The sequence below is a fragment of the Poecilia mexicana genome, unplaced genomic scaffold, assembly GCF_051168715.1.
Source record: "Poecilia mexicana isolate PSO_F unplaced genomic scaffold, ASM5116871v1 scaffold_10, whole genome shotgun sequence".
Lineage (NCBI taxonomy): Eukaryota > Metazoa > Chordata > Actinopteri > Cyprinodontiformes > Poeciliidae > Poecilia > Poecilia mexicana.
Genome location: NW_028263379.1, coordinates 9,936,729 through 10,079,539, shown reverse-complemented (window position 1 = coordinate 10,079,539; position 142,811 = coordinate 9,936,729). Strand labels below are relative to the sequence as shown.

Sequence of the window (142,811 nt, the reverse complement as noted above, 5' to 3'; positions counted from 1 at the left end):
TGCCATCACAGGACCTCTTCTGTGGACCAGTGAACCTCTTACAGCTGATGAACAAGACCTGGTATTTCTGTGGAAAAGACGCAAAGAAATATTTCATATTTTGCTGCTAAAAATGTGCGACTTTTTGGAAATTATTAACTGAATTTACACCCAAGTTTGAGATGGAAAGTGAACATTTTCAGTGTGATGTGTCCTTTGAATTGTTTTCACAGCTGGTTTTGATAAAACTGGACCTGGAAGGATCAGAAAACGGGGAAGCTGGGATTTACAGCGCTCAGCACCATGACAGAAAATAAGGCATATATCACAGCCGCCCGTTGGTTCAGGCATGCAGGTATTTTCCTCTCCATCTTGTGTGGCATCAGCTTGTAAAGGGAACAGAAGCAGCTCAGACTCCTAATAATGAGAGTAGCAAACTAAATGCATGTTACCATGCGTATCAAGCTTTTGTGTGGTTTATTTTATAGGTTTTAAACAAGTTTTCTTGTTGACTTTTATGGGATTTTTGTTAAATCGGGTTTTATAACATTGCTTTTCATTTTGTGGGTTTTAGTGTTGAATTTTATGCCCTCACTCTCAAGTTTCTTTACTTTTGACTCACCCTGCATGTTCCAAGCTACAAACGGTAATCCACTGAGATTTTCTTAGAGGAATACCTTAAGTTAAATAATCTAATCATTATTAAGTAATTATTGATTTAAAACAAGCTCCTGTATATTGCTTGTTAGCTTTTTATATAGCAGTCTGTATTACAACGGTTCTGAGAAGGCCTCTGACTGAAGACGCTGTGGTTGTGTGAAAAGGATGATCAGAGTTGTATGTGAAGTTATTTTATTAAAAGCCCTTCTCTGAAAAATAATTTCTAGAGGTTCCAGACCAGAACAGGACCGGCCTTGTCTGCTCTGTCTCTTCTTCTAGACGGCTTCGCTGTTGCGTCTCCAGATCAGGTGAGCTTCCATCTCTGATCCACCCGACGACTGCAGAGTCTTCCGAGTATTTCTGCAGATGACAGGAGTTTGTTTTGCACTCTGAAGCGCACAGAGTGAATAGAAGTGGTGTGAGCACAGTTCCCTGTGGTACTCCTGTGCTGCTAACCACCTGGTTGGACACACAGTCCTTCAGTTTCACAAACTGTGGTCTGTTTGTCAGGTAGGTATTGATCAAGGTGATTATTGAGGCCTCTACCTGTGTCTTCTGAAGTTTTTGACAAAAGATCTGGCTGAATTTTGCTAAATTTACAGTAGAAATAAAATCTCCACTTAATTCTTATCCTTTAAGATTTTTTGTTTTAAAACCAAGACTGCATGCTAACTAACTGGGTCATTCAAAGTTTTCCATCACTTGTATGGATATCGATGCTGCATTGGAAACAAATATTTAGCATCAACCATTAAATTAAATAAATATGATGAATAATATCTGGACTTAATAAAGTGATGCTAATGCTGCTCCCCATCATAACCAGATCAGTGGTTATTCTGTAGTTTTTGCCTTCATCTAAGACTGTTGAGAATTTATCAGTCATAAAAACTTCAAAACTCTCAGGCTGTGGGTTTACTGGTGGTACTGGTGTGGACTGGGAACCAGTACTACGGTTTTCATACTCCTCCCTCCAGGAACAAACTCCCAGTTTCTATTAAGAAGCTCCTGGCTTTTTAGTAAACGACTTAAAACTTTCTGTTTTTCATAAGGCTTACATTTGCAAACTTTTCCTCATTATGTCTACTAGGATTACTAATATTATTTGCTGCTGGTAAATGTCATAATAATGAGGAAATGTTTGTTGAAACTGAGGCATTTGAACACTCTAATGTTGCTACACCTTGAGACACTTTTGGAAAGCCCAGATGATGATGATGTCATGACTTTAATGTCAAACACACCAACTACTCCCTTGTGACATCAGTTGAAATAAAAAAAGAGCAGTGAGAGTTTCCAGAAGTCTGTTTCATCTTTACGCACAGTTTCCAGATGCCTGAAGGGGCAAATGTTGATCTGTTCAAACAATTACTGTGAATCAAAACATAAACAAAATCTTACTAAGGATTTTTCGAATACTTTGTAGTGTAAATATCTTCCTTCCTGCCCACAGCATCATCATCTGAAACAACTATTTGATGAAACGTAATATGAATTGAACATTTAATTTAGGGATTAATCGATAGTTGACAGAATTTTCATAGAATTTAGTAATTGATTAATCATTAACTGGGGTTATCAGTCATATTAACTTCAAAACTGTTAAAAAACTATATGATGAAAGAACAACACAGCCAGAGGTGCAATGAAACCAGAACTGTAAAAAAATATACATTTTGCATTGAAGATAAAAAACAAAAATACATTTCAGATATGATCTACTCAAAACTCCTTAAGTTACATTTTTAGCTTCGCCCAGTTCAAATTCTGTAAAGAAAATCTAGTAAGCACATTTTCTGTCATATTATTAATAAAAACAACTAAGGATCATTTCATATGTTGATATTAAAAGTATTTTTCTTTAAGATGTAGATGCATCCTTTGCTAGGAATGATCTAAACTCTAACAGAATGCTGTCATATTACATTTTAGGCAATAAACGCTATTTCCTTACTTAAAAAAGAGAATTTAAGTGGTTATATAAAAAACATCTGCAGAATGTGGTAATGGGTTATCTGATTACTCAATTAATTATCAAAATAATTGTTAGTTGCAGCTCTAATTGAATTAACTTTCTGATTAATAACATTCTTCTGAAGTGAAATTAGTTGATTTGGTTTTCTGTCAAGTTCTTTTCTGCTCTGTTAAACATGAAAAGTATTTTTTGAATATTTGTAGTCCTGTTGGCCAAGTTGAGCATCTATTTCTGCAGATTTTCAGAGTCCAAACTTTTTGGACCGACGGCCAAAATCCCCAAGTTGACAGTATTCAGGGGCCAAATTCCATCCATCCAGTTTCTGACACCCTTGTCCCTAGTGGGGCTCGGAGGGGACCCATCTGGAGCGAGACATTTAGAAAACACGGAAATATCAGTGCTAATTATTTCTATTTTACCTGGACAACAATTAATAAAATTTAATATTTTATGTTTGCCTTTCCATGTACTGTTACTTAACTTTTTGGGCTTATTTTAAATTTAAGCCTCTGAAATGGTTTTAGTTTATTCCAAGAAACAAAAATGAAAATTCAAATTTACTTTATTAAAGGGAAATTAAATGTTGTTGTAACTCATTAATTTAGATTTTTCAGAGTTATTGAAGATACGTTTCTTTCACAAACTTTGCTTTATTTAGCCAAATAAAATGGATGGACGTAGCAAAGTTTGTTTTTGAATAAAAACTGGCAAGACTTATTATGAGATGGAAATAAAATAAAATACATTTTTTGTGTGTTGTACTTCATATTTTCTGCTTAAGAAGATATGAACTCTTGATGGAAATTACAAAAAGTGTTGCAGGGTCAAACTTCAACCATTCAGTCAAGGGCCACACAAAATCAATCCAAGGGCCACAATTGGCCCCTGGGCCGTATTTTAGCCACCCCTGGTCTGAGGCCTTTAAATAAAAATCAGGAAGTCTCTTCATTTCGTCCAGAATCTGGCTGCATGCGCGCTTAGGATCATGTCAGCCACAGAAAGTAATTCATCCTGCAGAGGTTGCAGGAACTGTGGGGGGTTTCGGTAGCCGACAGCTCAACAAATCGCCTCCCTGGACCCTCGTTAGGACGCAGCTGATCTCTGTGGTCAACTCCTGCTCCGACTCCGTCACTCTCTGTAGAAACACCCAGAAAAACAACTCCAGATAAGTGGAAACTGTGGTAAACGTCTCCTCGCTACATTGTGAAAGAGCCGTTTGCTGAGAGATTTGAGGATTGTTGAGAATCTCTGCCAGAGTTAAGTAGCAGCAGACCAGAAAACAGCTGCTGAAGTTCAGCTCGGTGGAAACTTTAACTCCTCAGCACGCAGTGATGACAGCTTTCCATGCGACACTCAAATTGCTAAATTAATGTTTTTATGCCTCTAAACGTTAAAACACCAAATACCACGCTCTAATAAACATGCTATTATTTCCAGTTCCGAACTGCTTAAAATATTTTTTAAACACCTTATTTAGGATCCCGCATTAGGCTAACAGAGGGACACTGCCACCTACAGGCCAAACAGGACAATACACCACCTATCTGAGGAGGATATTCACTGAATAAAATCAGTTTGAACAGAAACTGATCTAGAGTTTTGGATTAAGTTTGCAGCATTAGTTTTTGTATTCATGGTCAAAGAGGAATGATAGTTTATTTGCTACAGTTCTGGTCCGTTCCTCCTGATAAAAACAAACAAAAAACATATTTAAATAAAAATTCATGAATGCTTAAATTGCTTTGTTTTTTTTTTATTTATCTTCCCTACAACTTTCTGAGGCGTCCTCTGAAAATCTGCTGTAAAGTCTAATATACACCACATTGTGTTGGTCTAACATGTAAAATCCCAATAAAATGAACTGAAGTTTGGAGTTGTAATCATGGCTGTAGCTATTATTGTAGTAATCAATCTATTTATCATTCTCATAATTGATTAATCAGTTAAAAAAGTGCCACATACAACAGGTTTTTCATTCAACCATTTAAGCCTTTTTAATGCAAGAAATACATTAAAAAAATTTCCATTCCTTTTTTAAATAAGAAAACATTTTATGGCCTAAAATTAAATGTAATAACATTCATTTAGTAAATCTGAAACAAGTGAAGCTAAAACTTTGTAACTTGAGTTTTGGCTGAAACTTATGCATTTATATATTAAATGCAAAATGCAAATATGTTTTGTAGTTTTTAATCAATTGTTGCTGTGAATGTTCTTTTCAGCAAATGACTTTTTGTTGAGTCAGTTCACAATTAATCAATTACTGAATTTGAAGATAATTTCAATAATTCATCACAATCAAATTTATCATTTCATCCATAGTTTTAATGTAACAAAATGTGTAAAAAAAATTTATTAGAAATTTTAGAAGGAACAAGTGAGAAAATGGGTGATAAACATTTGAATAGAAGAATTTTATAAATTGTTGAACCAATTTAACATCTTTAGAAATTATCTAAGATCCCAATCCGAGTCTATTTGCAGCATGATTTTCTGCTGGGTTTCCTTCGTTGAATTATAAGCCTGGTGGGCCACCAGGCTTGATTTGTGTCCCCACCAGGCTGAGCATTGTTAACCATCTTAGTTGTTTAAATTATTGTCTTTTTTAAGACTCAATAGTTGGTGTTTAGGTATGAATATTACAGTCTTCCAAAAATGCATAACAATCAAGTAATATTTTCAAATTTCCTGTCAACTTTAAACATTTTTTAACTCAAAAACATGAATATATGAAGGCTGGATGAATGACTACCAAGCGCCCTGAGCTTAGCAAGTTTTCTGGTATAAAACTGTTTCTGTGTTGAAAATTAAAAACCCAAAAACTGGAAAAAAATGAATCTGAGCTCAAAGAATCTGCCTTATGTAAAGATTTATTAATTTATAATACAAGCTTTTATGTTGACCACATTGCATTTTAGTTTTTTTTTTTACATTTATTCATACTGAGCTAAAACTTCATAGCAGTGACACTGATCGACAAAAACACAAACCAAAGGACACTCAATGGAAGGAATCGAAAGGTTTCCGCAGCCTGTCACAGTGCACCACTTCAAAATAAAAATCTCACTAGTCCTCACACAGTATGCAACGTGCATCACACACCCTCAGACAGACTCGCACACAAACTCAACAAATACCTATACACAAGATAAAAATTGATATATTTAAATTTCCTTATTAATGATATTAATGAATTCCACAATAAAAGGCAAACATGAAATATAGACGGCATCCAAAATGAAAGGGAGGTGAAAACCCGTCCTTCTTTCCTGTTCTTCCCAACACCCGTCACGGGGGGAAAACTAAATATTCTGCCTCATTGTGAGCCTCCATTGGTTGGAAGGAGGATTAAACTAACACCATCTCTCCCTCACGTCTTGTTTTTCCGCTTTCTTTTCTACTCACCTCCCATTATTACAACAAAATACCAAACGAATCCGTGGATCCAAAACAGTTTCTCTTCACCGAAGCTTCTCCGACAGAAACGAACAAACGCAGGCGGTTCAGTTAGTTCTGCAGAAAATGTCTGGCAAATTTTCTACTACATGAGAGAAAAAAAGCAAAAGACAAAATAAAAAAAAAAAACATGTTGAAGGAGGAGATTAACCAATAAACACTTCATAATTAGACAGGTTAAGTGCAGCAGGACCCGGAGAATTGTCCATGTAAATAGTAGAGGAGGGTTAAAGCCCACAAAATCCTTTATAAGTCCGTTAAAAAGCTGTGAGCGTCCGGGTCTTTAACACTAAAAATGCCAGCTTTTTAAAAACACCTCATGTGTGGCAGAGAGCGTGTATCGGTGAAATCTTAAAATTAAAAGGAAATGGCTACAGGGAGTAATGCAGACGGTAAAAATTGTGTTGGAGGGGTATATTGGCACAAATAAAAACAACAACAACAGAAAAAAAAATGCCTCAAATCGGACAAGAGTTCAACCAAAGCGTCCCCGAAACGGGACTTCCTGCGATTTCTTCCAGATCTGCAGGCGAAGAGGCGAGCAGCAGGAGAAAAAAGTGAGGGAGTTTGTGCATGTTTAGGTGCGCGTTATGTTTAGTTTGCTCGATGTTGGGGTAGAGGAGGAGGGAAGAGGGTTTCTGATGCTTTACAAGAGGAGGCAGCAGTTGCTTTCTGTGGTTTTTTCTCTGTTCCTCTGACCTACAAAGACAAGACAGAAGAGACATGCAGATTTAAAACCTCGAGTCGATGAGAAACTCCAGCCGTAAACAGGATGAGCAATGAATCTGTGCCTTGGTTTGTTCCAAACATGCAAATATTTACTAAATATTCCAGTCAACAAATTAAAACTTGGAAGGAAAACTCTTGGTTTTATGACAACACTAACCATGAGAGTTGGGCTCGGGAAGAGTCTCCCTGGCAACCAAATGCATGACGGTTGTTCGTCCCGGTGGCAGTTTCAGAGCTTCAAACAGGAAACAAACATCAGTAAACTGTTTTATTAATTATGTTTCTCTATGCAAAACATGTCCATTACATTTTTTGCACAAAATTATTCTTAAATAATGTGATTTGAGCCTAGTCTTTGAAAAGCAGAAGTGGAGCCTCCTGCAGAACCAACAAGAATGTAGCAAGTGGTTTCTGGATGGTAAGTGAACAACAAAACATTTGTCTTTTCCAGCAGCCATTATTGAGAGCGTACAGTGGAAAAACCAGCTGACCAAATGTGCTGGAGCTCGGCTTGGGTTGCTAGGTAACAGAGCTGGGCATGGCAGGGGTTGCCATAGGGATAATTTTACTGGACGATAAATTGTCCTAAGTTGTTCTGTCAAAGATCAGGAAACTTTAATTTTGTAAAGAACACTTAACACTAGAGATGGAAGATGTTTTAAATATCCAAAAACAATAAATAAATCAGAAATAAAATCCACTTAAAACAGAAATAAAATGAAATGCAAGGTTTCTGTAAACAAAATTGCCTTCCATAAAATATTAATCACCTGAATGAAATGTTTTTAATCCGATTCTAATATAAATGAACTTATCAGATTTTCATTTTCTAATTGTTGAAAATAGAAATAACAAATGATAACCTCATTGTCTCAATTTCTCTCAACCATGTTGTTTTACATGTTGTTTTATCATCAGTAAAACTAATTTCTGGGCCAATAATCTTGCGCAGTGATGCAGTTCATGTTCACTGTATTGGAAACATTTCTGCTTTATCTTATCACGTTACACCCTGAATGTTATAGATTGGTAAATCATACGAGTGTTTAGTCCACTGAAGCCAACAATCAACCCGTTCATTTGACTTCGAGCCAGTGAGCGCAGGTGGAGATCAGGCGGAGAGTAGCGGGGTCGAAAGGTCAACTGCTTAATGAGTTTAAAGAAAACAGATGATCACATTCATTCGCTCCTTAGACCGCTTTGGCAAGGCTTAGCCGTTAATGTCTTAAACCACAACCTGCTTAGATAAAGGAAGACTGCTACTGCAGCTGCAGGTCTCTTCATTTAACTCAAATTTAAAGTAAAATCTGCCGCCAAAAATGTTCCTAAAGATTTGGTGCAAACCATTTTTATTTTTTTCATTAGATAAACATTATTTGTTTGCTTAGTTTGATCATTTTCGATCATATTTCCTTCTGTTCTGTACCTCTTAAGCACTTTCGCTGTATGAAAACGGCTCTACAAATACAGTTTTATTGACTGCCGGTGTGATTGGGTTGCATCAGAGAAGGTCTCACCTCCCAGCGTAACATTGCCATGAAGGAAGCGCCCCTGGAAAATGAGGCGCAGTATACTGGGACTGCTCACCTGCTCTTCCTCCCATCCTGTCATAGAAAAAGGAAAAAAGTTTATCGTAAAATGTTTTTCTTCTGCACTATGCGCACAATTATTAGACGAGTGAGTATTTTGACCAAGAAATTGAATGTAGGGCTGTGCAAATATGGCATGAAAAATAAAATCTCCAACATTTTTGGACCATATCTAATTTTAATCTATTTTTTTCTGGTAACAAGGTGCTGCTTTACAACTATACATTTTTGAAAAGCAGAAAGTGAGCCTCCTGCACAACCAACACAAATGCAGAAAGTGATTTCTGGATGGTAAATCAGCAACAAAACACTTGTCTTTCCCAGCAGCTATTGTACAGTGCATAGATCCATAAAACAAGCTGACCAAATGTTCTGGGGTTGCTAGGTAACGGCGCAGTGTCCATGTAATGTGACTTACCATTCCAGATATTTTAAAATTGTTTTTAGAAGCAGATTAGACCCAAATGGAAGTACAAATAGAGAATTTTGCATAACCGATCACCTTTAAACATTAATGTTTAACAATGTTTATTGACATTTAGGATTAACTGGAAAATTAAATAAAAACTTTTTTCCCTTGGGGCCAAAACTGGCAAATTTAAACAACTCAACATTTCTTGAATTAAAAATGCAAATGTGATTTTTCTTTGATTTTAGTTTAATTTGCTCAACAATATGCTACATTTTCATTACATTTATACATCTTTAAAGAATGGAAACATAAAAAAGGCTTTAGACCGTTTCCCTATTAAAAGATAGACAATTTAAAATATTTGGGGTTTTCTGTAGATCTTTATTTTGTTGGCCAAATTTTTATCCCTCTTGATTTGTGAACAATCAAAATTTCAAGGGCCAAAAATGGCCCCTGGGTCACACTTTGGCCACATGTGGTGGAAATGTAAAAGAATACTAGATAGAAATGTTTAGATAAATATACTAGCTTTATTATTTGGTGAAGTTCAACATAATTTACAATATCCCACACTTTAGATTAAACGTACTTCAAGACACATTCACTGACCGCCTGCAATAGTCTACATCAACTTCCAACAGTTGATGTAGACTATTTTTACTTTGTTTCAAGAATAGGTATGCACATCTTATTCTTCAACAATATAATATAAAAACATATACAGGGGTCAGTAAACTGACATTTTGTAAGGCAATATCAGGAGGATAACTGAGGGTTTACATAAAAGAAATGTTCAAATTATAGAATCTATACAACGTACCTGCAGGCCAGTGGTCAAACACATGCTTGGCGATGTCTGTGGCCGAGTCGTTTGGAGAGAAAGTGAAGTCTTGTGTTTTGCCGCTGACCAGGATAAGGCGGAGATGCACCTAAAAAAAACAACAAATGAAAACATCTCAATGCGTCCAAAACCAGAACTCGTACCATCCGAGTCAAACGGCGTTCACACAGATACAATCTTCCCAATTATCAGTGTTGAAACTCCTGCACTTCCTCTAACCTCTTCTGGCATGAGGTGACCTTCCGAAGGCTCAGAGGAGACGGGCATTCCAGTCTAATTAGATTTATCCGCAGCAGATCTCCTCTCTTTGACTGGCTGACTTTGTTTGGAGGGGGCTTACGGTGAAGTGAGCCCTTGGTGCCAGAGACAACAACAGATGAGGGTGGGGTTAGGAGGGAGAACACGGCCCCTTTGGTGTCAGGGTGCTGCTGCTCCACTCCGGACCGTCAGGCTAATGCGATAACCCCAGGTGTCCCAGACAGCGCCGGGTTATTAATTTAACATGGAGTCAAAGGTTGCTAGTTGGTTTGGTTGGGAAGGGTTTGTAACAGTGAGGCTGAATCGATTAATCAAATTTTTGGCTTTTGAAGATTTAATTTTTGGGTTTCCATAGTTCAGAGTAACGTCAGCATGCCTAAGGTAGCCATCTTGTTTGACAAGCGAGTTTTACAGTTTGTATTTAATTGGACTTTGAATTCTGGTCAACTCTATGACAGAATATAGGGGTCAGATAGGGCTGGACAATAAATCAATAATATGTATTAGAAAAGGAACGTGATCAATATCAAAAGATAACACGTCTGATAGAATATTCAATGTTCTATATAGAGAATTTTCACTGAAATTCAACCCAGAACTCACTCACTCTTTGGTTACCTAGCAACTCACTCACTCTTTGGTTACCTAGCAACAACTTGTAGAGTAACTGCCACAGGAGCAGTTTCAGGTTTCACGACTGTGAGAAACCATAAATGCTTATATTGTGATACGTTTTTCAGCCATATCATCCAGCTACGATTATTTTTTTATCGTGACAAAGTATTAATATTATTGCAATAAAATTTTACAGTAAAGTCGAAATAAAACTAGAATAATGTCGTAATGAGAATAAGGTAGCAATTTTATGAGACCTCCAAAACAAAAAATAACAAAATGAAGAATGTTGAGCATGTTGTGAAGTTATAATTTGGTATCTGTTTTACAGATAAAGAAATACTTCATCTTTTAACACATCAGCAACAAATTATTGTCAATATAGCAAAACTCTGAAACAACTGAGGTAATGAGGGTATTTTGAAGAACGAACCACATGATCTGGATAACTAAGATTTTCCCCCCTCAATTTTTTTTTTCTTTTGATTTAAATTATTTTTTTTCCTGGTAAAATTGCATCTTTATGAGTCCGCTTTATAATGGATTGATAGAGGAATCTATTATAAAGCGTTTGTTATTGAGAGCGACCCAGGTGAAGGCCTTTCCTGACATTTGCCACTGATTAGCAGATGGTCCATGAACTTTCTTCTTTTGATAAATCACAGCAAGCAAGAACAAAGCGACTTAACTGAATGAGTGTGACGTCAGGGCGAGGAAGGGGTCGACCCCGCTTCCTGATCTGTTTACGAACACAACCCACCGCCCCCACACCGTCTCCCCCAGTCCCGCTTCTGAGGGTCCCTGTGAACCGGATAACCTCGCAGTTTGGTTGCACGTGTGTGTCATCATCATCGTCATCAACAGGCTTTGTTCACTTTTATCCCCAGAGAAATAAAAACAAAGTCGAACCTGCCTGGTTCCTCATGGCAACAGCATACATCACAAATTCCTGAAATGTTTTTCTAATCCGAATAAATGTTTTACAACCGAAACACGCTTCTAATTGACTGTTTCATGGATTTGAGAGTGCTTAAGGAGACAAAGGTTTGTGTTTGGCTGTTTTTATGAAAATATGATCAATCATAACTTCCTAATGGACAGCAATAGAAAATGTTAGTTTTTCAGATGAAATATGCGAATATAACATAATATAATCAAGATCTTTGATAAACTCTAAAATTAATTGATGTATTGATGAAAAAGAGATTTATATCTTTTTTTCATTAAATAAATCAAAATTAAGAACTGCTAGCATTATTACACAATAAAAACATTTGTCCCTATATGTTAATGCACTTCTTGAGTAGGTCTGCTGCAATAAACAATAAATTAATTAATTGCGTAATAAATTAAAATTAGCTCAATAATTTTTATTTGCATGATTTATTGTTTTTCTCTTTTCTGTCTACCAAAAACTGGATGACAAAAGTCTTCAATATGGTGCTTTAGTCTCAACTATCTCTTCTTTTAAAGGACAATTTTGTTAACAGAGACTAATTTATTTTATTTGTTGTTTCTTTTATTTTATATATTTAAATGTCTTCCAATTCCAGCGTTAAATGTTCATTAAAACTGGAAGTTTATTGATCTTTGAGAATGTGTTCTTGTATTATTATTATTCCATGACATTATAATACTTGGAAATGGTCTCAAAATATTATCGTTTATCAAAATTAATTCTGGGAAAATTTATCATCCAGTAAAATCTGCAAGGCCAGTTTTTGAGTAAAAATCAAATGGGACATATATATTTACAATGCATTTTATGTTGGATTTAAAACCATTTCTACAAAAGAACCTGCAGAATGTTCAAATTTATGCGTTAGCCTTTGGAATAACAAAAACAATACATCAGATTTAGCCAAAGTCAAATCAGCAGGTAGGAATTCAAATAAAAACCAGAAATGTTCTGGTTTAGTCATTTGAAAAGATACAATATAAAGACATATATATTCCAAATTCCAGTGTTGCTTGGCTAAATAATATGACTTAACTTTGGTTTCCCAAATACATGTGACAAATATTTTGGTTGAAATTGGGGGCAGCACATAAAGAGGGTACAATCAATTGGTATCTAAACCTTGAAAGGAAAGTAGGCCAGCGTTTAACCGAGATTAGACAGATGGTGTTCACGGGAACAGCCGTCACGATCCCAGATAAGTGTTTGTGGAAGTTGGCTAATCCACAACCCCCCTTCCACGTCCCACCGAAACCCCCAAACACTTAAATTATCCCAACTTCTGCTTGAAGCGACATGGCAATCACACACAATCGTGGCTGATTAAAGCATCTTTTTGCCCACTGTTGTTATTGTTCAGGTGGCAAGAGCTTCACTCACCAAATCATTATCCATCTGGGTGGTCATGGCTCAGACAGGAGGAAGGCCGTGGAGCAGAGAGGACAGGACGGGTGCGCTTCAGCTGCTGGAGACGGGGCCAGAGCCCTGGCACAAACAACACCAACACTGTGAGGCTGCATCCCACAGCCTGGCACCAAAACTGCACCGCACTCACACTGCGACCCGCTGAGCTGGCATGTTGCTAACACTACAGACAACTTCACTGCACTGCCAGTCAAATGTAATCTATTAATCAAACAGCTGATGCAGCAAAGCGAAATAAAGTTATAAAGAAACACATTCGCGCAGCTCAGCTGCTTCTGACAGATTCCAGCAGTTAACATGCAATAAAACTAGCTCGTAAGCTAAAATTTCGTTTTTAGCAACAGTAAACCACCATAGCTACTTAATTACTTAAACGGAATTAATATTTATAGATTTCTAGGTGCAAGAAAGCGAATTTTGTCAGAGCATACCAATAAGCATTGTGTCCTGTCCTGACAAATCTCGACTTCAGGTCTATGCTAACATAGCTTTAGCTTCTATGTTAGCTTAGCCGTTACTGATGCTATCGCTGGCTAACCAAAACCTGAGAAATGACGATGTTTCTGGGCCTTTGGCCTCACCTGCATCTGATGAATCGGATAAAATCTTTCATTCAGTTAAAATGAAGGATCGACATGAAGTAGTTTTACGACGTATGTTTTCGAAGGACTGCAGATGGATATCGTTAGGTTGGTTCGGGTTTCTTGGATGCTAATGGACGGGAAGACACCGGATGTTAGCAAAGGCTTCTGGGGATTGAAGTCTACAATAGCAAAGCTTCGCTCTGACCCTTAAACTGCATTTTACGGGAAGAGGATTAAGCACACTGTTAAAAAAATAATTCTGACTTTAATCTCAGAAATGTGGGATTAGACATTCAGATATATGATGTCAGTGGATCTCTGAGATTCTGATTAAAGTTAGCATTACTTTTTGAAAAAAGTCATATTTCTGAGAAAAAAGTTTTAATTCTGAGATTAAAATCAGAATTCTGACCTTTTCGACTTTTTCGCCTATTCAAAATTTAGACAACTAATATGTTTGACCAAAGGTGGGCAGAGCACCCAGAAATTGTACTCAAGTAAGAGTAGCACTTCTTCAACATATTTTACTCAAGTAAATCTAAAATATAATTACCCTAGAAATTACTCCAGTAGAGTAAAAAACATTTGGAAAAAGGTGACTCAAATATTGAACTGATCAAACATCAATAATTTAATATTTAAAAATTACATAATCAGACATACCAGAATATAAAGTTATATGAAAAGTTTGGTATTTTAAATTGAAATTTAAAAACACCTTTTTAATCCCACAGGGAAATTAAATGTTGTTGTAACTCATTAATTTAGATTCTTCAAAGAGTTATTGAAGATCAAGATGCCTGTTGGCAGGAAAGATCTTCTGCAGCAGTCTGTACTGCACTGAATCTAAAGACCAAAATAAAAATAATTATTATAAATATCAAAATCAGGCAAAAGAAAACAGTTTCCAAATCAGTTTCTTTCAACATAAAACTTATTAAACTTTAACAAAAAATGCAGGTGTGTGTCTGTGTCTGGTGAATTTTTGGGTAAAACAAGTTTGATTGTTGGGTAGAATATCCAGAAATTTCATTCAAGTAAGACCAAAAGACACACCTAGAAGTACATATTTTACAAAACGTTATGCAATGTAAAGTAGAATAAATATAACTAGTTACAAACCAACATCTTTGAGTAAAGCTTTCTGGATTGGGTTCCCAGATATCTGGATCCCAAAATCCTTATTTAGTGAATCTTTAATCCATAATGATACTGGATCCAATAGAGAAATTTCACTGATAATAAAATTAAAACTCAAACTGATGGTTGGTTTCCTTTACATCACCACAAGAGCTTTCAGGTTAGTGTGCCAGGAACAGGCAGAGTGGGTGTGCACCTGGCAGTCAGACACCTGGAGCCACTGGACCGTCCCAAACAGGAAACCTCTCAGCAGCTCCGTCTCAAGCATGACTCAGCTAACGAGGAGCGGCGCAGTTTTAAAAACAAACATTAAAGACGGAGATTAAGTGCAGTTTCGGTGGGGCGTGTTACTATTCATCTCAATGGACGGAAAGAGTCACTGGTATGCAAGATGAATCAGGATTACAACACAAAAAACTACTCAGAGGTTAAACCACAAACATGTACTGTTAGATTAACATGCAGATAAACTACAGTTGTCACTTCCTAGTATACAATAGTGGAATATTTTTCAGTATTATGAAGGCTCAAATAACAAAATACTAAAGATAGATGATAATTGAAGACTAACTATGACAACTTACTTATCTTTTCATGGATTTATCCATCAATCAGAAGTGGCTCAGAGATTAAAGGAAGTGCAGTCAAAAGTTTAGCTGGTGCTTAAAACCAAGAGTGGATGTACCATTCTGCTGGGGCGTGTGCTGGATTAAAATTAATAAGCCATTATCCCTTTTTCAAATCCAGCATGTGGATTTTATTGATTTGCTGCATAAAGAAAAGCATTAAGAAGTAAAGTGCAGCATTTAGAGTACAATCTAATTTGCAAAACCTGTAGCATTTCAGTTACATAACAGGCAATTTAAAACAGCAATAAATGACAAAATAAAGACATTAAACAAATAAAGCCAAACAATTCATGGAAAAATAATGTTCTACCGTCACCAATCTGTTATTCCAGCTTCATTTTTTTTTATTTAAAAAGTGGCATATTGGAAAATATTTCCAGCAGTGACTTTCTGAGAACAGTTAAAAGTTACTGTTACTGTGCATTACTGTTAAAAGTACCCATATTACCTGGAGAATACTAACATGCATAGATAGATAGACCATGCACATCTACACAGGAAGTCCCCTACAGAATACTGCCACACTTTGCAGCCCTTTAGCATAATTTTAATAAATGTAATGTAATGGCAGTCATTCTTAAAAATATTTATGGGAAATGTTATTTAACAAGAATCATAATAAAGTCAATGCCATTATGATGATTATTGTATTCTGTATTTAGACCCTAAGCAACAACAACAAATATTGCCTTGATATTTCAATTTTGTGTGTGGCTCCAAATCCAGGCCTCCATTGGTTAATAAATTTGATTTCCATTGATGATTTTTGTGTGATTTTGTTGTCAGCACATTCAACTTTGTACAGAACAAAGTATTCAATGAGAATATTTCATTCATTCAGATCTAGGATGTGTTATTTGAGTGTTCCCTTTATTTTTTTGAGCAGTGTATATATATATATATATACTTTAAAATATACATTTTTAACATATTCATTTTTCATTTATGACTATTTTTTGTAGTTAATTTAATAGTTGTTTCTGTTCACTCTTTATTCCCCTATTTTATATATGTAATTTTATTTGTCCTATTTTATGGCAGTCTTAATAGTCTATATGTAGTCATATAGACTACATATAGACTATATCACAAATAAACAAAAAGGAGCAAGAATATAAAATATATGTAGTCATATGACATAAATCACAATAATTCGTAAATATAAACCGGTACTGTCTAGAGCTCTCTGAGCAATAACCGCTCTGAACTGTTTAATTGCCAGTAATCATCTTAAACGGACAAAGTGTACTCAGCAGTCTTTCATAAACAGTTACATAATACAGGTACATGTCGTCTCTTGGAGCTGCTGTTTATGCCAGCGATGTCTGACACATGGGGGGACTCCGTTTCCCAGAGTTCCGTAGGGCGCAGGCGCAGATCGCGTTGCCTAACAGTGGTAAACAGACGTCAGAAAGGGAGTCTTCGTCAAAACAAAACAAAGCAAAATAAGTCAAAAAGAGAGTGAAGAAGCGGATATTTGGATCGCTACGACGACAGAAAGTTTCTCAAAACTCGTCTCGGATCTGAAACGGCTGCTCGGTGGAGCCTATCTGAGGTTTTTCGCGGACTTTTTTACGGATTGTAAACTCTGGAGTAGCAGGAGCTTAAGCAGCTAGCGTTACGGTGGCTATCGTGCTGTTTGGAAAGTGCGGCGGCGACTTGGAGCCGACAGACCCGCTGAGTTCCCTGGAACAAACTGTGGGATTCCTTCACCGAGTCCACGAAGGCGACCATCAGACTGGAGTTTAGTTTGGAGCGGGGCGGTGTGTGAAGTGTTTGAACGCCGTGTGAGGCGGCAAGACTGTGGGAGAAACATGGCAGTTGGTGACATGCGCCTGGCCGCAATGTGGCGTATGGAACGGACCTAAGGCACGGACTTCAGGACTACTTTTTTATTTTATTTTTTTTAACAGTTTTTTTTTTTTTTTTTACTACAATAAACTTTATTAAGGTTAGACTAAAGCACATTACCCTCCCCTTTAGTCTATTTTAGACCCAAGTTTGGATGTTTAAATCCCAGACGGCACACAGACACAGTGGACAAAGTCTCAGGATTGTTTGCACAAAGTCGCTCCTTGGACATTTTTACTATTAACTCTAATTCAGCCGCGCTGGTTAGTGACTGCTGAATTTTATATTCTTGCTCCTTTTTGTTTATTTGTTTTTATTTGCAAACGTGCTTTTCAAACAAAAAATATTTTTGACGGAAAAGTAAGAAAAAAATCTGGAAATTTGGTACAGAAAAATATTTTCACTCATTTCTAAAATATTACTTTGGTGATTTTAAAAACACTTTTTATACTTAACGAACTTATTTTTTTGATATGAGCCGAAACCTCTGTAGATCCAGATGTTTTGGTGCTCATTGACACTCCTTCACTGTTGTTTGTGTTTCATTGAAACAAAGACTTCTTCTCTATATATAAATCGGAAGGTTTATGATAGTTACTATTAAGGAGATTATTTGGGTTCCCTAATCTCCAATCTGAGGATTAACAGAGGCCATTGGTGTGTCCAGATTATTGCGTCTCCTTTCTAGGCCCCTTAGTTGAAGCCCCCCTGTTGTGACTGAGGTATATATAAATACATATATATATATATATATATATTATTTTTGTCGGAAACTTTTTAATTTACATTTAAAGATAAAAAAAAGGTAAATGTTTTAGGAGAACAGAACTTTGTCAGAGGAAGTTTAGAGAACCAGCATGGAGGAGTCTTCAATGCCCCCCATCGATCCCGATTTTGAGCCGCAGAGCAGACCCCGCTCCTGCACATGGCCGCTCCCGAGGCCCGACATCTCGGCTGTCAAAGTAGAAGGGGCGGATGGCGCCGAGTCCGCCGCCGGGACCCCGCCCGCAGCCGACGAGGACAAGCCCGAACCGCAGCAAATCATCTCCGAGCCCGAGAAAGCTGCTGTCGCCGCGGCGGCGGCGGAGGAGGGCGGGGTTGTGGCCGGCGTGGGCGGAGCCGGAGCGACGCCCCGCAAAGGATCCTCCCGCCGCAACGCGTGGGGGAACCAGAGCTACGCGGATCTGATAAGCCAGGCCATCGAGAACTCCCCAGAAAAGAGGCTGACCCTGGCTCAGATCTATGACTGGATGGTGAAAACTGTGCCTTACTTCAGAGATAAAGGAGACAGCAACAGCTCTGCCGGCTGGAAGGTGAGCCCGAGCAAAAGTAAACAACTTGTTGCGCATACTGATTAATTTTTTGCACAACAAATCAAAACAAAGTCAAAACTACATGATAAGTTAAGATTAGGAAAGATCTATGGTTGCATTTTATGAGATTATTGTTTTAGATGTTTCCCACCCTGAACAACTGATCCAAATTATTGCATTCCGTCCTTAGCTGCATTCAGCTGCAGCAGGAGCCTGTTAATCATCCACTCATTTAATCATCCATTCATTTAAGCCATGTGTATAGCAGCAGGGAAACACCTCAGACAAGAAGGGCACCATGATTAAGTACAGGGTCCCTATGCAGTCTGGAAAAGTATTGACTTTAATTATTCTGTATGTACTTAGAAAAAGAGCATATGGGAAAATATTTAAAGTAGAAATATAAAACTATATTCTCTACACAACTATATAGAACAGTGGTGTTCAAAATATTTTGTCACGCAGGCCAAAATTGTCAAGTCAAAATTACTTGTGTGGCAAAAGAATTTCTAAAACTACAGAAAAGTAGTCATTGTATTTCTCTTTTCACTACTCAATAATAAAATAAACATACATTTTTTCTAATTAAATGAGTAGAGAATGTAATTTTTTTATAGGAAAGGGAAGATCAAATCATTGTATATCTAAAAATGGACAACAATAACAAAGTAAACATCAGGAATCTATAAATAGGAAAGAATTTGACAAAGTTAAGTAGCTGTTACTACATTAGCAATTTTAAAAAAATTATTATAGTACAGATTTAAGATTTAAAACACAGACACTGTAAGAGAGTGAAAATCTTTCAGTGAAGTAAGCTGGGAAAATGGATTTTTTTTATGTCAACAAAATGAACTGTGCTACAGGCTTATGAGCCATAAGCCATAAAACATCACTAATGTGCTAATTAAAGATCAAAATTATAATAATAAAAAAAACTTCAAAGTTCAAGTTAATTGAAGCTGAATTTAAACTTCGAAAGCCACATTAGTTGCCCTGTAAATTAGAAACAGGATTTATTTCCTTGATTAAATCTAATATTATTAAACTCTTTACTATACTGGCGAAGGTGAGAAACTGCATCCAGGTGTAAAAATAAAAATAATTTTTAAGCTTAAGAAGTTGCATGTTGTATGCTTTTAAAAGTTGGTCTTTGCACAGCTGATTGTTTTGTTCCACTTTTAATTTGTTGCCAATCTGTATGGCAAGCCATGAAGGCCAAAATAGATGCAGGAATTAGGAAAAAGTGACTCCTTAGTTTTGGGATATCTGTGATTGGCTAGAAAATTGTAACCTATATAGAAAAAAAAATAAAACAAAAATATTGAACATCATCTAATTGGTGTCTACAGACACACCACTCATAGCCCTCTGGTTTTAAAAAAGTGTGGACTTAGAGTAATGACTTTCTGTTGCTAAGCGACAGAATTTGTGTTTCTTGAATGCTGTGGAAAAGCATAGTAAACATCTTTCAGCCAGCTGGCAGGCAGTTTCTCTGGCATCTGGATAACAAACAGGGCCATGAAGCAGGCTTTAAAACCTTGGCCCGTTCTCCAGCGGAACAATATTTAATTCTGTATCTTTGCAGCCATAACAGGAAACCTCCATGACCTTTAGGCTGTTACGTCTGATAGGGAGGCCGCTGTGTTCCTAAAACGCCTCCAAAGATTTCAGAGCGACCATCTGTGTTCTTTATTTTAATTTTTTATGCATTGTGAACTTAAATTTAAGAAAATAAATTAGATTTAGCTGGATTTCTGGTATTTTGGACCTGATTACCAGGTCCAGATCTGATTTTTCCCACATAATGTTCCAGATTCAGAGCACAGCTGCAGCTAAGTTACTTCAGTTAGCAATTATTCTGATAATTACCGAGTTAAAAATATTTTTACTGAAGCCTTTTTGTACAATATTAGAAAAAAAATTAAGTCAAATAATTCATTTCATTTTTAAAATAATAAAATAAACATTTATTGCCTAACATACAGCAACATAGCATTCCTTTAGTTAACGCTTTATCATTTGAAGCAAATGATGCCTCTGCAGATAAAAAATACTCCTAACAATATACATCTACACTAAGCCTTTCTGCTCGACTTAACATCGATACAGTGTAGGTTGATATATTTTTTGCATTAATTGATTAATAAGTAGGAGATTTTAATAATTTTTTTTTACATCATTTGAACCAAGTGCAATTTGAGAAGTTTTGGGTAGAACATATATACAGGTTTTTTTATTATTATTATTTTAAATGCAAAGTATTTTTGTACAAATCTGGCTTAATTACTGCTCTTTTTTTTTTTTTAATTGTTCTTTCTTGACTCTGTATACTCCAGTTAACAATTAATTGATGGATAATAAATCAATAACGATATCCGTCGCGATAGTCACGTGATCGATATCGATAGATAATCTGATAGAATATTCAATACATGGAATATACTCTGAACTTTTTTTCACAGTGGAATCAACTGGGCTGTTTATTCTTTGGTTGCCTAGCAACAACCTTCTGAGTAACTGCTGGTTACCTACCAACAATCCTTGAGTAACATGCCCAAACTGTATCTTGTGTGCAGCTCCATAGCTAAATAGATTTATCAAATTTTTGGCTTTTGAAAATTAAATTTTCGGAAAAATCTGGATTCTTTTTTTCACCAATGAACTCTTTGGGTTCCCAGCGTGTTTTTATAGCTTGTGATTTTTTTGGACTTTGATAGAATATTCTTATTAATATATAGAATAATCAACTTACTCACTGTTTGGTTACCTAGCAACAATAAGTTGAGTAACTGGCACAGCAGCAGTTTCAGGTTTTGCCACCCTGTGCCATAACTCCTTAAAAATGAAAACTGCGGATGAAACAGAAAAGGTCACGCCAATAGTTTGGCAGTATTTCATATATTTAAAACAAAAAACTGATCAATAATTATTGATATTGACTGATATGAAATGCTAGTATCGTGATATGTTTTCAGCCATGTTGTCCAGCCCTTTTTCAGACGTAACAGAGTTTTTTGTTTTTGTAAAGTTCAATTTTTCTGATTTTGCTCTTATTCTTCTCAGAATTCAATCCGCCACAACTTATCACTCCACAACAAGTTCTTGAGGGTTCACAATGAGTCCACTGGGAAGAGCTCCTGGTGGATGCTCAACCCGGAGGGCGGGAAGACGGGAAAAGCCCCCCGCCGCCGAGCTGTCTCCATGGACAACAGCAGCAAGCTGCTGAAGAGCCGCATGCGAGCCAAGCAGACCAAGAAGCAGGCCGGAGCTGCCAGTGGCGGCGGTGTGCTGCAGGGAGATGGCGGCGGCGGTTCTGCCAGCGCTGACAGCCCCAACTCGTCACAGCAGTTCCCCAAGTGGGGCGTGAACAACAGCAGCCCATCATCGCGTGGCAGCCTGGACGATTCTGACATGTGGACCACCTTCCGCCCACGCACCAGCTCCAACGCCAGCACCCTGAGCGGCCGCCTGTCGCCCATCGCCCCAGGCCAGGAGGACGATGACAGCCTGCCTGACGACGGCCTGCTGGGCCGTTACGCCTCCAGCAGCCTGACCCCGACGCTCACCGAGACCGTCATGGAGGAGCTGGACCTGATCGACAACCTCACCCTGATGACGGCACAGCAGGGCGCGGCCAGTCCCAGCACGGCGCCTCCGGCTCCGCCCACGCCGCTGCCTTCCGCTTCCACCCTGCTGCCGCGCGGCTCCAGCTTCACCTCCTTCCACTCTGCCGCCCAGCCCGCCGTCTCTCTCAAAGAGCCCCCGGCGTCTTTCAGCAACTCCCTCTTCAACCCGATGAGCAGCTCCGGCGCTCATGGCGGCAGCCACTACGGCGGCCATGTTCCCTCCAGCCTGGAGGTGCTGCTGACCTCTGACTCCCCTCCGCCCAGTGACGTGCTGATGGCCCAGGTCGGCCCGCTCATGGCAAACTCTGGAGGTCTGGGTCAGATGGGTTTAGGCGTGCGAGCCAAACCCGCTCAGCTGCAGCTGAACAAAGCGCTGGAGGCGAACGCTGTGGCGCCGATGGCGATGCAGACCCAGATGCAGCCGCCACTGCCACAGCAGCATTTCCGCCACAACCACCAGCAGCATCAAGTCGGACTGGGGATGATCCTGTCCGGACTCTCCCAGGACCCGACTCCCCTCTCTGCTCTCAAAACCCACCAGGCGCAAACCATCAGCGCTCATCACACCAGCCCCGCTCCGGCCCCAGCAGCCAGTCAGAGCCTGAGCATGCCAACGGTTGGTCCGTTTGGCACTCCGACAGGGTTCCAGCCCGGTCAGGAGCGACTGCCCACGGACCTGGACATAGACATGTTCACTGAGAACCTGGACTGTGACGTGGATTACATCATCAACAGCGACCTCATGGACGGAGACGGCATGGATTTCAACTTTGACCCCATCCTGCCCGGAGGCCAAGGCTACACGGGGCCGACCACCACACAGGGCTCGGCCCACAGCTGGGTGCCTAGCTAATCCAGCAGAACCTCATCAGGTACGCCAACTCCTCTGCTTTACCTTACAGACGATTCTTATTTAAACCGCTTAAAGAGTAAAAAGCTGCAGAGTCACCACAAACTGGAAAAAAGCAGCTAAACTTTAAGTTAAAACCAGATTTTTCACAACCCATCCGCCTTGGAAAAATGCATTTATACCAGCTGAAATCACTAGTAACGTAATGCCTTACAAAAATGTTCAAACGCCTCGAATCTTTTAATATTTTACCCTGATGTCACAACCTATGGCAGGACAATAAATCAATAACATCTATCACAATAGAGAAGTGATCAATATCAATAGATTCAATAACTTCACTGAACTTTGAACAGCATTCTGGGGGGTGTAGGCAGAGGAAGGACTTTAGCTGTTCAACTTCCTCTAGGCTGGAATCAACTAACTCACTCATTCTTTGGTTACCTAGCAACTCACTCATTCTTTGGTCACTTAGCAACAACAAATTGAGTAACTTGCGCAGCAACAGTTTAGGGTTTTGCCACTGTGCCTCATAACTGCATAAAAATAAAAAACGACGACGTGGAAACTGTGGCGCAGTTCCTCCATGTTGTTCAAAGTAGCAGCTTGTCCACATCGTCTGACATATTTTCCTTCTACGTCTCATGCGGGTCGGTCCCGACAGCAGCCATTTTATTCATGTGAATTTCTCTCGCACATTGATCAAGAGCGTCCACATATTTATGATCCAGGTTGTGACTCACTCTTGTTTCGATTATGTCTTGCAGGATCTCACCTCCAGTCAACTTAACCTCACTAAAACAGCAGAACAACTGGTGCACCGCCCCCTGCTGGATGAAAACAGCAAATCCAACGTCTGACCTCACGTTGCGTGCCAAGACGTGCGGTTACAGGGAGGCAACTATGCACTGCTTTTTTATTTTTCTCTAAATGATTTTTCTTAATAACACTTGGCAACAATTTGGCTGCTTTCTTATGAACCGGAACTGATGACTTTATTATTATTATTATTATTATTATTTGTGTAAAAAAAAAAAGAAAAGAAAAAAAAAAGATATTTTTTGGAGTGTAAAGACAAATCATCAGAGGTTGCTTTTCATGTCATGTTACGCCGCAGCAGCTGTAGAGATGGTACGTCCAGATCAAGCTGGCGCTGGTTCTGAACACTTTATTCTTGTTGTTTTTTGGCCAGTTTTGCACCAGCGCTCGTTCGACGCGTTGCTGTGCGATCGACTGAAAGACGTGTGGGCGATCAAGCTGCACAGACCCGAGAGAGAGGGAGAGAAACAGAGTTGAGATCAGGAAGACTAACGGACTGGACGACCTTTTGGTGGCTTTACATCAACCCTGTAAATTTAACTCAATTGGAGTTGTTTTCCTTCTGTTTGGCATTTTTTTGACAAGTGTGCTATGATAGAAACCAGCTGGAGGGTGTTTTTGTTTTCGCCTAAATCCCTGAGGTGCGTTTGAACTAACAAAATGAAGAAATCGAACGTGTGTGGGCATTTCAAAGTATTACACGCCACCAGAATGCCTCCGCTCTCTTATCGTTGTTGTTTTTGGGTTTTCCTCCTTGAGTCTGTGCATTTTCAAAGCACTTAGGTTTCCTGCCACACAGGGACCCCAAACTGTAAAAATTAGTTTATATCGTTTCAACAAATAATAATAAAAAAAGAGTATATAATCCTTTAAAATAGACAATTAAATGAACACATTGCACCTGTACTTGACGGCATGCTATGCAGATTTATCAGGAGACAGAAACAAAACCTTGAAGGAAATCAAAGGTTTTGTTGTTGAGCGTTCTCCTGGTATGGTTCCTTGGAAAAGTATTCATCCTCACTAAACATCTCGCGTTTTGTTACAAAAACAAACTGCAACGTGTTCTATTGGGATTTTATGTGGAAGAAGTGAAAGGTGGAACATTTTTATTTGCAAATATCTGAAAAGTGTGGATTATCTTTTATTACCTTGGATTAAAAGTGTTGAATTGCCTTTTGCTACAGTTCTAGTTTTGTCTCTACCAACTTCTTGCATCTGGAGACAGAGACACTTAGCATTTGGTATATCTGCAAATTTGTTTTTGTCGGCTTCTGTTTTTAAAAATCCAGAAATTATAATTTTTTTGGATACATTTTAAAACTCTGGTTTTCCCGTTTTAGTGTGTAAGTCCCATAAAATATGCAAAAAAAAACCCCGAACTTTTTCTGTTTCATTTACAAATGAATTCAATTTTGAGGAAAATCTTACAGGATTTTAAGGTGTAAATTATTAAACATGGCCTAATATAGATGCATGCCACACATTTCAGATTTATTTTCTTTACCTGATCACATTTTTACATCCATCCATCCATTTTCTGTACTCCCTTGTCCTTAGTGGGGTCGGCGGTGCTGGTGCCTCTCCAGCTAACGTTTCAAGCGAGAGGCGGGGTCACCCTGGACAGGTCGCCAGTCTGTCGCAGGGCAAATGTTTTTACACCACTTTATTCTATTTTTCCACATAAAATCCCAATAAAACATTTAAGTTTGTGGTTTTAGCCTCTCAAAACGTGGAAAAGTTTCTAGAAGGATGCCTATTTTCGACAAGATGCTGCAAAACTGCTTTCTTTTATTGTTTGTACGGAGCGGGAGCTTGTAAGAGTCTCCTCTCACACTTTAATTTTTAAATACTAACATGAAAGCAATTAAATCATGGTGTGAGAGGTACCAGAAAAGAATATATTTGACTATAGTTTTAATATACAATTTAGATTGAGATGAAAAATCAGATATTAATACTTATATTACTAATGACAAGTGATGTTTTTTTACATTGGAAGAAGCATTCTCAGATTTTTAACAGTGATTTTTCTATACTTTCATTTTTGTAAAGGACAAGATGCATGTGGATTTTTTTTTTACATAACCAAAGGAACACTAATATTTGCATGGCATTTAAAAAGCGCTTGGGCCTGACAGCATCTTCTGTGCACATAAGCTTCGCAAAGCAGACCTGTAATGTGATTTTTATTTTATTTTTTTATTGGGAAGATAAAGGAGGCGAATACTTGATCATGTCAGCTACGATTCCCAGCCACCTGCCTCAATGCGCTTTTTATTTGTTTTACCCTGAAAATCTGCGTCGGTTCTCATCTCAAAACGAGTTACCTCTCAGAAGCAGGAAAACAGCTGCGTGCAGATGTAATCGGATATTTATTTTGCACAAGACTGGAAACCCAACATGCCATGTCTTTGATTATTAATTTCCTCTGAGAAAAAAAAAGAGCTGATCTAAAATTAAACTTCCTGTTTTGTTTTTCTTTAAAGAGTCTTCATGTTTAGTTGTTCAGCCATGCGTATCAGTGCTAGTTGTACTTCTTTTTTCTTTTTTATCTGCCAATATCCAAAACACTAGAGCACGATGTTGCTTTGTAGCAATACTTAAACCTATCATCTCCTGTCTTTTAACATTTTGTTCTTGTTGATTCTGTGCTCAGAAATAACACCCACCCTGCATCTTGAACTCATTTTTTCACGGTAGAATTGTTAAAAAAACAAACAAAAACAAAAACCGTTAAAGCACTCTCCTTTTTTCCCTCCCCACAAATGTTTTATATCTTGTTTTTGTTTTTGCAAATAATGGTGCTAGATGATATCAGTGCAGTTGGTGCATATCAGGGCCTTTGTATTTTGGATTATTATAGTTAGGATGCAACCAGAACTTTTTGTTTTTTGTTTTGTTCTTACATGTACAATTTAACCTGGAAGCAAAAGTTCAACTTCTTTAATTATGCATGATTTGTATTAAGTAATATCAGTAATTATTTTAGTCATATATGCAACAAGGCTTGTTTTTGTTTAATATCTGATAATTCCCAGCTGAGAGGCTGCAGCAGCTTCTTTTTCTCCAGTTTACGATCGCTGCCTCTGTGGTGTTTATTACCTGGCTTGTATCTCCTCTAACTATGACAGAACTTTCTGCTTGTTCTTATTCTTCTGTTATTGTTGGTAGCAGTTAGTTTCTGTATGTTTTTAACTTTCCCCCCATTTGTTACAGCATTAAAAGTTGGCGTAGGGGGACAATGGGTTGTGCAGAAGCCAATTAATGTTTAAGGTTTTTAATCATGTGAATATTTTCTTCTTCTTCTTCTTTTCCCTCCTTTGTTATTTTTTTTGCTTCTACTTTTCTTTACACTTTGTAAAGTCAGCCAGAGATAAAGGTAGAGACGCAGAAATCAATTCAATAAAATGTTTAACCCACTTTGTTTCACTCATTTGTGAAGCTGCAGACTTCAAGATCTGCCACCAGAGGGCGCTGTTGCTTCAGCTACTTCCGTTAGTTTCTGAGATAAACATGAGTACGTTTAGATTTATATACATTTGTTTTTTGGACAGAGCTACTTCAATATGATCCATAATTGTTTATATCAAAGTAATATGAAATTACATTTTTAATCAAACGGCATCTAAATACAGTCATGGTTTCTCAAATGTCGCTGATTTTATAGTTTACTGCAGTTTTATAATACAAATTTCAGGATTTTATCGAGGATCAAGTCAAGTTTATACCGACTCTCAGCGATTTACTGGACTTCTGGATCAGATCCTGACTGATGTTAACCCGTTTGGTTGGTTAATGATGGCAGGTTTTCAGGTTTTTATTTTTGTTTTGACAACAGACCTCAGGGTCCCCATCGGATTAAGATCTCGAGTTTCTTAACCGTGTTTATAAAATTCACTCATTGATTTACAAGAATATTTATAGCCCTTGAAATTTTTCTAATTCTTTATGCATTACAGCTACAAGCGTCTAGCGTTAGCATTTAATTGGACTCTGGTCCAGCACTGGACTGGTTTGAGTTTTACCTAAAGAACTGGGATTTATTTGTGTCAATGGGCAACTTTTCGTCTGAGCAGACATTATAATAACATGTGGGGTACCCCAGGGTCAGTCCTGGGCCCCCTCTTGTTTAATATCTACATGTTCCCGTTTGCTCAGATAAAACATTAGCTTTCATAACTATGCAGATGATTCACAACTTTATATTATGTCACCAGGTGACTCTGAAAACAAATAAGCTTGGAACAAATCAAAACAGGAGCCGTAACTTTTTTCCAGCTGAACAAACAAAACTGAAGTAATTTCTTTTGAGCCAAAAGAGGAATGATGTGGAATCAACACACAGCTTCAGTTATTACAGCTAGAAATTAGCAATCAAGCCTGAAATCTGAGTGTAGTGATGAACTCTGACTTCAATATTCAGAGACACATACAGACAGTTACAAAGTCGGCCTTTTATCACCTGAGGAACATTTCTAAGATTAAAGGATGAATGTCCCCAACAAGATTTTGAGAAACTCATCCACGTTTAGCTTTTTTCAAATGTATGGACTGTAACATGTCGCCAATAACATTCGGTTGCATCAACCATGCAGATCGCTCAGGTCTCCTGGTTCTGGTCTGCTCTACATCCCCCAAACCAGAACCAAACATGGAGAAGTAGCATTCAGCGTCTATTCTGGAACATGAATCTGTAACAAACTTCCAGAAAACCACAAAACAGCAGAAACACTGACTTCCTTTAAATCAAAGCTATAAACACATTAGAGTTGGGATTGATTAATAATAAATGGATTATCAATTTGACAATGTGCTTGTTTGTTGTATGTTCATTTAAATTGCCCTGCTGCTAAAACGGATCTGAAAAGCAAAGCTTTATTCCAGTATTGACGCTTCTTTCTCTCAATCCGTCCTCAATGTTTTTTGTTTTTTTTTATGTTTTTGGAGACAAGTGGCCTCTTAGCCGTCCTTCTTGACTCACACCTGCCTGCTTGTTATCCTTGAGCAAGAACTCTCCGGACTTTCTTGGGAACTCTGAAACTCCAGTCCTTGATGATTTGATAAGTGGCTGATCTGGTTACAGCAACAGCAATAGCTCTGATAAATTAGCATGTTTGCTTGGAGATAAACATGGTGGAACTTGGACTCAGTGAAAACTTGCAACATAAAAACTGAAGCTGCAAACAGTTTTTCAGCTCCAGGTGTGAAAAGTGGAAGTTGGTTTCTAAAGAAAGACAACAGACGGTTTATTTTGATACATTTTTTTTAATAGAAAACATGTTTACATTTTCAAAAACATTTTTTGTCTTTGCACTTATTCTCTTTTTTGTACTTTTTGTTTTAAATATAGTTGTCCGATTTTTTAACATCCATCTGTGTCAAAGGCTCTTGCTGAGATGCTAGGACTTCGCAGAAGGTGATAAAAAACGGGCGTAATATTCATCGGAAATGACGCCGGTCGTCTTGCGGGGAAAAAGAAAACATCTGTTTCCACTCGGAGAAGCCGCCACCGATCCATGCCCAGGTCCAGCCTCCAGCAGTAACAACGCTCCACTTGAGCAGCGCTCCAGTTTTTCCCACCTAAAGGCACCTGTGTTATAACAGCGCTTTTGCTTTGTTTTAAGTCGATATGCATTTGTTTCTTCTGCATTTTGCCAAATCTAACTACAGTCTGTGAAACGTCTACGTCTACTCGGGTTGCAGCGCAACGAGCAGGTCCTACAGTCACACCCAGAACAACACGAAGGGAGTAACGCCAAAAATGTACAGAAAAATGTAAAAATAAGAAAATAAAGACTGAAAAAGGATACAGTTTGCTTATTTTCTGCTTTTCAAATTTAGATGATGAGTTTTAACCTAATTAAACTTGAAAAAGTACAAATGCAAAAGCCCAAACATGCAACTCAAACACAAGTTTTCATTCACCAAACTCTTCTGTAACGTGTCGCCAATAACATTCGATATTAGGCGTGATCCGAGTGGCTCAGCTTCTCAGAGGAGTTTGTGCAAACGTCTACCATCTTTAAATTCCTTCTGTCTCCATGTAACGCAAGTAGGAAGAAAGAAAAACATCTCAAATCGAGTACCTTCTCAGAAACCTGGGGCGGAAACACAAAAACAGGAGGAGAGGAAAGGTGTCGGACCCACACACTTTGTCTTAATGTCTATTGATGAGCTACATTGCATTATAAATATATAAAGTTTAAAAAAGTGCTTATTAAAAGAAACTATAGTGATGTGATAACTTCCAGCAGTCACAGCTGTTTGTTCTCGACCAGCATCAATACGAAATGTCAGGGAGCGTCACAGTCCAAGAAACATCCTTCAAAATTGACAAAGATTGTCAAAAAATAAACAAATAGCCCCTGATCTCCCATTAACATTCATTCACCTTGTACAACAAAAATCTTTTTTTTCTATTTTGGGAAAGCATAGTTAATACAAAAGGAGACTTATCTAAAGAAAAAATAGGAGTGTTGGCAACTGATAACACAACGCTGCAAACAAGCAGCTTCTCACAGACTCAACTGGAACACAGGACAACAGGGACATTTTAAAATAACTACTAATAATTGCACGTAACCTTTAGAGAGGCAGGATGTTTTCTGAGAAAGGTGAGAGATGTGGGGGGAGGGGCGTAATAAACACGTTAAATCTGCCGCTTCCCGCCCCGCGTCACCGCCGCCTGCAGTTCAACGTTCCTCGTCCTCTCAGGGTCTCTCTGTACCGGCGGGCCATCTGAACCAGCGCTTCAGGCGATCATATACCGAGTGATAGCTCTCAGCGCATAGAGCAGCTCTGCCTGCAGCCGGGCCTCCATGATCAGCAAGTTGACGTGTATCTGAAGACAGAAGAAGAAGAAGAGTCAGAGACAAAGCTTCTCCTCAACTACGCCTGTAAGCATATCAAATTCAGCTGGACAAATTGTCCCGATAATCGATAATATTGTCGTTTTGAGACCATTTTCAGGTGATAATGCAAGAACACACCTGCAATTTTTGTTCAGGTTTAGTTTTATATTAAAAGAAAATTATTTAGAAAAAAATATTTTGCTGCATTTGAAATTATGTTATTTTCTTTCCACATAACTTTATATTTTGGTCCATATTTGGTCTTATTATGTAATTTTTAAATATTTAATAGATGTTTTGCTCAGTTCAGTACTTGAGTTGAATTTTTACCAAACACTTTTTTAATCTCACCTGAGTAATTTCTTGAACGGCTACTTTTTACTTTTACTTGAGTACAATTTTGGGTTGCAACTAAAAGGAAACTTTAAGGCTTTCATCAGAAATTAATCTCTGAAATAATTCAAAAGAAACAAAACTTGTCGGTCGACTTTGAAAAGCTGCTTCTACAGTTTAATCTTTGTAGAAATGAATATTGCTTTTTCAGTCAGATCCTGTAAATGCATCTGGTTTCTGTAAAGTGAAATCCTGTCTTACCCGTTCTGAGGCTTTCAGCAGAGTCCAGCTCAGCGGACACACCGGGGTTTTAGTGACGTCTGGAAAACAAGCCACAGCCTTGATGTACAGCTTCAGGTCTCGCTCCAGCAGCTGGTTCACCTCCACGTAGTCATAATCGTCATAACTGAGAACAAAAGTCGGCAGATGTTTATCTAGTAGATGAGCATGAGCAGCTCATGTTTTAGTTTTAATTCAGCGTGCTGGTGGTCTTACCGTATTCCTAACACATAATGGATGTAATTCCAGATGGCTCTCTTCAGGTCGGAGCTGTGCAGCGACGGGAGCGACGTGACGCTCCTGAACCTGTCGTCCAGCAGGTGACCGATGTCTGAGTACAATCTGTTGATCAGGGAGAAGCCGTGGACTTCCCAGGAGTAATCCTAAAAATAACGAGACAAATCCATCAAATGTATCTGTAGTGGATTAATTTTTAATTTACAGAAGACTGAATGATTAAAACCATCCAAAATATTTAATAAGGTATATAAAGACATAAATTTACATGATGACTTTTTAAAAACAGTATTGTGACCCGCTCTTGTTTACCGACGCTCGGCCTCACCTGAACTCTGAGCACCTGGAGGTGATCCTCGTCCCGCCGGGCGAACTCCTGGTAGCAGAAGTCGGGGTCTGTGATGAAACGCGACGGATCAGCGAAGCACAGCATCTCCTCCTCGTCTTCCACATCTAAAAAAAGGGAGGTGGTGACTAGGCCTGTCACGATAACAAATTTTGCTGGACGATTAATTGTCTAAAAAATTATTGCGATAAACTATAATACTATAGACCTATTGACACTGATTTAATGGAAATGACTAATAATGCATGCGATTTCCTACCATAGATGGATACACTTTATTTTCAAAAGAACACATAACACTGGAACTGATAAACTAAATAAACAAAACAACCAAAAACAAAAATAAAATGGATTCTCAGTCTCCATTAACAAAAAACGTACTTGAATAAAAAGTAAACAACATAAAGCCAGAGTGGAAATAAATACTGCATTCAACCAGAAGAGTGCAGATTATGGAGTCTGTATACTATATTGCCCTACAATAATCACTACATTTAAATAGAGAAGACGGGCACATCCGACTACCTGATGCAATAGTTCACAGTACACGATTATTTTTGCCCCTATTTTCCCCTTATGACAATCTTAGATCGTTGGCTGATCTAAGATTCTCGCTGGTGATTTCGTAACCGATCATCCTGCAGTGTGTGGTGAGTTACGGTGGATCGTCGTGGCCACTCCGATCTAAATCAGGGTTTTCCCCGACTGGGAGCTTAACGCAGCCTGTTGAATGTGACAGGTAGCCAATCAGAAAGCGCAGATTCTCCTCCTGCTTTCTGAGGGGAAATTAGGGAGGGGAATCCCAAACAGCTGACACGGTGCAACCCAAAGTCCAGCGGACATCGGAGATATGTGGAAACAACATTAATATTTATTTAACATTTTGTGCAAAGAATATAGAAATGACGAGGAGAGGAGTTGGAGCCAAATGGCTACCACAGTTGATAAACCCGGTAAGTTTTCAGCTGTTCTTCGTTAACGTGACATAAATAGGTTATAATGATTTTCATTCAGTCAGGACTTTACGCTGACTCTAGCCACATGCATTGCAGGTAGATTCTAGTAAAGCATTGATTAATGCCTGATTTTAAAATTAGTTAACTGGACTTGTAGCCATTATTTTATGCCCAGGTGACTGGACACCACACGGCACAATCGAACCCGATCGAACCGTTACACCTAGGATTTCTGTCGGCTAATGTGTCTCAGGTTTTGAAAATGGGCCGACAGCTCGTGTAGTGTGTGCTGGACATTACACTAAGGAAATGAGGAAGGGAGGGTCAGAGGAGAGCACCGGAGTTGAGCCTTTCTTCATTCAGTGTCATCAACCGAAAGAAAAAAGGCAGGAAGAGACGATGAAGCCGATAATTAAAATGAGGTCAATAGGTTTAAGTTATCGTGCGATTAACTGATTTATCGTTTATCGCGAAAGGCCTAGCGGTGACAGGAATGGAGGGGAGAGCGTGGCATTCGCTCAGATTTCACACCCTGAGCGCTGTCAGAGCGTAAACAGCCGCTCTGACTGGTTGTTTATTTCTGCTACCTGTTTGCTGGAGAGTCTGCGCCTGCAGGAGACGCTCCTCTCTCTTCTCCTGCTCCTGCTGGGACTTCTGGATCCTCTCCTTCAGGCAAACCATGTCGCAGCTCGAGTCCAAAGACTGTTGGCACGAAAACGAGCCCAGGCTGAAAATACTTATTCCATATTTAAAAGACACAACAAGGCTTCTCCTGTCATAAGAAATGATCTAATTTTGTGTGTAATGTCACAAATGAGACCGTATGTAAAAAAAAAAAAAAAAAAATTAGCCAAAGAACAAAAAGTCTTAGGCCAGGTTTATTAAATAGTTAAAGGATAAAAATGAATCAGTTACGCTGGCTTTCATGTCTTATGTTTTCATTTACAAGCAGTTTAATCCAGTTAGAAAACAATAAAAGTTCAGATTCGTCTTTCCTTTGATACGATTGCAGCTGAGCATGATGCTCTCGGGTTTAAATGAGCTGCTTCATGTTTATTTGCAACAGTTTGGACCTAAATGCTATAAATGGCTTTACAAATTTAAAGTTCATTATTAAAGATGACAACATAAACTAAAAACTGGAGTAAACGATTTTTATTTAAACAGTGTCAGACTGCTGCTTTATTATTTCTTCTTATGAAATTGAACATAATTTCAGATTTTTGCGTAACTTTTGTCAAAGTTGACGTAAGAAATGCGCCATTATTGTGACTAGGCAATAAGTTACCCCAGAAGTTATTGCAATAAACGATAATATTGTTGTTTTGACACAATTTTCAAATAATATAACGATAACAGCATAATAATGCAGGAACACATTCTCAAAGATTAATAAACTTAAACTTCTAATGAACATTTAACACTGGAACTGGAAGACATTTTAAATATCCAAAATAAATAAACCAAATAACAAATAAAATTAATTATGACATCTCTGTAAATAAACTCTGTTTAAAAAACGTTTTATTTGAGACCGAAGCACCAGACTGAAGACTTTTGTCATCCAGTTTTTGGTAGAAAAAGAGAGAAAACTATAAATCATGGAAATGGAAATAATTGAGCTTGTTTTAATTTATTAAGTGATTAATTGTTACAGGTAAAATTTCTAAGCTGCAGAAAGTTAATTGTTAGGAATGAACAGATATAAAAATTTGGGCCGATGCTGCTGTTGTGGCATTATTTACCAATATTTTATTTGATCAGATTTCTTATTCGATTACTCAACTAATCATCAGAATAACTAATAGATTACTCAATTACTAAAATAATTGTTTATTAATTAACATTTTGCGTCTCCAGGCTGGTATGCTTACCCGTCGCCGTGTGATATGTTCGGAGGGTTGCCTGAGCGACTGAGGCACGTTGGCGTTGCCGTTGGCAGCATCGAAGGGGCAGAAGGTCGGCGGGGTGCCGTTGGGAGATTTGGCAAGGTGGGCGAGGTCTGAGTCCGTGTCGCATCCGAAGACGAAGCTGCAGAGCGAGTGGCAGTGGGCCAGGATGACCACGGCCTGCACCAGCTCAGCCAGTGACCAGCACTGCTCACAGGCCTTCAGCAGCGACTGGAGACAACACAGAGGAAAAACAAGAGGCTTAGCGCACCGCTCCGATTAATCTGACTGGCTGGAAGGAAAAAAAACATGTTTAAGACATTACTACAGAGATTAAAAGATACCATATGAAAGTAACAACCTTTAAGGAGCTACTAAACATACTTTCTATTAAGCAAACATGATCTGATGAAATATTCTGATTTTAAATGTTGTGTTTTTATTATTTCTTAGCAGGAAATTATCATAACTAGGAGAAATAAAGGCAATTAATTTATATAATGTGATGGACTTTCAATAGTATTTGAGTTTATTGAATGGGACTGTATTATGCATTGTGCATTATTGGAGTGAATACTAATAAATTAGTTATTGAAATAATTAAGGATAGTTAGCATGTCCACTGATAACGGCAGATAAACGGTTTTCCTGGGACAGTAAGATGTTTTTTCACCATTGACACATCCAGCAGCGCATACACAAACATGACTGACAGCGCTAAGATCCTCCTCCTGGCTCGGCTGTTTTTGACCAGGAGCGAGTCGTAGCTCAGAGACGAGGTGGAGGAGTTTGATCTTTTCACAGATTGTCTGTCTCATTTTAAACTGTCACATGTTAAAAAGTTTTAACAAACATGTAAAAACTATATTGTTGTAAAAGTTACACACTGCAGCTTTAAAATGGACTTTTATTCAACAGTATATTTCTTCTTCCTGGAGAAAAAAAAGTTATTTATCTCTGCAGCTCCTCCAGAGCTACCATGAGCCTCTTGTGTCTCAGTGTTTCCGTTCCAGACGATGGATTTAAGTTCAACCTAGCTTAGCGTAGCGTAGCTGTCAGACCAAAGGGCGCTGAATAAACTCTGCGTACCTGGATGTGGGAGCAGGCGGTGAGCCAGGGCTGGTGGGCCAGCACCTTGTTTATGTGGTCAAGCAGGCGAAGACGAGGTGGAGCCGCTTCCAGACCCTGCAGCCACAGCGGGTCCCCGCCGGCCCTCAGGAACTGGGCCGAGTGCAGGCACACTAGGTAGCTGCAGTGATAACGGGCTGCCGCCTGCAGAGGAACGGTCAGAGGAGAAGTTTTAAAAGAACGGAGCAGCTGAAGCCGAGCATTTCGAGCATCAGCAGCCAGGTCACCCACCATGATGGCGATGTAATGGCGGTACGGCAGCGGCAGGGGGCCGTCCATGTGCAGGATGTAGTGTTGTGTGCGCAGGAAGCTCTCCAGATACTGGGGGTGGGACGCCATCTGCTGCGACACGGCGTCCACGCTCCCCCTGCTGACCAGCGCCTTCACAAACAGCAAGGACACGCGCTCCTTCTCGCCGTTCACCATCACCTGCAGAAACCAGAACAAACAGACGACAGGTTGGTTTGTGGCGGGGAAACGGTGGAACAAACGACGTTCCACCCATTGTTACAGAAAAACGAGGCTGAGGAAGTAACTATGAAACAAAATCCAACAGGAGGATCTGATTTTCTCACTGTGAAGTCAAAATAATTCAGAGAATTGGAGTTAGGAGACGGGAGTTGGCGATATGGACTGACATTATTTTAATAATGATATAGATTATGATAAATAAAACTATTTATTATTACTTCTTTAGGTAACTGTATGGCTGTGAACGCATGGCACAGCCTTCATCACACCACAAACACAACATGCCCAGCTTCTTTAAGATAATATGTACTTATTAAAAGGTAGTGTGTGTTTTCCAGGCACATGGTGCCATTTTATAGCATAATCAAGTAACTATGTTAAATTCAGTTATTATAAAAATACTGTATATATATCTGATATTACTTAAAAGAAATTTTTGTTCCTAATTTAAAGCCTTGAAATTGGGCCTCTGTCTCTTTAAAAACTCCTGCTCTTTCTGAAACTCCGCCTTCAGGAAGCCATCACAACATGGCAAAACGGCGTTTTTACTAGCGTCCCACCAGGTGTCTGCTAATTGCTGCTGGCTAGTCTGAAGGAGCTCAGTAGGGGAAGCTTGGAAGCTCAGAGGAGGAGCCGCATCTCGAAGGCGGAGCTAAGGCCATCCAGGTGTTTTGCATGGCTGAATGGTTGTCATGGAGATTAAGGGATTTCTCAAACAGGCATGGAATAATCAAAGCAACACTCCAGGAAATAACATTGTAACATAATGTAAAAACTCTAAAAAGTTGATTTTACATGATACTGGCCCTTTAAAAATTGTGATTTATATCACTAAACTGCACATAGTGACTGTACTTAATATTTTCAAATTTGCTGACATTTATTGATGAACAAACAGTGGAGAAAACAGCAAAAATAAGATTTCTCATCATTCCCTCAGTTTTTTTTTTATTTACCATCAATATCCAAATTGTATCATGGCAATGATAAGAAAGTTTTCATGATAAATGCTGAACGATACGATAAATGCCCACCACTACTATGAGAATCAAAAGGCATCCATAAACTCTATATCCAATGAAACAGACGTAAACATGAGCAGCACAGCGCCGCCCTCCCTTCACAGCCATTACGGCCCTTAGATTTATAGCCAGGAACGTCTTGGCCCGAGATGAAGTTGGAGCGTCCAGCACCATGTGACGGCGGGCTCAGGCTGCGCTTTGGACCGGAGTCATGTTCCACACCTTAAATCAGAGGAAGAGGGGCCGTTTTGGAAGAAGAGTGGCGGTGCCACGGAGAGTTAACGCATTCCTGACTTTATTTTTCCTAGAAATTCAACAAGCACCCAAACAACATCTCAACAGAAGCAAAGTCGGATTGTGTTCAAGAGTGAGAGAGGCTTCTTTAGCTTGTTTGATGTTTATCTAATGTAGTCGAGACGCTGGATTAACTTGTTTATTTGAAAGCTGAAAGTAAGAGAGAAAAAAAAGAAAAAGCACAAAAAATGCCGTTTGAAAAGGGGCTTTACACTGAGGAAGCGAAGATGAAGAAACTAATATGAAAACTGAGCGGAGGAGGCCTGAAAGAGGGAAGCTCGGCGAGGATCGAAGACGTGGAGGAGGCCAAAGACTCAAACATGGGAGCGACTGCACTGAGGGGCTCAGGACCAACAGAAACAGACCCATGCAGAGCGGGAGGCTGGCCGGCCCGCACCAGTAGACATTTATAAGCTTGTTTTCCTTCTCTCTACATAATATAATGGCTTCTAGGAAAAGGTGTTCAGGAGCCACAGATCCAGTTCCTCTGAATGGATCAAATGGTTTCACTTCAACTTCAAATGTAGAAACTGTAAACCTTATCTGGATCTGACAGTCTGTTCTGCCTCTGATCGTCACACTTAAATCAGAGAAATACTACCCGAGGAAAGAAAAAGAAAACTTAGATTTGATTTATTAAGGAAATAAAAGCTAGCAAAACCAACCTGCCCTTGTTAGCAGGAATAAAAAAAAGCATTTTGGGTCTCCTAAAATGTCATTTCTGTGTGGGTGGAGGGGAAAACAGTTAAAAACTTTCCTGTTTTATGAAAAAACATTTCTGTGTTGACAGTTAGAGGCTACATAGTTCTCATTCAACGTCACACTTCCGAGAACTTTGTAGCTGGCAGCCATCTTGGTAGGTATCCGTATCTAACTCTCATGACAGTTGGCATGACAACAATAAACAAGCCACAAGCTTAGAACTAGCTCCCACCTCATTCCTATCTAACTTATAAACAATATAAGTACATTACATCCATTACTTGATTACAATTATTGAGTAGTCTTGTTGTTGGTCTCTGAGCCATGGTGCAGCTATGCTTTCCACTTGCCTACCAAGATGGCGGTTCAGTGGCACAGATCACTTCTGGTTCAGACGTATGGGGTGATTACTTTTTCATCCACGGTTTCCGATGGCTTCATCTCTTAATAAATGAAGCAGATTGAAAACTGTACTTTATTTTCTCATATTATCTTTGCCTGATATAAAATAGTTTGATATGATACCAAGTGTGGAGAAACGGGGCAAATACTTTTTCACAGCTCTGCTTGTAGGATGACCGGCGCAAACAGAGAGTAGCAGAGCTTGTTTATGCACCTAAGCCCCGTATGGCTCTTTAGTATTCAGCAGCATGTTTATCTGGCTCAAAGCTCCATGTGGTATTTCACTTCTCCTTGCAGGGGATGATGGTTCCTGCCTGATCCTGCAGTAAGCTCCACCTTATGACCCAAATAGTCCTAAAGGACACGCTAAACAGCTCGATCCTTATGAACGACACCTTAATCTTATAGTTCCATACAAAGCAAAGTAACCAAGAGGGGTTTGGCGTTAAATGAAACATGCCGAGGCACAGACCCTGACCTTCTCCAGGCTGTCGGCGCCCACAAGAAATAGTGGAGGAGGAGAATGTGGAGAGCACAGGTGGCTGCCAATCAAAGGCCTACAAGAGCGCATTCACATGGGTGTTACTCCTCAAACACAAGCGCTACTGATTAGCATGCCTAGCTGCTGAATCTAGGTTACTGCTCCATGGAGCGCTAGCTGGCCGGATTGCTGAAAGGAGCAGTGTTGCACCAAGCAGCATTTCAGAGGCCTGTGCTGCAGAAAACACGCCTCATTTCTCAAGGACCTAACATGTCGGGAGGCACGGGCCTATTTTTGTTCCTCCTCATGGTAGAATGGGCTCAGATTGCGATGTTGAGTGATCACACTTCCATTTTTAGGGTAAATGACACATGAAGCGGCTGATTGAGAAATTTTCTGGCAGAATTCACAGTGGCATGTAAAACTATCCTACCTCTGAGATCCTTCCATGTTTTGTCACATCAGTGTCTTTTTGGGATTTTAAGTGATAGATTTACACAAAATGGTGCATAATTCTTCAGTGAAAGGAAAAGAATCCATGGTTTTCACATTTCGACTCAATAGCTGTGTTTCCATTAACTATAAAATTGTGCAAATTTGAATAACAAATGAAATTCAGTTAAAGGAAACGCAAATTAAAAAAAAAAAGTTTTTGCTCCAGGATGAACTGTGTCAAAATTAGTGTATTTTGCAAACCTGCAATGGAAACACTTTTTTCGCATCACAAAAGTCATGTCATCAACGACCGGATGGCACCGCTGTTACGCTAACTCTGGTGTAAAGCACCTCTTGCTTTACGAATGAGTTTAGACACTATCTCTGTAAAATAAATAATAAAATGAAATGGGAAGTTGGAAAACCCAGTGGGTAGCTACCAGCATCGACATGCTAGTTGTTAGCCTCTCCAATGCTGCACAAATGAGTTCTCATTTGCCAGCGCCAGCCAAACATTAATCTGATCAATATCTGGCTTCAGAATACCCAAGGAAGTAGCCGCTGTTGGCAATAAATTTATGTACAATAGATTTCAACTAAAAGTAACAGTTTAAGACAAGAGATCACACTCAAAAATGTGTTAGTGTAGTAGTTGAAAGAAAAAACAAAACAGTTTAAGCAACAAATCCTCTAAATACCACAGTCCATGGATGTGATTTTGAAATCTGATTTAACATGTGTCAAAAGTCGGTCTTGCACCGGGTGAGAAGATTGTCTTTGTCATCACTGGCATCCCACGTAAATGATTAGGAAATTGGAGGGTTTTTGGTAATTTCTAACATGTCTGGACAAAGACTGACAGAGAAGTCAGACAGAAACAGGAACTACAGTAAAGTTGAGCATTCACAAAGCAGGAAATGACACATCCTACCTCTTGAACAACATCTGTCTGCTGACAGCAGCAAAATGAAAGATGCAGTCATCCATTTGGGAAAAGGTTTCATGAAAGTCATCTTTACTGCGTTTAAAAGGAGTTTTAAAAAGGCAATTTTGATCTTTACTGGATGAAAACAAGCCAGACTTTTTGATAAAGCATTCCTTACTGCCTACCTACATGAAACAAATCACACCCACATAAGAAGAAAAAAACCCAACTGAGAACCATTTATGCATGTGTGGGCGGATGCATAAAACAACAAGGAGAAATCATCTAGACAGCTGTGTGTGCATTACAAAACACACTCTGGCTACCAAACCTAAATATATGTTGTGATTTAGTCAGAATAATAAAGTGTTTAAATACTCAGATCACAACAGACTTAAAAAGTTTCCAAACTCTGAAGAGGTCATCAGCACAGAGCTGAGAAAAAAGTAGGTCAACTCCTAGATTCTAGGTTTTGATATCAGACAAAGATAACCTGAGTCAATATGTAAAATTTAAATCAAATTAAATGTTTATTTGATTTAGAAAACAAGCTGGTAAATAAACCAAATAACCGTCTGTGTGACTATTGGAAGCAATAACATTACTAACGAGGAATTTTGTCCTGTTCTTCTTTGAAGGATTTTGTGAGTAGAAACAACCTGTTTATACCTCAGCATATCCATTTGATTCAAGTCTGTGCTTTAACTAGGACATCTTTTAAACAGTTTTTTGTTTTGTCGAGTTGTTCAGAGGTGGAATTGTTGTTTTAGATAATTTTCCTACTGATTAACCCAGGTGTGATTGAGCAGATCTTAAGATCATGGACGGACGGCTTTTCTAGTAGAGAACATCAATCCTACTCCCATTACTCACACAATCCACAGAGTAAGTGAGCAAGTCAAATTTTAGATGTTTTAAGATCTTTTTAATGACACCGTGAATTAAATTTAGGACCTTTAGAAAATCTGTTACTATAAGAGTTGGTTGGGGGACCTGAGCATAGCAAAAAGGTTTAAATTTACGGGGTCTGTTGGTGGTCCAGTTTTTGGTACAAAGAAAAAAAGTCATGCAAATGGAAATTATTGAGTTTTTTTTATTTTTTATTTGTCATGTGATTAATTCATTGATTTACTGCTTACTGTGACAGGCCTAGCCAAGACAAAATTTAAGACCTGTGATTAACATATTTAAGGCGAGGCATCCCTGCCCTAAAGCAGCAAAGCAACCCCAGATCATCACACTGCCACCACCATGTTTCACTGCTAGTATCAGAGCTAAGTAAAGTCTGCACTGGTAAGGATTTTGTTATGCATTCTTTTGTGAATTCGTGGATTTGCATGTTCTCTTCATTTGTGGATAATCACTTTATAAAATTAGACATGTTTTAGAATTAAATGTCTGTCTGGCAGTAATCAGGCCAAAAATGTGGATAAGCACAACTAATTATTGGTTTAACAAAGTGGACAATTTGCAAACTAGTATTTGAATACATTTTGGTTATGTTTGGTGATCTTAAACATTTAGAAATGGCAAATAAACTTAATCTGTGAGGGGGCTGATACTTTCCTTTTTAATGACACTGTGTGTTGATTGGAGAGGTTGCATGAGGCAGCAGAGAAATGAAAAACATGGGTGACGTCACTGAGGGGAGGATAGGTAAATGCAGACAAAGACAGGCTTTGATCGCTGGCAGAAAAACAGCAGCACTGTGCAAGCAGCAATATGAAGTGGAGCAAGGGTTCAAGATGACACACAAAGAAGTGGAGGAATGATGCAAGCTTTTTTTCTAAGAGTGAATGGTGCAGATACAAGAGAGGAACATTCAATCTGCATTCTGACTGATCCTGGAGAGATTGTCCATCGTTATCAGAAAACATTAACACCCTCTTTCCTCCTTGCCGGAAACAAGGACTCGGGACCGATTTTGGCTCTGCAACCTGAACTCAAGGAGTAATGCAAAACAACCCAGCTGCAGCCCAGAGCAGTTTGCACAGAGCAAGAGGAGGAGGGGGGTTTGGAGCAGGACTGCCAGGAGAAACAAAGAACTAAATAAGCCCACATTCATCAGTGAGTGATCAGATCTGACTGTAAACAAAGCAGACAGGTAGAGCAATGGAGATTTCACTGATAACAGGCTATATTTATTGTTGTTTATTCCCCCAACAAGAAGCTCTTTAAAAATGAAATGTGAAATTATGTGTCATCATCTATGAGGAACTGTGAAGACAAAGGAAAGTGGAGAAAAAGTGGCACATGCTTGAACTGAAACCAGAACTGCAGCTCACATTGCTCTCTGTTTTATTCCATTTCTGTACTCCACAATCTGCAGCAAAACATGTCTTTGTTGGACTGCGTTCGGCACAGCGCCCCCTTTCTGTTGCAAAGCGGAAAACAACACCAAGAGGAGAAAAACAACTTTGATTGGCAGTCCAGTTCAGGCGAAAAAACAGCACAATAAGGACGCTCACAAGGGCTGCCGTAAAGCTGAGAAATCTCTCTGTTAACGTGGTTTAACACAATTATCACATTATTTTGTCCATGCATTAAAAACAGCAGTAATTAAATGGCACTGCATTACTTCACACCACACTGAAACACCTTTTTCCTCATCAAACTCTCAGATGATGTCACCTTCACCTGCAGCTTCATCCACATAAACGTCCCCAGCCGTTACTCGTTTATCTCCAGTGCGATAAAATTCAAAACATACTCGGCCTCATATTTTAAAATGACACTGAGGGAAAAAAAAAGAAAAGAAAAGAAAACTGTACAGTAGAGCAGACGTTTCTGTCTTTGTCCGGCCACATCGAAACTAACCTCCCAACATCTTCTACTTGTTTTCTCTTCTATAAAAACAGCCGTTTTTAGCTCAACTCTAAGAGTTAACGTTTCAACGCAGATGGCTCGAGCTTTACGTGACATTTTAACGGCTGGTGATGAAAAACCACTTGAATGGTGAGTAAGCCAGAAATAAACCAAATAAACATTATCCGGTCACTTGAAGTGTTTAATCTGAGTTTCTGACCCATTTCCTGAGCGATAGATGTTAACGTTAGAAGTTCGGTTCGCCTATTTTCGTTTGCTAGCGCTAGCAAACTACAGCCGCTATAGTTAACGTTACTGCGCTGAAGTTGGGTTCCGATTCGAATGACAGTAAAAGGCCAGCTTTCTCCGAGTACTTTAAAAAAAAAAAGTTATAATTTAATTTTGAGGTATTTAAACTGATCAAACCTGAACTGAATTATTAAACATCGCATAAAGACTCTTTAAAATACAGTCTGTGATATGAGAAACTTAAATTTTGTTTGTAAGAACACAAAACATGCAAATTTGAAGTCGTTTTTGGTATGTACATCAACTTAAATTGACAGACTGCATCGTAAGGAATCTAAATTTAATATAGAATAACATTTTTAAGCTGAACCTCATCACCCCAAAAAAAGACCTAATAGCAAAGACGTTTTGTGAATCACAAAGAATAATTGTGTTCAGCTTTGACTAGTCTAGATACAGCAGTTTACACACATAAAACCTCATTAAAGTAGCCCTCATGTATGTTAAGAAATATAATAAAGATTCCACACATCAAACTGAGATTTGAAGGTAGTTGAACATTGAAGAATAATTCATCCTCTGTCTGATTTGCCTATTGTGAATGTAATGCTATGAAAACATTGACTTTTTAAAGTTGCTAACAGAATAATTTTGCATATTACAATTGGTGTTTTTTAAGCTCTGTTCAGTATAGAATACTTTAACTCAAGATTGAGCTTCCAAATTGTAGAAGTTTTCACAAAGAATCCAATATAGGGTGGTGCTAATACCAAAAAAGACACAAGTAAAACAAACACATCATAAACAGTTTCTTTACTTACTTGATTACTGTAGTCCATCATAGGCTTGGCTATTCTATTAGAAATTTCATGCTTGTCCTAATTTGACAATACAGAATAAAGTTTTCTATATTAAAGAATATACAACAGGTGTTAAATAATCCAGGAAAGGTTTGACTGTCCAACTACTTTGGTTTACCGAATCTAACTTGGCCCTAATGCTGCAATTTGGAGAAAAAAAAGCTTTCAAATTGCCCTTTTTGTTGTTTCACTTATAGAATAAAGATTTCATGATTATTAAAAAGTGTCCTAAATAGTCTCTGATCAGTGTTTTGTCTGTTTATTGTGGTTTTTATAATCCATTAAATCATAATTTCTTATGGTCTCACATTCATAACACGTATTTCGCAACATCACAACTGTGTTTTTAAAACGGGTTCATCCTTGTAGCATAATCCTTTCTAAGTTTGACTCGTCATAACCATTGTGGTTTCTGACTTAACTATGGGCAAAATGCTTATAAATAGCTTTAAATGGCCTTGTTTGTGTTTTGAGTGATAGAATAAGGGATTCAGAAATTAAAACTGTATGAAACCCTGAGTAACTTGTAGTCAGAGTGACAAATGTCAGTCCTGGTTGAACCTTTCTGAAAGTTGAGGCTTTCACAATGTAATGACGTGCTAAAGCTAAAAAAAAAAACCGAAGTAGCCCTTTTTGGGCTTTGAAAAGACCAATAACAGCGCCATGAATTATAAACTGTTTTTAAGGGCTGTGTAATTAACGTAGGTTTTACAGTGATAGGTATGTTAGATTTTTATCTGGAGATAATTAAAGATCAGATTCTCCTTAAAGATACGGAATAGCCCTTTACTCAAGTTCCAAATCGAAGGCCAACTTCAGCGTCTAGTCTTACACTTTATTTCAAAGTTTCCTATCTGAAAACAAATGAACCAAACTAACTTCTAGTTCAACTGACAGCAACGACAATATGTAATTAACGATTAAAAGAAAAGGGAGGCTTTGTTTTAAGCGCCTGTAAAGAGTGGAGCCGTTTTCTTGACAGAGAGACAAATGAATGAACGGTTTTGACTTCCCAGGGTTACCCGTATAATCCCAGCCTTACCTGCTTCTGGACCCGCTTGCACTGCGATATTAGGGGGTACTCCATTTTACTCGTACAGATGATCATTTTCCAAAAACAGTGTCGTCCTGCATGGATCCGGTTGGAGCTGCTAACAAAAGGGAGCGCTTCTGCCGCTGGCCCCCGGTCAGCTTGTCTGAAGCTGCAGCCTGGACTGAGGAGAGCAAAGCTTCCCGGAGCAGAGCTGACAGCTCCAGTAACAGCCCGGCCAATCACCGCGCAGGAGGCGGAGCTGCTAGCCGGAGGGGGTTAGCTACATGCTAATGAACATCTGCAAAACAACAGCGGAGAGGCAGGGACACGGCCAGACTATCAACTTTTTACCAGCTCTGCGAGGGATGACCTTCTGTCTCTGCATCTCTGACCCAGTTCGTTGTCTTGGAAAAAAATATTGCAACTATTTATTTATTTATTTATTTATTTTTATTTATTTATTTTTTTTACTTTTCCACAATTTGTGACAAACTTTCCAATATTTTTACGGACAGTTTAAAGCTGAAATATGTAACTTTTACAATAAATGTGTTTGTTTTGTTAAAATTATCATTATGTCGCGATATAACGATAAAAAACATGAGCTCCTCTGCCTTCTCCCAGTGCTCCCAGAACTAATTGCTAGCATGGGTGAGCTAGAGGGGGCAAAAGGTGGCACTGGGACCAGATCCTTCCTGTTCACTGGTTGGAATCATTGCAATCTACCCAAATAGGGGAAAAAAAGGGTAAATGTGAGTGGTGTAGAGAAAAGAAAGTGTATAAAAGTAGCCTTGGTTTCTCTTTGGCTTTGCCACTGACTGCTAGTGGTGCAGGAAAAGAAAAACGACTCCATAAAGAATCACAATTCCTAGTTCTATTCCATATTGATTCAAAATGCTCAAAAACTGTTTTTAAATTGTTTAAGTTGTACATCTATTTGCGAATATACTGCTTCTCGTATTACACGTCCACTTGGCCACTGTAGAAGAATGTCTTACCCACCGAGTATATTTTGAATAATTATTTGATACTCTTTTATTTAAGGAAAAAGTCAAGTAGCTAAGTCAGGAGTTGGGTTTTAGCACTGTTAATCACTCTCACCCCTCCCTGCTAGCTTTGTTACAGCTGGCTCACCCCAACATATCCTGCCATGAATGCTAAGGCTAATTAGCTTAGCCACTGATGACGGCGGATAAACGATTATCCTGTTGATTGTCTAATAAGCTGTCACATGGTGACAGTTTAAATAAAAATGGTAACAATAATATTGCTAAAGTTACATAAGTATACAGTTGAAGACAGAAGTTTACATACATTGAATAAAAAGAGACATTTATCTTATTTCTGGCTTGTGCAGCTAATCGAAACAAGAAGCAAAATGATTCCAAATGTATAGAAAACTTTTTTTAAGCTAAACACGAAAGTGGAACTTAAGACCACAAAACCCATAAACCCAAACAGATACCAGGTTCAGTTTTTATTTCCCAGAAGTCAGTTCTTTTAGGAAAGCTGTGTTCAAAGTTCAGTCAGTTTTTATGCAGGGAACAGTTAATGCAGGGGTGTCAAAGTCAAATGGACGGAGGGCCAAATAAAAAATTTAGCTACAAGCCGAGGGCCGGACTGATCGAATGTTCATTGAAATTTTTTTAAATGACGCATATAGTCTAGTGAATCTAATTGAACCTACTGAAAACCTAACAAATATATTCCAATATGATCAGATAAATAAAGCAATATTTTCTTATGGCTCTGTCAGTAACCTTTAATTTTCAACAGACACAACTGAAATATTTTTAAAATATAATTGGATTGAAATACAATAAAATAAAGTGCAAAAATCTATTAATCCACATATGTCAGAGTCAAGGCATTTAGATGTGTCGCCGGCGACACATCTAAATTTGCAGTACCGTAATTCCGCCACACGTAGCGCTAAGTGGAAAAATTCCAACGGTTTCTGAAAGAGGAGACGTTGCACTTTCCAGCAAGTATCGGGTTAATACGGTAACTTCGCAGCTGCAGCTGCAGAGAGTGTAATTAATCCGGGGGGCACTCGTTTAATAGACGGTATATTTCGGCAATAACTTGGTGGATATTGAAAGTTCCGGTTGTTATGGATACATGGGTAAGTACATCATCTCACAGAACATTTAAAGAACTACTTACAGTTCAAATAAGGAAGATATTTTTTTTTCAGACGGGGTGCCGGCTTGCTGCGGTCTGCGGGCCGGTTCTAATAATAAATCAAGATCATCCCAGGGGCCGTAAAAAACCTTCTCGCGGGCCGGATGTGGCCCGCGGGCCTTGACTCTGACATATGTGAGTTAATGTCTTAAACTGCAGTATTATATCTCAGAACAGTGCATGAGGATTGACCGTTCAGTCACTGGACATGTTTACGTTGTTAAATATAACCTTTATATTAGAAAAGCTTGAACACACCTAAATGAAGATATTTATTTCTCTTTAGGCCCCTAATCTAATATCTGCTCCAAGAAAAGCACTATTTTTAGGTTTTCCTAATTAGATTAAAGCAGCTGCACTACTCTGACTCAGACACCAACACATGTTGGTTTTTGCTGGAGAGTTACTTTTAGGCATAAGAAATATGGCCACAGAATTAATAAAAGAACTGAAAGCCACAGAAAAAACGCTTACTCACTGAAGGCAGAGTTTGTAAAAACAAAAGAACTAGAAATTTATGTTGCCATTTGTCATATCTTTATGGATGAATATAATATTTTAGAGTCCGAGAACCTCAAAATCTCCAAATTACAAAATGCATATACATTTTTAGTGCCCACTAAAACAATAGGAGGTTTTTGAGGCACAGCAATTAAAACAGAATGGCTCTACCTTAAATGGATTGTGATGTAACAGCACTCTACAACAGTCTCTGGCCTAATAGACTGTTTTCTGTTGTTTTCACTATAAAATGTATGTTTTGGGTAGGATGGATCGCTCAAGGAAGGAGTAAAAAGCAGAACATGGAGGCAAATGCAGCTTATATATTTATCAAGTGATAAAGATCTTTATTTCACCAAAAATAATCATCAGCATGATCAGCGTTATTTCCTCTGTGTCTGAGCCTAAGAAGCCTAAAGAAGGGGAAATTTGGCTTATAGAGTTTGACTGGTGTGAAAGAATAATGTTTTGATAGCTATTTTCCTATAGTGCATTTAAATCCTCAGATGAATTAATGGAGAAAAGTGAGACTTGCACAAACATCGCACAGCTCTCAGACATAAAGCATTACAGTGAGAGATGCCCCAAGCATCTCTCACTGTAAAAAATGCTGGGGAAAAATGCTGGTCAGAATTGGAGCAGAAATCTGAAACAAAACACATTTGTTAATGTTTTGAATTATTTTTCATCATTTTTCATTTCTCACTATGTCCACACTTTTAGATCTCTGGGTAGGATGCCTGTTTGTTAGATTTCTAAGCTACTGCTTAAATTTGCCTTGATCTCTTTCTCCAGACTGGACAAATTATATAAATCTTACTTTTCTGAACTCAAATTTGAGCTGAAGACTTTGCTAACACTAGATTTGTCTTCAGTGAGAAAGAAAAGTTGTAAAACGATTATATGTGGCATTTAAAGGTTCTTGTGTTGTAAACTTTTAAATCTTTCCTTCTCAGCTTTCACCAATGTGTATTTAAAATCTTAAACCGTTTGCTCAGACTACTCCTTCTTCATACAAATGTAGGAAAACATTGTACAGTTGGGTGTGACCGGTGATCAGTGCACTGACCAAAACATGTAGGAGGAGCTTTCACCTGCAACATATAATTATATTTAGACAGTAGCGTGCTTTAAACTTTACCCCATCTTGTAGGTGGGGAAGAATTTAAACCAGAGCCAACACCTTAAACCTCTACATCCAAAACAAACGTTGGGCAAAACCTCCCCACAATGGTGACGACATGTACTAAATCTAACTATAGTTATAGAGAGTATTTTACAGTAAAAAGTAGGCTGAGAATCATGTGATGTTTTGAAGAAAAAGGCTAAACAAACAAGGTTCCTTTGGCGCTCTTCTTTTCCTGTGATATCCACTGTTGACCTGCCAGTCGGGATTTTCTCTGCCCGGTTGAATCGTGTCCACTTGGGTCAGTCCTGGCTTGTTTTGATGAAAGAAACATTTGTATGGTTTCCAGAAAGCCAACAGCTTAACCGGTTCAAATTAAATTGTTTTCAGAGAACACAAGTCACAACCTTTAGATCAATTAGATCCACTGACGGTCATCTCTGATGGTAATCAGGTTCAAGCAGCTGCAACAAAGAAATGGTTGTTTAAGAATCAAATTGGACTTTAATTTCCTTTTGATAATTCAGATTTTTCTTTTTTTTTACTCTAGAAATGCTTACAGAAAACAAAACAAAAAAAAGATTAAATTGTTTAATGATTAAATTGCTATATTTTTTCATTTTTTACTAATATTTCGGTCGAAAAATAAATGAAAATTTGGCCATGAAATACTGAAGGACTTGTCTATCTTCCTCTTTCAGTAACTGATCTATAAATGTGCTAATCTGGACCTTCTGGAACCAGGCCTTGCTCTCTCCTCTGTATCTTAAGCAAGGCAAAGTTCATGACTGTTATTAGGATTATTTCAACAAGTCCAAACACAATACCTCTTTTTATAATGACACAAGGTTGTGTACAAATGAAAGCATCTTATTATAACGGATTCACATTTTAAGGTTCTGAGGAAGAGTACGTTGTGTGCTCCCACTGGGAGCAGACCAGTAAGGACATATCAGGACAGCGTCTGTCGAGAGGAGACTGGGACGAAACCACTGGGAAAACAACAGCTGCTTTACTTGCTTCTACTTGCTCCCTGGGAAGAACTGGGGCAGAAAACGGGTTGCACCCTCTTGCTTTGCAGGGCTTTGCCCCACTGACTTGTCACTAACAGGCCCTAATGGAAGAGAAAGGTGGCTATTTCTTTTATTTTTAGAATGCAATTTTCACTTTTGTAGTTTCGTCTGAAAGTTTTAAATGTAGAGTAAAACATAAAGTATTCGCCTTTTAATTGTAAAAAGCACCATCACTATTCAGGGATTTTACCTAAAAGCAAACCTAACTGCACTCTCTCATTAAACAGCAAGAGAACAGACAGAAATATAATAAAAAAGAAAAATACAATACATTTAGGAAGTTTTATGCATCTTTTATAATATGGCGAATGTGCAATACTATTATTGCACAAAATAAGACTATTAATTTTATTAAAACATTGTATGTTTACCGTTGAGTAGGTAAAACATAAAATTCATACTTTTAAAGCTTTAAATAAAAAAATAAAGTGTTTGTGGTGTGCAAGACATCTGCATGATCTAACTGTAGTGGAGATTTTTCATTTTGTTTCTTCATTTAGTGGAAATCCAGAATGCTTGGTTCCAGAGGCTGAAGCAGACGCCTGGCTTTTTAAAACAACAAGAATATAAAAGCAGCTTAATTACACCCATTAATTACTCTAAGTGGAGGTTGGAGGTGGAGCAGCACCAAAAATCTTCCTGAGTGAAACAAGTACTCCAAATGGAATAAGTTAAGATGCATTTCTTTACGTTTGCATCAGTTAGTCTGACCAGAAACAATTTACGTTTCATTTTCAGTATGCATTTCTCACAGGAAGATAATTAATGGCACACAGACTCCAATCTCCATTCCCCACATATGCAAACATGACAAAAGTTTAAAGGTTTTAAAAAGCAATCAGATAAACAACCTTCATGTTTTTGACATTATAAACCCCCTTCAAACTCTTGGAACAAATAATCTGGATTTACATAAAAAGAAGAGAATTATCTTCTGCACTTAAGATATTATATACTTATACCTTTTTCACAGGACCTCACTTCACAAATTCTCAATATCAGCTGGTAAATATTTATTTTAAATGTTAAAAAGGTTAAAAAGTTTTTCTCCAGAGATACAGCATCAAATAATGCACTGCACGCGCATTCGAATCGCTCGAACACGGCCTCATTAGAGAGAGAGGCACTTGTCTGTGTCCTTACAATTTGATTAACAAACATCATGTGAATCACATTGTGTGTCAGACAGGACCAGTTTGCGCCAGACTGACTAAATCAAGAAAAAAACAAGACTGCTGTGAGACCCAACCTGTTTATGGTGAGGGTTTTAATTAAGTGGCATGTACTGCTGACTATCTAAATGACATTTGATGGACATAATGAAAAGCAGAGAGTTAAACGTGTAAAACTAGTTTTGTTATTTGTTGGAAAAGGAAGCAGTATGTCCTCTACGAACTGTCTGCATCCTGTATTTATCCCTCACTTGAAGCTGTGAGAATAAACACATTTAGTTTGACTTTTCAGAACTGCTCTTTTCATAACCTGCTGGGTGATTTCTGTGAGCTGTGACTCGTTTGAAGAAAGGAACTGCAGAAAGCTGCACGTCCCAGAATTACAGCAAGTCCTGTTCCTCTGAAATTCAGCTGCCAACAAAACAAGAAGGGACTTTCCTGTGAGGGAAACCTGTCAGTCTTTTTGATTTATTCCTCTTGTACAACATTCTTGACAGTTTAGTCATAGGAAATAACTAAATACAAGCTGAAGGAGGTTTTAGACCTGTTCTGTCAGGAAGACTTTACTTTCACATAAAGTCGCTGGTTGAAAGGACGAGATTCTCAGTCGAGTGTTAGTGCATCTGACGTCTGCGTAGCAAGAGCAGATGAAAATGTTTCCTGTTGTGGTTGTCACTGTTTATAGGTCGAAGGGGCAAACTACAGTACGTGCAGCTTTTCAGTCAGCTGTGTTTCAACATCCAACCCGTTAGAAGTTAACTCATCAAGTGCTTCCTATCTGGGTTTGGGAACCATTGTGAAACGCATCTTCTAATTGGGAGTAAAAACATTAAAGTTGCTGTATTTAATTCTGGATCAAAGCCGCTGAACATTGATATCTGTTCTTGACTGGAGGAAGATTAAGTTGTTCTGAAAGGACGGGAGATAATCAGACCACAAGGTTATGCTTTTAACACCCACTCACCTCTTCCGGCATGTCAACAGTGCCCTTTAAAAGAATTTATTCTTTTCGCTTTTTCTCACAAACTTTATGTATTTGTCTTTATATTTAGGACAAACATCTGAGCTAGAGCTGGATGTCTTTTGAAGCATTTCTCTATCAGTTTTCTTGGGAAATATTTTTGCCTAATCTTCTACAGCTCAGTTTGGTTAGATGGAGAGCATCTAAAATCCGTCAAACTCATTTTCATTTTGGGCCATATAGAAATCAAGAATCTCTTCATTTTGTCTCTGCATTTGATGAAAACGTCTCAAAATCAAATAACATTAGACATATTTTTACAGTAATGTAATTTGGCACAATCACAGATACAAATGCAGATTTGATCAATAAAATAATATTTAAGCTCACTTATCTCACAGGTTCTATTTTTGGAGTCCACAGGGCCACATATATACATCTGGCGGGCCGTATTTGGCCCACAGGCCTCACGTTTGACAAATGTGCAATGGATGAATGTCTCTGACTCAATTAAATTCAAAAATATTTATATGTATCCCAAAGGAAAATTGGATGTTAGGGAGTCAGGGATGTGATCTTTGCCCATTATGATGGATGGAAGAGATGGCCTGAAATTCCTGCTCTCTGTTCCTGCTGTGATTCCAATGAAGTCTCCTTTTCAACTCCTTAGTTAGTTAGTTAGTTAGTTAGTTAGTCTAAACCTTCTTACCCCTATTGTCAAAACTGGCAAATTTAAACAACTCAAAATTAATAAAAAATGCAGAAATTAGTTTGTCATTCTTTCTGTTTTTATTTTCATCTGCTCAATAATGAACATTTTTATAAAATCTTATAGATTCAAAACTTAAAAAAAGGCTTCAGACCATTGCCTTATTAAAGGAAAAACAGACAATTTCCAAATTTTGGAGGCCATCAGTTGTTTTCTATTTTGTTGACCACATTTTTCTCATTCTTCACTTTTGGTCAATGGCCAATCAAAGTCATTTCAAGGGCCATGAATGGCCCCCGGGCCACACTTTGGACATCACTCTGTCTGAATGACACGTAGGCCAGAAGTTTAAATGTTTTGGGCTGACCAGAGCTCTTCTTTCATGTTTGCTGTGTCAACTACATAGGTCACAGAGGACTTCATAAAGTTTCCTTCCTGCAGTTTTTCCATAAATGCCAAATTTGTGGACTGCAGAATCATGAAGACTTTAAATTTTTTCTGTCTGCTGGTTCCTCTATCTTCATGATGCTGTTTGTTCTCTAATGTTTTCTAAAAAAAACAAAAACAAAAAAAAACACCTGTGGCCTTCACAGAACAGCTGCATTTATGCAGAGATTAAGTTACAAACACTCAGGTTTTATTTACTGATTATGTGACTTTGGAAGGTTGTTGGTTCCTCCAGATTTTATTTAGGGGTATCAGAGGTAAGATAACCGCTGTGTGAGGCTTTATTAGTACCAAATACACTTTTTGTCAAGAGGTACACTGTGTAGTTTAGATTATCCAAATAGTAGCTTATATTATATTAGACTTGTTCACTGTGATCAACTTTGATAAAAAGTTTCAGATGCAACAAACAAATTAGATTAATGCAAAAGAGCTGACCTTCAAGAAAAGATAGATTTCTATCTAGTGGAAAAAATAATAATGAAAATGAAAATGTTTCCTGAAGTCTTCAAACTAAAATATTTATTAAGATAAACTTTCCTAAAGCAAATAAAATGCTCGTCAGTAAAATGCTTGCTTTACCATCAAGCAATGTAATTTGAACATTTAATGAAAAGGATGTCAGAGGTTATTTAGTCTGAAACTGAGCGTTATCATTAGTTCTGACCTTCTTTGTTTATGAACTCGGCTGCAGCGGTCAAACTCAATGACAAAATGCATGAGCTGCATAAAGATTTAGAAGTTCAGTCACCTTACTGATGGTGATTTTACATTCGATTTAACGCTTTACTTAACAGTTTCTGCAAAGCTTTGTCATAAAGTCCTCAGGCTGCAGAAGTATTTAACTGTAAAGTCATTTTAAAATGGAAATATTAAAAAAACTGGACAATCATAGGATCTCATGACTGATTACATACATACATACACACATAAAATAAAAAAAAAACACACCTGTAACATTATAAAATCATGATCTTTCACAATGTAGTCAGCACTTTCATGTGTAACATAATCCGCAGAGTTGTGGAGTTAAAACGTCATTTCACTCCGAGCGCTTTGTCTAAAAAGTTTGCAAAGTTCTTTGGCTGTCCAGGCGGGAACGGCTGCAGAACAGAGAGATCCATGTTCTTCAGCGTTTCTATCAGAGTGCTGGACAAAAGAGCACGCCATTAATCCTGGTTGGCTTCACATCGTTACCCTGTGGACAGTCGTGTGAGACGGACGTACCTGCATGTGCAGTACAGCAGGTGGTGGTCCATGTGCAGCTGCCGGGCCAGCTCCAGCTGGTGGTTGTCCATCAGTTTGTCATTGACCACAACTAGTAGAGGTTTGCCAGCGCCGAGAGCCTCCAGACAACTTCCTGCTCCTGAAAGGAGGTTTTAAAAATTAAAAGAGAATTAAAGTTGGCCTTTAAGTTTGCTTATTTGTTTTACTTAGCTTTAATTCCTAGAGTAAATATTAGAACCCATAAGTCCAGATTTCATGTTAAAGAAAGTTAATATTTTTGCACATTTTTATACTTACATTTGGGTCTGAACTACATCTAAAAATAGCCTGAGTGGTTAAACAAAACAAACAAATGTTTTTTGGTGCCTAAAAATGAGTCATTTAAAAATCTTCCTGATTGTTAAGTTAGAGTCAATGGGCACTGCGTTGATACCTAGCAACCCAAGTGGAGCTCCAGCATGTTTGGTCAGCTGATTTAACCATTGTATGTACTATACAAAGGCCCAAAAACAGCTAATTCGGAAAGAAGCTCAAAGTAGAGCAGACAGACCAGACTAAAATATCTAAAAAGGATGATTTTGTGCAGCAAAATGTAATGAACATGTTTTGTACAGTCTATAAACTGTACAAAACCTATCCTAACTTGTTTAAGGAGCCATTATACGTCACCTTTAAGGTCCTATTGTGGAGTATAAACTTTATGGGTCTTGTTGCCGACATCGTTTAAGTACCTTGTCTTTGTTGTTTCAGTTTTGCATAATGAGACATAATCAGTCTCATCGCAGGCTTGTTTAATATTAAGCCCCTTAAAGCACCGGGTGATAACCACAACAAAAAAAAAAGATTCTGCTAATCTGAGTTGACAGACCAAATCAGGGAAGCACAATGAAGTCGCTATATTTTAACTAGAAAATTCCGCAGAAATTTTAAGGGGCATGCCAAAGTGTGCCCGTCGGTTTTTAATCAAGCGTTCTAATGCAAAAAATTAGCATTAATGCTAAAGAAAGCTTCAATGTAGTCAATAACCTGTGGTGAGTCAGAAACATGTTGACTAAACTGCACCTGTACCATTCAGTATGTTGAAATTAATGCATAAGCCAAAATGCTAATATTAGCGTGAAGACTAATATTCATGTAGGATGTTAGGATGTGCACTGCCTTGCGCAGCAAGGCAGTGCACTAGTGGGGGCAGTAAAATGCTAAACTTGTGCTAATGTTAATGAACTGCCTTGCTGCGCAAGGCAGTTCACTATCCTGAGGAAAAAAAATGCGAAAAAAGCTTAATATTATTGCAACGCCTACGGCGTTGCACTAGCATGAGAGGAATATGCAGACTTTTATTTTGAAACTTTCAGTAGGCTTCATTTTAACCACCACACCAATTCAATGTGTAAAAGTAGTTTGTTTAAACATTTCACATAAAGCCCAAAGCTGATGTGAAAAATATCAAGGCTTTTATTTTGAAATTTTCATTAAGCTTCATTTTAATTGACCACAGCAATAAAATGTGTAACAGTGGTTGGGTTAATCCAACTATATAATGCCCAAAACAGCAAGTAGTTCTAAATGCCAGTTCAGCCCTAATCTGTGGTATCTGAAAGTTCCGCCATGTTGTAGTTCTGACCTTCAGTCATTGTAGTTCTAAAGAGCAGCTCAACTATCATGTTAGTGAGACACACAGGGAGAGAGAATTCTAACTGTTTGAAGCAGTTAGTTTTTCTGATCAAAGCGGCTTACTGTTCAGCATCCATAAGAGCAATCCGAAAACTTTTTGAAGCATATAAGAGGGCAATTTCTTGTCTCCGATGGAAACACGATTTAAATCTGTAGTTGTCTCTGCACTAACCTGAGAGAAAAACATAATAAAGGCCCAAGAGGAATATTCAGGCTTTTATTTTGAAATTTTCAGTAAGCTTCATTTTAAATGGCCACACTAATCCAATATCTAACAGTGGTTGGGTTAAACCAGTTTATATATAATGCCCAGAACATTCTGCCCTGTCTGTAGTTATAACATTCTGCTCACCTTCTTTCTGTAATAAGTCAGAGTTCCACCATTATTTACTTCTTAACTGCCAGCTCAGCCCTCCTTTGTAATGATTGAGGGTTCCACCATGTTGACCTTCCGACCTTCTGCTCAGGCCTCTGTAGTAAAGTGTTCCATCGTGTTTAGAACTACAAAGATGGTGTTTTTGTAGTCCTAAGGAGCAGTTTGGCTTTTGTCTGTGTTCTGTTGCTATAGTGACCAAGCCTCCCCCTGTGTTTCTCCAGACAGGGGGAGAAACAATTCTATCTGTTTGAGCCAGCCAGTTTCACTCCAAAAAGCTGTTCGAACAACTCCTTTCCATTCGGGAACCGTGATACGTATTCGAAAACCGTTTGAAGCGTATGAGAGGGCTATTTGTCGTCTCATTTAGTACCGCGATTCATATCTGTAGCTCATTCACAGTAATTGCAGTGATGAGAGAAAAATGGTGTGCGCTGAGCTCAGAACTTTTTGCAGAAATGTATGTAAAAAGAGCAATTACATGATGTAAAAATTGTCAAGGCTTTTATTTTGAAAAATTTCAATAAGCTTCATTTGAAATTGCCACACTAATTTCATGTGTAATAGTGATCAGGTTAAATCAGTTATATAATGCTCAAAGCACAAGTTGTTTATAATACCAGCCAACTCCTCCTCTGTAATAATTGAGTGTTCCGCCATGTTGTAGTTCTGACATGCTGGTCAGGCCTCTATTTTAACTGAGTCTTGGCCATAGATAGAACTACAGTTATGGCAGTTATGGCTGCTGGTTTGTAGTCCAAACCAGCAGCCTTTCTCTGGATTCTGTTGCAATCTTTAAGACAACCATGAAATGCTAATGTTAATGAACTGCCTTGCTGCGCAAGGCAGTTCACTATCCTGAGAAAAAAAACATAAAAAAAAGATTTTCATTTTTGCATCGCCTACGGCGATGCACTTTTGTCAGTGCAATTTTCAGAGTTTTATTTTGAAACTTTCAGTAAACTTAATTTTCATAACCACACTAATCCAATGTGTAACAGTGGTTTGGTTAATCCACCTGTATAATGCCCAAAACAGGAAGTAGTTCTAACTGCCAGCTCAGGCCTCCTCTGTAATAATTGAGTGTTCCGCCATGTTGTAGTTCTGACCTTCTGCTCTGCCCTCTGCATTAAAGTGTTCCGCCATATTTAGAACTACAGAGTCTTTGTAGTCCAAACCCCAGCAGTTCTCCCTCTCTGCATTCTGTTGCTATAGTGATGAAAGTGCCCTGTGTGTGTCAGACTTATCTATCTTTATGAGACACCCAGTCAGTTTTAATGGAAAAAGCAGTCCGAACGACTGCTTCCCGTTCGGGTTCCGTAAGTCCGATCCAAAAACCGTTTGAAGCATATGAGAGGGCTATTTCTCATCTCATCTATTACCGCGATTCATATCTGTAGCTCAATCACAGTAATTGCAGTGATGAGAGAAAAATGGTGTGCGCTGAGCTCAGAGATTTTTCAGAAATGTATGTAAAACACTGGAGAGGAGCGTCAGTTATCCTGTCCCAAAACTTTGCTCTGAAGCACCTGGACCGAAAACCATAAGCCCTAGGGAAATTTTGAAAACATTTTACCGGAGCAGGCATTCGTATCAATGTCATGACCGACTTTCATACCAATAGAGCAATTTTTGCACCCATGAGAGCGATTTCAAAATTATTTTGGGGTCAAAATTCCACTCTTTTTCTCACTCTAAAAAGCGGCAGTTGGTTTCAGTTACACTCTAAGGTTTCGGCAGTTGGAAATTTCGCTCGTTTTTCGCTTTTTACGTCGCCGTCGTAACTCCGATCCCCAATAAAAGTAATAGCTCCAATGCCGGGATCGAGACACACGTTTTGATACCACTTTTGTGGGTGGGCACGCAGCGGTACGAGCCGCATTAACGGTAATGGAAGAAGTTGTTATAATAATAATAATATCCAGGCGTTCTATTGGGTGTAGAACAATAGGTGCCTGCCATGCAATGCATGGAGGCAGTGACTGACCTGCTTCGCAGGTCAGTCACTGCTCTCCTTATGCATTGCTAATGGCATGCCCCAATAATCGATTATTTGTGTAGAATAACCAAAGTGTCATGTAAAGAAAGACGTAAATACGCAACTGGTGACTGTTTTGTTGTTCTTTATTTGTTTTGTTTTTAAGAGGTCTTTGCCCCTGAATTACCTGCATGGCTGATGACAAGATCAGCTTGTTTCATGTCTTCTGCTATTGAGTCTTTGAAGCGAAAAGCCTCCACGCTGAGGTGAGCACAGCTGTCAGCATCTGGAAGCAAAGATCCCTTTCCGACCTGAAGAACCAGACGCTCATATCCCCGAAACTTCAGCAACTGAGAGGGTCATCATCTTAGTTTTAAAACATGAAATGCAACTCCGTACCAAACTTATAAGACGCCTGCTCACCTGTGTGGCCTCAGAGGAAGTGACGCTTTCGATCAGCTCATCAAAGCGCGTGGTTCCGACGGTGACGAACACCGTCTTCATGTCTACTCCGGTTTTAAACCCTCACTTTTTACTCTAAGTTAAGATTTCAGCTTGTTTATCTTCATCTTACAGAGCACAGATCTGACAGCTGCTTCCGCTTCAAACGTCATCCCGCTACCAGCGTCCATGAGAGACGCACGATATCGCCATCTGGAGGCCGGAGTCTTAGTTGCAGCCACTTGAAGTTAGGAAAAGGAACAAAAAAATTCTGAAATAAGGTAAGCCTTGCTAAAATAGGAAGAAGATAAATTTAAACAATACATTTTCTTTTATGGGAAACTGTCGTTATGACGGTACAAAAATGAAATTATATTGCATTTTATCCTGAGGGAGGCTTTTAAGGGCAACAAAGACAAGAACAACTAGACTAAAAAAACTGTTTCTACCCAAGAACTGTTACTGTTACCCTGAACACCACCACGTTTTCATTCAAACCCTGATCATCATCATTTTCTTCACATTTTGGTTGTTTCTGTTCCCTCCCCCCTACTATATATGTTTTTTTTTATTTAAAAATATTTTTAAAATTATATTTATTTACTTGGCCATTTCCACTTCAAGAGTTCCTATTTTTAAAAATGTTAAGCTTTCTCGAACAATGACAGTAAAGGACTTCTTATTCTATTTTGCACATAAATACACTAAATATATACATTTTAAAACTGTAAGACCTCTTTGCAGTTAAAAATCTAAAAAAACATCAGTCTTAACTAAAACTGAAGCTGTACAGTAGAGTCTGCAAAACTCTCTGCCATGACTTTTGGTGAAGTTGTGGTCCAGTGAAGACTTTGAGTAGAATACAGCTCACAATATTTGCATGGCTTCCAGCACTGATACTGAACTGCCTATGAATGGTCAAGGCTAGGGTGCTACTTTAGATTTTTATTTGTTTTGACATATGGGACAGAGGGCTGCATACCCTTATTTTGAATCCAGCTCCTACATGTATATGTGACATTGCATGAGTGCATGAGTGCCTTGTCACTCTGAAGGTGTCCTCTGTCCTCTTTAGTTAGTGCCAAGCTGTCACTCCAGACTGACAGCTCAGAGGAGCGGCTGTGATGTATAGATGACTTATACCTGCTAAATGCAGGTGGACCTGCTGTCGGAAATCCAAACAACAATCAGGGCACAGGTTTGTACTCGACACTGACAGCAGGGCTGTGTGTGGGTGGATTGTCACGGCTGAGGATTTTTCAGTAAAATACAGAAGAACCAGTAGCTTATACAAACACATCAAAGAGTTATATAGATGTTTCTGCTGCATGTGGCCATTAACCACAAATTTAAATTTAGATTACTGGAGTTTATGTGATAGACAAGCAGAAAATAGGGCTTAATTATAAAGTAGAAGTAATGTTATATATAAATACATGTTTTTTTTTCACAAGAATGGCAAGCATTTCTGTTCACCTTCTACTCAATCAATCAATCAATTGTACTTGCATAGCGCATTTCAGCAAGTCATAAAACAACATAGATGAGAAACCAGTGACAAACATTACATTTTGATGGGTGTCATCATTAAAATAATCAATACATGAATATATTGGTCAATGTTCCATTTATTATGGTTCAAATGCAACTCTAAACAGGCAGGTTTTTAGTCTTGATTCAAAGGAACTCAGTGTTTCAGCTGTTTTGGAGATTTCTGGAAGTTTATTCCAGATTTGTGGTGCATAGAAGCTTAGTGCTGCTTCTCCATATTTGGTTCTGGAGATAAAGAGCAGACCAGAACCAGAAGACCTGAGAGGTCTGGAAGGTTGATATAACAGCAGCAGATATTTCATGTATTTTGGTGCTAAGCTTTTCTGTGATTTATAAACTAAAAACAACATTTTAAAGTCTGTTCGCAGAGCTACAGGGAGCCATTATAACAATTATTACACCATTTTGTGCTGGTCAATGAAAAATGTAAATATGGGGCATTGCAGCTTTTGCTATGTGTTGTAAAATAGACTTAGACGTATTTTAGTGCACTGAGGTTAGAATTTTTAGCATACATGCATAAATTATAAGTGTTTAGTCTCGCACCTTATTTTAGTTTTGAGGTGAAGACCTGCTGCTGTCGCCCCCTTGTGGTCGAGTAAAAATCTGAACTGTTGTTTGTTAAGACGACACTTCAGTAAGCAGTTTATTTTTTACTTTTTATTCTGAAAACTTCATCCAAGCTACACCTTCATAAAACCTATCATTTTGGCCTGTATATGACCAAAAGCTAAGAGATTTATATTAATTTGGCCTTGGTGCACAAACATAATATGATCTAATTTTCCTCATTCCTGCTGTCAAAAAAGTTGTATTTTCTCCAACAGAGATATATTTGTATAGTGCAAATTCATTGGTATAGAGTTTAGTAGTAAGAAGTTACATTTGCTCAGTTAATTTTTATACTTCTACTTGAGTAATTCTTTTTATGAAGTTCTCGAGTAAAATTTCTGGATTTGACCCACTGCAAGTAACTTCACAGAAGGAAGAACAAGCTGGTTTTAACCAAAAAATCACCAGACAAGTTTCATAACTTTTAAATGGAAAGAAACTGATTTGAAAATATATGTATCTTTTTACAGAAGAAGATTAGAGCCACTGGGAAAAAAAAAATTCTGACCGTAATCTCAGAATTCTGAGAAAAAAAATCAGAATTCTGACGTTTTTCACAGAATTCTGAGATTAAAATCAGAACTGTTTTATTTTTTTTCCAGTGGCCCTAATCCTCTTCCGTATCTTTTGCTCGATTTTGTTCTTATGTAAATTATTTTTCTTTTAGGTCTTTAAAATACCAGAACAAAGCAAAAATAAGTGGAGTAACATACACGTAGGCTACATGTCCGTATTAGCTTGGAGATCAAAGGTACATTTGCTAATTTAGCTAGTTCGGCAGTAAGTACAGACTGTTTAAAAATGTAATCGAGTAATCGTTGTAATGTGCTTATATTGTTTATAAGTTAGATATGAGGCGAGAGCTAGTTCTAAGCTTGTGGTATGTTGAGTTGTCATAACTCCATAGCAACAGCCTGCCAAGATGGCTGTCAGTATAAAACAAACGGCAGGTAAGCGCCTTTTATACCTCGAGTTATTTCTTGGATTGCTACTTTTCTTACTTGAGTAAAAATATGTTGAAGTAGTGCTAATCTTATTTGTTTAAATTTTTTTGGGTACTCTGGTCTCATTATCTAACTTCTTACATAATTGGCTTACGGTAAGGGATGAATAAACTGCACATTTCTGCTTTTGGAAAAACCCTGGCTAACATCCCTAAATCTGGATAAACGTTCACATTTTTATTTTTATCTCTGTGTTGTTTCATTGCAGCTCACCGACCTCAGCTTGACACCGCGGGCGGATGCCAGTCCGGAGAGTCGGCGGTGATTCTCGCCGTGCGGACCCAGATTAACGCAGCAGGACTCGGAACAAAAGGGAAACTTGTTTCCGTCGAGGAGTTTGGAGGTCAGTCTTTAAAATCACTGTAAAACTATTCACATTTCACCCATAGCTGAACCAGCTCATGTCGATAAAATGAAAGAGCAGCCTCGGTGTTCCTCCCACTATTTGATGGGAATGCTGCAAGTTCTGATCTGAACAGGCTTCCGTTGTCTTGAACAGACCGAATCTGCATGTTTTCAATCTGCATCTCCATCGCTGCATAAAGAGGTGTTGTGGAAAGAAACAAAGAACCAGTTAAAGCTAAAAAATGCGGCAGTTTCATGAATTCATGCTGAATATTTTGGTGCACATAATTGTAAAAGTAAAAAATAGCCATCCAAGAAATTGCGTAATAGCAAAAAAAGTATCTAGTTAAACTTCTACTGAAGTTCTGAGTAACGGATAATAATATTTTATATTTAAGAATGATGCCAGACAGACAAAAATGTAAAGTTGAGTCCAAATTCTGGTATTTTAAAAACTAAAGTAGAAAAAAAAAAAACTAATTACAGGACTACAAAATAAGAGATTCAGGTTTTGCTTTTCCAAATCCTAAAAAACCAACAATGAAACTAAAACAGTTGGTAATGTCAGAATAGGGTGAAATATTTCCAGAGCCAAATGGCACAGCAGACAGAAAATAATAACAAATAAAAACAGATTGTGCAGAAAAAGTCTCAGCTTAAACTGTAGGTGTTTGTGTCTCATGCATCTTTTTTTCTTCATTCAGTGAATTTACTCACAGTGGGAAGAGTATCAAGAAATTTTACTCAACAGAGTAGCAATATTTTATAATAAAACACCTAAACGTTCATTTTTTTTCTTCTAAAAAGTTACTGAAGTAAATGCAACTAGTCACAGTTTACAGATATGATGTCAATTAATTCAATTATTTTCATTTTATAAGCCAGAACAATGAATTAAAGAACCTCTTTTTCTTTCCTAATATTTGGCAGAACTGTCATTTTTCAAGCTCCATTACTTTCAAACATTTTGAGAATCTTTACAAAAGATTTCACAATATATTGCTGGAAGTTTGGCTCATTTTCCCTGGCAGAACTGGTGTAAATGGGTCCAGTTTGCCCAAACAGCTTTTCAGCTCTGGCCACAGATTTTCTAAAGTAAAAATTCTGAGAAAAAAGTCAGAATTCTTAAAAAAAAAAAAAAAAAAAAATAAAAAATCTGGTTTAATACTCTGAAGTCTGAGAATTTTGACTTTAATCCAAGAATTCTGAAAAAAAAGAAGTCTGGGATTAAATTCAAAATTCTAAGAAAAAAGTCAGAATTATTAAAAAAAAAAATTCTCAGATTAAAGCCGGAATTCAGATCATTTTTACTTTAATCCCACAATTCTAAGAAAAAAAAATCTAAATATTAAATTCAAAATTCTGAGAAAAAAGTCTCAATCCTGGGTCGAAACTTCTAAAAATTTTTGCTCAGGGGGTTCATTAGCTATAGTAGCCAAAATTAAACTTTTAGCTGTGCCACTTTAATTAAATTGAACAAAACACAGATTTAATTTCTTTTAATTACAAAAACTAATTCACTTTTTAATAATATTGTAATATATGGAGTCAACTGCAGGCAGTGGAAAGGCTCATCTTTAACTCAAAGTCAACTTACTCCGCTCCGACATCCGAAATAATCAGCCGGTGCTCGTGTCTCATTTAAAGATAATACTTTATCTGTGTGTCATCACAAACAACAGAAGTTCCAGCATGTTTATTTTCAAATAATTACAGTTGTTTATCTTAGAGAAAATAAAAAGACAAATGACAAAAGGGTGCAGGGGGGATGAGGAGAAATTTAAGGCTCTGTTAAATTCTCTGCTTAGAAACAACAACAAAAAAGATCCCGACAACTCAGAAAAAACCTGAAGCTAGTATAAAATTAGGCGTAAAACTGGCTACCCACGTCATGTTTTAATAAATATGTTACTGTAATAAAAGAAAAATACAAAAAGTTAGAATCGGATGAACTGCGCCAGAACTTTCACCGGACCACTTTGTAGCGGGAGTTATTTGTAACGAGAACTGAGCGCGTCCCGAACGTGAAGCGACGTGCGTTTCTCGTCTCGGAGTGTTGGACGACTTTGGTCGTTCCAAAAACCTAAACGAAGAAAAAGTGGAAGCGGAAGACCGGCGTCCGGGCTAGCCTTGAGTTCAGGCCAGAAGCAGAAAAATAATGGCTCATTAGACATTTTCACTTTGGAGCAGACGATACTCAACTGTCCGTAACGTAAATATTACCAGTTTCTCCGTTTTCACGAGGGTCTAAAACACCAAAGAGAAAAACATAGCTGAGGTTTTATGAAAAAGAACAAAAAAACAACCTCTGAGATAAGATGATCAGCACACCTGAGCAGCACACCGGTTTAAGTATGCATGCTTAAAAATCTAAATGTTCCATTATAATGAAATACTTTATCAAATTCCAAATTTCAGACATGACACAAGTAATATTAAAGAATATAATAGTGATTAAAGCAGCTTTAAAAAGATGCTGCAACCTCACAAAACACTTCTGCTTAGTATATCAGGAAAACCCCCATCTATAAGGACAAAAGAAAATATTAAAAATAATAAGACAGAAATTCACAGAGGGCTGCTCCACGGAGTCAGTCCGTATGACTGCGTTCAGGCTCGTCACGAAGGCCGTTGAGGTTGCAGCAGAAGCATCTTCCAACACTTATCAAAAATAGGTCTCTTCTGTCTCTGCGACAGAGCGTTTTACCTGAAGCGGTAAGTTTTAGTCAACGTCAGGTTATCCTCAGGTGCTCCAAAATGCCTGCACGGGTCCAAAGTAACGGGCTCTAATTAGAAAAAAAGAACAAAAAAGCAGAGGAGGAGAGGAAAATAGATTAGGAAATGCAACAAGTTTGCAGCTGGAAATAGACGCCACAATGAACTTCCTGTTTTGGACCATCAGGATGCGACGCCTTCCTCTTGCTGCCGTCTCTTTTCATCGCTCTCGGCTCTTTTCCTCCCTGATCTGAGCTGCTCAAATAGCCGTGTCCTCATTTCAACATACTTTCAGCGATCTTATCAAAACAAGCTCAGCCAACGGACTGCAGCACCACCCACTCCCCTGCCTCTCTCTCACACTCGTTCGTTCGCGTGTCACTTTTTCCTCTAGTTTTTCTGCACAAGCGCTGCGGGAACATTTCATCACATTTTTGTAAAAATATAAATGAATCAGTGAAGATCCGACTCACTAACTCAAATTTAAGGCCCTTTTTAAGACCACTACAAATTAATTTAAGACCTGTGTCACGACAGAAATGTGCAAAGAACATATATTTTTGTGCCATAAAATATGGCACAAAATTATTGGGGGAAAAAAACAAGGAAAAGTTTGTCAGGAAATCTAACTTTTCCTTGTTAGGAAAACAAGGAAAAGCTAGATTTCCTTATATATCAAAACAAGATTCCTAGTTTTGCATATAATGTTTGAGTTATGAAACACTTTAATATTTTGTGAATCTCTGCTGTTTGTTTCATTTGAGTATTTTATTTACACTTTGTTGCTGATTCATTGTCCAAAATAAGCTTGGATTTATATTTATTTATTTTATATTTCCTTTGATGCATTAAACGTATTGAACTGTCTGATTTTGTAAATACTTATATATGAATATATTATTTATTCTGATAACTGTTTATGAAGGAAAGTTCGTCAAATCCAATAATAAAAAAAGCAGAAAATGTGGAACATCGTCTTTATTATCATTAGGTATTACAAAAAATATATTGTGATGTAATCTTTGGAAATATCTAAAGCCACGACAAAATGTAAGAGCTATGATTAATGTATTTAAAGCCAATTAAATCCTTTTTTAATGAATTGTTGACACATTAAGGCCTAAATTTTAGGCACATGAATTGCAGACGTTTTAAGGCTGCACGGTCGGCCTGCTTACCTCTTCCTCACTGCACCACGCAGGCCGTGCAGCACTGCTCCTGCTTCTCTGGCAGCGTGGAGTAGTTCATCTGTCGGACGATCTCGGCGAACAGCTCGTCCACCATCGTCTTGCTCTTGGCGGACGTCTCGATGAAAGGGCAGCCCCACTCCTGAGCCAGGGCCCGGCCGTCCGAGCCGGCGACCTCGCGCTCCGACTCCAGGTCCACTTTGTTGCCGACCAGGATCAGCGGCACTTTCTCGAAGCGCTTGACTCGCACTATTTGGTCTCGCATCGGCCTGATGTCCTGGAAAACACATGAAGAAGAAATTTAAAGGTTTGAAAGTGGTCTGATTTCCATCAGATTATGTTTTAATACAATATCCTCATTAGCTCCACTCTTTTATTGTTAAATATTGGATTAATATGTTTTCATGTTAAATATTTTCATCTCACTAATTCTTATATTAAAAAAAAAACATTTAATAAAGGCTGCATCCAGCAATTATTTCATTTATTGATTAACCAATTGATTATTCTGATGATTAATCAGTTAAAAATGTGGCACATTCTGCTGATTTTTCACTTAAGCTTTTTTTTTTTAAGCAATATTAGAAATACCCTAAAAGGTGCAAATAAATTAATAGATAATGTAATGCCTTTTTCAAATGAGAAAAATGAATATATTCTTGACTAAAATGCAGCAACACAGCATTCCTTTAGTGAATGCTTGATCATTTTTAGCAAAGGATGCCTCTATAGCTAAAAAAAAATACTAATGTGAAAAGCCCAGCCCTTTCTGCTCGACTTAACATCAATCTTTTTACTTGTTTGTGTTGGAAGTATATTTTTTAGCAGCAGATTATTTTTTTGCTACAAATAATCAAGTGTTTACTAAAGGAATGATGTGTTATTGCATTTTCAGAAACAAAATGTTTATTTCCTTCTTCAACAAAAGACCTGAATTATTTATTTGCATCTTTTTATGCATTTTAAAACTGTAAACTTTAGGGGTTAAATGAAAAATCTGCAGAATGTGCCAATTTAAAAAATGTTATTATTCAATTAATCATCAGAATAATCAATAGAAGTCTTGATCATTTAAATAATCACTAGCTACAGCTGTAAAATAGAGATGAAGGCGAGATAAAGACATGGTCTGGATAAGAAATGAGAGGGAAATGATTATTAAACATTATTATGTTCCGTCATTAAACTGCAATCTTATTCTGTTGAAGGCACTGAATCTGCCTTGCTCCAAAGTCTATAATGATCTTCTCTTAACAGTTGATTCAGGCAACATTGCAGTTTTATTACTTCTAGATTTGAGCTTTGCATTTGCCACCGTAGATCATCAGATTCTCTTACATAGATTAAAACACTGTGTTGGCCTGCGAGGCTCAGTATTCGAATGGTTTAAATCTTACTTAGAAAACAGAACCTTTTCTGTTCATCTTGACCAATCCTGTTCTGGGGCCAGACCATTAACGTATGGTGTTCCCCAAGGGTCAATTTTAGGGCCCATTTTGTTTATCTTGTATTTACTGCCTCTTGGTAAGATTTTCCAAAAATCTTACCAAGAGGTAAGATTTGTTTAACTTCAGCTAAACTTCAACTGTTTAGCTGAAGTTAAATTATGGATGGAAAAAAACTTTCTTCACCTCAATGAAAGCAAAACTCAAGTTCTATTATTTGGTCAGAAACTTCAGACTACAAATCCAGATAATATTCTTGGTTCCTTGGCTCGGTCTTATCAGATCTCTGCCAGGAATCTTGGTTTCATTTTTGACAGCTCTTTAAAACTAGATAAACAAGTTAGTTCTGTCGTTAAATCAAGTTTCTACCACCTTTGGCTTTTAGCAAAAGTTAAATCTTACTTCTGTTTCAAGGACTTTGAAGGACTCATCCATGCCTTTATAACAACTCGACTGGATTACTGCAACTCTTTATATAGAGGGATGGAAAAATCACAGATTCAGCGACTTCAAATGATCCAGAACGCAGCAGCACGGCTTCTTACAGGAACCAGGAAGCGTGACCAAATAAGGCCAACTCTGGCATCCTTACACCGGCTGCCCGTCTTTTACTGAATAGATTTTAAGATCCTTTTGTTAACTTATAAAGTTTTAAATGGGTTAGCCCCCCTAATCTTCAGGACCTTTTAAATTTCCGGTCTGTGTCCAGAACTTTACGATCAAATAATCAGTTATTATTGACAGTTCCTCGAACTCGACTTAAGAGGAAAGGAGATCGAGCTTTTTCTGTTGCTGCTCCTGTTTTATGGAATAACTTACCTTTCCAGATTAGATCTGCCCACAGCCTGGATCATTTTAAATCGCTTCTTAAAACTCATTTTTACTCTTTGGCATTTAATTGATGTATTGTTTTTACTCTGTTTTGTCATTTGTGTTGTCGTTCTTGTACAGCACTTTGGTGCAGTTTTATACCTGTTTTAAAGTACTATATAAATAAATTTGACATTGACATTGAATTTATACAATGTTTACCATCTTTAATGAGGTAGGTGGTGAATGGTTTATAGAATAATGAATATAAAATTGGTTTGATAAAGAAGTTAAAATGTTAAATGAACAGCAAGAGAGCACTACTGCTGAGTAAAAACAGACAAGAACACAAAACTTATCAGTACAATTAGCAATATTAATTATTATTTCATTTATCTAGCAATTTTTCCACATATCCCACTTCTTTTGCAAAGCTAATACTGACGTAAACCCATTCATTTTAAGCTCCAAAACACTTTGACTACTTAAACAAAGTTATGAAATAAATGTAGAAAATTTGTGACTATGCATTTTAATTTTTCAGGAGTTGATCCAAATTATGTTTTATCTTCTTGGTGTAACTTAAAAACTGACCATATTTGATAATAAATACAGAGTGGATGGAATTAGTGTTTCTGTTTGAGCTGTCATTTAGAGATGATTTAATCGCTAACAGAGAGATGAAATATCTCTATGAGAACCGCTGTAATACAGACTGCTACAGGAGATCCTTCCTGCCCACAGCTCTCAGTGTCATCAACTTGTTACATCGTTTAATTACCCTTTGGGATTAAAACTGTATTTTTAAATAATAATGAGAATATCCTGAAAAATCGGTATTGGCCAGAAAAAGGCTGATCGTTGTATCCTTAACTGCAATGATAGGATGTTGTTTTGTTAGTAGATGTTGGGAATTATCCCACGTTTTTCTGTAGATGTGGTCAATTTTAACCTATATATTCAAGTAATTCACAGTTACTGAGTCTGTATGGATTAATTATCAGCACACATGGCTGTCCTGTTTACCTGGAAGGACTGCTGGTTGACCAGGCTGTAGACCAGGATGAAACCCTGGCCGTTTTTGATGTACAGGTCTCTCATGGAGGCGAACTGCTCCGTCCCCGCCGTGTCCAGGATCTCCAGCACGGAGGGCGACGAGTCCACCTCGATCTCCTTCCGGTAGAAGTCCTCGATGGTCGGGTCGTACTTCTCGATGAAGGTGCCGGTGACAAACTGCACGGTGAGCGCGGACTTGCCGACGCCGCCGCTGCCCAGCACGACAACTTTGTATTCTTTCATTGGGGCGGTGGAGGCTGGCTAACGACGCAGCTATACTCCCTCCATACACGCTGCTCAGGCCCGAGGAAACTGCTAACAAATAAAAGCGAAATAAAACTAACCCTGCTCACTCACATAAACCCCGCCCCGACACTCATATTTGTTTCCCCGTCTTTCTTTCTGTCTGGCCTGTTAGCGACTGAAAGTTGATGTCGGTTAACTCCGATGTTAGCTCACGGTGAAGCTAGCTCCTGTCTGGCTGACTTCCAGCTGAGCCATCCCGGAGCTTCGAGCCTTCACAGCCGATCGGATGCAACACACAAGTCGGCCTGGACTCGCTGGAGAACTCGCCGCCTATATGCAGACAGCAAGTCACGGTGATCCGCGTTTAGCCTCCCCTAACCACAGCATGCCACTTCCCTCACCCACACATCAACCCTCCGGTGTCGCAGCGCTGCTTACGTCCGGGGTCCAGTCTGGGGCCTGGTTCTGGTTCCGGACCCGGCCCGACAATTTGGCAGCTTCGCGTCCTATCGACTATGGATTTGTGCAGTTTTCCAGCGGTCCATTAGCTACGGGATTTTAGCTTCTTCGGCCTTTGTTGGGCTCAGTGTGGAGGAGTTTTTTTCCAGGAGAAGGAAAATCTTTTTCCTCCAACTGGTTTCCTGAAGCTAACAGTCTGCTTCCGCATAGAGGCAGATTTCAGAATAAAAGCCTCTGCAGACCTTCGTACTGAGTTGTTTGTTACACCGGAAGTTGGAACGCTGATTTGAGAATGACGTCACCCTCAACATAACATGGGATTTGCTATTTATGAGAACTTTAATTAGAAATACAAGCCAATAACTAACAATTTATCTACATTTTATGTATTTAAACACATTTAAGGCACTTTTCTGTGCCTCTAATGTAGTACTTACATTGTCCTACAAATATAGTACTGAGACTTTTTTCTGACTATGAAAGTAAAGAAACTACAACTTATGAATATAAGTGAAACACAATACATCAAAAAGTCACACAGAGTATTACATTGGGTCCAAATTAACCGTGTTCTAGTTGCCAGTCTTAAACACTGTACCAATAATTTTAAGTCAGATCAGATTGACTGAGCCAATCAATCTCACTTATTTATGATTTATGATTGAGGGTTAGTAAAAAACCTCCAACTTTTCCTCTTTGATTTCTGGGGATATTCCAGTTGACTTTTATGACTCAGAACTAAAATATCCTAACTTCTAAGCAAAAACAGATCCCAGTACTGCAGGAGAAATCTAAGATCACATCTGGGTTTGACACCAGTAAAAAGTCAGAAAAGTAGAGTTCTAGCCATTACTGCCAGGTGACCAGGCTAATGTCAATTGGAAATACAATGAAACATTTTATGCCCTTAACACTGTAGTTGAATTTTTATATCTGATTGATGGAAATATTTGACTTTTCCATCTTTCGGTGCAGTTCCAGTTGATCTTGCTAACTGAGAACCAAAGCATTCCAAAATATAAGTACAAATATTTTGCACTTGTAATTTGCCACACTACCTCAGAAGTCTAATGTTTAAGTCAAGTCGCACCAAATTTATGCTTGTTCATGTTGCAAGAGAGTTGCTAATTGTTATGCTATGTTTGATTTGCATCAAAACTTGGATGAAGGAATTGCATCACGCTCAAATTAAACATCTTCTGGTTGCTTGTTGAAAAAAAAAAAAAACTAAACAGTGGAACTGGGCTGAACTCATCCCTGAGGTACTCCTGAGCTAAGTTTGAGGATGAAGTTTGTCATTATGTGCAAATTACATTGTTGATTTTTTTTTAATGTTTCATTTTGAAGTGTAACATTCACCCATACATGTACACAGTACACTCTTTTTTATTATATCTGAAGTGGTGTGGATCAAAGCTGACTACTATCAATCAATCAATCAAATTTTATTTGTATAGCACATTTCAGCAGCAAGGCATTTCAAAGTGCTTTACATAATAAAAAAAACAGCATATGACATTGAATAATGTCTTGCTAACTTCAATGTCTAGTCAGACTAGTGTCAGACTCCTTGGATGCTAAAAAACCCCAAACATCATTGATGATTTAAATTTCAGGGCAGTGCTGTAAATATCAAATAATCTGCCTGTAAAGCAACTAGATGAACAGTGAAAACCACAAGACTGCAAGGGGATTACCATGATGTGTTTTATTTAAGGTCAAACAGAAACAGCAGAACTGATTATAGGCACATTAACTCTCAATACCTATACAGTGCAAAGTAAATTTGCGTGGAGCACAGCAGCACATACAAGCACCACAAGCAGAAAGCCGAATGAAACAATAGATGAGTTAGAAACAGCAGTCAGTCTGTCCTAAAGCGTCCGGGAAAGATTTTCTTATGGCTTAGTCCTCAACAGCTTTAGGCCTTCTTCGCCTCCAACAGGCCGACATTCAGTCTGTGATTTTTGTATTCAACTTATACCAAAACGCAATGATGCACAGACAAAAGACTTGGAAAAAAAAATAACCATACACACATTCAGTTTACCGTTGTTTGTGAATTCAACAAAAATTACACTTTGTACTATGAAGGCACAATAACAGCAAACAGACAATACATAAACTTGAGAAATTATTCACCTGTAAGTGGTAAAAATAACAAAAAAAGCCCCAGTATGGAGATGCTGAGAGTATGAAAAGAACCACTGAAGCATCAAGGAGTTTGCTTTGATCAGAGATCCATTTCAACACTCAGCAGTCGCAGAGCTGTGAACCAATTCAGCTGCATGACTCAATCAATCCACAACATGGACCGGAGCCATGGCAACAAAATCACTCGCTCCAACAGCAACGCAATCGCTTGGCATGTCAGTTTCTGATAAAATCATGTCTGTGTAAGAATGCTTCTGCAGAAGTAAAATCAGAATTTCAAATTTAAACCCTGTAAGCACATCCGGCACGCGCTCTCCTCTTTTTTTATTTCTGCTCATCCTTTTTTTTTTTATCTTTCCTTCTGGCTATTTTCAGCTTCAGGAGGTGATTTTCCTACATGTTGTAAATAATGACATGGGTCTAAGGGCAAAGATGGCACTGATCTCCTAAAGTTATTGCAGACTTTGTGGTAATCCACCTGTTCTTTTCAATGTTAGAGAATAATGAAAGAAATATTTCTCCGGAGCAAACCAAACACAGTTTACAGTTGACACAGTTTAATGCGTGTCATCACCAACACACAAACAAAAGGACAGATACCTCAATTGTTTTCACACTGTAATAAAACAATAGACACACCGCTAACAATACGCTGATTGGTTATTTTTAATCATCTCTTTTATCTGTATTATTCAAAATAAATTTGGATTATTTATGTACATAAGTGCAAACGAGGTGAACATTACACATTCTTGTACATGTTAGTCAGGACTGACATCACCCAGCACAGCTGGACATCAAGAGACTTCTGGACTCTATTTTTGGCCCAAACTGAAACACAACTTGCCAACAAAAGCTCTGCAGCGACAGACTGTTTGGTTTGCAGGAGGTGAATTAGTTTGACTTTACAGTTTGTCCAAAAAGTCTCTTTACCTCGCTAACAGAAACGCGTTTGCTTTAAAAGTCCTTTCTTGTTTCTGAAAAAACCATAATGAACAAGAAGACAAACATGTATGGCCAACAAAAGCAAACAAAGCAAAACCTGACCTGACTTTGGAAATCACAAGGATTTAAGCTGTCTATATAAAATATTCAAGCACAATACAAGCTAATTAGACATTCCTTTTTTTTTTCAAATAAAACAGGTAATTAAGTTTATGAGAATAAAAATGATATGATAATAGAAAGGTAGCCATGTTGTCATTTTGTTGCCATTGATTTTTCATTTATATTATTTTGCAGTTTGATGTGAATTAGTTTTTAAACTATAAGGTGTGACATTTATTTAAACGTGTCAGCTTCCAATGGTGGGGGAAAAATTCAAGCAGTTTAGCAAGAGGAGTGAGTTTTTTACTTTCTTGGCATGAAAATATTTTTTTCTCAGCTGTTTTTGTTGACTTCAGAATGATCTGTGAGAAGATTAAGCTGCTCATTTTGAAGTGATAGGCTTGTAAAGTACATCCAGTTTGACTCACTGTGCAAACTTGCAGCACCAGCCACAATTATTGGCACAAAATCCTTGAAGTAAATTCTCGTTTTGGAGGCTTTGTGAGGCCAAACTTGACTGATTTCCTCAAACAGTGAGCTTTGTGGATTTTCCCATCTTCTTTACTGTCCTGCTTTCTGTGACTTATTTGTCACCAATCCAGTTGTTTCCAACTTTTAACCATTATTCTGACAGTAAATATGAGCTAATTTAGGAGAGAAGCTACTTTCTTGTAGCCATTCCTGTCTTATGTAGATCAATACACAACAACTTCACTTGAGCGGCATGTTCTCTTGTCTTTCCCGTGTTAAATAGTGGCTAAAAGTGACATTTGTCATTTTAACATCAGGAAAAAATATCTTTTTAATTCACTTAATTAGTTATTTTATAGAAAATCATAAAGGTAAAAATAACTGTGACTGATAAAAAAAAATAAAAGCACTTGAATTAAAGGAATAATTTTTCTAACGTTTTTAGTTGAAAACTGTGACATCTTTTGACACAAATGTCAATAATTGTAGAGGGGACTTTTTATTTACTTTAATAGGTGCGTTTTATTCCTCAAATAATAAAAATTTCCTCATAGAGCTGAGAAGACACTGTTCAGTTTGACAGCTTAAGGTCAGATTATTCCAAGTTAATTAAAACATATTAATTAAAAATTAGAAACATTTACTGAACATTTTTTACTGATAGTCTGTGTTTCTCTGTTAAATGTAAATGTGGAAAACTAATAAGCATAATTCAGTGTTTAGGGGCTAAAAACCAGAATGAAATTGCAGTTTTGCTGCAGTTTCTCTGTCATCTTCCCTCATAAGATGGGAAAGGAAAAGGAAGAATAAAAAAGAGAAAAAAATGGATGAATGGAGAATGTGAAAGCTACAGAGGGATGAACTGAATTTTATGTTAGAATTAAGTGTGCCACACTGACTTTCTCTTTGTCTATCAAATATGCAGATTTGATTTTAGCGCACCTTTTCCCACATTAAAAACAGATGGAAAAAACAAGCTCCACTAAATACGGGACCAACCAAAGAAGACGTGCTTGAAATGAAGTTTTAGACCTACAAGTATACATAAGTTTGTAAAGATGCATGTAAGTTTTTGAGCATCCACAACTTCACATTTAAATTTAGTCTTACTTTTGGCAATTAAACATTTAATTAAAGTCTGACCTGCAAAGCAAAGTTCAAAGAGAGACGTTGTGAGTTGACAGAAATAAACTTTGGACACATTTCCAAAAAAGTTTCTTACAGATACATAACCTGTTTACGTCTTTATAATTTGTGTTCTCTAAAGAAATTATTTTCTGCTGCATTTGCACCTCAAACAGCACAAGTCTGATCTAAATTTTCTAAAGGTGAAAAATATTTCTGTTTGTAGCCACACCACGTAATGACATTAAATATAAATCTATATAACAATACATACATTTCTATACATCTTAACACAGTATCATCATGGTACCTCTGAAATAGTTTATATATGGTGATAGTAACATTTCAGCATGCCTGTCGTTCAGGGGGGCACATGTATAGTTTTTGCATTAGGTACATTCACAACACATCAACATTATTCTAAAATGGAAATGCTGGAACATCTGCAGCACTGAAAACCAACTAAATCTGTGTGAAATTCATTTTCTCACATTTTGCCCCCACCACTCACCTCACTGGTTTATGTACTTATTACACTGACAATAAGACAGCACAGCTGTCTCTGAGAAGAAACTAGACGTGGTTTCGTACAACATTAGCAACATACTAAATGAGCGATGCATCTTTGAGCACTCGTAGTTCTTACAGTGTTTCGACAGTGATGGTTTAAGGAGACTTGAAAGAGGCACATTTGAACTAGAATGAAAATGCTTTCCGCCCACTTTTCCAAGTTCAGTCTCACAGACAAAGAAAGCAGTTCATTTCAGTGAAAATAACAGGTGTGTTTGTATTTTTTTTTTACCCCTAACGTCTGATTTATTTCTTCCATTTCCTACCTCTTCTAATCCTTTTTCATTCAGCTCTGACGACTTCTGACAGAAAGGACACAGCAGTAGAAAAGGTGATGATATAAAGTCGGACACGACATTTTCAAGTTCTAAGATTTCTCCCTGAAGTGCCTTTAAACAATAAATCTTGTGCCACTTATTTACTTAAAAAGCAGCATAAAACTAATAATACCACAAAGAAATTTCTTTTTTAAGATGGATCTCTGTGTTCAACATTTGCACATTATTTGGAGGAATTAACTTGGGTATTGCGATAAATGGGCAACTTCTTGCATATACAGACTTTAGGCACAACATTAGGAAACAGATCCAGCTTCCGCCTTGTGCAATGGCTGACATCAGATGGGAAGAAAACGTGTCAGTGTTAACAGTTTGCAATATTTGAGCTGACTCAGGATTATAATCGATTTATTATAAGATTTATGTAGAAGACAGAAACAATTATGAGTTCTTTAAATGAAATACTGAAAGAATGAAAACTAACAAACCCTTTCTTTTTAGTTGTTGCACTATAAAACCTCACAAACAGAACAGATCCAACAAGAAACTTTTAATAGTAGAGTGGTCTGATCCAGAACTAGAGACAGGCCCCCAAAGGTAGAACATTATTTAAGGCAGTTTGTTTTTCGAGACCACAGTCCGAATCCCCCCTTCACACTGGACTAAGATCGGACATCGACGCTCAGTATTGTGGGATTGGTAAGGAGGATATAATTTAGAACATGATGGTTAAAATCATCAGCGTTATTGTGACGCTACTGGCAGAAAAGTGTTTTAAAGATCTTACCTTGCTGCATCAATTCATGCTAGCAAATAGGCCTCTTCACTAAGCTACTGCAGCCAGTTGTGACAAGGGGCGCACCACCTCCAAATTGTGTCTATCCTCATTTGTGCTTGTTGCTGGCTCCAATTTAAACTAAACATTGGTACAAATTTGGCCTCAAAAGCTCACAGAGTCGATATCAATGGACACATTTTAGCATTTTGGATGAGATTTTTGCTAACAAACTATAATTTTCAAAAAATAGTAAATGTTAGGTATATCACAAAGTATTGGTAATGTTTTTGCTTTCATTTTAATTTCATAGTTGGCACCTTTTCCTCAAAAGCAGACGTGGTTGGATCTATTCTTTAAAACTAGGATAAATATGGCAACTGTTTTAAATATAAACTTGCATTTCTAGTTGGTAAATGTTTTTCGAAACCAAATAAAAAACAAATCAAATAAAAAAACAAAACATTTCACTCAAAATTTGAAAATGCCTTTTTTTAACTAATTAAAATCTGTAAAACATTTTCTCATGCCTCAAATCTACAAAGATCAGTTTTCCACTAAAATTAGACACTACTGTTGGTTTTATTAAAGTATGGCCATTTACTTTATAGTTCAACAGGTAAAATACATTAAAATATTGGCAATACAATTATTTTGCGTTTAAATTTGGACAAAATTACACTTTTTGTGGTCTGCAATTATTTTCAGGTCAAATATTTCCCCATTAGCGATTAGTCTTATGGTGTTGGAAAGCCTGATTTTCCTTCAAATTGTCTTGTATGAAAAAAAACATCAATATCAGAATTAGCTGATTCTGATTAGTTTTTGACGCTCAACATTTCTTCTCAACCTATAAATGCATTTCCACCTTTTAAAAAATAGAGGGGGATTCTGCAAACTGGCAAGCGATGTGCTTTTTATATTTTATTAGTAAGATTGTTTTCATTCTTTAATTTGGTTTCAGGATAGATTAATTAATATATTTACATCTGCAAACGGACCTGATCTAAAGAACTTTGCAAAAATAATCTTTATAGTTTAATTGCTGTGTTACAGTCACAAATTAATGCTAAAAGTAAAATTTTTACTTTCCGTTTGTCTTGGTTTGTCCATACATAATAATGATATAATTATCCTGGATTGAATTAAAGGTCAGACAATTAAACTCTGTCTTCTCTCCCAGATTACACCAAATCTGGATTGAAATTCCTGTAATGGTAAGGGGCCCCCAAATAAATTTTTGCTTTAGGCCCCCCAAAAAACCTAGGGCCGGCCCTGGATTGAATTTTGTCCCAAATGGTTTACAGTAGGCTCGTCTTAATCTGGTGTGAAGGGGGTCAGAAAACCTCCCATCTGCCTCTATAAGTTATACTGAATGCAACCTAATTTTACATGTTTAATGATGCCTCGTTTGCTGCTTTAATCCAGATAATAATATTTAAAATCAGGCAAAAACCTTTAAATCCTGCAAATAAACCTTCGTTGTTTAATACAATCGTCCTCCGCTAGCAGCCACTCGCTGATATGCAGCAAACTTGAAATTGGTATTGCCTTTAATTTCACATGTGGACATCTCTTTAATCATTGCTGTTTAGTTTTTAAAAAAATCCTTTTTAGAAACCAGGTCTTCTCTGCAGCTCAGCAGGACAAACTCAAAGGCACAAACAAATTAACAGCTTCTTTCTGACGTTTCATCAGGCATCGGATGAGAATAAACTGGATGATATTCAACACATGGTGCAACACATATGAGATTTGTAGCCGTCTTGAAACATAAATGTTCACATGTTATGAAACATTCTTTCATTTTTAAAACGAGTCATGGTTGAAGACCAGCAGCAGGTCCATTTGCAGCTCCAATGTTCTGAGTATCCAGAATGAACTTTTCTTACTTTGGATCAGTCAGGTGTGTTGGGCTGCCTCAGGTAATGGCTGCAACCCATAAAGGGCTTCGAGTCTTGAATGTGTGTGTGTGTGTGTGTGTGTGTGTGTGTGTGTGTGTGTGTGTGTGTGTGCACACGTTTAAGGTGTGGTGTGTGTATGGCTGTCAGAACGAGGGAGCTCTATTGCTCATCACGTCAGGATGCATCGTTACTGCTGCAGTGAAGCAGCTTTGAGTTCAGGCTTGTATTGCGTGAACCATTGCAGCTTTTTTAATTTTATTTTATTTTATAAACATTGTATAAGACGTTTCACACCGACACTTGGTCGGTGCGCACTGTGGGCGAGGCACATGTTTGCTGCAGAGCTGCAGGTTTTCAGGGACTCTAACTGGGGTTTCGTGAAAGGCTTACTGAGTTTATTCCCACTGGAGCCGCCACCAGCAGTTTGGGGACGGGGCAGAAATGGTTTTCCATGGGAACGCACTGCAGCTCCACCGGGTCGGGGGTCAGAAGCTCGGAGGAGTCTACTGAAAGAAGCAGAGAGCAAAGAAACGGGGAGCAATGAGATTTAGTGATTATGTGCATTTCTGAAGCTTTAACTGCACTTGCTGGTCACACTGGTGTTGGCTGGTTTCCTGTAAGTGCAGCAATGAGTTTCCATGGAGCTTTTAGTTACACAAACTGGAATTACAAGATTAAATTTGCTTAATGGAGACATGGCAATTTTAATAAAAATCAAGTTTTTTGATAAACAGGTTTTGAGCAGGGAGGAGGTGGTTTTTCAGCTGTATCGAAATTATTGTCTTTTTTTCGCATCACATGAGTCACATGATCAACACCCGGAAAAGACAAAGAAGATGACAGGAAGTGGTAGGAATACCAATCACGTTGAATAAACGTGATTACCTTTATTCAAGCGTGATTTTAATTGTGTTTCTTATTTAATGGAAGCACCACAATTGTGAAATTGTGGGGATTTTTTTTACATTAGTGGAATATCGACAAAGTATTACGAAAGAAAACTTGATACACTGAGATGAAGAGTCACGGTGGCAGAACCAAAGAAACGCTCTGAACCCTTTGGCTACGTTCACACAGCAGGTCTTGATGCTTATTTCCAAGATTTTGTTGAAATCAGATTTTTTTTTTTTGCATTATTGTTCATACTGCTGAATGGCGCAACTGTGATCAGACTTCTGTGTGAATGTTTTACACAGAAGTCTGTGTGAATGTTTTACAACCCAAAAGCGACCCGCATGTGCAGAAGAGGAACTTAAACGTCACACAGCAGCAAATCTTTGTGTGGAAGTAATAATGGATGGAGCCGTTTATGGACCGATTTTAAAAGTCTTTACAGGAACAGGAGGTGACAGGATCATCACAAAATCAATACAGAAACAAAGGAAGCTGATAAAAATAAATCACAACTAATAGTGATCACCTGTTGTGGAGAATTGACAGCAACGTCTGTAGAGAAATCTGTTTAGATGTGCAGTCAGAGTCAAGGGTGGAACAGACGACTGTTATAAGTTAATCATTGTGACTTTTTCAACCAAATCTGAGTGACTTGTGCTTTTTTGACTAATACGCTTTGGATTTTTAGTGGTGTACATATTTCTATAGATCTTTTCTTATGTATAACTTTTGCTATCTTTTTATTCCCATCCAGTCCAGTACTTGAGCTAGACAGATAATTAATTTGGTTTGCAAAATGAATTAATTCAAGCATAAAAATGCCCCAAACTCAAGTGATGAGTCACTTTTGCTTACATACAACAAATGAGTCAAGATGCTAAACAGGATTCTTGGATCTTATTAAAAGCAGGCTTTAATAAGAACATTATTTTAAAAACAGTTTTTTCTTGGCATACAGTCGACGGTTGATAGAACGATGAGGAAGAATGATGGCCCTTAGTTACACTTCCTCTTTTTATATTAGTAGTCATAACTACAACATACTCACAACAATGTCAGATAAAAGGACATGATTGTCAAACTTCCAAGAAATCTCTTGGAAGATCTTCAGAAAACCTAGAGAAATATAGATCAAGAACGCTTTAAAAAATGCAGCTACTCATCCTTAAACTTTTGGACAATAATATAGTTTTAGATTTATAAATAATTTTAATTAATTAAGCAGGCAGATAAAAATAAAAATCCATTTTGTAAATGATTGATTTCACTTTTATTTTAGAGACAATGTGTACTGCCGTGCAAAAGTATTCCCTATCGTTGAATTTTTTCAGATTTTATCACGTAACAAAGTCAAACCTTAATGTATTTTCTTAGGATTTCATGTCAAAACCAGCCACAGACACGAGGTAGTGGAAAGAAAATGCTACCTGGTTTTCACTTTTTTATTTTTATAAATAAAACTACTCCTAATCTCAGCTTAAATAGAGATGTTCTGTGGAGGGCTGGGAGATTTTTAGAGAACATTTTGAACAAAGAGAATCATTCAAGAGTTAAGATTAAGATTGTTGCTTTAAATTTAGGCAAATCTTGATAAGATGAAGCAAAGAATCGAAAGTCTACATCAACTAAAAGATGTCGTTTCCCGAGAAAATGAGCAACATTTCTGCTGAGGTTTAATGAAAGCCTGTTAGGTCACAGAGTAAGATAGATGTGATGTGGTTAAAAAAAATCTAAGAGACTTCCTGATAAAATAGTTTCCCACTTTAAGAATTTCCTGTTTTAATTGGCTCGTCTGACAAAAAGACTAAAAAGGGACGACAGATGAAATGTGAACAGAACTCAGTACAAGCAGATGGTTTCTTTAACCGACTAAATAAAAAGAGACAGTGAGCTACAGAGCTAAAATAAAACAGAACTGAAATGAAAGAGCAAACCTGATTCGAGGCGGCGGATTCAGCGAAAGGAACATTGGTGACGGGGGTCGAGGCCGACGAAACAGTGGAGGTGGCACCGTGCATCATGGGAACTTTAATTCAGGCGAGTCAGACGAAAGACAGAGGACGGGGAATGAGGGAGGGGAGGGAGGAGGAACAGGAATGATATGGTTATCATGGCAAAATGTGCAGAATAAAAGAAAAAAAAGAAAAACATGGGATAGTGATGAAGGTGAGTTTAAACGGATATCAGGAGACATGCAAACAAAAGAAGAGAAAGAAAAATACATATTTCATTAGCTAACCACTTATCAAATAAAATACTAACAAACAAATAGTTAACCAAACAAGGAGGCACACGACCATACAATCTGATCAGACTGGAGAATCTGATAATTGTATTCAATGAACTGGGTATGAATATGGAAAAGAGCCATTAAAAATACAAATTTTCAGCTAGAAGACAATGTAAGGATGGGCTGTTTGGCTACTTCTGTTGCAGAATTATGATGCATGTCTCACGTCAGTAAAGTTGGATAAAATAAAACATGGGAACTTTAATTCAGACTGCAGACAGAACGTTTACAATCAGATCTGAAAACAAATGGATAAGCATCCAATTTAGTGTTACACATGGAAGTGGGAAAAATCAGATTTTTTGGGGAATGAAAATATCGAATTGAGCCGTTCAAAGTGCTGTGAAAAAGTCGGATATGCATCACATTTGTCTGCTGTGTGAAAATGTTATCTATAGTGTTGATTATCATAGGATGCCGCATAAGTCCAGTTGTTAAATCTCATCGCTAGTAATGGTGTTTTCACAAAGATTCAGTTCCATTGGGGACCAAAATAGCAACATTTGTTACATTTGTAGCTTGTGTGGTTTTCTTTATCACTGAACTGTGTCAAACCAACCGAACACTTTGAACGACCTGTTCCCCTCCTCGCCTGTGGGGGCGCTGCACCAAAACCCAACGAAGGAAACAACACAAAACCTGTAAAGAAGACACTTCCTTCTTCTAGAAATGCAAACAAAAATAGAGTTGCATCAGATTTTTGCAGTTGTAGAATTTCTCTTCTGTCTTTGGTAAAAAACCACAAGCAATTTCTCCTGCTAGCTCTAGACTCAATGTTTGTTTTGGTTGTTTTTACCCAGAATCCCCGGCTACCGCTGTAGTCCACTTCCTGCTTTAGGAGTGGTTTCCGGTCTGCTTGGCATTTATACATGCCGAAGAGAGTTCACTTCAACCAAACCAAGACCGAGGTTTTTAGACGGACCAGAGTTTGCTTGTTTGGCCCAAATTAAAGTTTGACTGTGCATTCAAACCTCCACAAGCGAACCAGACTTTCTAAACTTTCTAAACAGGGCTGGAGTGAATGCACCCTAAATATTTCAGCTCCAGCTGTTAGTGGTGTTAGTTAAGGGTCTTCAGATGAGCTGCTCAATCCAACCCTTACATCATCAGGTCATTAAAGTTGGGAGGCTCTGGACTGTAGAGGAATGGAGGAGTGTTCCCTGGCGTGACGAAGCTTGCTTCAGTCTGACAATGGCATGGGCGAGCCTCGTCTGGCAGCAGCACTTGCCCGGCTGCATTGCATCAAAGGAGGAGCAGCTTACCAATGTTTCTTTAGAGAATTTTATGCTCCCCGCTTTGAGGGAGCAGTTTGGGGATGGGCTCTTCATGTTCCTACAAGAGCACAAACTAAAGACAATGAGAGAGTCTGGCCTGCATATTAGAGCAACTTGAAGTGGACACCGCGAGCCAGACCTTCTCGCTGTCAGATATACCTTTAAACAAACTCAGAAAACCTTGTGGAAAGCCTTTTGAATAGCTGCAAAGTGTCGACCAACATCATATTAAACCAGAAAAATGAATGGAATGGCACTAAAACTCAGGTCAGCATGAACCCAGATGAGAGAATATTTGTAGGAATAAAGTGAATTCCTCACTTTGACGATTCATTTACCAAAGAAAACACCAGAATTAAAAATAAAACTAAACAGCTAGTAGAAGCACCTTTAGACTTTATGAGTCTCATTTTCAGCAGCAATGGGTTATTTGCTTAAATGACCTGTCACTTTCAGCTGTCAGAGGATTTCATATTTGACTCCACAGGACTTTGGTGCACAGACAAGTTCATGGTCAGGGCTGGAGCAACAAAACAAGCCCATAAGTTAGGGTTATGTTTTGTTCTTTCCTCGTGATTCAATTTTCAATTCCCTCCTGCAGTAAAACGGCCACAAAACACAAAGCTGCCACCTCTGTACTTCAGAGATTGTCTTCTGTGACATTCCCGTTTTGCTACAAATGTGGCCAAGCATTTCTGTTTTAGTTTCACAACTTCTTTGCTGAATGGCATTTCAGTCCATGCTTGTATGGAAGTTATTTCATTATGGAAAATAACTTTTTACCAATCATCAGACGTTTTGCCTCATGTTCCGGGGTGAATACATGAATTTAGCACCAGAACACATTGATGTCTGGGACAGAGACTCCGTTCCTGACCAACATGGCGGCGTGACGTTACCTTAACGTTTATGCTTTAATGCTGGCACCTTCACGGATCCATAAAGTAGGGCAGGGCAATAAATTGATTTAATTGATTAATCATATTTTTCTGTTTTGGAAGATTACATTTTTGTGAAATCAGAAGTTTTTTTCACCAATAAGTTTGAGAATTACCATCTTGGATGACAAACGCGTTTTACAGATTCAATTTATTTCGACTTTTAACTTACAGAGGGAATTATTGAAATAAAAACCAGTTTTTTAAAAGATATTTTCTGTTGTTAAAAATTTTTTAAGGGTAAAGAGTAAGAGAAACAAACATTGACTTAAATCAGAAATCAAATTTGGTATAAAAAAGATTACATTTTATGTTTAAGCCATACTGCCCACTGGAAAGGAAACCAGACCAGGAAACCAGTTGAATTATTTTTACTTTTGCATGATGTCACAAAAGAGATGTTACCTTAAAATACTATAAATGTCACAGTTTTTCAGTCATATCATGTCCGTCTCCTCCTTTGTTTTTTTTAAGTGTGATGTTTTTGCTTTAGCATGCCTGCTGGGCCCGGATGTTGCTGCTGCACCCAGAGACTCACCAGTGGGGATGAAGGCTGGTTGCTGGAGCTGCATGTTAGCCAGGGCTTGCTGGTAGTGGAACATGCTAGGGTTGAAGACTGCAGCTGCAGCACCGTTGCTCTTCTCTAAAATCGGCCTCTTTGGCAGCGACTGCATGCCGCCTGGAGCTAAAGCCTGGCCAGGTGGAGAAATAAAGTGTGAAAAAGACTGAAAGGATTTCAACAGACTTTGTTTGTACAGAATATAAATACTTAAAATGTATTCCAAGCCCGTACTGTTGTCTCTCCTAAGGCTCATGAGGAGATTATAAACATTTTTACAGTCACAAGGGGGCGCTGTAACCTAATATGTGAACTGAATGGATGCAGGACCACACCAACATCAAATAAAAATTAGAATAAAAGCAAGTTTTTATTCTCCAAAAGGGGTATTGCTTCTGACTGCACAAAAGGAGGCACTAAAATGAGAAAAACAAAAATAAATTATCCACATGAGATTAAACTGCTGTAGGATGCAACGACAACATGACCCTGAGATATATTTAGCTATTTTTGATTTATGTCAGGTCAAATAGACACAACCAGCAAGCAGAAATTCAGTACGTAGCATTAGGCAACAAAAATGACAAGAAAAACAGAAGATAATCTTAATCCAGTGATCAGGAAGTTTTGTTTCTTGTTTACATACATGTGCTGGAAATGCATAAGTATTTATTATGATTTAATGATACAGCGAAGGACCGACGTCAGTCAGAAATGTATAAACATAGAATAGAACAAAATGGTGAGTAGAGCAGCCAAAACCTTTACTCTAGAGTAGCAATACATCAAAATATTTTAACTCAAGTAAAAGTAAAATGTAGATGTCCAAGAAATGAGTAATAAAAGAATAATAAAAAAAAGTATTTGGTAGAAAGTTTACTGAAGTACTGAGTAACTGATCAAAACATAAATCATTTGATATTTAAAAATTACATAATCAGACATATCAAAATATAATATGGAAATGTTAATGTTTTAAACACAAATAAAAATGTATACATTCTGTATTTATGGGTATCATAAATACAAAATAAATAAATTTCTTTTATTATAAAGCTTATGAAACTTTAACAAAAACTGCAAGTGTGTGTGTCTGTGTCTGGTGAATTTCTGGATAATAAAAAAAACAAGTTTGTTCTTCGTTCAGTGAAATTACTTACAATGGAGAGAAAATCCAGAAATTTTACTCAAGTAAGAGAAGTGATACTTTGTAATGAAGTTACTCAAGCAAAAGTAAAACATACAGAGCAGTAAAGTACTCCTAAAAGTATTTTTTCCCTATAAAGCTACTCCAAGTTACCCAAAGTAAATGTAAGTAGTTACCTACTACCCAACTTGAATATTACTCAAGTAAAAGTAAAGAATGCAGAGCAGTAAAGATATTCCTAAAACATTTTTTTTCAAAAAGCTAATCAAGTAAATGTAACTGAGTAAATTAAACTAGTTACTATTGTACTCAGGTTCAAGTGTCTATCTCAACATTTTAGAGAATGGTAGAAAATATCTCAACATCTTGCATGGTCACAAGGACGAAGTATTTCCTGTCGCATTCCAGGGAGGAACTCACCAAGGGAGCGGACGCCGTGTTTTGACTTGCTTGGTGCTGTGAAGCCTTGATCCTGGCCTGCAGGTGAGCCGGCGGGTGGAAGTACTTGCACTTGTCCCTGCTGCAGCGGCCCTTTATGTAGTCCATGCACACGATGACGGAGTTCTCGCTGCAGTCCACCATGCCGGCCTCCAGGGGGTGAGCGTAGCGGCAGTCGCTCTCGCCCCGTGTGCAGTTGCCGCGCTGGAACTCTCTGCAAACCTGGCAGGGCCACCGGGAACGCCGGTCAACATCTCCCTTTCATCGAGCTTCGACTAAACTTAGAAACGCAACAACTGCACATGGGCTGCATACCTCCAGCTTGTCTGTGCGAGTGTGCTTCTGCGCCGAGGTGCCGTTGCCCATCGCTGTGAGGCTGGTGGGACTGCCGGGGACGAGGAGGGGCGTGCTGGGCAGCAGCTCCGGCATCAGGCCCACGGCTGGGCCCATGTGGCTCAGATATGGACTGAACGCCATGCTGGGACTCGTTGCCAGGGATGGAGTCACTGGAAAGGTTGTCTTTAAGCGAAAGGAACCAGAGACAACGTTTATAACAAAGCAGAAAGGATATGAAGCGTTTCTGATTGTTTCAGGTGTTTAAAGAAGCCTGAAATTACATAAAAATGTTCATTATTGCTGTAGAGAAATCAGTTGATAACTTGATCAATCCTGGGTAGAAACTCAAACATTTACTCGTCTCACTTGTTGTGTTTCTATTGCGCAAATCTTTATCTGTATTCTGTTAATGTAAAAAAAAACAAAAAACACCCATAATTTCACAATTGTGGTGTTTCCATGTGAATGAGACTGTTCACATGTTAAGTCATTAAAAATGTTGGCAGCGATATATGATATACGTTTATAATTCAGCCATGGCGCTGAATCAGCTATCAGCTATCAGAGGAGACGTTGGCGTCTAATTCAGGCGTTGGAGCCACAAACCCGTTATTCTTGGAGCAGCTACTTATGCAGCGTTTTGGGGAAATTGGTGATTTTACAACTCTTGTATTTTGTTTGTGCATAATTTCATGGCAAATGGAAACGCAGCTACTGATAATCGTTGTGCCACGGTGAGGTAACAACAACACTCTTTGGAGTAGATTATGTTACTGAGTGAAGCAGCCTCAAAATGAATCATCGTCTGTAACAGTGAGGCATTTAAAAATAGTCAGAGATGGAAAAAGTTATTTAGACTAGAGTATAACAAGCTGTTCCCTCACAACATCAATTAAACTAAAACATGTTGAATCCCTTCACAAAATGGCTTAAAATACTAAAAAGAAACTTTTATTGTAGCGTCATTGAACTATGCAGTTTAAGACATTTTTAAAAAGTTTAACTTTGCTGCTGAATGTACAAAAATATTTAATGGTTTAGGTCTAAAACATTTAACAACTACTAGTAATTATACCACTAATACCACAACAGTGGGATGTATTCAGAAGGCCATTGCATCTGTGTAAATTTACCAACTTGTGTCAGAAAAAAGCTCTAGTCTCTGTTTTCAAGAAAAAAATAAAAAGTAAAACATAGTTAAGGTCAGATCAGAGAAGTAATCCCACCTAATCTGCGACTAAATTATTAAAGCACGATGTTCTGAGCTTTATAACTTCCAGCCCACAAGAGACACAAAATCTTAAAAAATAAGTTCAACTTTGTTTTACAGCAGTTACAAATTTTACATAAGCTAAAAAAAATAACACAAACAAAAGCAGGTAAATCTTGTATTGGGATGTCGAGGTTTCACAAAATCAATCCTGAATGATGCAGTTCTAGTTTTGAAACATCATAAATTTCTACATGTTTTGTTTAAATGAATATTAAACTTTTAATATGATCTTAGTTTTCAACTCTTCAAGCTTTCCGTTTGGTTTCTGGACTACATGCGATTTGCCAATAAAGTAATTTGACTTCATTAAAATTTGTTAGACTTCAAACTGCTCCAGCTGTTGTTGAATATGCAGGAACAAGTGGGTATTTATTCAGAAAGGCTGAGGCATCAGTATTAATGCAAATTAAAGCAGCGCAAAATGAGAATTCTTTAACTAAATATTTTGAAAAGCACCACATTACGAGAGAAATCTTAGATCCGTCTTGGTCAGAGTTCATGTGTGTTTTATTCTCAGCTGCTCACAATCGGCTGCAGCTGTGCTCCGGGCAGCATGAACTGCATCTGTTGAGCCAACATGGCCGCCGCGGCCTTCTGCTGGATCAGGTTGTTTCTTCCATTAATCTCCAGCTGGGTTTTCAGGTGTGGAGGTGGGTGCAGGTATTTACAATTTTCTCGTGTGCAGCGGCCCTGAGGAGGGAACAGAAAAGGAGGAGGCAGAGGGTGAGAGCGGAAGAAAAGAAACGAGCGAGAAACTAAATGGATCAAAGCTGACGAATGCAAACGACCACAGAACTCTCAAATTAAGCTGGAAATTTTTAATTATTGTTAGAACTTAATTCAGTCGTGCACAATTTAATTACATTAGTATTTTCATCAGTCCTTCTAGTCAATCAATTCACACAAAATCAGCAAATTTTCTGCACAAATGGCCAAAAACTTCGGATTCAAGTGAAACTCACTCCCACCTGCAGGTGGCAGTATTTATTACCGCTGCTACACAGCAGACTTACTGGATGTCAGCGTATTAGGGCGATTGTAGAAATTGAAAAAAAAGGAGTAAATTTCCACCAAAAAACTCAGAAATGTTGAATTTAATCTAGAAAAAAACTTGAAAATGTCTGAGTTTCAAAAGTTGAAAATTTGCTAGAAAAAAATAAGAAAATTTGAGATTAACCTCAGAGATCTTCTGCAATAGAACATGTGGAAATTTCTGAATTTGAAAAGTCAAAGATTTGACAGAAAAATCTCTGGGATTTTGAGATTAATTTAAGTGATTCTGATTGCACAAAAAATTTCATAGAAAAGTTCTGGCTCAATTATATCTTATTATGAGTTTGGCTTATTTTTACAGGTTTTCTAATGCGAGAAATGTATCAAAATGACAGAAAAAAATAATTTTTAATGAATGTCAGACCAGGGAACTTTCAAACCAAGAATATCTAATAGATATTTGAACCAGGTTTATATTTTCTATCCTAACACAGGAGGAAATTAAACCCCCAGGGTTCAGAAATAAACACACATATAAGGTGAAGAGTGCTGCATGAACGCTGCAGATCGTCACAGCTAGAGAAGAAACTGCAGTCTTCCTCTTACTCCCGGGCCAACAGCGCTTCTCCACTGCTGCAGAAAAGCAGTAAACCTGCTAATCTGCCTCCTCAGAGCATCAACCGGGCCGTATAATGAAGACAGCACTAAAGGAAGGGAAAATTAAAAAGTCTGACGATGAGTTGAGGTCATATTGCGGGTAATCTGACAGTGATGGATGGGGACACATAAAATGGTTTAGCACCATGCAGGAGGACTTTGCATGACAACAGGAGACACTGCAGAGTCTGCGTTGCCAGAATCCTTTCACATCAGAAAATAAACACACAGGTGAGCCTGTAGCTGCGTGACAAACGGTCCGACAATACGGAGGCCAACGCAAGCACCCGCAGCCGAGATGCGAGCAAGCTTTGCGTCAGCAGTGCTTGTGTGCTTGGGGATGAGTTAATAATGAAGAGAAAGTCCCAGGAGCCCAGCAATCCTGCTCCACCTCTGAGGGGACAGAAAAGCGTCTCTTAATGATGTAATGGTTCGCTTAGAAATATAAACTGCATCAGTGTCTGAATTTGGGATCTGGCAGACACACAATGTGTTATGTGGCTACAAAAACGAGAGAAAGAAGCCTGTGGAAAGCGGTGCTGAGGAGAGGTCAGGAATCTCCTTTTTTTGGTTGCCGCGGCAACGCGCTATGCAACACAGAGGAAGGCCGCACACTGACAGAAAAGAGAGAAATGGGAGATTAATAAATACGATCTCTGGGACTGCTGCTCACATTTTATGCCTTTATCTAAGACATAAAAGCAGGAAAAACTCAGATGGTTTTATTTAGTGTTTATTTAGCTGGAGAAAAGAAGATAAAAAGTGCATCTTTATACAGCTGAAGGTACACAGTAAAGCTTAATGAGCCATCGGTCAGAGGAGTCCAAACTTTTATGTCAAAATGGTTGGCTCAAAAGTACTAAAAAAAATGCAAAGAAAACTAATATCATGCAAATACTCCAAGTATTCCAATTTATTTTTTATTTCTTTTTATTGGAAATGGATGTTATTCATTGTAAATACAAACGTAAATAAAAAGGATTTTGCATGTTTGCTGTATTAAAAGAAACATCTACTTTTCAGGTAATGTGGGAAAAATATATTCTCAGTTGTAATAGGTTTTGGGTCACTTTATTGCAAAATGCTTTCTGGCAGATTTTTTTCACTTGAAACACGACATTTTTTCCATGTAATAAGTAAAATAATCAGCCGTTGGAACTGGTATTTCTGTCAGTATTCCAAGAATTATTTACTCAAAACAAACTTGTATATCTTGCTTACTTGTAAGTTAGTTTCGTCGTATTTTAAGTTTAAGATTCACACTAGAAACTAGAGAAAAAAATAGTTGGTAAGATTTTGTGTTTTTGCAGTGTAACTGTGGAAAAGGATATTTGGCAACTATTAGTGGTTCATTTTGTTCGATATAAATTCACAAGACACAGATTGGGCGCTCTGCCTAGCGTTAGAGGAAGAAATGTTTTAGTTAGTCCGCTTTAATCAAACTCTAGAGTCTTTTTGCCAGGCAGTCCGGTTCGTTTGGGGATGTGTGAATGCATAATCAAACTCTGATGCGGACCAGAGTTCCAACAAACCTCGGTTTGGTTCAGTTGAAGTGAACTCTGGTGCGGTTCAAATGCATATGTGAATGCAAGTTGACTTGAGACGTGTTCAAAAGCAGGAAGCAGCCTATACCGCAGGCCATTCTGGGTAAATACATAAAAAACCAATGTGTGAGTTTAGCACTAGCGGTAGAAACGGCTAGTGGTCTTTTGCCAAAGACAAAAAGGAATCTGACAATCACTAAAAACTGATGCCCCAGTTTGCTTATGTTTTGTGAAGAAGGAAGTTGCGCTCAGTGTTTCTTCTGAGGTTTTTGTGTCATTTCTTTCAGTGGTTCTTGGTGCAGCGCCACCAATTAGTTTGGTTTGTTTGATACAGTGCAATGTGAGAGAGAAGCGCAGGAGCCGAAAACATAACAAATGTTACAATTTTGGTCTTTAAACTGAGTCTACCTGACTGTCAGACATGGAAACACGTCCCTCTGCCTAGACTAAGGATAATCTATATGAACAGAAGTGATGTCATTCAGATCTGAGATTGCAACTGAATCTGCTGTCTGATAATGGGCAAACGGGATTTCCACACAAATCACATGAGATGACAGCAGCACTCCAGCTAACAAGGTAAGAAGAACTAAGTGGAGAGCTGCTCCCTCCCTCCCTCCCTCTTGCTGAAGCCCATTCAGGCAGGGCCGACAGACCTAATGGAGAAGCAACGGGGAATGACAGCGGTTGGCTTGTGTCGGCCTGGAGATGGCACATACGGGAGGGAAGCCATTAGCAGATAAATCCATAAAATTAACGTGGAAGGGAGGGGAGGAAAGAGCGATGCCATGGGGGACAGAGAGGTGTTTCACAGTTGGCCAAAAACAGAATCAGCTGAGTGTAATCATCAAACACACCGAGGCTAAGGGCTCCGTTTCCGGAAATGTTTGTTTACTGCAGCCCTCATGAAGAAGAGGCTGGTTCGACCTTCAGCTGACTCCAACCTCAGTCCTCTCCCAAGATGGTCAAATGAGGCTTTTAATGGTTCCTCGCTACCTTTGGTGTATTTTATATATATATATATATATATATATATATATATATATATATATATATATATATATATATATATATATAAATATATATATATATTTATATATATATATAAATATATATATATATATATATATATATATATATATATATATATATATATATATATATATATATATATATATATATATAAATAAAGCGGCTCCCTCTCTGCAACCGGTACAGAACCAGGCTGTTGCTCTGTGCTAAAAACAGCCATGCCACTCAGAAAGATCAAACTATCCAATGGGTGTTCAGTCCTGTGCTGTTGCTAGGCCCCCTCTCTCTGTCTCTCTTCTCCATCTCCCCCCTCTGCTCCGTAGGACATAACACAGAAAAATGGCTGAATAATAAATTCTAACTCAATAAACCAGGAGACAGCAGCTGCACTCAGACAGAAAGCCCCTTGTCTGGGTCTTGATTCTTCGCTGTAGAAAAGCTTTGAGAAAAATCCCTCACGAGGCTGGGAATCACAACAACCGTCTGTTTAGAGGCTAAAATAACTGGCTTTTTTCAGCTGATGCTATCGTAAAATGTTGGTTATTATCACTAACAAGAGTGGCTTGTACTCCTGTACAGTGTTGATGTTGTGGTTATCAGGTGGAGGAGAGGAGAGAGCAGCAGCAGCAGTGATGGAGAAGCAGATCACCAGTACATTAGCATTGGTCGCTTAGCTCAAATAATACATTCTACTTGAAAACACTAATATCGAGTTAAATATGCATGTGGATTAAAGTCAAATCTGTGATTTGATAAGAACTATGTTTTGTTTCGTCCAGAGGATCTGAACTCTCGAAACGACTACGTCCTGGAGGCGTGAACTCCACTGAAGTTTAAATTTCACCCAATCGCTAACGTTTGGCCATGACGTTTGTAATGCTCTCACAGCTGAGACAGAAGAGCCGATCTGAACGAGGCGGCTGCTGATGCTAACTCAGTATCTGCACGCATGGTCAATTAATTAATTTTCAAAGTAAGAATGAAGCTGAAATATTTCCCTTGTCATGAATCTGTGTATGTCTTACTAGCTGGCTGCATTCACTTAGTGTCATTATTTCACTAATCAATTCATTACCATTAATCAGGTTAATAGTTTCAGCGTAAGTTATGTTATTTTAATGTTTGAGTCTAGGAGTCTGTATTTCACCTCCTACTCAGAGATATAATATTTAAATGCATCACTAAACAGATCAACGCTTGGTGCTTAAATGTGTATATTCCAGGCTGGCTGCTATGCTAGTATCTGCAGTGCAGTATTTTAATAACCAGAGCCGAGGTTAGACACTTTAGTCCCACCAAGTTTGTGCCTGAAGGATAAATGCTTATCAATGAGTCACAACTGAAGTACAGGCATAGAAAATCGAAGAAGTAAAGAGGAAAACTCTCAACAACTGAGCTCAACCTAGTGGAGAGAAGGCGTTTTCTACTGCACTCCCTGAAATTAGACCTAAAGTAAACTGACAGACAGTATATAACTAGTATATGGTTTCTTTCACAAAACATGTACATCACAATCCCTCAAAAACAAATCCCTCATTCAGAAATAACCAGAAGACCATAGAAGTTGCTGGGTGATACGACTTAAAAATAAAATCCCTAATTTTTTCATACCAGATCCAATTTTAATCAATTTACTTTCTTTTCTAAAAAAAATAAATTACAAATGATAGAAAATGTTTTCAAAAAGTGGCTTATTATTCAATCATCCCTTCTGTGAGTTATACAATGGAGTGTCAGGGCCAGGTTACACATTTTTTAAACTGTTTAATCATGAGAATGTAGTTATAACAGTTGTAGCAGAATAGAATTGCAATTCTACCAGAAGAATGTCTTAAAATTTGTAGAACCTCACCTGGGGATGGACAATAAACTAAAAATAAATAATAAACAAAACCAAAAACAGTGGTCGATATACATCTGATAGAACATTCAATAATTTCACTGAACTTTGATCCAGAACCGCACAGCATTCTGGGGGATGTAGGCAGAGGAAAGGCTTTAGCTGCTCTCGCAGTCAGCTAAACAAGGTTGGTGAAATCAATCAACTAACTCACTCTTTGGTTACCTAACAACTAACTCACTCTTTGGTTACCTAACAACTAACTCACTCTTTGGTTACCTAGCAACTAACTCACTCTTTGGTTACCTAGCAACCGGCTCACTCTTTGGTTACCTATCAATTAACTCACTCTTTGGTTACCTAGCAACCCGCTCACTCTTTCGTTACCTAGCAACCCGCTCACTCTTTGGTTACCATAAATAAGAAACAATGACAAGAAGTGAAAACTCTCGATACAACAGCTTCACATATTTAAAACAAAAATAAAAACTCAATAATTATTGATAGACTGATATGAACCCTTATACTATGGTATGTTTTTCAGCCATATTATCCAGCCCTGGCTGTAACTAAAGTTTATTTTAGTTATTGATTATTCTATTATTAACTTCATTTACTATTAGAAATACATGAAAAGATGCAAATAAACAAATAATCCCATTTCTTTTTTAAATAAAAAACACAAATATTTTGCAGTCAGATAGGCGCAATCGGTGCCATAAAAATCCCTAATTTTAAGTCAACTTATCGTAGTAATTCAACAATGAAAACTAAACATAGATTAGTTATTTTCCCTTACAGATAAATATACTTGGCAAGATAAATGGAGTGAGAGTCTTACAAAGAGTGATGGTTATAGAGGATACCTCCTAGACACTTTTCACAGGTTTAAATTTGCTCAACAGCGAAACATATGGGTTTTATTTCTGTGATGTTGGATTGTCGTATATAGTTTTATCCTTTATAAAGTGGAGCTAATCCCAACGTTTATCATCATCAGCAACATCAACAGGTCAGCAGCCCAACACAGGGAGGACACAGACACAGAAATATCAAGAAAAACTCTCCGTCATGCTAGCAAACATGGCGGAAACAAACCAGCCACAACCCACAGCAGGAACAATGACAAAGTGGAAACTTTATATCTAAATCAGGGACTTTCTGGCTGTGAACAGACAATGCTAACCACCACACCACCATCCAGACCCTGTTTTTTCTGTACTTTCCTTATATTCATCAGGGAATGATCTTTAATTGTGTATTCATCCTTTTGAAATGCGTGATTGGCCTAAGACATCAGGACAGATAAATGGAGCTTTTCTTTTTACAGCATGCATCCTGCTTTCAGTTTCATTTCAATGCTTCCCATTCGAGAAACAAAAGACATTACCCACACATTAATCAAAGAAACACTCCTCCAATTTTCTCTTTATTGTTCACAAAAAAAACAGCCACTCTATAATCAACTCTGCTCCCAACAAACCATTTAAATAAAATACATAAAATATCCATGTTTCCATCTTCAATTATCTGCACTTACAAGCAATAACTCTATTTAATTACAGCTATGTTTTATAGTCTGCCAGTTTTCTGAGAAAACAGTTTCAGGCTCAAATTCACTTCATGTGAAAATATGTTTCATGCAAAACCTGCCTTGTATTTTCCATAAAATGTAGCCTAAACATATGCTTCTTTAGGTGAAACTCATGCAACTATATTCAGTGTTCTTCAAAACATAATGTTCTGTTTTTGCACACTTGTTATTTTAGTACTAATATATTTTTATGCATCCTGTACAGTATAATTTACAATATACAAAATATCACTTGGCAGCAAAATTCCCAATCAAAAATTATTGTAATTTGATCTAAACTAATGATTTTTGTTAAATGAAACTTAAATATGACAATTTGTCATATTTATTCAGACACTGTTAAAGGGGACACACATTTTTTTAAATTGTTATATGGCAAAGCAAAAATCCAATATGTATGTATTTTTCTGTAAATACTAAAGTTATAATAAATGAGACTGAAAGCAATAAAATTAGTTGCGAAACTTAAATAATTTCTGAAGTTGACTTACTTCTGCCACAGCAGTATTTAAGAGAAACATTCATTACAATTAGTCATGAATAATGTCATTTACAGTCAGTCTGATATGAAATTGATCACCAAATATTCCTCTGAAATGAAGCATAAACCTCTGTTTTATCTGTCGTCATTCTTGTATAAATAAAAAAACCTGCTTACTGCCACTAAATTAAAACTTTCTGTTTTAAGTCAGATATGAAAACCAGAATTATTAATATTTGTTAGACACTGAGATATTGACAAAAATATTTTTCTGATAGGTCAGTTTACAACAGTTGAGTTAAACGGAGGAATATATGTGGTGTTATAGGGCAACACCTTTAAGTTGCTGCCTCTTTGTGAGATATCATGAAAGTTACCCAAGACGTCAGTTCAAGAATCATGGACCTCAACGAGTCCAGATGCCTGAAGGTCATGCACTCATTGGTTCAAACACATATATAACCAAGTCCAGGTCAAACACCAGGTGAATAAACAAACATGACACCTTCCAGGAAAAGACGGGTTCTGTGTCCCAGGAATTGAGCAAATTTAATGTGGAAAGTGAAAATCAACCCCAGAACCAAAGCTGGTCCAGTCCCAGCATGAACTGAAAGGCCTTTCAGCGAGGAAGAAGTCAATACTCCAGACAATTATAACAAGAAAAACAAATTAAAGACAAAGGCCCAGATATTTGAAGGCACGTAATGAGGTTTGATGAAACTTAAGTTGAAGCATTTGGCCACAATTTAGTTAAAATCTAATCAAATCTAGTCAGTCACTTTTTACAAAGTAACAACAGAATAAAAAATGTGTGCAGTCGACTTAGCAAGGTATAGACATTAAAATGCAGAAATTATTAAAGCAAATAATACTAAAATTATACAGGATATACAAAAGTCCAGCTATGTAAATAAATAGCAGTGGTTAAGTTAAAGTCTCTATTGCACATTATAAAATGATATAAAGATGTTTTATTGTTAATTCAGGGTCATTATTGCTCCCGGATAAAGCAAATTAGCATTATTTAGATTTGCCACAATAACATTTTGCTGGATGATAAACTGTCCCAGTAATTATTGCAATAAATTATAATATTATTGTTTTCAGACCATTTTCAAGTAATAAATTGATAATGGCATAATAATGCTAGTTCACCCTCTCAATGACCAATAAACAATCATTAAAGAACACTTTACACTGGAACTGGCAGATATTTTAAATATCCAAAGTAATAAAATAAAGAAAGAATAATAAACACTTATAACTGAAACCACAAATAAAACGGATTGATAACCAATAAGCATTAATTGCATATTGCAACAGGTTTCTTGTCATTTGCTTTCGAGACTGGGAAGACCAAATAAAGCTTGAAGCACAGAGGTGGCAGAATAATGCTGTGTGGCTGTTTTGCTGCAGGAGAAATTGAAGAACTTCACATCAATCAGAAAGTTCACGCTTGGCCACGTATGGGCTCTCCAGATGAACCACGACTAACACTGCTAAAGGACAACAAACACAACGTTTTGGGGAGGCCATCATGAAGCTCTGATCTACAGATAATTTGTGGGCAGATCTGAAAATGTGTGGCTAGCGAGGCTACCTTTAAACATGAATCAAATACATCAGTTTGGTCAGGAGGAATGGGCCAAACTTCCAGCATTGAGAGAAGCTTGTCGAAGGAAAACCTAAACACTTGATCCAAGTCATACAGTTTAAAAGGAAATGCTGCCAAAAGCTGCTCTACGGTTTATTTTAAAAACCGATTATTCAAGATTAATCATGACTAATCTGATTGTTTCAGTCATAAATCCAACCTGACTTAAATCAGGAAAAAATAGTCAAATTTAATGTGAGACCGTGAGAAAAATACTGTTCTAGTTTATTTCAATAATCAATTAATAACGATTAATCTGATTAATCGTTTCAACCTGTATTCCAGCCTGACCTAAAACAGGAAAAAATCATCCAGTTAATGTAAGACAATAAGATTGTTCTAGAGTTTATTTAAGTAATTCATTAATGATGATTAGTTATGATTAATCGTTTCAGCTCTAAGTCGAGCCTGACTTAAAACAAGAAAATATGATCGGATTTAAGGTCAGTTTATTTCAATAATCGATTAATCTGACTAATCATTTCATCCCTATTTCCAACTTGACCTAAAACAGGAAAAAAAAAATCCAATTTAATGTCAGACAGTGAGAAGATTGTCTAGAGTTTGTTTAAATAATTGATTACTCATGATTAGTCACAATTAATCCGATTAATCGTTTCATCCCCAAGTCCAACCTGACTTAAAACAGGAGCAAAATAGTTAAATTTAAAGTCAGACAGAGAGTAAAAGGATGTTCTTGAGGGTATGTAAATATGTGGTCTGAGTACTATAAACTTTCCCAGACGATCAAGAGCCGCGACTGAAGCCGACGTGTCTGACACAGAACCGGAGGAACAAACGAGCTGTAATGCGGCAGGAGCTGATGCGTGTGTGATGCTGCGTTGTTACCTTGAGTGAATCAAAGCAGGCGATGACTCGGCCGTTCTCCACATGGCAGCTCCGGGAGGGATGTGCAAACTTACAATCGGTGTCAGACCGCGAGCAGGTGCCTCTCTGGTACTCGCGACACACTTCCAAGGTCAGCCATTTGGTGTCTCGTCCCATGGTCATGCTGACAGCCATCTGAGATGCTCACAGACACTGAGCAAGGGGTGGGAGCGAGTGGATGGAAAAAAATGGTCTAATGCGAGCAGGGCTGACTAATAGTGATTCAAGAGAGAGAGAGAAAAAAAATCCCCTTGGGGAAAAAAAAGCAAAAATATTTTTCCCTCAGAGCAAATAGGTAGCAAGTCCCTTCAGACTGGAGTATTTTGGGGGATGTTTATTAGCTGTTCCTGGGAAAACTGTCAGCTGAAGTTTTACTGGGTGAGATAGCAGAGGTTAACTGGGAGCAGAGACCAGCTCTGTCTCAAGAGAAAGAAAAACGTTCAGAAAACATCACCGTAGTCCACTCAGATGCGTTTCTTTTACATTCATGTCAACATGGTCAGAGCAGAGGAAGTCGCCGCAGCTCTGTTGTAGTTGTTATTCTCTGACAGACGGAGAGGAAAAAGCAGAACCTTACACCCGTAATGTCCTTGTAATGACGAGACAAAGCTTCAGCTCAGCTCTGGGTATGTGGGGACTGCAGCTCAGCAACGTGGGATGGATGACTTTGTGGCTGTCAGGACAAAATATAGCCTCCATTCAAGGCCAAACGCACACCGAGCCCTCTCTCCTGCTGTAGGACAAAACCGTACTGTAGGCACTTTGGAGTCCCGCTTCCTCCTCTTACTCGAGTCTGCTTCTCATCCCTCCGTCTCCGTTGCCTCTGTTGTCATCCTCACTGACCTCTCCGCTGCATGTCTTTGCTTGCCGTCTCACTGTGAATTGCAGAAAACAGAGAAAAAGCGACCGTTTAGGCTGGAAACTGCTACGTCTTTAGGATCACGCTGCAGGAGAAGAAGAAAACAAGCAAAACAGAGGAGGGAGGGAGCAATGAACAGGAAAGGGCAAGCTATGTCTTGATTAAGTGATACAGATAGGAAAGAGAGAGAGAGAGAGAGAGAGAGGGAGGATGGAGGGAGGTTGCAGGCAGGACAGAGACGTCACCTCAACTCATTTACTTTCTGCCCTGCGGAAACTGGACATCAACTTGAGACGTGGTGAGTAATATTGTCCTTGACGTGGCAAAGTTCGGTCGATTCCCCCGAATGAAGACGTACGGAAAAGACGACACAGCGTAGTTCTTCACAACTACAGCTGCTGTGTGTAATGCAAAGCAGCAGCCAATCACGCTGCGTTTTACAGCCAAGCAAAGCATCTCACTGATCAATGAGGGAGCACAGTAGAAGGAAGACTCCTCCTTTCACAGAGCCTGTCCTTGTTCCTCACTTTTTCACACTGGAGCCAGCACAGTCATGACAGTCACGTCCGAGCCACATGCTAATATTCAAACTGTGCAGCAGCTCTGCCTGCACACAGGGACGGAGGAGTTTCTCACATCTTGCTCAAACATACTGCAGCGTGATGCAAGGATGATGCATGCAGACCTCTGTTCTGCTCACAGTCAGGGAGCAGAGTCACGTGGCCAGACACTAAATGAATACAGATAATAAGACACACAAGTGCATGACGAGGGAAATGTTGTAGCTTCGTTTTTAATTTAAAAGATGAAATGTAAAGGGAAGTAGAGCTGAAACGATTAATCAGATTAATTGTGACTAATCGATTATTGCGACTAACCTTTGTTCTGTCTGACATAAAATTTGACTTTTTTTCCTGTTTATGTCAGATTGGATTTAAGGGTGACGATTAATCGTGATTAATCGATTTTTGAAATAATCGTCAACGAATTTAGTAATTAATTAATCAATAACTGGAGAACACAGACTTCAGAAAAGGCTGTTTTCTGAAAGAACAAAATATTCAAAGCAGTAATTATTCTTCAACTTTTATTTAGCCAGGATAAAACTCCTCAATATCAAATATCTCTTTAAGAAGTGTGTCCTTCTAAAAAAGCTATAGAAACACATTTCAATATCAGCATCACAATTAAGTCAAAAGTGTACAAAAATATAAGAATTTTGCATTTAAGATCAAGAAAAACTTCTTTGTTTGTAAATATGTTCTGCCCAGAACTAAATTTGCAGTTTTACCTTCAACTGGTTCAAATTCTGTAAAAGAAAATCCTGTTAAGCACCTTTTGCTACCTATTTATTAATCACTTAATCCAAAATATAGTAAATATAGTTAAGCATCAATAGGTGAGTTTTTCACATGTTGATGTCAGAAGTACGTTTTTGCTGCTGATCTTTTGCTACAAATGATCAAGTATACGCCAAAGCAATACTATGACATTTAGATGATTAAATGTTTATTTTCTTATCTACAAAAGGAATTGATCTATTTGCAAATTATAATGTATTTCTAATATTGCATAGAAAATGCTTAAAAGTAAAATCTGCTGAATGTGCCAGTTTATCTGATTAATCGTCAGAATAATCGATTACTAAGATAATAGTTATTTGCAGCCGTAAAGGTAAGGGAAAAGCTTGGTATATAAAACCTCAAGCAGCTCAATAAAGGACAGAACCGGAGGAGAAGAGGGCGTTGGAGCAGATATTATCAGCCTCTATGTCTGATGGAAGCAGACACAGACGGAGGAAGCAATGGGGGGGACCACGGCGAGGGAACGAATGTGTGTGTTTGTGTGTGACGGCATGCAGATACACAACATGGACGGGTAATGCTGCAGCAAGGACCGATGGACCAGCAACACAAAGTCACATCCCAGGCCAAACAAGAGAGGCAGAAATGAGAGAAGAGCAGGTAACAATTGCTTCGCTTGCTGAACCATTACGCTTATCGGTGCATCCTCCTCCTCCAAAGCATACAGATCAATACAAACTTTTCTCTGGGGGGGAACCAGACAAGCGTTCCTCCTGCAGCTTCGCCCGTCCTGCGTTTATGTCCACGTCAGTGTCAAGAGTCTGTGCTTACGCACACCCTGACGAGGCAAAAAGCATCCAACATCATCAAAAAGCTCCTTAGCAACACTCCGAACACCAAATGCTGCACAGCTGCCATTGCAACCGCTTGTGGAGAGATATGCAGAGACACTGGCTCCTCTCCAAAGCTATCCTAGTTTACACTGCAGCCGGTACCTGTGAAAATAAACAGGAATGACCTTTCACTCACTGATAAAGCGCTCAGGAGTCACTGCAGCCTTTGGATTAAGGATTTTTCACTTAGATTCATCAATGATTCCTCAATTCACTCCAACTGTGCAGATGAAGCACTAAAATATCTCTAAAAATGTAATTCTTGTTCACTAAATGCATCACACCACATTTATTTTCATGGACAATGTTTGTTACATGTAATTAATGCATTAAAACTAAATTTACTTTTCACTTGGCAGACACTTTAGACAAATTGAGACACAAACACCCTTTCTCCTCACTGTCTGAAGTTAAATCAGATTTGATTTCTTGCTACCAAAATTATTTATATTTACTAAATAGAGAGAGAGAGAATATGTCAGGGATTTATTTGTTAATTCAAAATTAGAAGTTTTCATACATTTCCTAAACATTTGGAAGCATTTTGCCTTAAAAATGTATGATTTGGGTCAAACGTTTTGGGTTTCTTTCTACAAGCTCCTGACCAGTTTCTGCTGACAGAATTGGTGGAACCAAGTCTGGTTTGTAGGACTGAGGTCAGCGCTTTGTGATGGCAAGACATCAACCATGTTGTCCTTAAGCAATTTATATCTACTTTACCTGAATGTTGAGTTATTGTCCGTTTGGACCTGAGCTTTAACTTTGGATGTTGCTTTAATTTTTCTACATAATGTCCTTCCCTCATGATGCAAAAAAGGCCCACAACATGATGCTGCCACCGCCATGCTTCACAGTTAGAAGGGCACAAGCATCCCCATTTTTCTTCCAAATGTAACAGTGGTTCTCTTCCTGATTCTCTGGCTGATTTATTTTGATTTTCCCCATCAAGTCAAACAAGAAATGATTGTGCTTCGGGTGTGGCCTTAAAATGTATCCACAGGTATGACTCTAATTAAATCAAATGTGTCAATGAACCTGAAGCGATGACATCATCACCATGTTTGAAGTGATAGTCATTGGTCTGCATGTAAACTTCTGATTTTGAAGGCATTAAGAAATAAATATTCTCTCATTATTGTGGTATTTAGCATGTAGAAATATTTTTAATAATTCTAATTGACATAAAACAGGAGAAGTTTGGTCTGATTCAACTTCAAACAGTGAGAAAAAAGTGTGCGTCTTTTATTCTGTGTATGTACAACTGTGTTGATGTTACTCTATAAAGAGCAGCACAGAAAAAAAAGACATAATATGATGCTTAATGGGAAACTGCACTTGAAAACTAAAAATATTTGCTTTAGTATTTATAAATAAACGTCTGAGACAACATTTTTATAAATACATTTTGCAGCAGAATATTTATGATTTCATGATCATATTAGGTTCCCCAGTTTTGTTTATGTTTTCATTGTAAATGCTGTGAAGCTCTGGTATTTTTACTTGAGCTTATCATGCTGCAGAATCTCATAACCAGACTGGAAATCCTCCAACAGAATAAAAACAAAATTAACCCCATAAAATAATCGTACTGGTCCATGAAAACCCTGATCGGTGCATCTATCACAGCAGACATGAGAGATGAACAAATATTCAGATACATGACCAAGCATTCAGTTTAAACATGTTGGTTCATACTGACCGAGTAACAAAGCTCGATTGTTTCTGGTTAATTAACGATGCATTTATTATGCAACCTCACTCCTCAAGTCACCAGACAATGAAGAAAGTGTCATTTAAATATTACTTTTACAGTTAATTTAGAGCAGGACTTATTCTCCTGCAGATAAAGTTCTCCTTTCAGACCTATTGGGATGTAACACTAACATATTTTTAACTTAAGATATAAGAGCTTATATTTTCCCAGTTTTGCTCTGCGGTCTAAAGAACAAAACTGAATAATTAAACAGAGGAGGGAGTCTGGAGGTTATGGGGGTCGACACGCAGGTGGGACCTGGCTGGGTGGCACAAGGTGGACAGACGAGAGCAACAGTAGCTGACACAACTGTGCAGCGTCCTTCATCAAACACGGAGCAGCAGAAGGCTTCCGACAGCGTAACCTTTAGCTGAGCTCTGACGTGTGCATTATGGCTGCAGACAGAGGGCCATCTAAACAGGAGGGCTGCAGAACGACACAGAGGAATATCTTCATTTCTCTCCAATCTAATCTACTGCAAGACTTCCTGCTGAACGTGTGTGTTTATGCTTGCTGTGTGTTTGTGTTGAGCATCTGGAGGACAACAGTTTAAATAAGCTTTTTGTTTTTATCCTTGGTGACGATATTTGATTGTTTTGATGTTAATAATGTTTATTTGTGTTATTGCCAAATAAACACAAGTCATTTTTCCCCATTATTAATAAAGAATAAAAGGAATAAAAAAAAGAGAATCAAATAAACTTAAAAATTGATGACAATTCGAAATATTTTTAAAGGTATGGCAGAATTATCGTGTTTTTTTTTATTATTATATCTTTTTCAAGTTAGCCATTATGCAAATTTGCTTGTACAATTTTGCCAACAATTTGAAATGTTCAGCCTTTAATGTCTGGATCCTTGTTTATAATTTAATTTACAAATCACAAATAATGTATTTTTTTAAATGAATGAATAAAAACAAATGTGAAAGGTTTTGCTTGTATTTGATTCACTCCCCTCTACTTCAATGCCCCTAAATAAAATACAGTACATCTAATCACCTCAAATCAGAGCATATTCTTTTAGAAACTGATTTTTAAATCTCCTTATCAATCAAATCTGTCTGAGCTATTTAGAAAGACAAATTTGACACAAATTATAGTTCCTTCAGGTAGTAAAGACACCCAGTCAAACTTGAGGCTGTAATTAGAGCAAGATGGTTCCACAAGACAGCTGGATATAAATGCACACCACACTTTTCAGATTCATATCTGTAAAAAACTGAACAATCTTGAAGGTCATGTATGATTTTCCCTCTCACTTCACAATTAGACACTATTTTGAAATGGTCTATCATATGAATATCCCTAAAAACCACAAGGACATTTTTAGGATGTAAAAATCTAAAAATGTTCAAAGGTATACAAGACCATGAAGTGAAAAACGCAGCAACTTGAGAGGTGGGGATTCTCTGGTAAAATTTCACCTTCCTAGTTTTTATTCCCTTTATTGTAAACAGCGTCAGTCAAATTTTCACTTCATGTCTGAAAACATTTGGGTTTTTCTATTATGTCCATTTTGGTTCCATATGGGAAAATGACTTCCCTGTGGGAGTTTTTTATTCAAACTGGAGTTACCTCACTCCAAAAAGCTTGGTGAATTCCGGTTTTAGAGCTGAATGTGGTTGTGTAACAGCAATAGAGCTGCGAAAACACGACTTTAATCTTCATCAGCGTTATCTCAGGGCTATCATTCACTAACTTGAAAACAGGTTTTCAAGGATGACAGCAGAAACAGTCCAACATCAGCCACCAAGCGATTGATTTAGAAAGCAAGGAAACCAATCTATAAATTACAGTGTGAGAGAAAGGCAGCAGCTTAAATGGAGAGAGCAAAGTAATTAGGTTAAGTATTGGTAATCCTTTCAGCTCGTTAAAAGCACCAGAGCTTTAGATCACACAACCATGCAACGCCTTACTTCAACAAACAAATCAGCTTCACCTAAGCATAAAAATAAATAACTTAGGCTTTTACAGTGTTGGCGCAAAAAACTGGCCACTCCGAAGAACCCCCCCAAAAACATTAAAAGCGATCAACAGCAAGACAACTAGATAGTGACCAAGTCGTATATGTGAGAGGAGAAATGAAAACTGGTTGCGTGGGAAAGGTGACTCCACGGACGCCTGTCAGTGTGAGCCTGGTTTGTCAGTTTATCTGTGTTTATATTAAGTAAAGAAAAACTAGCCAGACAGGTACAGAGTCCACAGCCGGGAGGGAGTGTGAACTTGTCTTGACTGGCTGTTTTGTTGAACCAGACAAGATAAAGGGCAAACGACCAGTAGGATTGCATACAGTGTATGCAAACCAATAGAGACGACACATCATGCTATGGTGGTTTAAGTCTGACCCCTTACAGGGCAAGCAAGGACAGGGCTTCATAACTCCTCCACTTGTTGTATGCACAGACACTGATAGCGAAAGCCTGCAAACCTGCAAGTCAGTAACGAAAACGCAACTTGCATTGGCTCTTCATTTCACCTTTGAATTTATTTAACTCTTACTTAAAAACCTAAACGTGGTAACTGCAAAGACAGCTTATGCTATCTCATAATACAACAAAACCCCTTTATACTGGCTTGGATATGGAAATTTTTTGCCACATAATTTGTATCCAGACAGAGAAGTCTCAGACCTCCCAATCCATGTTTAAACAAGAGCGCTATGACTAATTTGCCTGAATTACGCCCATCTTCAACAACAAAAGCCAGCTTTTGCGCGGCCATGCAACAGGCAGGAGTTGCAGAAGCGAACAGACGAAAAATACGAACAAAACACAATTTCTTTTTATAAATGCGTTAGAGCGAATTAAAAATACTGCAAATGCACCAGGCGTGCCCCGGCCGCTCACCTGTTATCAGTCCAAACAGATCAAATGTCTTCCTTCAAATCAACGTCGACTGAAATGAGCTTCTCGGTTCGGTATTTTCCGTAAAGACTTCCTTATTTATCTGTAATAGACTATTACAGCGCTGCACTGAAGCGTAGGAAGGATGGCTGAAATAAAACGCGCTAGCCAGAAATAATGTGCATAAAAAAATCAGGGCGAAAAGCGCGATGCAGCAGGACAGGGAAGCGGCGGCAGAATGTCAGCTGTAACTACAGTGGCTGGGCAGCAAAGCAGACTGCTCTCAGCAGATAACAGATTTGGCCAAAAAAAAAAAAAAAAAAGACAGAGGGAGGGTTTATCAAATGGGAGGAGTTGGACGACCGGGGAGTGTTTGTTTATTATTTATCATGAAGTCACGACTAAATGAAAGATGGTGCAAACTGCAGGTAATAGGAAAGGTGTGGAAGTCCATTTCCGCCAATTCATTCGTCCTTCTTTAGTCATATTTAAAAAACTGCTACTGAAAAAAAACCCTGAGAGACTAAAATTTATTCCAGTTCAACATTAGCATTAATATTCATGTTTATCTAAAATGGCTTCATGACCAGTCACAGCGTGTAATGTAGTTGATTCATTGAATATATCTGTATGTATAGTGAAAATACTCGTTTTTTTAAATTTGAGAGCAACTGAATCAAACTTTTATAAATCCTTTGAAAAATTATCAAGGACGCAACCAAAATCCTATTAAACCGATTTTTCAAAATGAGTTATGATTTGATCCAATTTCTTTTGCTTATGTACTAAGGAGATTTCCTTACATTAAAAGTGCTTTACCACCCCCTGCTGGTAAACCCCAGACTTGCAACTGAGAAACCTATGAAAGCATGAGAGTAAAAGAGCAGTTTGATAAATGTAAAAGCATAGTTTATATAAAAAGAGACAAATTCCAATGTTCTACAACATTAGCAGATAATGCCACAAATTGAGGTACTGATGAACTAATTTTCCTTTTCTGCTGTTGAAAAGACACAAACGAGTACATTTCAAAATATTCAAGACATTTTGGCAAACATAAAGATTGTTGATCACAAACCTGTAGTGTTTCCTTAAATAAGAAAAAAGTCATTTTCTTCCAAGCTGCATTGCCTGAATTCCAATGTGGTTAAAGTCCAGAGAAAACATGCTGAAGGCTGGCGTCATGACGAAAAGAAAAACCTTCCTATTTTTTGACCCAATTAGAAAGTCTGTTACAACAACCGGTTTAAAGGAGACCTATTATGCAAAATTCACATTTTGCAAACTTTTGTACTTTCCACTTGGGTCTCAACTACTTCTAAAAGAGGCTCAAATTCAAAATAAAAACCTTTCAGACAGTTTTTGGCAGTAAGTTAGTGTTTTTGGAAAATTAGTCGTTTTAAAAACCTCAAATTTGTTGAGTCACTCTGTGCAGTCACAAGCGGAGATCCAGCACATCTAGTCAGCTGGTCTTAAGGCTGTATGAGCTGTACAATGGCTGCTGAATAAGACAAGTGCTTTGCTGTAGACTTACCATCCAGAAATTACTTGCTGCATTCTTGTTGAGTGTGCACAGCGCTCTACCTCTGCTTTTCAAAGATGGCATTCCCAGAATGCTGTGTGGTTCTGGATCAGAGTTCAGTGAAATGATTGAATATTCTATCAGATGTAATATCTATTGATACTGATCACGTGTCTATCACAATATATATTAAGGGTTTATTGTCCAGCCCTAGATGTTCGGCTGTATAATTGCGCATCCGTCTGCAGCCATTTTTACCTGCGAGTGTTTCACCAGCTTATTTGGATTTAAAGTGACAGAGGCCTTTCATTCTGAAAGGAGCTCAAAATAGGCAGAACTGAGCAGGCTAAAATCTCATTATCTAAGAATAATTTTGTGCAAAAAAATGTTACAAACAAGGTTTGTATACCCTATAAACATATCCTAACTGTTCAAGGAAGCATAATAGGTCGCCTTTAAAATAAATAAATTAAAGTCACATTTAAAACATTTCATTGTCACAAAAGAATAAGAGAAGAAGGCATGTACTGAAAATAACCTGAATTAGCAAAAACTGACAAGGCAAATCTTGGTACGCCTCCTACAAAGACATTCGTCTGCTACCACTGCTCCACGTTGCCTGTGTAGTCCTCCATGGTGCTGTTCTCATCTACATCCCACCAGTCTGACAGAAGCACTTCTGACTCCAGGCTGTCCTCCGCTTGACGCTCTTCGGTCGAGCGCGTCGTTTCCGTCGGCCTCGGCCGCCGTCCTTGTTTTGCTGAGAATCTCCCCCGGAGCCGCCTCCTCTCCTGTTGTCGCCGCTCCCTGGCCTGCCTGCGCTCCTGCTGTCTCGCCACCTGGAAGCGCTGCAGGAAAAGGTCACGGGCGTACTCATACAGCTCCACGTCCCACCGGTTTAGCTGGCGAATCCTTTGCTGCGTCTCGGAGGGCACCTCCACGCTGGAAGCTCGCGTCCCATTCAGCTGCGTGAAAGGTGCGATGAACTGTAAGTTGAAGGTTCTCTCGAAGAGGTACTGCGTCTTACGCTGGTACTCGGTCAGGCCAAAGAAGGCCATCCCCTTCAGGTTGCGCTTGGCGCTGTCCAGAAGCACCGCCCAGCGTTCGTCTTCGCCCATGGCGGAGACATTGTAGCAACCCACCAGACTGAGATCTGCCAACATGCGGGTCTGTCGGTTGTTGGCCAGGTTGTAGGGGCAGTCCATGAACTCCTGCAGGGAGCAACCCGACCAGTCGTCTCCAGGGTAGCAACTCGGCAGCTCTGACAGCGTCGGTGAACGTCCGTCGCACACGTGAAGGGAGGCTTTCCAAGTGGCTCCGCGTTGCACGTGACGCCACTCGCTGAGGTAACGCGACACAGGATCTCTTAAGATCGTAATGTAGTAATAGTTTCTACTAGAAAGAGAAGGAAACAGAAATTAGTATGTGCAATTAGGACAGTAGCAATAAGCGATAAATCAATTAATCGTATGATAAATTAAAACAAACTCAATTTCCATTTGCATGACTTGTCGTTTTTCTTTTTCTACCAAAAACTGAATAACAAAAGTTTTCAGTCTGGTGCTTTGGTCTCAACTTGTCCTTTTATTGAAGGACTATTTTGTTTACAGAGAATTCATAATTTATTTTATTTATTGTTTCTTCTGTTTTGTTTATTTATTTTGGATATTTAAAACATATTCCACTTCCAGTATTAAATGTTCATTAGAATTTAAAGTGTATTGACCTTTGAGAACATGTTCTTGTATTATTATGCCATTACAACTATGTTAGTTGAAAATGGTCTCAAAACAACAATTGTTATTGTTTATCAAAATAACTTCTGGGACAATTTACTGTCCAGCTAAATTTGTTATAATATAACAGGCCTACATTTCTAGATTTTCAATATATTAGGCATTATTATATTTTTGTCTTCTAGGGATTAGCAGAAACTGAAAAACCTGTAAAATGTCCATACTTTTCTAGAATCATTAAACAGTCAAACGGTACCTAAGTTACTGAAATCAAACTTCTTTCTTTTATTCATTGTTCATGTCATGTTTGTGTTTTCGCCTTGCCTCCCATCACTCTCTTCTTTCATTCCAGCTTTTTCCCACCATTTTTCCAAGCTCCATATTTAGACCCTGTCAATTAGCTTTCTGCTACATTTGATACAGTTCATTATGATACTTTATTGGGTCGACTAAATTATTGATTAGGTATTAGAGATACTGCTGAGTTTGTTCAAATATTGTCTAAATGACAGAATTTTTTCTGAAACTTCTAGCAATAATTCTTCCAGTTCAACTTCTGTTACTTGTGGTGTTCCCCAACTATTATTTTCCATTTATGTGCTACACCTGATCAGGTTATTGATAAATTCAATATTTTTATTTATATGCAGACAATTCCCAGATGTATTTGTCCATCAATCCATCAAACCTCTCTACTCTCAATAAACTTCCTCTTTTTCTATCAGACATCAAAACCTGGAAGATAAAAAAAAAAAAAAACTGCTAAATGATGTGAATTTAACGTGATTTTCCTCTAACCTTGGCTGGTTTTTCTGGGCCTCTCTGGAGTCCATGCGTGATGGGACACAGTGGGTCAGCTCAGTCCAGTCCGCATGAAGCCCGCAGCTCCATCCGGTGGAGAACCGAGAGAAGAGCCAGGTTTCCTTCTTACCTGGCCGCAGGCAGGTGCACTTCTTCTGGCCTGCGTGGCACTCACAGGGCCTCTCCAGCTGGATGTTACGCACCAGGTGTCGGCCAAAAGTTGTGCCCCCCGTTTTCTGGATGTGCAGAAATACAATGACATCATCCCCTTTGATGTTGAAGTCCACCTCTCGGTTCAGGTCGGCGCTGGTGAAGTTGAAACGAGGGACAAATCGGGCCAAAGCGCCGTCTTCTGCGATGTAGGGGTCCTTCTGGAGCCCGTCCTGCGACTCACCATCACCGATTCGGATGCCAGGTCCGCCCCCGAGGGTGAACCAGGCCCCCAGCTGGTGGAGCATTTGGCACTCGGAGCTGCTGGGACAGGCATACTGGATCATAAAAACGCCGAAAACCGCCACCATGAGCAGGAAGAGGAGGAGCCGCTGGTGGCTGCTGGTGGACTTCTCATCCATCTTCCCGAACCCGATGAAAAACCATCCCTCGGGTCCCCGTTTCAGAGCAGCAGACAGGAAACAATAACAATGCAGCTAAAAGCCGAGAGCGAGCGGCGTTAGGTAACCAGGTAGTCAGTCACAGCGCCGCGCTGTCTGGGCCCATCTGGGTTTTACCAGGCAGAACCGGGTAGTTCTGTTTACTCTAGCGGACAGATTAGTGGTATAAAAATATTAATCTTCTTAACAGGGCTAATGCTCATCTTCAGCACCAATCGATTCTTGACCTTTCTTCCCGTGAGTCACTGCGCGTAAACGTGCGTCATCCCGCTACGTCAAAGTGGACTTCATTTGCAATGTAGTTTTCTTTAGGGTAAAAATGCAAGGAACTGCCTACAAATACGTTTTAAAGAATACAAAAATAAAACAAGAGGTTTCTGAAAAAACATTTTTTGACCAAAAATGTAATTAAAAATGCTCAATATCATACTTTAGTTGAAATAACATCATAAAGAGAAAACCTCGCATGAACTGACAAAATGTATATAAAAAGCAGGTTAAAAATGAATTCCCTGTTAATACATTCACCAGAGGTGTTAAACATCCATGTACTTTTGAAATAAATGTCTCCAATAAAACTTGGGTAAAATTATAAAAAATTAATTATTATAATAAGAAGAAATTTATCATGACAACAATAACATGTAGATGTTTATAAATGCATAGATCTTCATATGACATTGTTTGCATATATGCAAGTTTGTAAACTTGAACGGCAGGAAGGCCACAATAAACATCTGAATGAGTGATTATGTAATGTACCGGATTATTTTACTGGTTTTTCCTGAAAACTAAAAGATTCCTTATATTTCCTACAGTCAGCAGTGGACAGATTTGATTTATTTCAGACACAGTTTGATGTACTCTGCTGGAGGGTGGGAATTAGGACTGTAATGAGGCTAGTAATTGGGGTTGCAATTAGTATTTTTAGGAGTAGTTTTACATTGCTGTACTTTTTATTGTTACTTGAGTAATTTTATTATGAAGAACTACTACTTTTAGTAGAGTAAGATTTACTGTATTTTTTGTGAGTTACTTAGTGTTACTTAGTACAACAGTGAGTTACTGTAGTAGAAGTAGGCTCAGCAGCTGATGTGCTATAAAAATAGCATCGGAAAAAAAATGGATTTGGAAATTTATTTCTTATTTTGAAATTAAATCATTTATTTGAACGATTTTTTTTTCATTTCAGTATTTAAAATACCAATATTTACACATAAATTTATGTTTTGGTCTGACTATTGACATTTTCAATATTAAATTAGATTTTATATTCAGTTACTACTCAGTACTCAAGTTGTTGTTTTTGATCAAATACTTTTTACTCTTACTTAAATTATTTCTAGGGAGCCGGTTATTGGTTTGACTTGAGTATATATATATATATATATATATATATATATATATATATATATATATATATATATATATATATATATATGGTTTCATTCTGTCCTGGACTCTGAAGTAAGATTGCAGTTCCCACAATGAGCCAACAGGTGGCGGCGTTTAACAATCAAACCCCCAGATTCAAATCACAAACCTTACGCCAAATCAAAATCAAACTGTTTTTCTCTGATCTCTCCTGCTGGCTGTACACATAACCTGTAGAGATCATACAGATGGCGTTTTTAGACAAAAGAAGAAGACAATGTCATCTGTGATTGGCCTTTAGAAAAAAGGAAGTGACGCACCTTTCAAGAACAAACTATTAAGCGGGAACCAAAAAGTCCATATGTACAACCTGTTGAAACAGAAAACGAGTTATAGATTTAGGTATTGTGCACGAAGAAGAATAAATGAACACCGTAGTAAGACGGGACTGAAAGGTAAGTAAAGTCTAGGAACGTCTGTGGACGACTGGAATCCAAATTTAGTCGATCAGGAAACTGCAGCCTTTGACTAGGATGCAGAAAAGCAGTGGGAAAAGGAAGTCAGCCATTACGTTTGGGAAAATGTTTGCTTAATAAACACACTTCACATAGTAAGTGAGTGTAAAATAACTGAATGATAATACAGGTATTTTGATTTTCTAATTGCATAATCGGTAACCATTTATTTGAAGGGGTGTTCATAAGACTGACAGGACACTGTCGTAAATGACATTAACATCTGTTATGAACATGAAGGAGTCTTTATGAATGTTTATAATTTTTGCCGTTAAGTGTCATTGTCATTAATGCTTTAATGCATTAAAGTTGCATTAAACCAACTTTAATGCAAAGTTGCTTTAAAAGTTGCAAGTCAATTAAAAGTGCAATTTTTTCATTAAAGTGTCATTATTTACCGAATAATGCAAGGTTGGCACTTTGCATTTGAATCACAATATTTCCAGTTTTTGGATTATTATGTTTGTGCTCTAGTATTACGTCTCGTGACTTTAAGTTTATAGGTGTTTAAAACAGTAATTTAACAGATTAAACCGAGGCTCAAAACAAAAATTCAAGCATCAGATTTGATCAAAACCTCAGTACTAACTCCTGGATATGACGTCAACAGAATTGAAAAATAGACTACAAATGATATTGTGTTCTTACTTAAACTTATTTCTATAGTAATGTTTATTTTAGGTTTTCCTCCTTTATATCTAGGAGGAGCATAAATGGGATGAAAAACAGTGTAAGAAATGAAAAGTGAATAAACTATTGTCATTTCCAGAGTTCATTCCCCGTCCCACTTTGCTAGTCATCCATGCATCACTTGCATCTTCTCCTTTTATATTATAAACTTTATATTAAAACAGAAAATAATAATCATTTATAAACTAGGAATAATTTTTGTTAATCATTTCAAACACACCTTCAGTTGTAGTACAGTGCTCTGTTATGACTGATGCACCGTCATTTTGTGTCTTAATAGGTTGTTTTTGTGAGTGTTTGGTATTCTGCTATGAATCAGCTTCAGCTGGACGTTCTTGCAAGGGAAATTCTGCCACCTGGGGAGGATGAAAGGCGAAGGAAAACTCAAAGGTCAGGCCAACTTCCGATCAGAATAATGGCTTATTTATCTTAATCTGTGCTCAGCATTAATTATGTTGGTGAACAGAGTTTGTCAGCTGCAAACATGTTGTGGGTTGATTTTAATTTTAAAACATTAAACACTGACTTTATATTATTCACATTTTCTGTTGTTCTGAAGGTCAGAGATCCAGCAGCACATTGAAAATTCTGCTAAACATGAAACCGAACCAGGACCGGTTCCAGTTTCTGACCCAAGCTGTGTGTCCATGAAAAGTGACTGGTCCATGCAGTCTCCTCCCTATTTCAGTGCATCTGTTGATGGAAGGTACAACAGAAAACAGCATTTTATATAAAAGAAAAATACATTTTCTTTGAAAAATACAATGAAATATGTCAGAATTTCTGTGTTTTTGTTTCAGAATCAATGCCAAAAATCATCTTTCCGGTGTTAGCTGTGCTTCGTCCTGGACTAACAGGTCAAAAGAAGACATCATTAATTTTAAAGCACTTCCATCTGCTGATCAAATGTAAGCCACAACTCATTCTGCCAAAAAAAGCAGATTTTGATACAATTAAATGCTTGCTTGTCTTTGTATGACCTGCAAATTAAGTTATTTCAAAACGTTCATACAAGTGTTACAAAGAAGTGGATTTAATAATCTAGAGTTTTTGTTTCTGCTGTTTCTCTGCATCTTTTGTTGTCATTAATTAATTTGTAAATTTGTATAAAAGTACATCTGTTATGTTAAAGTTAATGTTTCTATCCAATGTTTTTCCTGAACAGAAGTCATCATAGAAAAGACTTACTTTCCTTTCAACCAAATGACAGTGACTGCCATCTAAAGGGATGTGAACCATCTACAAAGAGGTGTGCTACTGAAAATAGTTTCATATTCACAGGCTTTTGAAGTGATATTAAACTCACTGTATAAAAAGAACACACATTAATTCTGTTAACTATTTTACATACGGAGAATTGGTGAACATATCAATCAAATCTGAATTTTATCAAAGTTATGTGATGCATTACCACTATAACAGTAATAGTTCAATGTGTTTAATGTCTGTGTATCCATTAGGAGAAAACTGGCCTGTTCAGACTGGACTGAACCTGATCTCGAACCTGGATTCAAAAATAGTGATTCACGCTCCAGAAATGGACCCCATGATGCAAATCACAGGTGAGGATTGGTTTTAAATCCTTGATCATGTGGGATTATGATACTCCCAGCTGTATGGTCTAATCTTTGCCATTTGTCATTCTGTGGAAAGACAAGTAGAGACTCTTTATCTACCACTATTCTATTAAATTTCTCTCTCGCTAATCAATCCTCTTCAGAGTTTCTGAAGGTCTTTCAGATATTGTTTATCGGTTTGCTTTGACTTAGGGATTACTTAATTGCAATCCCTATACTTGACCTTTCTCTATATTTTGCTGGTATTCTAACCAGCAAAATGTCCAACAAATAATCTGCATAGTGCAGTAAGAGCAGCCATCAGCTGCTCTTACTGCACTATGGCTGCTATTGACTGTCTTAACACTGCAGAAGAGCTACAGACTGATCATCTCTTATTGATGCAGAAAATCATGCAAAAGGAGCCCCAACCAAACATTGAGGGCTTATATTATACAGTAGATGGACATGCAGTACTGTTAAATAATGGTGGTGTCATTAATATTCTTATTTTCTGACTAAGTGAAGTTTCTGTATATTAAAATAAATTAACACTCTGAATGCATCATTTGTGTACATCAGTTTTACTTTTTAAATTGAGAAATAAGTAAACTTTAATAGTATTCATAATAGGAGGAAATATTCTGATCTTTTAACCTGAAATGTGGAAAATCCTTTGAACACATGCAGAATTGTTCAGACTTCACAAAATGTCTGTAACTGAAAGCAAATACAAAGTAATGACGATGGCTTTGGATGATACTGGAATCTGAATGTTTTTACGTTGATTTCATTTCAGATTTGAAAATGAGAGCATGAAGTTTACGAGGCACCAATCAACCCAGCAGCACCTCAACTCCATATTTATGGTCTGTACATCAACGCCAGGTCTTTTCTGATTGCCGTACTGACTAAAAATCATTTGGTTACAAAGCAGAAGCAATGTTTAGATATTTTTTGTTTGCTTTCCTTCCATTTCATCCAGCCCACGTAATTAATTTTCTAATCTGTTTCAGGTTTTGGAGGAAAACATTGTTGCTTTTGTGAAGAATGAATTGAATCACATTTCTAAGGCTGTGGCTTCAGGTTGCCCAGAAGACGGTCAAAGCAATGCGAAGGATGTGTCGAAGGGTAAGGATGAAGAGCAGAAGAGGAGCAGCAGAGAGGCAGTTCTGAAACTTGCCATGAACTTCCTGAGGATGATGAAGCAGGAAAAGCTGGCTGACCTTCTACAATGTGGTGAGGATTTAATGTGTTGGCTAAATAATAAAGTAAAATGTTTTTTTGTTTTTTTTTTGACTGATTTGTTAAATATTCTGACTCGTCTTTCAGGGACTAGTGCTGCAGTTGGTCAACGTAAGCTTAAATCTAAGCTGAAAAAGAGCTTCCAGTGTGTGTTTGAAGGGGTTGCTAGAGAAGGAAACCCAATCTGTCTGAATCAGATTTACACAGAGCTCTACGTCACAGCGGGCGGGAGAGCGTCAGTCAGCGATCAACATGAGTTCATGCAGATCCAAACCGCGAGCAGAAACCCAGACAAAGGAGAAACCAAAATCACGCACGAACAAATCTTTGAGAGTTCTCCTGAAAAACTTCGACCAATCAGAGCGGTGATGACGAAGGGAGTGGCTGGCATTGGCAAGACAGTCCTGACACAGAAGTTCACTCTGGACTGGGCTGAAGACAAAACCAACCAGGACGTCCACTTTGTGTTTCCATTCATGTTCAGAGAACTGAATGTGCTGAAAGAGAAGAAGTTCAGTTTGATGGAGCTTGTTCACCACTTCTTTACTGAAACCAAAGAAATCTGCGAGTTTGAAAAGTTCCTGGTTGTTTTCATCTTCGACGGTCTGGATGAATGCCGACTTCCTTTGGACTTTCACAACAACGAGATCCTGACGGATGTGGCGCAGTCTGCGTCAGTGGATGTGCTGCTGACGAATCTCATGAGAGGGTACTTGCTTCCTTCTGCTCGCCTCTGGATAACCACGCGTCCTGCAGCAGCCAATCAGATCCCTCCTGAGTGTGTTGACATGGTGACAGAGGTCAGAGGGTTTGCCGATCCGCAAAAGGAGCATTATTTTAGGAAGAGAATCAGGGATGAGGAGCAGGCAAGGAGGATCATCTCCCACATCAAAACAACGAGATCTCTCCACCTGATGTGCCACATCCCCGTTTTCTGCTGGATCACATCCACAGTTCTGGAGGAAGTGTTCAAAACCAGGGACGGAAAAAAGCTGCCAAAAACTCTGACTGAGATGTACATCCACTTCCTTGTGGTTCAGACCAAAGTAAAGAGCTTGAAGTATGACGGAGAGGCTGGGTTGGATCACTGGAGTCCAGAGAACAGAAAGATGATCAAGTCTTTGGGAAAACTGGCTTTTGAGCAGCTGCAGAAAGGAAACTTAATCTTTAATGAATCAGATCTGGAAAAATGTGGCATTGACATTCGAGCAGTCTCCGTTTCTTCAGGAGTGTTCACTCAGATCTTCAAAGAGGAGAAAGGAGGTCTGTACCAAGACAAGGTGTTCACTTTTGTGCATCTGAGTGTTCAGGAGTTTCTAGCTGCTCTTTACGTCCATTTGATGTTCTTCAACTCTGACGTCAATCTTCTGGAAGACGAGAACTCATCTGAATTTGAAGATTTCTACCAAACTGCTGTGAATATGGCCCTCAAAAGTCCCAATGGACATCTTGACTTGTTCCTCCGCTTCCTCCTGGGCCTTTCACTGCAGAGCAATCAGACTCTGCTGCAAGGCCTCCTGAGAAAGACGAGTGTCAGTCCACAGACAGAGATTAGCCCAATTACCATTAATAATACAAGTAATTACATCAAAACTAAGCTAAACGAAGGTATTTCTGTAGACAAGAGCATCAGTTTGCTTTACTGTCTGAATGAACTGAATGATCATTCCTTAGTGGAAAAGATTCAAGAGTCTTTGGCCTTGGAGCAACTTTCCGCAGATGAGCTGTCACCTGCAGACTGGTCAGCACTCGCGTTCCTTTTGCTGTCCTCGGAAAAAGACCTGGATGTGTTTGAGCTGAAGAAATACTCTGCTTCAGAAGAGGCTTTCCTGAGGCTGCTGCCTGTGGTGAAAGCAGCAAACAAAGCTCTGTAAGTACTGCTATGATTAGATCAGTAAAATCTACGAGTTCACTACCAAAGAATAATTAATGCAAGATATGAAATTGTGATCAAGTACTTGTCGACATAATTTACAAAAGTACTATATTCTCTGATGTTGGCTTTTGGCCTTCCACATTCTCACATTGTTAAAAAATACTTGATTGTGTTGCAGTCTGAATGCAAGTAGGCCTTTCACAATAAGCAATAAATCAATTAGTTGCATGATAAATTAAAATGAACTAATTTCCATTTGCATGATTTATCTTTCTACCATGAACTGGATGACATAAATCTTCAATCTGGTGCTTTCGTCTCAAGTATCCCTTTTTTAAGACAAATGTGAGACTTCATAATTAGTTTTATTTGCAGTTTATTTTTTGTCCATTTATTTTGGATATTTAAATTGTCTTCTAGTTCCAGTTAAAATGTGAATGTGTTTTTGCATTTTTATGCCATTGCCATTTTTGAAAATGGCCTCAAAACAACAATATTATCGTTTATCGCAAAAACTTCTGGGACAATTTATCATCCAGCTAAATTTGTTATTATGACAGGCCTAAATGCAGGGCTTTTAAAGCTGCAGTATGTAACTAAATGTTTTTTCACATATTTGTTTAAGCTATCAGTATGTCCTGACACTATACTATAGATAATCTATAGATAGAAAATCAAACTCTTCTCCTCTCCCCCATGTGGTTCTACTGCCATCTGCAGAAACATAGTCCCTATTATGTTTTTGTTTTTCTTCAAAGCACACATTCCAAAGAAATAGCTTATTGTATGAAATCAAATCAACAAATTCTGGAAATGTATAGAAATTGATTTTAGTCTGACTCTTTTAAAACCTTTTCTTTTCAGGCTGAGCGGTTGTAACCTGTCAGAAGGAAGCTTTGAATCGTTGTCCTTGGTGCTCAGCTCCCACTCATCTGTCCTGAGAGAGCTTGACCTGAGTAACAACGACCTCAAGGACTCAGGAGTGAAGCAGCTGTCAGCTGGTCTCAAGAGTCCTAACTGCAAACTGGAAATACTCAGGTCTGGTTTCATATTTTTGTTCAATATTTATATTATTTGAAACAAGATATAAAATGGGCAGGTGTGCTTTATTTCACAAATAATAAATACAATTGCTGTGAACTGCCGTCTTGGCTGTCGTATCACATCCAGTGTATTTTGTTAAGTACTTGTTTTAAGGTGATAAAAACATTATTCTTATGATTCTCTAATAGAAAAGTGATGGGTAGAGTTTCTGCTGAACATTTGTCCAAAATGTATTTTTTATGTCAACAGGTTGAGTGTCTGTAACCTCAACAAGAGGAGCTGTGAGATGCTGTCCTCTATGCTCAGCTCCAAATCCTCGGTTCTGAGAGAAATGGACCTGAGCAACAACGACTTGGAGGATGTGGGAGTGAAGCTGCTCTCTTCTGGACTGGAGAGTCCTCACTGCAAGCTCCAAAAGCTCAGGTCAGCTTAAGCAGTGGTCTTCAATATGAGGTTAAACAAACTGATGCAATGGTATACGAACACACCATCGATTATTATTCTTTCTTTCAGATTACTGTAAACCCACATTTGACCCAAACGCTGTTAACAGACAGATAGAAGTGTATTGTGCAGGTTTAGTTCAAAGCCTCTTCCTGATTAGGTTGTGGTTTGTCTGCAGACTGTCTGGGTGTTTGGTCACAGAGGAGGGATGCAGGTCTCTGTTGTCAGCGCTGAGCTCCAACCCGTCCCACCTGACAGAACTGGACCTGAGCTACAACCATCCGGGAGAGGCGGCAGTGAAGCTTTTCTCTGCAAAGCTGCAAGATGAAAACTGGAAACTGGATGTTTTAAGGTATCAGCTGGATGAATGGAATGATTTCTATGTGTTAATATTAGTAGATCATTATCGTTATTTTACACAGTTATGTGTGTTGTCTTAAATAACTAACATTATGTAAGTAGAGTATATGGTAAATATACATTAGGGAGGAGTTGGTAATTATTCTGATTGTTGCTATGAGAGTCAGTTTATTATTTTTTTCTATCATGTAATTTGTTTCTTTAGCACTGTAAATTGAACAGGCATATGAATACCTCAACATGTTTTTAATTACACATTTCTGATAATTCAATCGCTAAGTGATGTATTGTATTAAATTGGAAGAAAGGGCTGGAGTACGTGTTCACTTCCTCTTACTCTTTTTCAAACAAAGAAATAATGGTAAGCTTGTTATTTTGTTCTTGGTTACTTGATAAAAAAACAACTAAAACCCAAAACCACTTGTTAAAGGCAGAGATTTATAAAAGATTTATCTTCTCGACCATTTTTAGAGATGTAGCAACAGCTTTGTGCTTAAAGAGACTGAATTGCTTTCTTTTTTTTACAGGATAGAGCCTTTTGGAGAACGATGGCTGAGACCCGGCCTGAGAAAATGTAAGTGTAGTTTTAAATAAACTGCACAAACTTCCTATATTTTACCTAAAACTGTACACTGCAAAAACACAAAATCAATCACAAAAAGTATTTTTGGTTTAGTTTCTAGTGCAAATATCTTAGTATACTTCAAATAAGACAAAACTAACAAGTAAATGTTCAGCAAGGTGTAGGATTAAGTAAACCACAAAGTGCTTTACAAAAGACATGAAAACAGAAAATAAAACAGACGAAAGGCTTGTTTTAAGTTTATAATTTTGATTAAAAAGTGTTTGTTCCACTGATAGATTATTTCACATAACATTGTAAAATGTCTTATTAAAAGTGAAATAATCTGCCAGTGGAACTAGCACTTTTTAAAAATAGATATTAATGAATTATGGACCTAAAACAAGATCCTACATCTTTCTGAAAAGTTACTGATATTTGTACAAGAAACTAGAAGAAAATTACTAGGAAATATTTTGTGTTTTTGCAGTGTACTGCAAAAGTAAATTAACACATCATCGATCATTATTCTCTCTTTCAGATTACTTTAAGCCCACGTTTGACCCAAACACTATTAACAGACAGATAAAACTGTCTGACGACGACAGTAGGGCCGTACATGTGAGAGAGGACCAGTCATACCCTGAGCACCCAGAGAGATTTCAGGACTGTCCTCAGCTGCTGTGCAGTGAGGATCTGACTGGTCGCCACTGCTGGGAGGTGGACTGGAGCGGCTGGGTGGATGTGTCAGTGAGTTACAGAGGAATAAGCAGGAGAGTGGAGAGAGCAGACTGCAGGTTTGGTGGGAATGAGCAGTCCTGGAGTCTGAGCTGTTCAGATGGGGGTGGGTACTACGTTTACCACCAGAAAAAAAGATCATTTATCTCACACTCATCCGCTGCGCCCAAGAAGGTAGTGGTGTATGTGGATTATCCGGCTGGAATTGTGTCGTTCTTCAGAGGCTGTGGTGATGCTCTGGTTCACCTCTACACCTTCAGCACCACCTTTACTGAACCTCTGCGTCCGGGGGTCGGCTTTAGGTTCAGGCTCAGGTCCAAGACTGATTCCTTTGCATCGTTATGCTCCCTGTGATTACGTTTTACAATGACTGACCCGATGGCTCAGTCTATAGCATTAACTCCACCCACTATGTATTGATTTATATTTGATGTCTGTTTGGGTATGTTTTATTGTTTATATTTTTTAACTTTGATATTTTGTCTATTAGTTTTTGTACTTGCTGCAATGTCAGTTGCCCATTTGGGACACAAATAAATCTGAATCTGAATCGGTAAATTAATCATTCACAGAACTGAAATACATGCGAGTATTAGGGGCACAATAAGAAAATGAAAAAATAAAATAAATCATAGTATTACGAGAAGAAAGTCATAACAATTTTATTATTTTAATTCTAGAGCTTTATTCTTGTAAAACTGTCTGTTTTTTAGTTTTATTCTTGTAATATGACTTTATTCTCATAATTTCATTAACTCTTTCTTATTATGGTCCGAATACTCTGCTGTTGTTTAAAATAATATCCTAAGAAACACTGAAAATATGTCATCAGCAAAAGTATGAAAAGTGATAAAATCTATTACATTTATTTTTAACGTAATGTCAGCAGGTGAAATAGCTGGAGTACTTTGTGTTGTACGTCCTGCCCTCTGGTGGACATTATGTGGAAAGACATTACAGCTGGTGGGAATGGTGGGAAATAATTTTTTTTTTTTTTTTTTACTGTAGAAATGATCTAAGAGACATTATTTAGCTGGGGAGGGGAAATCTAAAAATCCCTTTAGATTACTTTGTAATTAAATAAATTTATGTTTTTTGACCAAGCTTACTCTTTGTCCGGATCACTGCACAAACATCTCTTCACCAGTTAACAGTAAAATGTAAAGAAAATGTATTAAATTCTGAAGAAACATTTTGTCTGCCATTTTATAATTAATTTTTTTTTTAGTTTTATTTTCTAAAATAAATGCTTCAGCTGGAAATAACTGATGAGCACACATGTTGGTCAATAATATTTACTTAATTTAAATAATCATGTAAAATCAAAGTGGTTTTATGCTGAATTAATGATCAATTTCTTTTGCAACATAACATAACATCTGTTATGTAACAAGAGCAAACATAATATAGTGACTTTAAATCAAATCTGATGTGTAATCACATTCTGGCAGAAGCAAATTCAGAACTGAAACGAGGCTCATAAGCTGTTCATAAACATTTATTTAAGTACAACAAGACACATTAGGCTTTTCAACATCCAGAAAAGCAGTTAAACATATTTACACTTATTTACATGAGGATAAAGCTATGTAAAATGTTAATATTTCCATTTGAGTTCCCTTCTGTGACGGTAGTGTTGATTTAGTGGCTGAAATCTGTTGATTAGCTGAACTTAAAACAACATAAATGTGCCACTGTGGCTCAGGCACATCAGAAAAGTTATTAGAAAGTTAAAATTAACTGAAGTAAAACTCACTTTTCTTAATATAAGAAACACAGATACAAATAGAAGTAGACAGTATCACAATATTGAGTTTGATAATCACATTGTGTCAAAAATGTCACATACATTAAAAATATATATTTTTTTCATTTTAGTGATTTCTAAAACTTGCACCTCAACCCCTTTAGTCTAAAACTCCCAATTAAATCAGTTATTATTCAAAATTCATTAAGAAATCCACGTCTCAGTACCTGCATGTCTAACTTACATAATGTCACTAAAATATCATTTTCAGATCTTCTTGCCTGCTGTTTTTTTCATCCAACAGATCATCACATAAATGCCACGTAACACTGCAATAAAAACCATTATGTGCTTGTAATTTCCCCCACAGATAGGAAAACATGGCATCACTACAAAAAGCTGCAGATGTGCAAACTCAGCTCAGATTCAGCTGCAGGACTGTCAGTTTACTTTTACATTGCAATCTAGAGAGAATTAGAACATGAATGTAAATCTCAGATTAATGTTACTATGAAAGACCATTGGGTCATAAAGTGTAATTGTGCTTCAAATAGCGGAAAATATCCACAGAACAGCTGGACTCATAAAATTATTGGAGAAAATGTAAAGCAACATGGATGATCCTGTACAACCTTTTGCAGTTTTTCCTTCATTTTTCTTTTTTAACACTTTTTATCAAACTTATTGAACAAGTTTGTCCAGCCAGGCAAAACTTCAGTTTATGCAACTCCAGCCAGTTAAACTTTCTCAAAGACCTTCAAGCTGCGCTTGGCCTCTATAAATGTATTTTCATCATCCCTTAATAATTTACTAAATTGTGCAACAATTCTTTGTGCAATTTCTTTTCTTTGCTTTTACAGCCATTCATTCATTGATCATTTAAACAACAGTTTCACATTTGCAATAAATTTGTTAAGAAATAATTAAAAATAATTTAAAAAACTTCCAGAAACACTTTCAGAAACGTTTCTTAGCTTATCTAAAGTATCATATCTCTGTCTTCTTTAACACCTGTGTGTGTTTCGTTGAATTAAAATGTTAAAGCAGAAGTCTGCGCAGGAACACATGCATGACTTTGGTGATTCAAATAATCAGATTCAGATTATTAAACAGTAAAAACATCACTCACAAAGTAACCTAACTGTGATAGAAAGGGTCAGTTTTGGCTCAGATCTAAAACATTTGACTAAAAGCTGCTGACTCTCAGCCATTATAAAGTGCTCACGATCTCTCGTCTCAAGCAAACGGGCTCCGGTTCGCTGGGTTTCTGGCCGAGCGTTTCCGGATTCCCAGCAGTCCTAATGACTCCTGAAGAACTGCAGAGAGAGTTCGTACATCAGGAACATGGTGGAGCTCATCGGGAAACCTCGGATGGCGTTCACAGAAGCTCCCCGGAAGAAAACCTGCACAGGAAACAGTTCAGTTCTGAGTTTAGGAACTGCATTTTGAGCTTTCAGTTTGGGTTTTCCAGTGGTTTTTATAGTTCAGGTGGAGAGTCATAGATGCTCTTTCCTCTCTATGAAGACACATTTGCAATTACATGAGCAAATATGACTATTTTTTTCAGAAGTATAAACATTTGAAGTCTCTAGGTTAAAGTATTTTGATGCAACACATTGACGTTCCTCTTCAATTAATAACCGTTGGTCATTGCAGGTGTTTTGCAGTAATGTGTAATAAAACGTTAATTTATTTTAAGAAACTGTCCTAGAAAACTACTGTTTTTAGTCAGAGGATTCTTCAAATTGGCTGTAACACAGACTGCTACAGGAAAACCATCTATAACTACAAATTGAAGAATTAATATGAGTTACAGCAACATTTAATTTCCCTTTATGAGCAATAAAGTATTTTTTAATTTAATTTGTTATATTAGTATGTTATTTTACACATTAGCACAAGTAAGCCTGTAACAATAAGCAATAAATCAATGAATCACACAATAAATTAAAACAAGCTAAATAATTTCCATTTTCATGATTTAACATTTTGCTCTTTCTGTCAAAAACTGAATGACATTTTGTTGAGACAAATTTGTTTACAGACTTCATAACTACTTTTATTTGTAGTTTGTGTTGTCTTGTTTATTTATTTGGGATATTTAAAATTTCTTCCAGTTCCAGTGTTAAATGTTGACTAAAATTGATAGTTTATTGATCTCTGGGAATGTGTTCTTGCATTATTATGCCATTACCATTTTATTGGTTGAAAATGGTCTCAAATCAACATTATTGTTGTTTATCGCAATAACTTCTGGGACAATTTATCATCCAGCAAAATTTGTTAATGTGACAGAAATAAAGTATTAAAATAAAGCACCTAGTACTTTCTTCAGACTACTTTTTGGACTTTAGGTTGTCTTTCTGAATGCATGCTGTGGGAGGAACACCAGGTCTATGGTCAGACGCACAAATAAAAGGAAAGACACTTAAGCGTTTATAAGCTTCCTCAGCAGTGTCCTTTAAACTCGGCTCCTTACTAAAAGGTCTTAAAAGCACCTTTTAAGCCATTAAATGCATTCTAGCAAACTTTTATGTTACATCACAAGGTAACAGTCACAGGTGATATTTGCTCACCTTGCTTAACTTGTCTGTGCTGCAGAATCATGACAGGTTTTACAAATCCAGCTAAAAACAGACAAGCTGTGAACTGCACACGGTTTTCTGCCTGAATATGTTAAAAAAAAATATTCTTTGACATGCATTCAGTGTTTGTGTCATTTAAATGTTAATCTTTTCGAAATGTCAGAGCTGGTATGACATTATAAAGTAAGTTGGGTTAGAGTAAGTATAAAAAGTAAGTATAAATAAGTTAAACAAAGCTTAGCAGTATCTGAAATTAAATCGCAACTTCATATATACATATATATATATATATATATATATATATATATATATATATATATATATATATATATATATATATATGATGAAATGACAGATAAAAGCATAAAAGTTTACCAAATGCAAAAGTAATTGAAGAGCCTTCTGAACAAAATCTATATTTTTATTATTTTGAAATTTGTAAAGCAAATTCAGATCATAGCAATTAAATATCAATCAGTTATGCTATCTGCTGTAGTTTTAAAACAGATTTGCCTTAATGAAAGTGATCTTGCTCAATAAATTTGGCAGAAATATTGGAAAATAAGTGATAGATGAAGACTTTGTAAGCCATTTAGAAAAAACAGAAAAAAAAGAAAACATGAGCTAGTTATCAGCTAAGTCACACAGACCTTAAGAAAAACTTTAAATGAGTGGAAAATATACCAAAAGGTTTCAATACATATTTTCATGATAATATAACATAAACAAAACAAAAAAAAACATATATTTTTTTAAAGAAAAACATAAATCTAGTTTGATTTTTCCTGTTCAAACGAGTTGGTGGCAGTAATTCACCTTATAGTTCACCTGGCAGCCATCGTTAAACTCAAGAAGAAGGAAAAAAAAGCACAAAAAAAAGGTTAATTAAGGTTAATTTGGGCGTTCTGTATCATCTCATTAAAAATGACTTTATTTTGTGTAACCTCAGCTTTTAAAATTCTCATTTAACCTGTTTTTATTTGGCTTTGTGATTAGTTTCCTCTTTGTGTCCAAATGGCTTTTTATCAGCTCTGAAATCAAACAGCAGGACTAAGATAACTGACTTTTATCTGCTTAAAATAAATACATTCAGCTTGTACAGAGCGACTTGTTATTTAACTTTGCAGGACTCTGACCTGTTTTAACCCGAGTCATTGATCAGCGAGCGTCAGGCTGCACAAACAGTCCAGTCCACTTTCTCAGAACGTCAGTGATCTTCTGGTATTGATCACATGACTGCTGCTGTTTTTATCAACACAGATGCGGTGACGTTTCTCCACTGACTTAACAAACAGTCCGAACATCTGGACGCAGCGTTCAGCGGCGGACCGGGCCAAGAACGGGGCCAGCCAGTCACCTGACGAGCCCCCCGTCATTCAATCACCAAAACATGTCCTGTTCTGGAACATTTGCCTCCTTAAGTCGTCACTTGTTTTCATGTTAGAATTGTGTTTTTTTTTTTTTTAGTGAAGTTCAAAGGATTAAACAGGTTTCAGGGGAATTCACACACAGTTTGTCTCCAATTGGGATTTTACCATGTAATAAACCATTAAAAGGTCAGGAAATAACTAGTTTAATGATTAATGCAAAATGTTTCCATGTGAACTGAAGCATATCCTGTGGTTCGTAGTAAAGAACAAATACAAAACTGAATGGTGGCTGTTTTGTCCCCAGTTTAATGACACAAAACATAAACTGGAATATTCTGCAGCGTAATAATATTGTTTAAATATATTGAAGAATATTCACACTACTTAAACTTTACCACAACCAGGAAGTTACATTTACAGTCATCTTTAATAAATTAGAATATACATGCTGAAGATTCTATATGGTAACTTTTGAAAATAACTTTAACACATTTATGTGTTTTCATGGAAAAATCATCATAATTAACAGAAATAAAGGCTTTCAAACATCAATTTGTCTGTAACTGATTTATTTAACATGTTTCACTTAATAAAGTTACTAAAATAATATTGTTGTTTATTGAATGGTTCTGCATTTTATTGGAATTTCAGGCAATTAATCAACAGCAAATTTAGCAAGAAGAAAATAATATGTTCTGGTCAGATGAGACCAAAAGTAATTTTTTTGGGGGGAAAAAGAACAATAGATCAAAGAATATTTATTTTTGAGTGGTCTAGTCAAAGTTCACACTTAAACTAAATTGGAAATTGGTGCAACACTTTGGATAATCTACAACAGATCATCTACATCAAATCTGGAAGAGTGCTTCAAAGAAAAAAGGGCCAAAACCTCAAACTTTTCACCTTCTTATTTGTGAAAAATGTTAGAAAACATTTCCAATGCTTCTTAGTACTACTTGGTACTTTATATTGGTCTACCACTTAAAACCACAATTTATTATTTGTAAACAGAATAAAATAGTTGTAATATGATAAAATGTGAACAATTCAAGGAGTATAAATATATTTAAAATAGTTGTAAAATCCAGTGAGAAGACTAAGTTTTACTAACTGATTACGGTTCATCTGCTCACCTCTGCTCCCTCGGCTCTGTAGCTTTGGACGATGCAGTGTAAAACTCCCTTATACTTCTTCTGCAGCTGGGCGTCGGCCTGCATTCGGCTCTTCACCACGTCAGCTGGAGTGGCCGTGACCCAGGAGATGGACCCTGAGGAAGACCATAGAAATCAGACCAACCAGAACAAAGACCATGACGGTTACACCGGAGGACATGCTTGATTCAGGAAGGAATTCACCAAGGAATTCAGAGTTTATGCCCATTCATTCATTTTCTACTGCTTATCTGAAGCTCTCTTCCTCTTCCTCCTTTTCCAGTGGTGTTCCTGAGATCCTTCACATATAATCTCCACAGAAAGTCCCAGACCATCTCCAAGGTTTCCTCAGGGTGGATCAGGTCTGAGGTATCTTCCTCAGAAGTAGAAGCTTGAAATGCATCACTACTGGTTTTGATTTCCTTTGCATCTTGAAGGGTAAACCTTTCCGTAAAGAGGGAATACTGTGGTCTATTTGATCCCCACCCAGAGCTGATGGCCACAGGTGACAACTGAAAGGTGCATCAACAGGTATCGCAGCAGGTTTAACTCTGTCATTTTAAGGGGATCTATTATGCATAATTCACATTTTGCAGATTTTTATACTTCCATTTGGGTCTCAACTGCTTCTAAAACCAACCCAGTTGTTTTTTTAGCAATATGTTAATATTTTTTGGTGTCTGGAAAATGAGCCGTTTCAAAGACCTCCAGATTGTTGAATTGCATTCAACTGCAGTGTTTCCTAACAACGCAGAACTCCAGCATGTTTGGTCAGCTGGTTTAACAACAGCTGCTGGAAAAGACAAGTGTTTTGTTGTTACTATCCAGAAACCACTTTCTGGATAGTAAGTTCTTGTTAGTTGTGCAGGAGGCTCTACTTCTGCTTTTCAAACATTTTTGGTTGTATAATTGAGAAACTGTTTGCAAGGGGGCTGAGTGGAGGGTTGCAAAAACAGAAAAGAACTTGGCATGTTACTTTTTAGTTTATAGACAAAATTTTATTCAAACATGACAAAATGAAAACATTTTGGATCAAGTTTAAATGCGAATAAGTGGAAGATATATGAGATTAGTTCTGTACATATGACTGGATTAAACAACGTGGCCTTACATTCTCTGGCAGCTCTGGTCGTTTACTGGGTTTGAATTCTGGTATTTTCTGATTTCTCTTATACTGTCCATGATTTAGACTGTGCTTTAATTTTTGCCCCACTTGGACCCGTTTAAAAGGCGAACCTGTTCGGGCCCCACTGACTTACAGCAGCTGACTGAACCCCCCCCCCTCCCGCTCCTCCACGCTCTCCCTCTGTCACGTGTTCGCAGCTGGTCGGCCTGCATCTGGAAGCAATCCTTCGCTACCACACGCCGTTTATCTGCTCTGCACATACAGCACACATACACGCCATCCGAGCCGCCTGATTGGCTGTCAGCTGACACACCCGTTCTTCGGATCTGGGTCTGGAGTTTTTCTGACTCCAGATCCTTAGTCTTTCCATATGTTGTTTTCTTGGAGCTACATTCCCTTGAAATGGAGGTCACTGCACTTTTAAAGCTTACAGGCTGCAGTCATGTGGATTTATGAGAGAATCACGAGGGAAAAAAGATGATAAAGCATCGGGATGTAAAACTGAGCTAAAATGTAACATTTGACAAGATTCTGACAAATGTGAGCGCAAATGTTGGCTAAAGCGAAAGAAATACTAAAAATCTTGGGGTGTCATAGAGGAAATGGCTGATTTTTGTGCTCAAAAGTAAAAATAAAAATATTTTTCTTAAAAATGGAACTGAAATATCAATCGCAAAAATACAACATTTATTTTTGTTTTAACTTCTGGTGAAAATATGTTATTACATTTGAAATAAGACAAAACTAACTTATAAGTAACTTTTCAAAAAGATATAGCAGCTTGTTTTAAGTAAGCAATTCCTTAATCCTTAAAAATCAACATGTTCTAATCCAATAAAGCCTATTTTGTGAAAAATTTGAATATTTAAGTTTATTTGCAACATCAGAAACCAGGTTATTCATGTGTCCTTAAATCTCTCAGCCACATATCCTGCAGTCTGGTTCAGTTGTTTTCAAACACGCTTCTTGCATATAAAGTTGAATGTAAAGAGCAGGAATGTGCGGTTAGGCCATGCATTCCTTCAGACCATGTGTGCACATTATCTTAAGATGTTAGGTTATGGCGATGTGAAGGGAAAATGCAACTTAACCTTTTACTATCACTTTTTTCCATATGCTTACAAAATTTCTAGTTTTTGCAACAACTTGCATCTCATTCTAACCTGGACGTCTTATTAGCTGTTTTTCAGGTACTTTAGTTGTGTTTCCACAGACCAGACAACTGACATTTTGAAAATAAATTCACTTAATGAAAAGACATCAATTTTGAAAAAACTCTTGTTAGATTAATCACTAATAAATCAACTGGATTGAATTGGACTTCTTTAAATACCTTTTAGTCTGTTGACCTTTTAGTTTGCGGCTACTTTCATAACCAACTTGAGGTGAATAAACAGCTTAGAATCCAAATCTTTATAGTAAAAGTTAGTATTGATTCCACTATTTACCTGCTAAACCTCCGGCGAGCCAGATGGAGCAGGGATGAGGGCTGGACGAGCTGGAAGGGGTCAGCAGGTCACAGAAGACGGCGTAAGGGATGAAGTAGAGTGCGTATCCGGGGACGTCCCTCAGGATCATGGCCCCGGCGCCCCTGTAGAGTCCCTGTATGCCCTGGGTCTGCAGGATGCTGCTGATGCAGTGGATCGGGCCTCTGTAGAGTCGCTGGTTGGGAATGTCAACGGAGCGAAGTGGGATGTTGGTGCCGTTCGCCACATTACCAGCCAGCTGGAGGTTCTCTGGGAAAAAGAAAAATAATTTCTACATTAGTTTAATAGAAGTAACAGGGGCAGACCGTGATGGCACAAAGAAAGAGAAAAGAAAATTTAATTTATTTTGTGGTTTAAAGAATATTTTTGGATGTCTAAAGGTAATAAATATTTTTACTTTTGTAGCTTTCTTCTGAGTTTGTGTGTTTGTAATATTTAGATACCAGTGTTTCCATTACTAATGTGTGTAAAACTTTGTCAATATTGCGCTAATGTTGCAATTGTGTTTTTTCCACGTGAATAAGTTATTAAAAAAACATGCTGCACCATCATCCTCTTGCCTGATGTCTTCTTTGTCTTATCTGGTGAATGGAAACACAGCTAATGTTCAAAACATGAAACAAATCCTAAAATAAACAATCTGAGTAACTATGAATCAGTGAAGAAGGAATAAGATGTATTATAAGCAGAAAAAAGGTAGTCAAACCAGGAGGTTACAAAAGAACAACATCTACCTGCCTCTTTTAACGTGATCACTGCAAAAACACAACATTTTACCAGTTCGTTTAGTTTCTAGTACAAATATCTTAGTATACTTAAAATGAGACTATAGACTTAATATTCATTTAAAAAAAGACCCAACTAGTTCCACTGCAGATTATTTAACTTACAACAAAACATTATTCCTATAAATAAAATAAACTGTTTTTTTTTTTTAGCAATATTAAGGAATTGACTTAAAACAAGCTCTTATATCTTACTGAAGAGTTACTTGGAAGTTAGTTTTGTCTAATTTCAAGTGTACTAACATATTTGCACCAGAAAATAACAATACTGTTGTGTTTTTGTAGAGACGGTATCTGGATAGTTTGGACTTTTTAGCTGCTCCAGGATCAGGATAATTTGATTACAATATGCTCATTTGCAGGAGGATATTAATGTAAAACGCATCAGGAAGTTTTTCTCTAAATCAATAATGGAGTTTTCAACAACTTTTTTGTCAGGCTGCCTCAGCACTTTTTCACAGTCACCAGTAAAAATCTGACATAATTTTACCACATGACCAGCTGAGCGCCACTGCTTTAACAAGCTGGAGTTTATTAACCGCTAAGAACCATCACTTCCACAAAGCTGACGTCCAAACCGTGTCCTCAAGTCTGACTTAACTTTCTGGCCCTTTGCACCACTATAAAATAATAAAAGAGATTTTAGAAACCAGACCCAAAGTGTCTTTGAGGAACTATTAGACGAGGTCAGGAGTAAAAGGCGTGAAGCGGCTATAAATGTTTCATCTACCATTTTATCTCAGAGTTGACCTACATCAACCTTGAATTTATTGGTTTACTGTTTAACAGATCACAGCAGACCAAACTGTCAGTCACAGATATGACCTTGCAAGACCCGATAATGGTGAGACTAAGAAATTTATGCGCCCTCACAAAAAACTCAAATATTTAAACTTGGACATCATATAATAAAAATATTTCAAAGAGGAAGAAAATAGAGTTTCTGGAAAGGGGGAACTTTTATACTCGTTCAGTTTGGAAATTGGCTCTGATGAAACTGAAAGTGACGTATCTGGAGGAAAAAGGGACCAGTTTGCACATTTTAAAAGATTGCTGCCAAGACAAAAAAGTAGTTTTTACATTTTCCTCAGTAAATTACAGAAAAATAAAACCTCCAAACAGCAAAAAAAAACTAACACACAGATTTACCTGCCAGAACCATCTGTGTCTGCATTTGCAGTCGGATCTTAACCAGGTCTACTGGAGCGCCGAGCCCCACTGAGATCAGTCCGGTCAGCATGCTGGCCACAGTCAGGTCCAGCATGCCGCAGGGATGCCGTCCGTCGCCATAGCGATACTTGCTTATGAGCCTTTGAGTGTTGCTGAAGAAGCCAAACACAACTGAGTTGTAGACAGTGATGCTGGCGAGCGGGAAAGACATGCCCTTAAAGAACCCCATCACCTGAGCGTCGCATTAAAAAAAGAAGAGAAAAATCAGGACTTTTGGTCCATTTAAACAAAAAAAAAATAAATAAGTGGAACAAATAGAAAAAGAGGCAACTAAAAACGTTTTGAGGATCAAAACACAGCTGTCCACAGAGCTGTAATTATGTTCAGTAAACCAGTAAAACTGGTGAAAACTGTCCAAAAAGAGAAAAAATAACCAGTCATGATGTAATGAATATGATGGAAATCAACAGATGTTTATGTGCCGTAAGATGGAAGTCATCTGCAGTTAAAATGGCGGCTGAGAGGCAGTTCAAAGGTCAGGTGTTTACCGTCTCCTTCCTGTAGATGGACAGGATGCAGTGCAGAGTGTTCTGGTAGCCACTTCCTGCCTGGAGCCGCGTCTGGAGGACGAAAATGTCCAGAAATTAGAGAGGAGCATCAAACCGACCGACCGACCAAAAGACCGACTGACCGACCGACCATCCAACCTTCCAAACAACCAAACAACCAACTAAACATCCATCCATCCATCCATCCATCCATCCATCCATCCATCCATCCATCCATCCATCCATCCATCCATCCATCCATCCATCCATCCATCCATCCATCCATCCATCCATCCATCCATCCATCCATCCATCCATCCATCCATCCATCCATCCATCCATCCATCCATCTTAAATCAATAAGCCTTTTTATTAAGACAAATATTCCCATTTTCTTGTCTGTAATGTTGAGTATCGTCACTCTGTCTGAAATTGCATAAATGTTAACCCTGTTTGTTGAAAAGAAGAAAGGATTGTTGTTTGTCCCCTCCATACATTTTGTAGCTGCACATAAATAAAATCAATGCAACGTGTCTAAAAGGTTTTAGTGCAATGAGGTAGAAGTTATTGAGCAACATGTGGTAGTGTCTTTATAGAGGCTTGTACCATGCTGCAATCAGGAGGAGACAGCTGTAAAGATTGAAAGACAGGGAAGTTCAGTCTTAATTACCTTCACTGTGTCCAGCGGATGTCCTACGACCACACTGGAGGCGCCTGCAGCCAGCAGAAAAACACAAACAGACACAGTGAATACAGAATGTACCAAGAGAAGAAAACAAGAGGTACCTTGTTGCTGAGAGAAAATTACGACCTGGTAACTTCCTGAGAGTTTTGTTACTTCTTAAGACAAAAACATGCTCTCTCATCAAAGAGAGAAGAAAGGAGTCTGTTAATTTGCTACATTTAAATGGTAGCTTTGTGATGAATCATTCAGAGATATACAGAAAGGTTTGCGTGAAGAGTACGCTCTAGTCAGTTGGAGCACGCAAAGTGGATTTATCTCTACTGGGTCTTGCAGATAAAACAGAGACTGTTAGATGGTGGCACAAAAGAACTGTTAGCAAACAAACCATTCAATGGCAGAGTTTCCAACCCTGGGACCAAGATAATGACATGTTCTGCTAACCCAGTGGGCCCCAGCAAACATATTTAGGACTCAACATAAAGCTTTTACATTGAGTGTGTGGATTTTCTGAGCAATGCTGCACATGACGCTGCTGACATATCTGAAGATAAAGCCTTCTTTTATCGCCCTGACGGGTTGGTATGTCATAAAGTATGAATATGAGGCCCAGCCACACATGCAGCAAGCTGTTCCTGATGCCATGCATATGATCCCACAAAAAAAACCCGTTAATCATCCGTTAGTCTCCTGTGGATCTACTCCAGTGTTTTTGATTAAATAACATTTTTATGATTTAGCTTTTAACTCCTTAACTAATCAGTTAACAAAATGACATTCTTAAATTGAAAATGTAATTTGGAGTTAGTTCTGCAGCCATTATTGTAGGTGAAGCATGAAAAAAGTAACCATGAACAGCTGTATTTTTCATTACTTGAGCTGTTGGGAGTTGATGAGTATTTTTTTTTTAATCAGCTAAGTCCATGTCTCCAAGAGTTTGTGCAATCAGAAAATCCAGAGGAGCTGCAGAAAAGTGTAATTTGTAATCTTGGCTCAAGATTCTATATTTTTGTTCTCTAATTGATCTGACAGAAAGATGAGAAATTTATCAGAGGAAGGGAAATATCCATGTTTTTCTCAGTAAATATTTTTCTTTTCGGCCCTTTTCAATGAGATTCAGTGTCAGTAACAAGCCATATAACTCACTCAAAGAAAGAAATCTAATCTAATAAATCCATAAATTAAGTAGCGCTGAGTTGAATTACAGATTAAATATGTACTGGATGGAGGAAATACTTGAGATTTGCCAAGTGTAAGTAATTTTCTCGAGATATTTCAAATAAAATAGAAACACTTTTTATAATTTTTGCCACAATACAGAAACAACCAACCTGAACATCAAGATATTTTTTGCAGATTATTGATTTTACTGTATTTAAACCAATTTACTTTTTGTCTTCACATTTTTGCAGCATTAAAAAAATTTTAGTCTGTTTTTTAGTATACAAAATAATATGAATATGATACAACACTTTTTTTGATTGATTAAAAATAATTTACTTAACTTTATGATTGCATAAAGTTTTATTTTACATGATTGGCAAAACAAATACGTTCTGTTTACTGGACAAACAACCACTTGATTCCAGATCCAGACCTACTTTTTATTTGTTACGCAATATATGAAAGTAAGCAGTAGGGCCTCCTACTGGCCACATCGTTCACTGCAATCATTTGACTAAAAGCGGATTTCAGAGCAACAGGAACAATTTGTACGCAACGAGTAACGCACAAACAGTCAAAAAATATTTTATATAAGCAAAAATGAAACATTTTACAACTTTATTTAATTTTTGGTAATAAAAGGAGGAAAGGAGAGAGCTTTTTAACCAGTGTGGTGAAAACGGAGGAGGGAGGAGGAGGAATAGACCCCCCTTTGTTTTTACAGGATGTGGATGCAGTAGTTTTCCATCTTAAAAGTTGCTGCTGGACATTAAGGGAAGGTTGTGCAGGTGTCTGAAGCAGATTATCTTACCTCTCAAATGTAATTTAGCAAAATAATTCATGGTTATAGAAGGGAAAATATTAGAAAATAATTCCCTTCATCATTTTCCTCCACTGAACAACGCTTTTCTGACCCAACACAATAAGCAGAAGAGTTTATTTCTCACCGCCGATCCATCCTGCGACGAAATCATCCAGACGAAAATTCTTTGAGGTCATTTTTTAACTCAGAAATTCAGCTCATCGGTCCAGCGCATCAAAACTCCGCCAGAAATCCTCAGTATCTGCGAAAACAGGCGAGCATCGCTTCTTATCAAAAACCAACTGACTTCACGCCTTTCTGGGAAAACAAAACTATATTTTAAGCACTGTCTGAATTGATAAAGACAGAGCGACGCAGTGCTACGCAGCCAACCAATCAGGATTAAGTGTGGGTGTGCGGCACAGCTCCAATGTCCAATCAGGGGCGGGGATTAGAAGCCGAGCAGCCAATGGGAAGGCCTTCATGGTAATGAGCCATGAGGAGTAAAAAGCAGAATACCAGAAGCGTGTTTCTGTTAATAAAGATGGATTTTTGAAGTTCATCTTGGAGATACGGATCTTTTGGCTTAACTAACCCGAAAGAACCGGTTCTTTCAGCTCCCAAACAGATTTTTTTAACGTAACATAATATTCAAAATTCAAACTAACCGTATAAAATTTTTTTTCAAGATGCATTGTCAAAAAACGTATTTACAGCGTTTTTATTATGAAATAAATACGATAAATTGTAAGAATGAACAGTTGAATGAAATATTTAAAATGTCCTTTTAAAACTTTAAAGATCTGGAGACAGCCTGTGTCTCACAGGTTCTAAATAATATTTTGTATCTTGAATATAATTAATAATTGCATAGAAACACATGAGATTAAAAAATATGTAATATACTTAAAATTTAAAATCAAATGTCATCTTTACTTGACAAGCAGACACAATTTGTACCCAGAAATAGACAATAACACTATTCTAACTTTATATTACAGTTAAATTCAGTTTAGTAAAACGTTGTTTATGATTGGAAGCCCAGCTGGTTGCATCAGGTATACATCAAAACACAAAACTCTTGTTTTTAGGTTTTCATAATTGGTAAAGCTGATTTCCTTTTGTGTGTACATAACACAAAATTACTCCGTATTTCACAAGCACCATCTACTGTTCATATCAGTGCGTCTGCACACAGAGTCCAACACACAACCAATATCAGCTGTAAGCTATAATCCAGTCTACTGTCTGCTATCTGACACTGAATATTTTTACTGAAACCAATGAGATGTGTTCCAGCCTTTCAGATGCTTCTTGTAAGCGAGAAGAACCAGTTGAGTAAAAATAAATCTGTTCTCAGGTCACCTCCTGGAGCTGAGGGAAGCAGCAGGAGGCCAACCTAATATTTAAACTAGTGAACCTGCAGAAAACTCACACAGCCATGGGAACAGACTGAAACCGACCCACACTGAAGTTCAAACTCTCACTAAGATGGCACATAACTGCTCATACAGGAAAAGAAGTCCTGATCTTATGTTTTTGCTTTCCAGCTATCACACAGACAGGATTTGTATTGATTTCTTCAGCTATTAAGTGGAAAGTCTGACTCCTGTGTCGTTTTATACTTTTAAAAATAATTTCAACATTCACTTTTATTCTAAAAACCTTAGAAATTCACTTTACACCTACAAACCTACTTTAGCTTCCAGAAAGGGAACACAGGTATTAGCTGCATTCATTCCTGAGGAATTTAACTAAAATCAGGAACAGCCTGACCCAAAGCAATGCTAAAGAAACACTCCCTGACCCAAAACAATCAACCACTCCACACATTCATAACATCCAGACTGGACTCTGCTTCCCAGAATTTCCAGTTTGACCGCTGAAGGCAGAGTTTGTAGTTTTGAAGCTTTTCTGCTAAAACTCTCTATACAAGCTAATCTTGATTAATGTCTCCGATGGCATCCCATAACTCTTTGTCTGTTTTTACAACAAAAACAAAGACGATCACAATCAATAAATCTCTTATTTTTCTTTACTCCTGTTCTTTGGAAGCACTTTAAAATTAATATTTCCCTGAAGTACCTATAAATAAATAGTAACCAGGTTGAATTTATTACAAATTATGACAAAAATACTGCCCAGACATCTTCTTTACCAGTTGAATAATTCTTAAAAACAAAAAGTTGCTGCCTGGTTTTACTGAAACAGGAAAGTGGCACATGGTGTTTAAGGGGTTAACTGGTCTGTAAACATATAGTCTCTATAAAATAGCTGAAGTTAATGTTTAAGATAACCACTGAAGGACACTCCCAGTACACAAATCCCAACACAGAGATGAGGCTGAGATAGCAAAAACCTCTAAAGAATAACCGGAAATAAACAAGATTTATCTGTTTTTCCTCAGGGCTTTTAACTCTCCTATCTAAAGGCAGGACTAATAACTATCCAGGCAACTTTTAGGAAGCTATGCGATTTAAAATGTATTTTTCCTGTTTAACTCGCATTAGTTGTTTCTCCTGTTTTGCTAGAGAGTAGTGTAAAACCCCCCAACGTTTCTGAAAACCAAAATGTTTTCAGAAACCTTCACATAATTTATTATGCTAATCAGTTTGTGTAAACTTTTTGTTTCAACTTTACGTAGCAAAAATTAACAAAACATGTCACAATAACCAAGAAATGCAACTATTATTGTCTTGAAGGGATGTAATGTTTGTCTCACGTTCTACTGTAACAAGTGGAGATGTTTTTGTGAGGTACTTTCAGAGAATTGACAAATAAGAAACCCCTGTTCACATGTTTAATGTTAAGGACAGGACTTTCAGAAGTCCTGTTGTCAGTGGTGGTTTCTGACATGAGCAACATGGGCAAAAGCCCAGGGCGTTATCTTTTTAGGGATGGCACGAGACCACCACACATTGTAGCACAGAGACGGAATATTTAATATTGGTAAAATGTATTAAGTATTTAATATCTAGGTGTTTTTAAGGGAATATGGATCTTTCAGATCAATTTGGGAAGTAATTTTGATCATATTCCACATTTTATCGTGTCATGTAGCGCGGCCCACTGGTCTTGGTCTTGACTCGGTCTCGGACTCTAAAAGTCTTGATTTTGTCTCGGTCTCGGGTGAGGTGGTCTTAACCACAACACTGCTAGTTCCACTGGCACTTTATTTTACTTAAAACAAGACATTTTCCCCCTGTTATAAGTTAATTAATCTGCCAGTGGAACTAATACTTTTTCATCAATATTAAGTAAATTATTGACTTAAAACAAGCTCCTTTTTCTTGCTTAAAAGTTACTGGTAAGTTAATCTTGTCTTTTGTTAAGTGTATTTCACTACAAACTAGACAAAAATAATTGGTAAGATTTGGTGTTCTTGCATTTTTTTATATATATTTGATTCATTTTCTTTTTTAGTGCTAATTTAGTTAATATCTTTTCCTTATTTCTCTGACCTTCCAAGTATTTACTCTAAATTATAACTTAAATAAATTCAAATGTAGGTTATTTAGGTGACAATCAACTATTTACAATACCGTCAACTTAATAAAATAATAAACTGAGTCATTTTTTACCTAAATAAATGATTGTCTGGAAAGAAATGATTTAGTCCATTATTATAGGAAGGTGAAAACATCGCAGTTGGACTAATGGAGAGACCTAACAGTAAGTGTAGTTTGTCAGCTGCTCTAAACAATCTTAGGCAAAATGTTTCACATGATTAAATATTTCACATGCTTCTCACATGCTACAAAGTAAATCTTTAACCAAATGATTTATTCCTGCTGTAAATGAGATTTATAGCATCTGAAGAGCCTCTAAGAGAAGCTGTCCAACATAAAGCTGGCAGAAAGTTGTAAAAATATTCAGAGCATTAGAAAAGTTTTTTAATGTTTCATGGCATCTTTGAAAGAACAGATGAAATCCTGAAATGTTTTTAGTCTCTACTGCAGGGATGTTTTAGATTTTTGTGTCTTCCTCCCCCCATTAAACTGGATTATTTAAGTTTAAGAGCCTGTTGTAGTTTAAAGGAACAGTTGGTTAAATGAAAGAATATAGATTAGATAAAACATACTATCAGAGAGTTTATCCAGCAGTCAAGTTATCTGTCTAGTTTTGTTTTCTAATCTCGACTAAATATTAACTCATCAATAAACTCTTATAATAAAAGTTTATAGACTTTAGAATAAAAGACTTTTATTCTTTTGTTTTACATTATATGACTTCATAATGCACATAATTAGTTTCATAATTCAACACATTCGTTCGTTTTGCTCAGATGAGCAGCACAGAGAGTGTGTAAGGAGTGTTTCTGTGTGAGTGTTGGTTTGCTGGTGATGCGTCTCACGTTTCCTCAGTGTCACCTTTCACAGAGCTGCTCCTGATTATTGACTCCGGTCAATAAGGTCAGAACTGACCAGCAGCTGAACCCAGCAGTCCAATCATATGCAGAGTTTATTTCTTCTGTTAGACACGCTAAAAACACGACAGCCATCAGTTTAACTCAGATGAGGTTTAACTTCTCAAAACAAAATTCTGAAATTTTATTCATAATTTGTTCAGCTTAATTTGTAAAATGCATGCTGCTTATTAGAATAAGCCTCGCCTTGTTCATTATTTAGATTTAGCCACACATCTGGTTTTTAAGCAAAATAAGAGAAATTATATTGAATATGGACTTAGATTTTAAATTTACTATCTGAGGTTCTGATTTCATAATAGTTTGAGAAATCTTAATATTTTTCCTCCTTTTCATGCGTATTTGTGGATAACAGATTTTATCATCACAGGGCCGTCTTTTGTTATTGTTAATTTTTCATTAGTTTCTACTTTGTACAAATATTATTTATTTAACCTCTGTTTAATTTGGAATCTGGGGACTCGTTTGTGGGTTAAAATCTCTTAAAATCTGATGACTATTCATCGTTTTGTACAATATCTATACTTCTAAACATCAATTAAAAAGAAAAATGTAAAGCAAAGAACAGTTGTATAATTGAGATTTTAAAGTTTGTTGGTGTAAATGTTCAGCGGTTCTTGTGCTCAAATCCAGTCACAATTGTCTGTCTTTGGTTACAAACTTTTAATCTGTAAAATTTTGGATAATTTCTTTCGATGGCTCAGATTGAATTTAATGAGACGCAAGAGAAAGCGCTCAGAAATTTTATCCAGTAAATGTAGCATAGACTTTTACGGAAGACGTTTGGGGCTACTGGAAAAACAAACAAAAAAATCTCACTTTTTTCTCAGAATTTGACTTTAATCTCAAAATCTCCTCTGAGATTAAGGTCAAAATTCTGAGTTTATAGACAGATTGTAAAATTCTAGTCAGATTTTTTATTTACAGTGACCATAATTCTCTTTTACACACTTGTGCTCTTCTTACCCCACCTGTTGTTATCAGTTGTTTGTCATTTGGCTGAACGTTTTCATCATCATGTATCTTTTAGCTAGAGAAAAATAAAATAATCTGCATAAAGGTTTCATCATAAAATAGGACAACGTTCAGTTTTTGAAAGTTACATTGAACCAAAAAAGTTGAAGATTCTCTTACAGTTTGCATGTAATTTTGCATATCACCACTTTCCTAAAATAATGGCCAAAGGACATGATTTTTTATTTTTATTTTTTGTCAAAATCACTTTTGAAATAAAAAACAGGCCATTATTTTAGGAAGGTAACGATACTTTGCCAGCACTGGAGTTCAGATTCAGATGACACACATTAACCAGTCAGTATGATTCCTGCCCAGTTTTATCAACTGAGCCCAAAGTTCAGGTGTTGATAATAACATAAGAACTTGCTAACATCCCAGCAAAACAAGAGCACATGGTTACCCTCTCTGAACCTTGTTTGGGTCCGACGTGCGGATGTGAGGTGTGTGCTGAATCTGAGTGCTGATTGGTTTCTGATGTGCAGGTGTGACGTAAACCAACAGTGCAAGTGAGGTTGAGTTTGTCCTTTCAATAAAACGGGGTCATCAACAAACAGTGGCTGGACGCCACATGCAGAACCGAGTCAGAGCGACGCTTTTTAGCTTCAGCAATACAAAAAGTTACACTCAACCGGACGGTGTTAAACTACTTAAGTTTTTAGGTGGCAGTGGATTCAGGAAAATCTGCTATAGTTCTGTCATGTGTTGATTAGTTTAACCAGTCCTTACAAGCTACATATCTGTATGGCAAATCAAAGGTCAGTAAAAAACTGCAAACACTTCCTGTAAAAAACACGAGACAGCAAAATATGAGAGTGACAGATTTTCACTGTGGCTGTGTCACCCATCATGAGTACTTTTCATAATATTATGAATGAGATAATATTTGAATGTGGAAGCAGCTTATAAATCAACAGGTTAAAGCTGCAGTATGTAACTTTTATTACATAACTTTTATTTAAAGGATCGGTGACCTACCAATCCTTTTTATTGGATTGGTTCAGAACAGGGATTGGATTGGTGCTGAACAGAGCACCCTGAACCGATCGTTTTTATTTAAAGGATCGGTTCAGAACAGGGATCACAGGGATTGGATCGGTGGTGAACAGAACACCCTGAACCGATCCTTTTTATTTAAAGGATCGGTTCAGGGTGAACAGG

General features: G+C 37.7%; 9 protein-coding genes and 1 long non-coding RNA gene across 14 annotated transcripts; 3 read left to right on the top strand and 7 right to left on the bottom strand.

Annotated features, from left to right (window-relative positions):
- Positions 1 to 5,468: 5,468 nt before the first annotated feature.
- On the bottom strand, positions 5,469 to 13,648 carry ubl3b (ubiquitin-like 3b). Its single transcript, XM_014991214.2, has 6 exons — positions 13,479 to 13,648; positions 12,853 to 12,957; positions 9,621 to 9,729; positions 8,317 to 8,403; positions 6,957 to 7,034; positions 5,469 to 6,769 (listed from the first exon to the last, which is right to left on the bottom strand). The coding sequence occupies exons 2-6, from the start codon at positions 12,877 to 12,879 to the stop codon at positions 6,717 to 6,719; spliced, it is 354 nt and encodes a 117-aa protein (XP_014846700.1). The 5' UTR covers positions 12,880 to 12,957; positions 13,479 to 13,648; the 3' UTR covers positions 5,469 to 6,716.
- A 2,911-nt stretch (positions 13,649 to 16,559) lies between these two features.
- foxo4 (forkhead box O4) lies at positions 16,560 to 27,134 on the top strand. The gene is made up of 3 exons (XM_014991212.2): positions 16,560 to 18,414; positions 21,481 to 22,915; positions 23,661 to 27,134. The coding sequence occupies exons 1-2, from the start codon at positions 17,959 to 17,961 to the stop codon at positions 22,894 to 22,896; spliced, it is 1,872 nt and encodes a 623-aa protein (XP_014846698.1). The 5' UTR covers positions 16,560 to 17,958; the 3' UTR covers positions 22,897 to 22,915; positions 23,661 to 27,134.
- A 1,826-nt stretch (positions 27,135 to 28,960) lies between these two features.
- sesn4 (sestrin 4) lies at positions 28,961 to 46,019 on the bottom strand. Its single transcript, XM_014991213.2, has 9 exons — positions 45,423 to 46,019; positions 35,966 to 36,163; positions 35,696 to 35,878; positions 34,592 to 34,837; positions 33,305 to 33,419; positions 31,744 to 31,868; positions 31,395 to 31,561; positions 31,161 to 31,305; positions 28,961 to 30,556 (listed from the first exon to the last, which is right to left on the bottom strand). The coding sequence occupies exons 1-9, from the start codon at positions 45,486 to 45,488 to the stop codon at positions 30,467 to 30,469; spliced, it is 1,335 nt and encodes a 444-aa protein (XP_014846699.2). The 5' UTR covers positions 45,489 to 46,019; the 3' UTR covers positions 28,961 to 30,466.
- LOC148156920 (uncharacterized) lies at positions 32,338 to 35,210 on the top strand. The gene is made up of 2 exons (XR_015764456.1): positions 32,338 to 32,714; positions 34,578 to 35,210. It is a non-coding gene; the product is annotated as an uncharacterized LOC148156920 (long non-coding RNA).
- A 7,177-nt stretch (positions 46,020 to 53,196) lies between the features above and the next one.
- Positions 53,197 to 59,475, bottom strand: zgc:92907 (ALG13 UDP-N-acetylglucosaminyltransferase subunit). Its single transcript, XM_014991210.2, has 4 exons — positions 59,262 to 59,475; positions 59,026 to 59,188; positions 54,814 to 54,952; positions 53,197 to 54,735 (listed from the first exon to the last, which is right to left on the bottom strand). The coding sequence occupies exons 1-4, from the start codon at positions 59,340 to 59,342 to the stop codon at positions 54,624 to 54,626; spliced, it is 495 nt and encodes a 164-aa protein (XP_014846696.2). The 5' UTR covers positions 59,343 to 59,475; the 3' UTR covers positions 53,197 to 54,623.
- Positions 59,476 to 64,428: 4,953 nt separating this feature from the next.
- On the bottom strand, positions 64,429 to 70,931 carry rap2c (RAP2C, member of RAS oncogene family). The gene is made up of 3 exons (XM_014991209.2): positions 69,975 to 70,931; positions 66,685 to 66,970; positions 64,429 to 65,577 (listed from the first exon to the last, which is right to left on the bottom strand). Exons 1-2 carry the CDS (start codon positions 70,245 to 70,247, stop codon positions 66,692 to 66,694), a joined length of 552 nt encoding a protein of 183 aa, XP_014846695.1. The 5' UTR covers positions 70,248 to 70,931; the 3' UTR covers positions 64,429 to 65,577; positions 66,685 to 66,691.
- Positions 70,932 to 72,402: 1,471 nt separating this feature from the next.
- mbnl3 (muscleblind-like splicing regulator 3) lies at positions 72,403 to 107,058 on the bottom strand. Of its 3 annotated transcripts, none has more exons than XM_014991207.2 (8): positions 106,523 to 107,054; positions 98,827 to 99,740; positions 88,708 to 88,872; positions 86,889 to 87,092; positions 86,556 to 86,795; positions 84,968 to 85,121; positions 81,862 to 81,953; positions 72,403 to 79,536 (listed from the first exon to the last, which is right to left on the bottom strand). In XM_014991207.2, exons 2-8 carry the CDS (start codon positions 98,998 to 99,000, stop codon positions 79,519 to 79,521), a joined length of 1,047 nt encoding a protein of 348 aa, XP_014846693.2. In that variant the 5' UTR covers positions 99,001 to 99,740; positions 106,523 to 107,054; the 3' UTR covers positions 72,403 to 79,518. The 3 variants fall into 3 exon arrangements, with proteins under 3 accessions (XP_014846693.2, XP_014846694.2, XP_014846689.2); XM_014991208.2 differs by having other exon boundaries at positions 72,403 to 79,539; positions 106,523 to 107,051; XM_014991203.2 differs by lacking the exon at positions 81,862 to 81,953 and having other exon boundaries at positions 72,403 to 79,539; positions 106,523 to 107,058.
- A 348-nt stretch (positions 107,059 to 107,406) lies between these two features.
- On the bottom strand, positions 107,407 to 111,435 carry hs6st2 (heparan sulfate 6-O-sulfotransferase 2). 2 transcript variants are annotated; one of them, XM_014991199.2, is made up of 2 exons: positions 110,576 to 111,435; positions 107,407 to 109,436 (listed from the first exon to the last, which is right to left on the bottom strand). In XM_014991199.2, exons 1-2 carry the CDS (start codon positions 111,148 to 111,150, stop codon positions 108,641 to 108,643), a joined length of 1,371 nt encoding a protein of 456 aa, XP_014846685.2. In that variant the 5' UTR covers positions 111,151 to 111,435; the 3' UTR covers positions 107,407 to 108,640. The 2 variants fall into 2 exon arrangements, with proteins under 2 accessions (XP_014846685.2, XP_014846686.2); XM_014991200.2 differs by having other exon boundaries at positions 107,407 to 109,433.
- Positions 111,436 to 112,911: 1,476 nt separating this feature from the next.
- Positions 112,912 to 122,701, top strand: LOC106920282 (uncharacterized). 2 transcript variants are annotated; one of them, XM_014991196.2, is made up of 14 exons: positions 112,912 to 113,018; positions 114,049 to 114,158; positions 114,328 to 114,474; positions 114,569 to 114,676; positions 114,934 to 115,017; positions 115,229 to 115,330; positions 116,124 to 116,193; positions 116,341 to 116,563; positions 116,657 to 118,439; positions 119,310 to 119,483; positions 119,739 to 119,912; positions 120,112 to 120,285; positions 120,821 to 120,867; positions 121,397 to 122,701. In XM_014991196.2, the coding sequence occupies exons 2-14, from the start codon at positions 114,079 to 114,081 to the stop codon at positions 121,945 to 121,947; spliced, it is 3,717 nt and encodes a 1,238-aa protein (XP_014846682.2). In that variant the 5' UTR covers positions 112,912 to 113,018; positions 114,049 to 114,078; the 3' UTR covers positions 121,948 to 122,701. The 2 variants fall into 2 exon arrangements, with proteins under 2 accessions (XP_014846682.2, XP_087865524.1); XM_088009398.1 differs by having other exon boundaries at positions 116,341 to 118,439.
- Positions 122,702 to 123,075: 374 nt separating this feature from the next.
- slc25a48 (solute carrier family 25 member 48) lies at positions 123,076 to 136,563 on the bottom strand. Its single transcript, XM_014991201.2, has 7 exons — positions 136,356 to 136,563; positions 134,233 to 134,276; positions 133,563 to 133,634; positions 132,994 to 133,246; positions 131,021 to 131,308; positions 128,429 to 128,562; positions 123,076 to 124,743 (listed from the first exon to the last, which is right to left on the bottom strand). The coding sequence occupies exons 1-7, from the start codon at positions 136,405 to 136,407 to the stop codon at positions 124,639 to 124,641; spliced, it is 948 nt and encodes a 315-aa protein (XP_014846687.1). The 5' UTR covers positions 136,408 to 136,563; the 3' UTR covers positions 123,076 to 124,638.
- Between the last annotated feature and the right edge of the window lie 6,248 nt (positions 136,564 to 142,811).

Excerpts from the sequence above, each read along its gene's own strand:
- ubl3b (XM_014991214.2), bottom strand. The coding sequence starts at position 12,879 with ATGACCACCCAGATGGATAATGATTTG. Across the intron at positions 8,404-9,620 it reads GTTTGACCACTGGCCTGCAG|GATGGGAGGAAGAGCAGGTG; the intron begins GTACGTTGTATA and ends TTTCTATGACAG. Across the intron at positions 7,035-8,316 it reads TGGCAATGTTACGCTGGGAG|CTCTGAAACTGCCACCGGGA; the intron begins GTGAGACCTTCT and ends TCCTGTTTGAAG.
- foxo4 (XM_014991212.2), top strand. The coding sequence starts at position 17,959 with ATGGAGGAGTCTTCAATGCCCCCCATCGATCCCGATTTTGAGCCGCAG. Across the intron at positions 18,415-21,480 it reads ACAGCTCTGCCGGCTGGAAG|AATTCAATCCGCCACAACTT; the intron begins GTGAGCCCGAGC and ends TATTCTTCTCAG.
- sesn4 (XM_014991213.2), bottom strand. The coding sequence starts at position 45,488 with ATGATCATCTGTACGAGTAAAATGGAGTACCCCCTAATATCGCAGTGC. Across the intron at positions 34,838-35,695 it reads CCGCCTGCTCCCACATCCAG|TCGCTGCTGAAGGCCTGTGA; the intron begins GTACGCAGAGTT and ends TGTTGTCTCCAG. Across the intron at positions 33,420-34,591 it reads AACATATCACACGGCGACGG|TCTTTGGACTCGAGCTGCGA; the intron begins GTAAGCATACCA and ends TCGTGCCAACAG.
- zgc:92907 (XM_014991210.2), bottom strand. The coding sequence starts at position 59,342 with ATGAAGACGGTGTTCGTCACCGTCGGAACCACGCGCTTTGATGAGCTG. Across the intron at positions 59,189-59,261 it reads CTTCCTCTGAGGCCACACAG|TTGCTGAAGTTTCGGGGATA; the intron begins GTGAGCAGGCGT and ends TGACCCTCTCAG. Across the intron at positions 54,736-54,813 it reads CTGCTGTACTGCACATGCAG|CACTCTGATAGAAACGCTGA; the intron begins GTACGTCCGTCT and ends TCTTTTGTCCAG.
- rap2c (XM_014991209.2), bottom strand. The coding sequence starts at position 70,247 with ATGAAAGAATACAAAGTTGTCGTGCTGGGCAGCGGCGGCGTCGGCAAG. Across the intron at positions 66,971-69,974 it reads TCAACCAGCAGTCCTTCCAG|GACATCAGGCCGATGCGAGA; the intron begins GTAAACAGGACA and ends TGTGTTTTCCAG.
- mbnl3 (XM_014991203.2), bottom strand. The coding sequence starts at position 99,000 with ATGGCTGTCAGCATGACCATGGGACGAGACACCAAATGGCTGACCTTG. Across the intron at positions 86,796-86,888 it reads CTCGCACAGACAAGCTGGAG|GTTTGCAGAGAGTTCCAGCG; the intron begins GTATGCAGCCCA and ends TGGCCCTGCCAG. Across the intron at positions 85,122-86,555 it reads ACACGGCGTCCGCTCCCTTG|GCTTTAGCTCCAGGCGGCAT; the intron begins GTGAGTTCCTCC and ends CCACCTGGCCAG.
- hs6st2 (XM_014991199.2), bottom strand. The coding sequence starts at position 111,150 with ATGGATGAGAAGTCCACCAGCAGCCACCAGCGGCTCCTCCTCTTCCTG. Across the intron at positions 109,437-110,575 it reads GCCCAGAAAAACCAGCCAAG|TAGAAACTATTACTACATTA; the intron begins GTTAGAGGAAAA and ends TTCTCTTTCTAG.
- LOC106920282 (XM_088009398.1), top strand. The coding sequence starts at position 114,079 with ATGAATCAGCTTCAGCTGGACGTTCTTGCAAGGGAAATTCTGCCACCT. Across the intron at positions 114,677-114,933 it reads CTTCCATCTGCTGATCAAAT|AAGTCATCATAGAAAAGACT; the intron begins GTAAGCCACAAC and ends TTTCCTGAACAG. Across the intron at positions 120,286-120,820 it reads TGGAAACTGGATGTTTTAAG|GATAGAGCCTTTTGGAGAAC; the intron begins GTATCAGCTGGA and ends TTTTTTTTACAG.
- slc25a48 (XM_014991201.2), bottom strand. The coding sequence starts at position 136,407 with ATGACCTCAAAGAATTTTCGTCTGGATGATTTCGTCGCAGGATGGATC. Across the intron at positions 133,247-133,562 it reads CCATCTACAGGAAGGAGACG|GTGATGGGGTTCTTTAAGGG; the intron begins GTAAACACCTGA and ends TGCGACGCTCAG. Across the intron at positions 131,309-132,993 it reads GACACAGATGGTTCTGGCAG|AGAACCTCCAGCTGGCTGGT; the intron begins GTAAATCTGTGT and ends TCTTTTTCCCAG.